General features: G+C 39.0%; 7 protein-coding genes across 10 annotated transcripts; 6 read left to right on the forward strand and 1 right to left on the reverse strand.

Moving 5' to 3' along the window:
- Positions 1–3,652: 3,652 nt before the first annotated feature.
- Positions 3,653–9,933, forward strand: ifnlr1 (interferon lambda receptor 1). Its single transcript, XM_062423348.1, has 7 exons — positions 3,653–3,695; positions 4,904–5,030; positions 6,292–6,464; positions 6,564–6,750; positions 7,278–7,408; positions 8,415–8,545; positions 8,932–9,933. Exons 1-7 carry the CDS (start codon positions 3,653–3,655, stop codon positions 9,931–9,933), a joined length of 1,794 nt encoding a protein of 597 aa, XP_062279332.1.
- Positions 9,934–24,403: 14,470 nt separating this feature from the next.
- myom3 (myomesin 3) lies at positions 24,404–79,873 on the forward strand. Its single transcript, XM_062421704.1, has 36 exons — positions 24,404–24,516; positions 29,885–29,989; positions 35,436–35,586; positions 37,577–37,734; positions 39,259–39,351; positions 39,829–39,917; positions 43,103–43,147; positions 45,570–45,710; positions 45,813–45,974; positions 47,957–48,098; positions 50,784–50,983; positions 52,453–52,506; positions 54,934–55,061; positions 58,481–58,664; positions 59,213–59,387; positions 59,596–59,717; positions 60,609–60,796; positions 64,266–64,392; positions 66,074–66,255; positions 66,751–66,865; positions 67,406–67,562; positions 68,469–68,575; positions 68,999–69,043; positions 69,412–69,548; positions 71,579–71,723; positions 73,289–73,348; positions 74,099–74,166; positions 74,418–74,528; positions 75,496–75,583; positions 75,839–75,877; positions 76,149–76,254; positions 77,740–77,903; positions 78,140–78,176; positions 78,383–78,405; positions 78,501–78,556; positions 78,737–79,873. Exons 1-36 carry the CDS (start codon positions 24,404–24,406, stop codon positions 79,004–79,006), a joined length of 4,287 nt encoding a protein of 1,428 aa, XP_062277688.1. The 3' UTR covers positions 79,007–79,873.
- Positions 79,874–80,484: 611 nt separating this feature from the next.
- On the forward strand, positions 80,485–81,991 carry fabp10a (fatty acid binding protein 10a, liver basic). 2 transcript variants are annotated; one of them, XM_062421717.1, is made up of 4 exons: positions 80,485–80,644; positions 80,751–80,923; positions 81,227–81,316; positions 81,889–81,991. In XM_062421717.1, the coding sequence occupies exons 1-4, from the start codon at positions 80,578–80,580 to the stop codon at positions 81,937–81,939; spliced, it is 381 nt and encodes a 126-aa protein (XP_062277701.1). In that variant the 5' UTR covers positions 80,485–80,577; the 3' UTR covers positions 81,940–81,991. The 2 variants fall into 2 exon arrangements, with proteins under 2 accessions (XP_062277701.1, XP_062277702.1); XM_062421718.1 differs by lacking the exons at positions 81,227–81,316; positions 81,889–81,991 and adding an exon at positions 81,088–81,142 and having other exon boundaries at positions 80,751–81,000.
- A 1,828-nt stretch (positions 81,992–83,819) lies between these two features.
- Positions 83,820–89,824, forward strand: srsf10a (serine and arginine rich splicing factor 10a). Of its 3 annotated transcripts, none has more exons than XM_062421712.1 (6): positions 83,820–83,986; positions 86,056–86,160; positions 87,037–87,140; positions 87,268–87,436; positions 88,654–88,704; positions 88,805–89,824. In XM_062421712.1, the coding sequence occupies exons 1-6, from the start codon at positions 83,922–83,924 to the stop codon at positions 89,076–89,078; spliced, it is 768 nt and encodes a 255-aa protein (XP_062277696.1). In that variant the 5' UTR covers positions 83,820–83,921; the 3' UTR covers positions 89,079–89,824. The 3 variants fall into 3 exon arrangements, with proteins under 3 accessions (XP_062277696.1, XP_062277697.1, XP_062277698.1); XM_062421713.1 differs by lacking the exon at positions 86,056–86,160 and adding an exon at positions 86,392–86,699 and having other exon boundaries at positions 83,848–83,986; positions 87,045–87,140; XM_062421714.1 differs by lacking the exons at positions 83,820–83,986; positions 86,056–86,160 and adding an exon at positions 86,224–86,699 and having other exon boundaries at positions 87,045–87,140.
- Positions 89,825–89,900: 76 nt separating this feature from the next.
- Positions 89,901–93,925, reverse strand: pnrc2 (proline-rich nuclear receptor coactivator 2). Its single transcript, XM_062421715.1, has 3 exons — positions 93,713–93,925; positions 92,964–93,186; positions 89,901–92,710 (listed from the first exon to the last, which is right to left on the reverse strand). Exon 3 carries the CDS (start codon positions 92,691–92,693, stop codon positions 92,220–92,222), a length of 474 nt encoding a protein of 157 aa, XP_062277699.1. The 5' UTR covers positions 92,694–92,710; positions 92,964–93,186; positions 93,713–93,925; the 3' UTR covers positions 89,901–92,219.
- A 7,770-nt stretch (positions 93,926–101,695) lies between these two features.
- On the forward strand, positions 101,696–104,234 carry cnr2 (cannabinoid receptor 2). Its single transcript, XM_062422865.1, has 3 exons — positions 101,696–101,846; positions 102,223–102,312; positions 102,448–104,234. Exons 2-3 carry the CDS (start codon positions 102,249–102,251, stop codon positions 103,503–103,505), a joined length of 1,122 nt encoding a protein of 373 aa, XP_062278849.1. The 5' UTR covers positions 101,696–101,846; positions 102,223–102,248; the 3' UTR covers positions 103,506–104,234.
- A 3,089-nt stretch (positions 104,235–107,323) lies between these two features.
- akirin1 (akirin 1) lies at positions 107,324–120,170 on the forward strand. The gene is made up of 5 exons (XM_062422823.1): positions 107,324–107,669; positions 117,196–117,342; positions 119,010–119,138; positions 119,397–119,468; positions 119,599–120,170. Exons 1-5 carry the CDS (start codon positions 107,465–107,467, stop codon positions 119,607–119,609), a joined length of 564 nt encoding a protein of 187 aa, XP_062278807.1. The 5' UTR covers positions 107,324–107,464; the 3' UTR covers positions 119,610–120,170.
- Positions 120,171–123,914: the final 3,744 nt, after the last annotated feature.

Genomic DNA, 123,914 nt, shown 5'->3' on the forward strand with positions numbered 1-123,914 from the left:
TTAACAAAACTGTTACAGAGCCAGTCAATGTTATTTTTTAATCTTATAAACATCTCATAAATAACACATCATTTAGGGTATTGTTTTTTTCTTTTTTTTCTTTTTTTCGCTTTACGACCCAATAAATGGATCCCATGTGTACCGCAGTTGGGCAGCCCACAAAAATTATTGCAACATTTTGGGGAAATTAGTTATAGGTCAGCAATGAATAAGTATCTCATGGGACAAAAGGACCAATTATATTACATACTTTGCTTTACACCAACCTAAGTGCCCCATAAATTCTGGTTTGCCAAAATTTGTGGTTGCTAAATTGTGCTCAAGTCCATATAAAAAGTTATGACATACATTGAGGTCTTTAAAACTGGCAGACCCCATCTACTGTACCTTTTTCTTATTCCTCAGTATGATGTTGAAATGCAGAAAACATGAACTATTTCACTATTTCTGAAGAAAAAGCAAAGTCGACCAGTGCTGTTACTAGTTTAGCTGCTAAAAAAAAAGAGCACATTGAGTCACACTAATATAAAACCCTGTCAGACAAGTTTTATTTAAAGCCAGCATGTTTTTTTGAGGTTTACAAGGGAGGCTGGACGTTTATCATTTTATAGCCAGGTGGCATATTATAATAAAACTGGTTACTACATAGTAGTCAAACAACAGCCTAATTAAAATCAACCATCAAAGCATATTACTGCTCGGATGGTGTTGTCTATAATAAGCTGACACTGACCATAACCCACTGAAAATAGACAGCACTTGAAGATAGACAGATTGTGCACACAAAGATCAGTAGATCCCATATTAGGAACAGACAGAAAAGGGTTTAAATTAGATTAGTAGTTCAATTATCTTTGCTATGTTACAACAATAAATCTGTATGATATTTTTGAGAAGGCAGCTTCAGTCCAAGCTACCTTCATGAAAAATATTTATTCAGACCTTTACTCAGTCAAAGTCTGCTAGTATTTGATATATTATTGATCTCCTGTGCTTTTAAGTTCTTAATGGTTTGAATCTGATGGTGTTTGAAACATTTCACAGAAGAGGAGGAATTAAAGCCACACTGTATTTCAGCTGTACTAGAATAGCCGCAATCTAATAATGAGCTTCAGCAAATTGTTTTAGAGCACTTTTAGCATCTGGAGTTTGAACACTGTACTAAAACACAAAGGGGGGAAAGAGCGCTTCAGAATGAATGAAGAGAGCAAGCAGTGCTGGTGAAAACAAAGCCATGAATCAGATAAATTAAACATTATTTACTGACAGTTTCACTGTGGCGACGTTCTAAAGCACAAATAAACACACCCATACCTCCGCACAACCCTACAGGAAGGTGCGGCAGCGCCGGATTCTGGTGTGAACGCAAAGCTTTAACCTGTCCTGTGTAGCCTCTCTGCTTTACGTGTGTGTAGCTCAGCCCCGCCCTCAGTCACGTAGACACACAGACCTGCAGCTCTTTATATCAATGACACAGAGACAGAGAGCAGAGCGGAGCAGAGGAAAGAGACAGAGACAGTAGTGTAACCTGATCGCTCCACTATGAGTCCTGACCTTACACCCTGTGTGCTGTTATTGGCTGGGGGCTACACACCCACTGCCCAAAGTCTGACACCTAGGAGCGTCCCGAAGACAGCTAAATAATAAGAAAACGAGGCTATATATACATGGTCTATAAATTATGGATTTTATTTGAAAATCCTGCTTGGTATACTTTTAAACAGAGTCGTTTGAAACACCCAGAGACTTCAGACTCAAACTCAAATTTAATCTTGATGAGCTGCTTGTTATGGAACATTTGATTTGCATTTTGCCACATAAGTAAGCAATTAACGTTGAGATCTTATAACTCCAAGGTTATAGAGGCACAACATTTTTTAATAGCGTTACTTTGTTTGCCCTCGGGTAAACCACAAGTGAGGTAATAAATAGGCTTCTTGTTTGTCAACGTCACCTGCCAACCATCTTTAGAGTTGCACAAAGCCCAAAGAGATGGTTTTCCCAGTTTGGTGAGGAAGACTCAATGGCCTGTACAGAGCCAAGACTTCAATCCATCCAACTTCTTTGTAATGATCTGGGACACAGACTGTGAGTCAGGTCTTATCATCAGTGGCCGGCTTTACTAGTATTTCTGTGGCTGAATGGGAGCAAATTCTCAATGTGGAAGCATTACTAGTAGAGTGAAGACTGTAGCAGCGTATTAATGTGTTCTTATATAATGTCCACCTACATACAGGAGGAGGGCAAAATATTAGCAACATATTTTAATATAAAGTAAACAACAACCACCCGCTACAACCTCAATAATAAACATGAAGTAGAATTATCACCTTTCCAACAATATCAACAAAAACTGAAAAAGTATGAGCTTCATAAAAGGGGAATTATTATATTGGATTACATTAGATTGCAAAGATGTTCCTTATAAAGTGCTCATTGATTGAAAAGCTACAGTTTTTAAGAGATGTACAGAGCCATAATGTGTTTAAATTACAGTTTTCATCCAATATTTAAATCTGACAAAACAACCATCAAAGCAAGTTATCTGTGTAGCAAACCTCTGTTAAAATACATTAGCCAACCAACTCTGGTAAACTGGTATGCTACATTTATGTCAAGTTTTTACTAAATGAATTGACTTGAAGTTGTAACATAGCAAACAACATGTCAAGACAAATTTGAATCACTGCAAAAAAGAAAATCACTTTAGGAAAGCAGATACTGTATATTGATTTTTTCCATCCTCTAGTGTGCTGGTTGTATGATACAACAATGATTCAATAACTGACAACCATCAGACAGTCCGCTGATTGTGTGCGTGTGTACACAAGCCAATTAATTATTACATAAAAAACTGATATCATATTTGCATATGATGTTTACATTAGAGCGTAACGAGGCATGTCTTCCAGCTTGTTTTCAATCATTATTCTACTACCATAATTATAGCAATGGATACCTACATTTACACCAATTATATAGCTATTCATACATTTATTCATTCAGCTGTTTGTTCATTAAAAAAACTGTGTGATAACAATCCTGTGAGCCAAAGAGTGTTTCTGTAAATCAGACACACATACCTTCAACATGTGTCTATGATCAGATTCTTTCACTTTCTATATGTTTCAGTTTTATGTCCGTCATTTCCAGTCAAGTGTAGAAACCAGAAATAACCTGAAAGACAAGGTGAGCAAGAAAGAGAGGGACAGAGAGATATAAAGAGAGGCCACCTCAAGGTGGAGAAGGGAGGAAGAAGGAAGTGGAGAGTCTAGTGAGAGAATGTAAGTGGGTGGGACCTACAGTAAGCAGAAAAACAGGAACAAGATGACAGCATATGCCAAAGTACACCTTCACACCTGAGTAAAGCCACTCCTTTCCCAGAGATGGTTGAGCAGTGGAGCCAGGAAAACGCACTGAAATCAAATATAACTTTGATATTCAGTAACCTTTTTGACATTGACTCTGGTTTTGTTTGGGAGGATTTTGGAGATTAGCGGTTTTACCCATAGGTTTTGTTGTTATTTTGTTTTTGGCTTTTTTATTTTTGGCTTTTTTGTGTGGTGTGTGCTACATGATTTTGTTTAGAAATAAAATATAGGTATAGCCACTTCAGAGTTGGACTTCTTTTTGTGACACATATCTAATGAAGATGTGGTCTATGAATGTCATCATCCTCCTACTATTCTGCTATGGTAAGTATTAAGGAGCCAACATGGACCTATGTTTTAATTTACAGAAGTTGATTACCGGCAGTCAAACATTTAATGGAGCATTTTCTTTGCAAAGTAGTCCTAATAGGAGAAATAAATAATAACACCAATGCAATAAGGCCGAGTAATATATTCGACAGAGAGTGATTCTCTTTCATTTGAGAATGAATGAGAGTCCCAGAACACAATACAGACTTTGGTCATTTTAAATGATAGTGATCGATGGAAAATGCTTTTTCATTTTAGAGTCTGGCTGATGTAATATTGACTGTATCATTGTACAGCTTATAAAAATGCTAATTTTGAATGGACTGCTCTGTGTGTAATTTTCAGCCCTGTGTCTTTCACATCCAATAAACTACAGGGGCTATGACATTAAAATTGTAATATGCCTTGGGTTGGTAAACCAGAGTAATGGCTCCACATCATGAAAATGTGGTCTGTGTATAAATTGCTTTAGTAATAAAAATACAGGAGATCATATTGTTGTTGTCTTTGTATCAAAGATGTGACCGACAAAATTTAGGAACAAAGCAGTTTTGAGTTTCAGTTACCAGTCAAAACAAAGTCCATCTTATGTAATGTCCCCCTGTCCTGTGGGTGTTCACTATATCCTTTAAGCCGTTGACTGTGACTGTTCCTCTCCTTGAAGCAACAGTGGCTGAGGACGCTGATTCTTTAATTTAGTTTTACATTAAGTGCTGTGATTGAAAATCTTGGCTGGAACACAGATCAAGATGTAATCTGAGTACTAAAATATGTCTACAGCTCTTATTACAGTACAGAATATATTTATTAGCTTGTAATTTAGTATTAAGTATTAATAAGTTCCTTGTTTTGTGCGTTTGACTGTTGTTTTCTGTTATGTAAGATACATATATTTTTATTTTTTCTTTGTTTTTGTTTTTCTACATGTTTGAAATAAAGCCTTCATTCATTCATTCATTCATTCATTCATTCATTCAAAAGATTATAAAAATATTAAAAAAGTGTTACATCTATAACATGAATTTAAAATGCAGAACTATACATTTTACAGATATTATGCTACTAATTTTACATTTTTTATGATTCTTATTTTAATATTTATTTTACCTTAAAACTGTTTTGAATGAGAACATAATTATTAGTATCTGCTATGAAATTCCCCAAATAGATTTTTCTCTTTTGCTCTTTTTTTTCTCCTACAGCCTGTCTTTCGACTGCCAATGAGAAAGTGTGCTTCATCTCCAAAAACTTTCACAATGTGCTCCACTGGGACCCTGCAAAGCCTGCCTTCACTGGCGAAAAAATCCTCTATAGCGTCCAGTACTTGAGGTAAGAACAGGGATGACAAACGACTGAGCGTTATTACACTTCTGTTTCCATTAGCCTCTTTCACCTCTGTGACTGCATGTACAGATTCGTAAGGAGGGGTGCGTCAAAGCAGGAAAAATGTTTGCAGGGTAAACGCCTTGTTAGCTCATGGCTTGATGTATATGTCAAGGAACTGGAAATGCAATTTTGTAATGGGACTCAGGACAACCCTGGTCACCAGACTGTCTCTGGGTTTCTATGATAGGAATATACTGTAATTTATGAGGATCCACTGAACCTTAGCCAAACCTAACAGATACTGTCTTTTAAATATATTGCAATAACATTTAATGCTGACAAAGAAAGTTATTTTAGTTAATAGATATGTCTATATATTACTTATTGCCAACAAATCCCCTGAAAAGACCAAAAATGTGTCAATCTTACTAACAAGTGTTGCTTATTTGGATGGCTTATTCGTCAATGCTGTTGACCGCCATTGATACATGAGCCACAATGTCACACTGGGTCACACGTTTCATCATCCCATTAACACGAGAGCTGTGTAATATTTTGAATCATTCACCGTAAATACTCACTAGTGCACTAAATTCACTGCTGAAACTATGTGTGTATGTTCAAAAATGCTAAATTTGTTTGAATTTGAATTTACTAAAAACTACAGTGCCCAAGAAGGACATTATTCCACTTTTTAAAGAAAGTTTCTTTTTTTAAAGAGTCATTAATATGGACTGCACTCTGCTCTCCTTTTTGAATGGAGAGCTTTCAAAGTATGCGTTCGTGGCTTGCAAGAGGATTTTTTTCCTTTCTTCTTTTCATTGTGTCTCTACAAACGTCCTCGACCAAGTGCAAATGTCATCTTGTCTAATTAGTTGTGACGCGGTCGCGCAGACGATTGTCAAGAGCTACCCCGGTCCTATTGGGTTTACTCACATCCACTGTCACCTGGATTTGCTGGAGTGACTTCCAGCATCAGATCAGCTGCAGAGGAGGACTGGTTTAACAATGCTCACTCAATATCAGCTCTCTCTTAAAACAAAATGCTGTCATTTGTCTCCTTCAAAAAAGCCAACGTGCTCAAATGATGAATGAGTGATTTGGCATGGTCAAGATAATTTTTGTGTTATTTCTAAGTACTGCAGAATTTTACATCACTTATTTTCTGGAATAACATTTGATTGTGAATATGCAACTGTATCAAATGGTAGATATCTTTCGGAAATCTGACTCCACACTGCATGTTTATTGCATTTTTTTACAGTTATGATAAGGAGCAGCGTCCCCAGATAAAAAGAGAGTGTCAGAACATTACTGCTCTGTCCTGTGACCTGACTGCAGAAACCCCATCATTTCATGATGTTCACTACCTGGCTCGGGTGTTCGTGAACGGTCGCTTACATGGTCGCACCAAAAGGTTTAAACCACTAGCACACAGTAAGAAGCTCCAAAGAAAAAACCTATTTATTCATGAAATAATATATCACATTTCATCTTTATCCATCTCTTACCTTTTATTTTTCTGTGTCTCCGAAGCTACTTTTGGTCCTCCCATCTTGTCCACATTCACAACGGCTTCATCCTTGCATGTTAGAGCCACCCTGCCCTTGGGGCCAAACGGAGTCTCCATTGAGGATATTATCACCCACAGCAAAACTAGTCCAACTTTAATTGAATATACCTTAAAAATCACCTCGCCAAAGTGGGCTATACAGGTCAGTTTGTATTTTAACAATATAAAATCTGCACATATTAATTTGCTAACACAATAACACAAACTGTTAGATTTGATATGATACAAAAAGTAGAGATAAAACAAAATCTTGTAACACTAGCAAAACTTAAAACACAGGTTTGGGACTTGCTTCTGAATTGGTTTAATTGATTATAGCTCTTTTAATACAGGGACTGACACAGGTAATCAACTTCACTCAAGTTATTAATGTTTTCTGACGCTTGTAATTTATATGTTTACATCAGTGATATATCTTTTTTTTTTATCATTAATACAAACTTAATTATGTTATTAAAATGTAGTTAATTAATATGGTAACTACTACACTGTGGTGCTATTTAATTTATATTCTGGCATCCATCTGTCCCCAAGTGATCTTGTATTAAGTTTTTTTGTTTGTATTGAACTTACTTCTTTTTTTTTTTTTTGGCTTGTTTATTTGACCTGTACAACTTGCAATGTACTGAATCCAAAAGTCATCAATATGACATCCTGTGTCTCCAGGACCTGGAAAGCACGTCTGGCCAGTTTGTCGTCAACTTGAAAAACAACCAAACCAATTTCTGCGGCTATGTGGTCTACAAGCCCTCATCTGAAAGGGGTCGACCAGAGAGTCAGAATGCCTCCTTCTGTGACACATTAAAAGGTGAGGACAATATTGACCAGTACTAGTATCAGTGAGCATTTTACATTGAATTGCTTTGCAGTGTTTTAGTAGCCGGTGCTATCAATATCCTTTATCAATTGCTCAAGCTTCATTTCCTGGATCATAGATCATTTTTTTCCCAAGTACGTAAAGCAACTTGGCTGAAACCAATCATGTAGCCAAACAACGCTTATCATCTTAAATAAAAACCAGTGAGATTGATGTGTGTTGTTAACCTAATTATAGGTTACAATTCACGTTTGTGTTGATACAAGAAAAATGGGTTAATTATTAGTTAAAGCTACATGTAATATTCTGAAAATGCAAAATGAACACATTGTTCATACATGACATTTAAAATTACATTAACGTTTGACACTGAATGATAGTGAAAAGAAAATGAAGAACCTTTCCAATGAATGTACTCTGAGAAGCGCTGGTCCGTTCTCTCTTGTCAACATACTGATGAGATATAAGATTAGATAACATAGTTTATTTACCAAGGTGTTGTATGGTCTCACCTTTCCTCACTGTTTATTCTCAACCGTTAAACCTGACAATAACAAATGTGGATGAGAACACGTGAGATTATACTTTTATATCACACAAGTTCACAAGCACTTTCAGATTGTTTGATCGTTCTTGAACCAAAATTATTGACATTTTTTTGTGATTAGAAAATATCACATTGCACCTAAAACAACTGAAACATTGATGATGATGAAACATTGCACTCAAAGCCTAATCCAAAAGGAGGAACTCCACTTCTATAGGTTGCTGTGTAGATTTCTGTTGAGATAAGTTCCTGGTAACATACCAATAAGTAGTTCAGAGAAGTCACTGCTACATCATAGGCATGTTACAGACCTGACAACATGCCTGAGCTTGTGTTGCACCATGGGAATTTTTGTAACTCAATGCCCCAAAGTGCTCAAAGCTACCTAGTTTTGCAAATGTATTGTGTTTTCCCGAATTGTTTTATGACACCAACTCTCTTCTCCCTCAGAGGATCACGAGAGGCATCTACCATGGCCTCTCATGAGTGTTGCTCTTCTGTTGGCAGTTATCCTAATATCCGTTGTGTGCTCGTACATTTATGTGAAGCGTGGAAAGGGAAGGAACATGCCACAGTCATTGGTAAGAATGAATTTCTCCAGTGTCCATTCATCTGTTTTGGTAATAAAACGGACCAATGGAAATGCTGCCTGTGTGGAGGCTCTCTGGCACATAAATCACTATATGCATGAAAGTAATTAAACATACTGAAACATTGTGGATGTTGTTTTAGTCATGATGCCCTCAGTGTTGACAAATGTGTTATGTTTGAGGATTTAGGCAGAATGCAATATATTCTTCACAATGTTCTACTTTTCTGTACAGTACATAAAGTATATTGGCTTTGTTCTTTGAATCAATGTGATGTACAGTAAAACATTTATATCTCTGAATATTTTTGATTACTAAACAAAATGTTAGCCTTTATTTGACTTTGATGTGTCTGTCTTCCTTATCTTCAACAACAGGTAACCAATTTCGACAACCTGCCGAAAGTACTGCGGTCTCCAGATAGGAATCTGATCCTTTCCAAACCAGTGGTCTGCACTCAAAGTGACCAAACAGTGGAAGTCCAGGCGAAGCCAAATGTGACCCAAGCTAGATTTGGAGGGTATTCCCCTCAGGATATCCCCCACCAACTATGGCAAGACAGCACTGGCTCCTATGATGGAACAGGGGTTCATAGTCCAATGTCAAATCAGCAGGACACCAGCGCCCACTCATCTGAAATCTACAGTTCAGTGGCTGTTCATGTCCCTGCTGAGGACAATGAAGATCTCCAGCAGGTTAATATGGAAGACAGAAAAAGCAGTGACCTACCACTTTCTTCCAACAGAGATAGCTGGGATAAAAGTGAAACAAGTCCAAAGCTGATCTCACATGGTGCTGTGCCATTACCCAATTTGGATGCTTGTGAGAGTGATCCAGCCAAGCCGCTGTTGTTGCAAACAGAGCGGGATATCAATGGACAACTCATCTTGCCTTCATTCACTTTTCAGTTACAGAGCACCACAGATGGTACTGAATCACCCACTAAGCCTGAGAGAAAACCCCTTTTATCGGACCTCATAGTCTCCGAGAATGAGGGGCCATCATTAGCATCCTTGCAGCGCTTAGACAGCTCCGAGTGGTCAGACTCTGGGTGTGATGATAGCAGTGTAAACACACCAACTCAGTTTTACTGCAACACCTATTATTTCCCAAATCAACCAGTTGTTCCTGATTCCCTCCAAAGACAACCGAGCACACCATGCAGTGATGGAATATTTGAATCAGGTTACAAACAAAACTGGGTGCCTGCAATCGTTCTTGAAACTACAGCCAAAGACAACTGTGAATACAGTAGGATAAACTTTTCTGGTATCTGTCCCAAAAAGGAGGAGGAAGGAGAGGAAGATGAAGACTCAGCCAGCGAGGAGGCATCAGGGCAAATTTTTCTGGACGACTGGGTGGTACAAATCCAAGAATAATTCTCCACTCTTTAATCTTTATGACCTAAAAGCTGTTTCACCGTACTAACCTTTGTAACGAACGATGGAGGGGAAAGTTGATGGGAGCAGTGACGATGCAGAACTGTCAGCGTGTGGCTGATGATTCAGAGAAATACTTAAAACTCTACTTTTGACTAAAAGCATAGCACAAATTCATGCTGGAATCAGGCACACTTAACCTCTGGACCCTGACATACATTTCACCACCATATTTTCTAAATGGTGATTTCTGGATTTTATTTATTTGGAAACTGTATATAAACATGTTTACAAATCACTCATTCAACATTTGACATATATGTTTCTGTGAAAGCCTTGTTTACTTTGTCAAGTGAAATTTAACAATATCACATTTTTACAAACAGAATTTGTATTTAGAAAGATGATTTCTTTTGTAACACTGAACCCTACGTTAACTTCTTTTGTAATATCTATTTTATATATTACCTCGTCTTATTATGTGTCTAGATTGTAGACGAGTGTTTTGTGCCTTGTTTGCTCAAATGTACAGTAGGCAGCAAAGATAAAATATTGTATATAATTTCAGGTTAAAATAAGGGCATACAGTATGTTTCACCAGTATCTATTGTCAGTGTCAGGGCCTGTCAATGTCTAAAGCTCTGTTCAGAGGATTCAAATCTGAATTGCTTTAATGTATAAAACACGATCCCACTCTTGCCATTTTTGTAAGAAGTATAAAGTGCAATTTAAAATGGTCTAAAACTACCATGATCCCTTAAATAGATTTTAAATGTTTTGTCAACTGCAACCAACAACCCTGCAGCTGTAAAAATGAGAAGGCTTTAGCAAAAAAAAGAACAAGAAGAAGAAGAAGAAGAAGCAGATTAAACAGCCAAAGTCTGTACACGTACACAATGTACATGTTTCTAACTAGTAAGAGTCGGCATGTGCATTTGTGCCATCACTATGACAACAAATTACTGCAACTTATTACAGTCTCTAAATACACAAAGCCAATCTGGTCAGTTTGCCATTACAATGTGGACAGTGAGCCTTCAAGATTAGATATGAAAACAAATCTGATTGCCTTATGTCTGAACAAAGCAGGAGACAAAGTCCAACACCTATTGTCACGTTCTGAGCTGTTTTAAATGGGAGAAGAAGGACTGAATTTCTTCTCCAAAGTAATATATTCCCATTTTTACACATAACATATTTCAGTATTATCAAACACATGGAATGATTGCATCTGTACATAAACTTTAAAAAAGTGATGTTTTATTGATTTTTCTGACTCAGAGTTCACAAACTCATTTTGTTCTCTTCATTGTTTGCTTTTCTTTCAGAGGCAGAACATAGATTGTGTAAAATATACATTAGAGGGTGGAGTCATGGTGTGACCTAAGCCACACTGATAACAGAGAAGTAGCCTGAGCGCTTTATACACAGCTGTAAAGTAATAATGTCAGGTGTGTTGCAAGTCACTGTCAAATGGAAGTTTTTGTACAGCACATTACAGACGACGTAACATATTTCTATATTTACTGACTGATTTAACGTCTGCTTTGGAATAGTTGAATATGAAGATGATATTAAAATACTAAAAAATATACAGTAATATTTTGTCATTTTATGGTTATATAAGTTTTGAAAAATTATATTTGAGAACCTTAAGAGAGCTGTCAATACTGTTTTTTGTATTCATTGGCTTGGTCGGGAAAAGCTGCAAAAATATTTTGAACTCTGAAATTTGAGTAATGTTTGTTAAGTCACCTTGACTCTAGTTAAAATTAATTAAATACTGTATGTCTGAATGATAAACTTCAATTTCTATAACATATTTAAAAAGTGCTGTATTAAAAAAAGGCAAACTTCATTCCTACATACTGTAGACAGTCACTGTCCACTGTTCCCAGTGTGGAGGTGGATTGCACAAAGGATCCAAAGTTCAACTTAACAGGCTGTTGCTAAGTAATGAAGATTTTCAGACCAGGAATAAAGAAAATGGAACCTTTCCGAGGCTCTGTATGTTCATACAGTACGTGGTGAAATGCAAAATTATGACAAAAATAATCTTAATCAGTCAACAGTACAGTTGTTTAAAGTCATAATGTACAAAATTGGTTGCTTCAGGTTTGATGCCAATGTATCTGGCCAGGGGACTCACACATGATTTAAAACAGAAGTCCTTTCCTTTTTTTCCCAGTCAAAGCTGAAGGGGAAGTGATCCTCCCATTATAACTGTCGCGCGCACACACACACACACACACACACACACACACACACACACACACACACACACACACACACACACACACACACACACACACACACACACACACACACACACACACACACACACACACACACACACACACACACACACACACACACACACACACACACACACACACACACACACACACACACGGAAACTGTGTAGTTATGTGCATCTATGGGAAATTTTCTTGGAATGATATAAAATCTGGGTGGATTTCTAGTTTAATAACCATTGTGTGCTTGGTTATGTAACTGCTACCAGATACCGTAACGGACTATTTTACAGTTAAACCGTGACCTGTATACAGGTAATAAGGAAGAAGTGAATTAATAGATATACCTCCCTTTAAAGATTATTAACTGTGAAGTAACTAGTTGCAATTACAAGACAGCTACACAAAAAATATAAACAATTATTATTATTCACCATCAACAAAATGGCCTAATGGCCCGGGGCCAGTAAAAGTTTATGCGAGGAAAGGGAACAATCCCAATACGTTTTAATATCAAACTGTACATTTGTAAATGTTTAAATCAGTCCGACCCCGGTGGAGTGAACACACGTACACAAAAGCCTATATATTTTCCCCTCTCACTGTTCTATCCAAAGTACATTTCTGCAGAGCTCTCAGCAATGTCTTAACAAAAAAAAGTCCATACTCAATGAAATTGTATTATTATTATTATTATTATTATCAATATAATGTTATTCTGTTCTCTTCCCTCTAGGTATTCCATTATTTCTGGCTTTACACAAAATATTCAGAACCCTAAATGTATATATCATTCATTTACAGATCCAATATGTGACAAATTTTATATTTAGCATATTTATGTAATATATCAACATTTAATATCCATAACTAAAGGAAAACAACCACATCTAAAAGGGAACTTCACTGTTGTACATATCATGTATACAGTGAATAAATCACTAAAATTGAAAGAAAGTTATTTAAATTTTTTGGCTTCGAAGCCAGTAAAAATATACAAGGAGACAATAAAACTCTGATCTGAGCCAGTGGGGAAAATACTAAGGTATTGTATGTTTTTAAGGCAGAAAATACACCAAAAAACTGAGTTTCAGGGCCATTGGTCACATGTACAACTAAATGATTCAACATGACAAAAGGAACATTTCATAAATCATTACAGCAAACTGCACTGAATAAATAGACATACTGTAAACCTTTTGGAATAGCAGCTAAATGCCAAAAAAAGAAAAAGAAAAGAAAACCTACAGCATGAAAAATGACCACAAAATGGGATCAATACATCTGGTGACATCTGGTATCAACAAGAAACTTCATATTACGAGCATGTCACAGAGTTTAGATTTATGGCCTGGTTGCCTTATAAAAATTACTCATATATAGAACCAGTGCACATGCATATCACAGCAGCAAAAAACATGTAGACCACTGCAATATTGTCTGATGACTGATTGATTCAACTTTCATAGATTAATGTTAAGACAAAAACAAATTATAATTTTAAATCCATACTGTCTGTTTCAATGTCAAACACCAGGGCTACATCTTTTACAGAATCAGAGACATAGGAGATATTTTTGCACAATTTTAGGAACATAGCTTCTCTAGAAGTGGATGTTGTTTGGGGTTGCCTGGTAAAATCTTTTACTTGTTCAGTGCAAACCAGTATAAACCAATACCAGTATGCTGTACATTATTTCCCTTAGCCCTTAGCCATTCTGTGACCCACTGTTCATCAAAGTCAAACCATGTCATGAGAATTATACTCGATGCTGCCTTTGACATGTGAGTGGGCTCTGTGCTTGTTGTAGGAACAGGGCAGATAGAGCAGCAGAGGAAAAAGTAGGCATTATAAAGTATGATTTTATATAATTGGAGAGCTGAGACAGGCAAAGCATCAGCAAAGTTCACTGCTGCGACTCACAACAACAACAGCAACAACAAAAAATGAATATGTAAAATAGCTCTTGTGAGTGGGAGTAAGTGGGAAGTAAAGAGACAAAAGAATTGGATTAGATTCAGTCAAGAAAAAATTGGGACAACTATACGTCCAAGATATCAAACAGGACGTAAAAAAGATAAGTAACCCGAGGGAGACAAAAGATTCAAGACTCAAACTCCAAGCCTATCATCCTGACAACATACTGCTGGGAAAAGAGTGTTTTCGTAGAGTGGGAGAGAGGTTTCCTGTCTCTGGCATGTTTGAAAGGGGGAAACATGGCAGAGAGAAGGTTGTCCAGCTTTTTTACCATGCTCTTTTCCTCTATCTTTCCCCATATGGCTCTTCTTTGGACAGGTGTTAAAAAAAAAAAAAAAACAGTCTTCAGTTGGCTTGCAGCAGCTCTGACACGTTCCTTTCTTTCTGCCTGCCAGAAGGCCGCCTTTCTCCTCTTTCAACTCTCCAAGCCCCGAGAAGATCAAATGGGAGATTGCAGGGCAAACAATCCAGAGTGCTACAGGCATGATGGAACTTTGAAAGAGGAGTCGTAGTTTGTGTGAGTCCAATGCTGCACAAACAGAATTTCAATCACAGCTGAGGGAGGGTGTGTGTGATCAATGAATATATTGATGGACTGAGTGTCTTGGCCACTTGAGTCATTTCTCTAGGGGGACCCTGTGGGAGGTAAACAATGCTGACCCCTTGTACAGGGAATTGCCTTTTTAATCATTGCCAGAAACACGGCAGGAATCTCACACCTACCCGGGCTACCGTGTAGAGGTACTCGATAGTCAGACTCCCTCCCTCCCGGGTCCACCCCTGTACCCATACCTTTTGAAATAAGCCCACACAATTAAGTTTCTGCACAGCCACATTTTCAAAAACCTTCATGAAGGTGATCTCATTTCATCTCATAATACAGCAGCTTAACACCACCCCTACCAAATTAAAACAGACTGAGATCATTAAGTTACAGGCAGAATAGTTGAGTCAGCAACACAGCAAGAGCAGGCAGAAAAAAGAGAAAATGGTATGTTATTTGACAAAAAAATGTTTGAATATTATTACAATATTTTTTTTTTTTTTTAAAGGTATATATTTTATGGTACATTGGGCCCCTGACATGAGTATGGTCAGAATTTTATCTTTATCTTATCAATACTCTTAGCGGTCCAAGTCTTTATCAATACTCTTATTGGTTCTTTTTTATTAGTACTTGCTGTTTTTTTAAAATTATCATTGTAAAAAGAGAATTATGAGTAATGTTTACAACAGCAAAGTCACTATCTAAACTCAATAATGTCTCACTGGAACTGGAACATGTCAGGAATATAAATAATATTCCTGACAACAAAATACTGAGTGAAGTTTAGAAAGAATGAAGAACACAGACATCAGTTGGTATCAGTCATTCCTCCTGTCCTCTGTCCCCCTGCATCTGCTGCTGATGTGACTTACTGCCTGCAGGTACCACTGGCAGAGAGAGGAAGGGCTGGTTCGTCTCATCTAGTAGCTACGTTTACAACAATTTGACCAATTTTGAAAAAGAATGCTACATAAAGACAGCTTTCATTTGAGCACGTTCTTAATAGTTAGCTGTTAGCCTGACCAGCACGCTGTCGTTGTGTAAAACTTATCAACGGTGGATGGGACACTTTTTCTACATGTCTGCTTGTTGAACAGGTGATTTGATAAAGTACTTATTGGCTTTTTACTCGTGAAGGTTTTATTGTGTTCAAAGCAACGAGCAAAGCTGTTGTGAGTTTGAGTAAAATCTTACCTTCACTTCACCTGGTTCATTGTCTCCACCAGCCTCTCTGAACTGCTCTGTGCATGTAGGCTATGTGTGTGTGAGCCAATGTCATGATAGGCATGTTTCTTACCATATGGTTAAAAGCAATGAAAGGGAGAAGGGGATTGTATGCCTATGGATCTGAATGAATGTGGCTATCTTGTGTTGTTTTTGCTATGATTTATCTTAATCATTTTGTGTTTTGACACCAGCTTGACACCACCGGCCAATCAGCGGACGAATCAGCTGATTGGCCATCAGGAATTGTCCCGGTGCTCCTGATGGCCAGACCAGGCCTGATTAAAGGCTTGCCTGTAATCTAGAAACGTATACTTTGATTTATTTTTTTAAATTTTATGCTAAGGGGAGAAAAACACACATAGCAGTGTGTCCTTTAAACTTAATAAATGCCTTTGAATGTTCTTGATAAAGTGTATTGGCAGAGATTCACATTAATATTTAATGGCTCCTTTGAGGTTTAAACTCCAAAGCAGTCTTTCAGAAGGCTATTTCTGGTTATACGCAGTTATGATTGCCTAATTTATTATACTCTATCCACATTTAAGGCAAAGTTCCAGCACAGAGATATAGAGCAAAGACAAAAAAGTGTCCTTTGAAGAAATTATACCCCCATTAGAAAATGTTTGAACATGCTGCAAGAACTTAACATGGGATAAGTTTGAGTGTCTTAATTACATAACTATCACCCTATCTTGTCGGCAGCCATCTATATTTCAAAATGTCTCTTTTCTGATAAGGTGTATGAAGTTAATTGGCTCTATTGAAATGTATGCATGCCTCAATGCCAATGACTTTGCACTCTGACCTCCAGGTTTGTCATGGCACCATGAAGTTACTTTATGACCATTTGTCATTTACCCTCGTGAGATAATGGCAAGAAAACGTGTTAACTATTACAAGGCTGCCAAAAGTACAGTCTGTCCTATGTTTTAGTAGGGGGAGGGCCCACGTGTTTAGTTCAAATATGATCTCATATCAGGAAGTGTCACTAACAATAGTAGGAACAGTCACATGGTTCAGTTAAGGCTCAAGGCATATATTGTGGTCATATCAAATCAACTCAACATATCAACATGAAGCTTGTCTCTTTAAACTCTGATCAAAGGCATTTTGATGTGTAGGAACAGGATCAACTTAATTTATTTTTCCATTTTGACGTGACACAGGTGAATCACAACAAGCAGGCCTTTCCCTTCCTTCCCCATTTAAAAATGTACCTACCTCGCTCCACCACCAGAACAAATCACTTGATAAATTGAAGTCTGCATGTAATTGGATGCAATCACTTCACCCCCTCCCTTTCCTCTCTTGCATTCTAATGAGCTCTTAATGGGTCCTTGATTAGAAAAAAGGCACGAAAACAGCTGTCAAGGCTGGCCAGGAAATGATGGATCATCCAGGAGTCTTTGGTGTCCATTAAGGTCTATTCTGGGCCCAATCACCAGTAGGTGAGAAGATGAAAAGAAAGTTTAGTAATATTCAGTTTCCACCAAGACAATTCTCAGTGGAACAATTATCGCTTCAGCTGTGAAACTGACAGAGACTGTGTCCGGTCATAGCATGCCAAATAGACACTTCACATTTTTAACTATACTATAGCAAAAAATGTACACTTGCACACATACAGCATATTTGACAACACTGTTTGAACTTCTGTCTAAGAGAAGCTGCTGTGCTATTTGTTCAAAAGGTACAACACACAAGGAAGATAAAAAAGAGGAGTACGGTCACTAAGAATAACTTAAGTCTCAGAAGATATGTTTAATAGAAACAACAGATAATAAACTAAGTGCTATTCCTTATATTATTTAAAATACTATAGGTAACATCATATCACAGCTTGTTAAAACAGGAACCTTGCATCAAAGATTGTGCAATGCCTGCAAAGATATCCAGTATCCAGTCCCTCCATATCCTAGCCTCTGGCTCATGTCATGCCAGATTTCCTTTAAACATGAGCTGCAAACTGAGGAGGAAAAAAACATTAATGCCAACCTCTCAGTGGTTCTTACTAAAAGGATATGTGGGGGTTTCCTGTGCTATGAGATCTCCTACTTTACACAACTTACACGCACAAAACTGACAAGGGCTGCAAACATTGCATTAAGCCAATATATATCAGTAGTTCAAGATAATACAAATCTAAATTAGTGTTATATCAAAGGTAATACAATCAGCTCTACTGAAAAGTGCTACAGCTCCTCTTAAGTTGATTTTCTTTACATACTGAAAATACATTTAGGATGTAAGCACAGTGTTGTTCCACAATCCTCCACTCCTTTCCTGTGGCATCAGACACAGCTGAGATATCGCAAGTCTGTTCTCTCTACAGCAACCCATACATTAAGAGTATGATGTACTCTGCACCTGTGGGGAGTAGATAAAACACAAGAACATCCAACAAGGAATAAATGTTTGCCACACAGTCAGACTGACTCTGGCTTTTATTCATAATGTATGCAAGTAAAAGCACAGAGCGGGAATGAATTGTGAATAAGCATAAATGATTCATAAAACACGATAAGTCTTTCTGGGTGTGCGGCACATATTTATTCCTTGTTGGCTTGCCATACATGTTGCACCTGGTACATTATACAAACTCATTACATATTTTGTGCTTCAGGTGCTCTGCAAAAGTGTGACCAAATTGATTTGCATAAGTGGACTAAATAAATAAGGCGCTAAGCTCAGGGAAACTGCACATTTGAGGAAGGCAGTACTTCTTCAACCTTTCTGTAAACATGTTAAAAATGTTGCTTTCTCTCAGAGCTTTCAAGAAACCTACTCTAGGAAATTGAAGACAACATTGACATGAGATGTTCCTGGTGAACCTAGAAGCTGAGGAGTCTTCCAAAAGAAGAGGAACTAATAAAGATGGCCCTCAGCTGCTTCGCCCCACTGGTTATTCTTAGTCTGGCAGTCACTGCTGATGTATGACGATAAGAGAAGGCCTGGCAACCCTGGCGTGTATTGTGCGCTGATATTCCAGAGGCAGGTGTGGCCACTAAAAGCTTATAAATAACCCCCCGAACCTTCCATACAATGATGTGGCCTTGAATGATGCCTTCTTTCCTCGCAGCCCCTGTGTGCTTTTAATCCCTGTCGGCCAGCGCTACTGGACACACACACACACACACACACACACACACACACACACACACACACACACACACACACACACACACACACACACACACACACACACACACACACACACACACACACACACACACACACACACACGAAACAATGTAACTATGATAACACAGATAATTGTAATAACATTTGGACCATTTTTGCAGAGTTACAAAAAACCTCTCAAAAGCACTGAATGGATATCACCTAAATGCACACACATAATCATACAACCATGACACCACCACGCAGAAAGAAATAAAGAAATAAAAGTTTTCAGATGTTCTACATGAATATCACCCAAACACACACAAGTTTAAAAAGCTCTACCAGAGTACCCGGTTTAATGACTGAGCAGCGAACAAGTCCCAGAAACTAATCCAAGATCAAATCACTGTAAAAGGAGATTAGGAGCAGGAACAGAGGATGGTACAATGGTCACTGAGAAGCATTACACCATAACTTCAGCCAATGCACAGCAATTAAAAGACAATGTTATGTAGAGACTATAGTAAAAGGGGCATTATTTATAAATGATGTATAAAATATTTCCAAAAGAGACAAACAGAGATGCTTTGAATACTACCAGACTTACAATGATAATGCTAACATGGGGGTGTTTACCAGGTATAATGGTCACCATCTTAGTTTAGCATGTTAGCATGCTAGTATTTATTTATTAGCAACAAATTAGTACCAAATGTAAATGTCAGTTCTTCCGCAGATATTTTGTCAACAAAGAAAGTGGTGGAATAATGGAAATTTTGTTCTAATGATGCCACTAGAGAAAAAGTAAGGGGTGAGTTCAACAAATTTATTACAATACATGTTGAGGTGGATATGAAGGACCAACTTTAATAATAACAATAATAATAATAATAATAATAATAATAATAACTTTTATTTCGAAGATACAAGGTGCTTCACACAATGCAATATTAAGAAAAGAAAATACACAAAACACAATAAAACAATAATCAAGCAGAAATAGACGAAACATTAAACAATAAATAAAAACAACAAAGAGCAGCAATTATACAAAATTATAGAAATGACTGTCTGTACAAGTGTGTCTTTAAAGGTTTTTCAAAATGAGGCAGCGACTCAGCTGACTTGATACTGAGGGGGAGTTTGTTCCACAGCATTGAAACATGTAAGAACATCTGATTTTCAGATCTGAGGGATCTTGGTGCGTAATTGTGTGTGAGAAGTTCAGAAATGCACAGTGGAGCCAGACCATATGGATTATAAGGTTTTTAGTAAAATTTCAAATTTGGATTGTGAAACGGACGGGGAGCCGGTGTAATCCTGGCAGGACAGAAGTGATATGTTCTCTGTGATGAGTGTTAGTTGAAGAGCCTGCGTTCGGTATTAACTGTAGACGGCACACTGTTGCATCATAAAGACATGCGAATAGTCAATTACAGAAGTCCAGGCGGGAGAAAACGAGGTGGTGAATGAGTTGTTCAATTATATTTTTCGGGAGTATTTTAATGAGAAACCATCCAATAACAGCTGTTGAGAAATGACATGCAATACTGCTAGCATTGTTTTTTTTAATAAAAGCATTAGGATGGTAATATATCTAGTAAAGGCAACATAGGAATGAAAGAATTGAAAGAAAAAACAAGGAGGAACCAGATGGTTCAGGTGTCACTATCAGATTATCAACTGTCAACAGCTGAGCAGCCTCCCTACATTCGCTTTCCACTCTGATGCCCTCACCGTTCCCCCCTCACTGCCCACAGCAGCCTCTCCTCTGCCTCAAGACTGTTGTTTCTGAGCCTCTAGTTTTATATGCTTTGCACCCAGGTGAGAAAGTGCTGAGAGGGCTAAAAATATATATATATATATATATTTCTTTTAGTGACAGTTATTGAGCAGATATTTGTAATTCAACCACAGCCAGTTGTTCTCCTGAGGCCATTCCAGCTGTTGCTTTCAGCTGCTCAGGTCACTCGGTCCAGCTTCTCTTATTGTGCAGGGAGTTACTGTGTCATCTCTTAGCTGCTCGTCTGCTGAGCTATCTGTAAAATTGATCTGGCTGATGGCAATGATCTAGTCTGTGCATGCTCCTGTGTGTGGTGGTTTTGTGTGTCCATTTAGGACATTGTAAAGTTCAGTGTGTGTGTGTGTGTGTGTGTGTGTGTGTGTGTGTGTGTGTGTGTGTGTGTGTGTGTGTGTGTGTGTGTGTGTGTGTGTGTGTGTGTGTGTGTGTGTGTGTGTGTGTGTGTGTACAGGGGAGGTGTCATTGGTCTATATTTACCAACTTAAGAATGAGAGAGCATTGTGTTGTCCACATACTTGGCACTGAAGGACACTTTGTGCTCAGGGTCACCCCCTCACTGCTTCATCAAGACAGGCATAGAGAGAAAGAAGAGAGTGTGGGAGACGTAGACAGACAGTGAAAGGTAATACAAGGAGGTGAGACAGCAAGACCGTACAAGATCTTCAAGGAGAGAGAGACAGACAGACAGACAGAAAAGGAAGTGGGAGGTAACCATCTGACAGATCTCTGAGAGCCAGAGGACTTCACCTGATTCTTTACAGAAAAAGTGTGAGTGGGACTTCCTTTACTCAGCATTCATCTAGTCTTAGCACTAATGGCATCCAGCTTTTTGCCTTTCATCAGCTGAGACAGGTTACTGACACATTAGAGTGCGTAACTACCTTCAATTAAATATAAAACCATGACACTAAGCCTCGGTGAAATGCACACACTGTGTCTCTATGGTACATCTGCATAATACTGTTGATTATTAGTCTGTCTTCGTATCGTCAGAGAGTCTCCTTTTCTCTCACCGCTTCTCTTGAGAGTCCTTGCTTCTCCAGCTAGTTGAACTTCTTAATGGTCTTGTCTTTTGATGGCCTCAATGGATGTAGCTTCTAATTACTCTCTGGGGATGGCATAAAGCAAGCCGCCGCCGTGTTCAGACAATGCTTTCCCCTTCAACGAGTAGAATAGCAAATCATTTGTCCCCTTGTTCCTGTGTTGCTGCTGTTTTTTTATTATTAGAGACCCTGAGACTGAGCTCTAATTTCACTCCAGGGACTGAAAACTGCACTGTGTGTAGAAAAGGAGAAGCGCTTTGTTTTGTGCTCCCCTCCCTCCAGGGGCACAGAATCCAGGCCTACCCACAGAGACTGATCAATTTTAATGTGCCAGAGGTCGACCTTCCATTAAAAGTGTTCAAACAAACCTCTCCCGTTGCACCACAGCAAGTCAAAAAAAAAAAATTCAAGAAGGGAATCAGGTGGCACGCTAACATTTTAGCCGGTTAGCCAGCTCGCTGTTGTTTTCCACTATCTAACGGAAGCAGATGAGAAGAAATAACACATTACGCTTGTTATGGTGCTAACACAGGTGGTTACTATTGGGAGAGGGTGAATGAAGCCATCACTCAGCCACGACCTGATTCTGTTTGTTGGGCTCGTTCTGCGTTCACTTCCCCAGAGCGGCCCCATGATTAATGATGGGCAGGGTGTGGGCAGCGGCATGGCGGAGCTCAACTGATGAATTAGTAGTGGCTCAGCGGCCCAGAAAGGGGTGATTCATTCAACATGGGACTAAAGTACACCTTTACTCCACAATAGGCTCCACAGAAAAAAACATTTCTCTCCAAAACAGCTAATGCATCCATGTGAAAACAAACAACTGTCCATCTAATATAGATGCTGACACTGCATTAGTAAATTTGAGTTGAAAAAATGACCTGATTAATTGATTTGTCCATTGACAGAAAATGAATCAGCAACATTTTGATAATGAATTAATAGTTGAAGGGTTTTCAGTTTTTTAAATGTGAATAATAATGTCTAGCCAATGGATTTTGGACCATTGACTAAGACATAAGACATCTGAAGACTTCTTGGAAAAAGACATTTTATAGAGCAATGGATGAATCATTTAATTGAGACAATAATCAACTTCATTAGTGTAAAAGTTCTGTATTTTCTTTAGTTTTCTGAAATAGCCACTTATTTACAGATTGATTCTGTTTTGAAGTATCAACTCTTTAATTTCAGAGACCATTTGTCCTCTCTAAAGTGCATAAATTAAACTTTGGATCAACATCTTCTTCCATCAGGTGTTTAGGGGCAATTTCACAAATGGAAGTCGGTGAAGCTGATTTAAGTTTGAGGCACAATTCTTTTGATTCAGGATGTAATTGCAGCGGATTGTAATTCAGAAACATTATGTTATTAATAGCACCCTACTCTGTCTTTAAATGCACTTTGGTTGCTAATCCCAAGACACTTCAAGATATCACAAGACAGAGGCTCCTTTAGATAGCATTAATCTATCAGGGAGCTAAATGGTGGAGTTAACATTTTGCATACACTTTGCACACCCTTTGGGCTCAATTATAATTCTCTGAGGATGAGGATGGAGACTGATTTACATTTCTGCACGACCACGATATGGAATAGTCATTACTTCACCACTTCAACTGAGCAAAGTATTAAGACATGTAACTGTAAGGTCTCTTTTGAATACAAAGCAACATATAAATAGGTGTGTTTCTTGCCAAGGCTGAAGTCACTTCAGTGTAAAGTGGCCATTAATTTAGCAACTCATCTGCACTCAATATAAAATATTTAGCTTTGAGCCGTTTCATATTATAGTATCTGCTGAAGGTTTACAAGGACTCCCTTTAGACCTTGCATTAAAATGCATCTAGTGTCTTGTTTGTATCTAGATATAATTCAACCTGATTACATTTACAAGTAGTATTAATATGTGTCTCCAGTGCCCACCAGAGATCCAATCACTCTGTCCATCATAAACAAGCAAACATTACATTACATCCTCCTCTCCTCTCCTCTCCTCTCCTCTCCTCTCCGGTAAAAAAAACAAAACAAAAGATGGTAGCCAGATGTGAAGCTGCAGTATTGCATGGACTTTTGCATGCTTTTTGAAGTGGGCTAAGAAGTTTCTCCATCCAAGAGTGTCTTGAATATCCATATCATTCTAGCTAGTAGCTTAAATAAATAGATAATGGTTGCTACCTCTACCACAATGCGTGCCTGACCACCTGAGGTTTGGCTTATCGGATCAAAATCTGTCCTCAATGCATCTTGGGTACATTTACATTTGTGATCTTGAGGTCAAAGACTCTCCGACTGCAAACCAATCACTCTAAAACACATTTTAATGCAATCTGTAAAAGATAATGTATTTATGCTCCTGGATGAGGTTACTAAAGGTTATCACCTTTAGTCTCTGACTGACTCCCTCTGACTCTGCATCACCAGGCTCTTACACACCTCTGCCTCCTCACTTCCTCATCTGCCCTCCATCCACAGGTGCCAGTTGGGGAGGTTACCATGGAAACCATTACCAAGAAGGTGATGTGGCGAGAGCAGGAGGAGGAGGCGTCCAAGATGGCTCAAAGCATGCAACTGTCCTCCCAGATCAAGAAGAAGACCTTCACCTCCAGGTACAAACACATTGTCGCCACATACAGTAAGACACAGGGGGATAAATAAACGTGCATCACTTTTATAGAGTAACATGAAACCAAAAGCTTTCTATTACAACTACAGTATCAATGATTTACTGTAGTCAATGAACAGGTACAATGGTAAATGACACATTGAAGACTAATTTATTTTTTACCACCCATATTTTTACTAGTAGTAATATATTTTAACAGTACCAAAGCTCCCATTTATCTTTGGGACACTGCTTCTGAAGCTATAAACATCAGGAAGTATTACCTGTAATATTACAATACTGAAAAACACAATGTTCATCTTGACTCATATTGAGCCCTTAACCCTGATTTTAATTAAACCAAGAGACAAATTCTGGCAACAAGTAGAGATAATTTAGCTCTATTCCTGCACAGGATCTCTCGTTTCAGGCATTTTTGCAGAAATTGGTGTCTTGAAATGAGATAAAATGCGAAAAAATCAACGCTATTATCCTAACAACGGCTTTTCAGGCCATAAAAATTCATGAAACAAGCGGATTATTTGAAACTGGTTAATTTGTTTAACCTTAAGGCATTTTTTTAAACTTCCAAACTCATTAATGGGTTGAATTACTTGATAAATCTTACCTGAAAACAAAATAATTCATCTGTGACATTTAAAGTTTTTGCCCTACAGAATATGTGGAAGTGCTTTGGCTGGAATACTACTACGCTACTCAGCGTGTACAAAGTTGTCTTGATTGATCATAGCTGATTTCTTTTTGTAGCTGAAGGATGATTTAGGATTAAGTATTTTTTAAAAGAGAAACATATGGCAGGCTGGTTATTCTGAGCTTAGTGAGGCATTACATTCATTCAAGCACACCCTGTGGGCCACTGGTGGTAGCTGCTAGTACAATTCATTCACAAACACATGTTGCCGAGACCCTCGCCACCACAGAGAAGTCTGTCGCTGGTATTAAGGTGCCTCTGGTTGGGGATGAATGGACAAGCTCGACTCACTCCGCAAACAAACACAAACACAGACATATAAAGCTTACATATGCACATAATGTTCCCCACAGCTTCAATCCCTCAATATTGTTATACCACTTTGTTTGCACAAACACGCAAACACGCTCAGAGCCAGGTGTGTGTATTTAGATATTTCGTGTACAGTTACAACCATTTATACAAGTTATTTTGGGGCTAGTGGCGTTATCGTCGATTGGATATTAGCTGAAGAGTCAAAATCCAGTAAATGGGAGGCTCTCCAGTCAGCCTCTGGTTTGCCAGACAAACAAACACAAACAGCAGCAGCAAATGGTGCCGCGCTGACTTCTCAAACTGAATTATGAAACAGTTAACTGTCAGATTGAAATAAGCAACTGGCAGCAGCATTATCTTATTTTTGATAACAGCGTGATACATAAACTGACTCTGACGTGTCCTGGAATGACTCACCGCAGTTCATTTTTGACCTTGGAAACAGCAGCTCATAAAACAATCTCAAGGAAGTAAACTATAAGTCCATTAAAATAGTTTAGAGAAAGAAATGGAAAATTAAATACCAACAGGTAATAAAGTAAACCTTGAGGTAAGACATGCACCTACAATATATTTTGTTTTGTTTTCACTCTTATAATGGGATTCAAGCCAAATATCAGTAATACAACAGTAGTCGACTCCACTTTATCTCAATGACACATGGGTCCCTTAGTACACACTCACTCACATACAGTAGGCTCATCCAGTGGCACTACACAAAAAACCAAAAAGAAAAGAGAAAGAAAGAAAAGAAAATCAGGCATACCAGTACTCCCAGATGGTTCCAGTATGATCTAATAGGAATCACTCCCAACCCGCCCCTAATAGTCTCAAGTCAAATTTGCCTTCATGTTCACTGCCCCCCTGATGCAGTGAGTTATTAAATTAGGTTAACCTGTGGGTCTTTGCAGAATAAAAGGGAACTGGGCCCATTTTTTGTCCTCGGGGATGATGGAAATAAGCAATTATTCCATCGAGCTTAGTTCAGCTGAACTTAAGAGGTCATGTCTCTCTATTGTTTAAAAAAAGATGTGAGCGAGGGAGCAGGTGCATTGTAAAATTTATACTCAGATCCTCCTCAGTGGAAGCACACTCAGATTTATCTCCATGTTAGATTGAACAATAAAAAATACTAAAGACGAACAGTTTCGGTTTAAACTTTATATAGTTTTATATAGGCTGACTCTTTGTTGTTGTTCACATGCCGTGTCTCTTAGATGTTTTCCTCTTTTTATTTCCTCCTGCTTTTTACAACACGTTAATATTTTGAGGAAGTGCTGAGCTTGTTTTCAATGATCCAACAGTCAACAATATAAATGTATATTGTTATTTCATCATGTCATGTCACATGTCACTTAGTTTAACGATACAGTTTTGATATTCCGCAATTTTCTGTCACGTGCACGCTCGCCGTTACAAAACATCAACGTGCACAAACTACATAGACAATGAATTTTAAATTACCTCTCTCACTCTTTGAATGAAGAAAATGCATAGCAGCGACAGATAACGTTAATATATAATCTCTTTAATCTTGGCTAACTTCTCTGATTCACCTGTAAAATACAACATTTGTCTTGCATATTGAGTTTTTTGTAGAGAATGGCAAAATAAAAGTCTGGATCAGTAGATGTTGCTTATTTTGGCATTATGAAATCTTTATTTTACCAAATAAAATAAGATATTGAAAATAAATATATAAAATGCATTTATTTATTGGGTTATTTATGGAAATGTTGCTCTGTCCTCTCCTTTAAGTTTGTACTCAACACAATACTTTGTTATGTCAGTGGAATGCACTGAAACAAACGTATGTGTGACACAAAAAGGTAATTTCTTATTTTGGCCAGTAAAAAAGAAAAAAGCATGGCTGGGTGGATTTTTTTAATCTAGCAGTCCCATTGGCAGGAAAGTCAAAAAGTTAATTTCGGACACTGCGCTTCACTCTCTGGCACACAGCAGAGGTAGCATCTTTTTTTTAAGTGTTTGTTTGCTTGTGTAGGTGCACATGTGTGTGTAGTTCCTGTCCTCTGCTTCAGAGATACTACCCAGCCGCAGGCTCTGCACTACATTATTCAATGGCCTGAGCCTCTCAGCACTCGCTTAAAGGGAACCTAAACAAAGGAGAAAAAAAAAAAAAAAGTAAGACAGCAAAAGCAGAAGTTGCTCTCTGAGTGAAGTGGAATGGGGAAATTTCCCAGCTTACAAAACAAAAGAAAACGAGAAGTCATGTAAATTTGCTCTGCCATTCGTGAGATGGCTTGTTAAAAGTAATGCCTCAGGCTGGATGTGAGCAACAGTAATTGGGGGTTGTGCAATTGCAATACACACCTGAGTAAATATACAGTTATGACACACAAAATTCAGGATTTTTAAAAAGTTTTTGTTTTGTACCGTACTTCAAAACCAGACAAAAGCTTGCTGTAAATATAGAACCAGTAACACATGAAAAGTAAAAAAGACATCCAAACTTAAAATATCCTGTCACTGTGGTCGTAATTACTCTTGTTAAAAGCGCACCAGTCATCTGTGGATAAAAGGAGAGCAAAAATTAATGCTTCTCCAGTTACAAAAATGCCTTTCAACTTCATCCCCTCCAGTGACCTTGTCTCTAGCAACAAATGCCCCTCTCCTGTTTATGAGGGGGGGGGGGGGGTACACATAGAAAAGATCAGCTAAGTTATTATTGGTGCTTTAAATGGAGAACTCATGCTTTAGTGTAGGCTTACACACATGTGCCCATTGTCTGTTTCACTATGCGGTCATGATAAACAGAGAAGTCCCTGTTTCTGATTTAGACTCCCTTTGCTGTACGTGTGCTTGTTTGGTTCATCGTGTTCAGTTTTTTTTCCAGCTCATCAACCATAACACAAACAGCTCCACCGTCAGCTGACACTAACACAATGTGAACATAAAGTGAACGTTGCAGACGATTGCACGCTACAATGCCACAACGAGTGAAACTGCCATTGTCCTTTGAACAACCTATTGGCTCAAAACCAAAAACCTTTGCTTCATACAGCAACACCTGTGCTGACATCAGTGGCCCCTGTTCTTCCTGATTATATAAGCTCCCTATAGACCATAGTATGTGTTTGTATAATAGTGCAGAAAGGGGAACACTGATTGAGGAAAGACATCTGATGACGGTCATCGTATTTCTCGCACCTGAGATAAAACAGGTCATCCGCTGCACTGCTTGCATAGCTGGATTAAGCTTTGCACATCACACATTGGAGGCAATTCATTTGTAAATGAGATAAAACACTGAGCTACAGTTCAGAAAAGTGTGTAAAAAAAATCCTGATAGAAAACAAACTGAAGAGACTACACATAGTTTATGTGATCCTGGATGACTGGGAATGACACTGATGAAGGCCGCAAGTCCAAATGTGTTGGTCTAACAATAAAAATGTTCTTTACTACAAGTGTTGATGGAGCATTGACTTTTTGTCCAACAGCTGTGTAACATGATAAGGCCTCCAACTGTAAGCCAGTACTGACTGCAGCGCTGCAGATGTAACTGATATGTTGTTGCGTTAACTAAAAAAAAGTACGTTGTTTTTGCATATCCTGTTTGAAAGAGCTTCAAACCCAATCTGCAAATTACACTGTAAGATTTTAGCAAACACTTGACTGTGTGTGTGTGTTTATACTGAGCTGTGACAAATCTGCTGTAAGCTACAAAATGAACCGTACTTGGTGGTTTACCCAGGAGCAGCGCAGATTGACAGGAGTGTATTAGTGCGGCAAACATTACTGACATCGTATTTTTATAGAAAGCCGGCCTTTTGAGGATTCGAACATGCAGTTTCTGTTGTTTTCTTTGATTACAGCTTGTCATTGTTTACCTTGCTAGTTCTTCACAATAGGAAAAAAAAAACGTTGACAAAAAAAAAGAAAAAAGAAAAAAGAAATCCACTTAAGCTGTTTTCTGTCTGGAGAAAGTTTTAAACTGAATCCCTGGAGTGTCTGAATAAATGAAACTTCAAGCATATTGTGTTTGCTTATATTACTGAGACCCTCTCTGATGTATGGCCTCTTCTGCTGTTCACACACACAGAATAAGAGAGCCACTGCTGCTTTCTAGTGGCAGAGGGGAAAAATGGTCTGATTAACTCGAGATTGGATAATGTGCCATAAACCATGACTGAATGAATAAGCATGCTAATATGAACACTAAATCCCTCCATCAATAGAATAAACAACTGTGAAGGATGACAAGGGAAAATATCCATGTTTTAATCTTTTACCTGTGTCATTTGATGATATGCAAGATATATTGTTCTAATCAGACACAATTTTTGCTTTTTTGTTTTATTTTTCTCTTCTTTCGATGCACCAGTGATGAGGAACCCTCGTACTGTGATTACTATCCCATCATCCCTGCTGACCTGATGTCCGTCAAGGAGATTCTGAACATTGACAACACAATCCGCCACAGGACATGGTGAGATACAAGATAAAGCAAAGTATATTACACATGTGGTTTTGTTGATAATAGAAAAGACTCAGTCAGGAGAGGGCAAAATTGGAAACCTTCAATGCAGTATAGTTATCTATCTGGATAAAATCCTGATACTGAAATATATTATAATAAAATACTTTCTGTAAAATCAGCTGAAGAATAGTTGCCGGATGAAATAACCAAGAGTCAGTGATTTGCAACAGCAGCAATGGTCTCATACACATAGAAATATTAAAGAAATGCCTTTAAAAGCATCTCTCTCTCTCTCTCTCTCTCTCTCTCTCTCTCTCTCTCTCTCTCTCTCTCTCTCTCTCTCTCTCTCTCTCTCTCTCTCTCTCTCTCTCTCTCTCTCTCTCTCCCTCTCTCCCTCTCTCCCTCTCTCCCTCTCTCTCTCTCTCTCTCTCTCTCTCTCTCTCTCTCTCTCATTTGAGAAAGAGGAGCGGGTCAAGTTTCACTGTTGCTTTGCTCTGCATGATACGACAGCACAAGAGCTGTATTTCTTTTTTTTCTTCAGCTTTCCTTTTATACCAACAGAAAGTCTCTATAAACAACGGAAATCAGGGCTCTTTCTTCACTCTCATCTGTCAGTAAAAGGCCAGCTGGGGACTTGTCCTATCATTCGCTGTCTCATTGATGTCATGAAGGCAGTAAGCTTTACCCGTTCGACTGAGTTATACAGCGGAAGCTGGTTCATTTGTACTGATGGAGACGAGGAAGCATCCTGTTGTTCTGTCTGAAGAAGATGAGACAATCAGACCTACATAGAGCAGCTATTGACAAACTATTTTTCAAACGGGACAGAACGTAAATTATACAGTATGTTTCTACACTGTGATGTATCAGGTCAAATGAAAAACTCACTAGATAGAGAAAAGTGAGCATGTGGCTGGAGTTGATTCCCCTCGAGCACAGAAAGTCTTTAACTTATTAATGAATCAGAATATGAGATTATTTTTGTTGATGATGTGTGTGTGAACCATTTTTTTTACCCTCTTAAGTGTCTTATGACAGGATTACTGCTCAGCTGTCATAGAGAGGATGTTATATATCTAAAAATAATTCCCAGAATAAAGAGGTTTAGGTCACCGAGAACAGGAAGTCAGTGGATCGTTGCCTCTCTTCTACTGTAGGAGCACCGTGACCTGTCTGTGTCCGGGATTCAATACCACTTACCTTTTACATCTGGCAGCTTAACACAAACTCTTTCTTGTTTTGTTTTTTTTAATCCATCCATAACCTAATTACACTTTTTTTTGTGTCAGAAACTATTTGAAATCTTCAGTGTATGTAGTCTTCTCCATCAATGCTAAAAATACCACTGATATATTTTCCTCTTCAAGCCATGAAAGGTTTGCTGGCAAGTGGGTGACAGCAGTAAATAGACGGAAGGACAGAGGTCACACAATGAGCACTGAAAGAGAAGATGAGTAATACTGGAAGATAGAGTTGCCAAGGGAAAGTGAGGGGGGGTGGAGGGTTGGGGTGGGGTGGGTCATTGAGGGTGAAATCATTGCCTCTTGAAAGACAAAACACATCTGACAGTAATGAGCCTCAGCTGCAGCACTGTGCCCCTGCCAACTTGGCATCTCATTAAGTGCCCTCTTCCATGCCACCACCAAAAAACCCTCCATCTCATCGAGTGTCTATCCTATCTTCTAACGTGCTTAACTCTAATTCACCGAGCTTCAATCACCTTCACATTTTTACACCTGTTAAATCTTTCTACCTCTTGAATTACCAAGTTCAACTCCTTCTAAAGTACGATTTCTCCACCAAAACTTAGTTTCCACAAGTCTTATCCTCCTGTCAGAAGTGCCTAGATGAATATGGTGTGGACTAGTGGTGAAATGATACGTGTATTCATCCCGAACCATCATGGTACAGATGTTACGGTTCAGTGCATACAGTCAGACGAAGAACACGCCTCATTATTGCTAGTCTTAGTTTAATAATCCATTTACTCTGACATGTGGAACAATAATTTTAGAGCTTGAGTTTCACCTGGAATGTTTTGGCATTTAGCTGTCGCACGGATGTATGCTAGCCGGCATAGCCAAGTAAATTTGATTAACCCTGGTTATCCTGTAGCTGCCGTCAGAATGACAAACAAGACACACCTAACAATGACCAAGTGCAACACTTTTTAAAAAAATATGCTCCATTATCTCCATAGTGGAACCATATCGTGTCCCCTCGTCACCCTCCACTATGAGTGTCTGTGACAGTCAGCTTTTTATGCAGCCTTTAAAAGCAGAAAAGACAACATTTATCCAACATCACGTTATTCAAAATCTAAGACAAAATCTTGAAAATATCATGATATCAATATAATATCGATTTACTGCCCAGCCCTAACTGCCACACAACCTTAGCGAACCGTGGCACCAAAACTGTGGTACATACCGAACCATGACGTTTGTGTATCGTTATGCCCGTAGTGTGGACAGATATTTCTGGAAGGAGGCTGCAAATGTAGTAATGCAGAAGATGATTAACTGCTCCCAGGATTAAAGAGGAAGGGAAGGATGAAGTCGAAGGCTCTCGAGGATTGGCACACTATTTCTGGAAGGCCTAGAGTATGGCACGATAGGAGAGCATGACATTTGATTTGATTTGTGTGGAAAATGAATGCATTTTGTGTGGTGGCAAGTGTGGCTGCATTTGCACATAACTATCTGATTCACATAATGGTTTCTCTCTACTATCTTCTCCCTGTAGTTAGGTGTCATTTTTAAATTATGCATCTGACTCATGCACGTCTGGTTTACTGTTCCCCGCAACAATAAGAAAAATTTTAATTTCCATTTGGAGCAATAATTAAGCCATAAACCCTCTGATTCTCACTGACTTGATGTTTTCAGTAGTTCATTCCCTAAAGGCTTAAGATCTCTGAGCCCACAGAGATAAAAACACATACAGGCACATACTTTACTAAATGAGCCCCTGGCGGAAAAAGTCAAAACCGCTTTTTTGGGTGCCTGTATGTGTGAGTATGTGTGTGGGTCCGCATGTGTCCTCATAGCCATCAATGCATGCACAAATTTATTTGCATATTTATTCATGGTGTTTGTGTATTTTCACAAATTATCGGAAGCATTTGTAGGGCCTTTCATGCATTAGTAGCCATCAAAGCTTGGAGAAATCTTTGTGAATATTTAAGATTCTGTATCTCTGTTTGTTGTGGTGATGGATGTGTGAATTATATGTTCAAATAATTAAACTCTAGGGACTGTCAATCAAGAGATGGTTCAGGATACACACCCCTCTGATGACGAGAGATAGGAGTATTAAAACGCTGCATTTAAAAAAACCTGTCAAAATTCATGTTTACTTGTGTTGGAGTGCGTATACTTCCCTGCATATGGATGAACAGTATGTATGCAGGAGAACGCACTGATGACTACGCATATGGATACATTCACAGCTATGATTCATTGTAGTCATTTGTATTTATTATAGGCATCCCGAGGGCTTCACGGACATCTGTGAGGTTGTGATATGTACCACAACAAGCTAGCGCCACGTTCCCTTCCATGCGTGGCGTCTACCGTACACGGAACAACTCTCCCGAGACTTAAAACTCGATCGCTGTTATAAAATCTTTGGAGCTGTTATAAACAAAATAATGTCCCCACAATAGGTCCCGTTGTGTAAACCCACCCCCGCCCATAGCCGCTACCCGACCCGTTATCTGACAACATCTTTAAATAGAAACTAAACCCAACCCGTACCCTAATTAAAATCACTTTACTACATCGGCTTTTATTAACTTGAATTGCAGGCATATTGTTGTGGATGTGTTAAAAAATATATATATTTTACGTTTCCAAAAATTGCGTTTTAAAAACTGCCTAAGCATTGCAAGTACAGTATTTTTCACCCATTTCATCAAAATTTGAGCATCACCCGTCAGGTACCTGCGGGTACCCAAACCCGTGCAGGACTCTGGCCCACACACTGAGGGCATACTCACACTAGGTGCAGTTGCCTTGTACCTTGCCCGAGCACAATTATCCCCACTCCCCCGCTGGCCTGTGCTCACACTGCATATAACGATCTAGGCCTGAGCACACTTACATCATCAGAGTGCGATGTTTTTGTGATGAATAAAGTACTCTCACACAGCACAATGGAGTTTATCATTTTACTTACTTTGTGGCTTATTTATCAACTATGCACCGCAGCAATTTAATGGGACAGTCGCATAATTGAGGTCACGGTTAGCGATCACACTAGATGCGTACCGTGCCCAAGTCCAACTGAACCGGATCACACTAGTCAAACGAACCAGACTTTAGGGGTCAGGCATGGCACGGATCGCCTGGTGTGAATGCGCCCTCAGTGGTGAAGGACCGAGTGCAGAAGTGCAGCTCTCTGGTGTGTTTTTAACAGTATTTGGACAACAACAGAAGGCTTTGGATACACACACAATACTTCAAAGTAGGATCAAATCATTTCGGTTTGGTTCTGCACGTTGAAATTTGTTGAAAAGATACAGACAGTGGTGAGCCAGAACTTTTAAGGACCACTCAAATAAATAAACAACACTAGTCCCCGGCTATGACAGCTGCCCTATTTACTGTCCCCGTTTCTGCCCAAAGAAAGACCGATACAATGTGTTTCTTCTCGATGAATAGACGATCACAAGTGCCAGCCATCTCCATGACAACCAAACAGTTCAAAAGGAAAGTCACAGATGTCACACAGTCGGTGACACACAGACGCTTTGAACTGTCCACACCTGACGGATTCCTGGGGAGACACGTATCATCATGAGAGAGACTTTGGAGTACCAGCTGATGAGAACCAGCTGTGGCAGCGAGGCTTGATGTTCGACTCATAAAAGACCAACTTTTCAAAACCTTTGAATACGTATGTTTGAATGGTGCTCATGTGAAATGACACGTACATATAAATGGAGAAGCAAACCAACAACACTCATCGCAGAGAGAAAAGACAAACTGTCAAAATATCACAAAATCAACATTTGTCTGTTAATGGATGGAGACAGTTTAAATACCAAAAAAAAATAAAAAATCAATGTAAAACTGCTGTTTCTCTCAAAGGTCGACTGCTGCTTTCTGAATTGCTGTCTCAACTTTTGTCTCTGATGGGAGATCTGGGGTTGTTTTTGTTTTTTTAAGAGTCTACTCAAACATTTCGAAAGAAGCAAATTAATGTCTAATTATAATATTATAATATTATGCGCTGCTGAAAATAAACATTCTATATACAATATTAACATACTTTGAATTAATATTGTATATGAATTGGTCATTTAAATGTTGCTGCTTTGCTGTAGAGTCTTCATTCATCTTTGTGTTGTGTATACATCACCCTTACTGATGAAAATAAGCAAATATAATTACACAAATAAAAGAAAAAAATAGTCCTTAATTAATGAAATATTTGTGCTGTGCAACTCCAGGGAAATCATGGACACTTTGGATGATGAGGAAGAGTATTGCAGAGATAAATGGACCATGTTTGGGAACGAGGCTGAGAGCGTGGAGATAGACGTAATCAGGAACCAGCACGTGTTGCGGACTCGCGCTGATAAAATGACCCTTCGCAGACAGGTAGAGTCAAATTTTGGTCTTGTGTGATACTTACTCGTAATCAGCTTTATGCATGCAACAGTATTTATATTCTGAATCATATCACAGATTAAAGCTTTAAAAAACAACAATCTTTTTTTCAAGCTAAGTCATAGTCCCCATCTGCAATTTGTAAAACATGTTACAGGTTACATTACTTGATGCCTGTTAAACAAATAATATGTCAAATTATGAGATTTCAGCACCACCTATAAAAAAATATTGCTGCTATTCCCTAATTCCCTAAAGTTTAAATACTTTTGTCAGTTTTTACTCTTTCAAATAATCAACCATCTACATTACTTTTCAGTACATACATTTTTATTTGTCTAAATACCAAACTATAAATACACCAAACTAAATGATGTTTTTGTCTTGTGTGAGCCTCTTCTCTCTGCATGTCATTTTAACACACTGATTTAACATACTGGGAGCTGTACAACACCACAGCTCCCAGTACCTCCCACTTCCACTAATAAGACTGAGGGTTGCACACTTGTATTATAAGGAATTTATGTATATTGTAGATTTATATAATTGCAGATTATTTTAGAGATTGTTTATTGAATATAGTATTTTACTTAATTTTTCACTTCACCATTACAAGGCTACTGTTGTGTCAATTCTGAATTTCCCCCTAGGCTGATCAATAAAGTTTACCTTACCTTACTTTCATTTACCTTTGGCTTCTCTTGAATTATGCTATGCTCTGTGTGTACTATCAGTTGATTACCTATAAGCCAATTGTATAATGGAGACTGATGGCACGTCCTCACATAAGGCCAAGTGGATGAGGGGAAATAAATGTGTGCACACAGGGGAACATTCGGGTTCATCCAATTGCAGACTGTCGCAATTGTTCTGTGATTGCTTTCTTCTTCATCTAGATTGTGGGTCGATCCTTTAGGAGGTGCAGCTTCTCACTCTGTCCTTGTTAACTTTGACTAAGACTCTTGTAATTTGGGGGGTGGTTGGGGTATTTTGTCACATTTATAAATGTAAATTATGGTGTTAATCTAACGTTGGCTTGTGTAGGAAGCTAAAGTGAATGTACAAGTGTCTGCTGAGATTTGATTTATTGATCTTCATTTGTCTTTAATAGCCTACATAGTGGGGTTATATTATCATCTTTAATTGTTTCTTTACTGCACATATTATTGTTATGCATACATGTACAGTTTATGGTTTTAATAAGTAGCCTAAGAGAAGCCCAGTCTGATAGTAACAGTAGGATAGCCCATTAGGCAAAGTACCTGATCTATCTCTGTTAGAACTTAAAGAACTGACAGTAGGTAATCATAGGCTACGGCACAATGTGTAAGCTAATTTAGCCTAAATAAAAGATTATGCCATTATAGCCTAAAGCCAACCATATCTGAAATAGACATAGAGAGCAAAGCCTATTCCTTATCAGCATTCTAGTTAAACCCGAATAGACAGGTGAGAATATTATCTTTGGCCTAACGAGAAATATAGGCTAAGCCATGGGCATTAGGCTGTGCTATAATTGATTGTTATGTTTGGAGGTGATAGAAAAAAGGTGCGAAGAGATTCAATTAATAGGGGATCTGTGGCTCCTGCATTTCTACCCTGGTCTAGATTACATCACAAGGGTCATTTTCACCTCATATCAGAGATGAAAATATCAATTACTGTATTTTGTTGTTGGTAAGTAAAACATATATCAAGTTTGTTTTTCATTCTTGTGTATCATAATAGTTTATTTATTTCTCATATTGTTGGAAAAAAGTGAAATATGTAGGAGTTTTAGTTTAATTTTAAAAGTAATTTCTGATTCTTACATATTGCACTTTTACTGTATATATTTATCAGCACATTACTTTTCATCTCACCTGCTTTATTCATTTAAGTACTTTGTTGTTGTTTTTTGTGTGTGTGTGTGTGTGGGGGGGGGGGGGGGGGCATTGCTGTTGTTTTTGATATTCTTTTCTTGGATCAATATGTGCTTCAGGCAGAAAAGAAGGCATCTATGCACAAGAGGTACCTGGAGCTTCTGAGTCGGAAGGCCCCAGACTTTCCGATCCCTCTGAGGGCTCACACTGTCTGGGAGGGCATGACGGTCAAACTCTCCTGCACCGTCCAGGGCTGTCCACCCCCGAAGGTCACATGGTAAGAACTTCTGTCTCGGCAGCACTCCAGTCTTTTTGCCTCCATTGGCCTACGGGGATTCATTTTCTAGCCCTTCATATTAAAGTCTGTTGCTCGGGTCTACTCAATACTGCTTTAATTTGGTCTCTCACTTGGTTGGATTGGTTTAGGGCAGAAAACATCCCAGAGAAGGCTGATGTTAATACTTTCAGGGAACAATTACACAAGATGTATAATGATGTGTACTCCTGATAGAATTGTATCATTGTATTAGAGTTGAAATTGAATGGAGGGATGCATGGATGGATAATCTTTTGTCATTTATTAAGCCACAATACCAAATGTTCTCTTGTTCCAGCTTCTTGACTTTAATCATTTGTTGTTTTCTCTGACCACAAACTGAATTATCTTTTGGTTTTGGACTGTTAGACAAAACAAACTATTTAAAGACTTCACCTTGGGCTATGGGAAATTGTGATGGACATCATTTTGCTATTTTCTGCAGCCATACATTGCATTATTAATAAATTACTCATTCCATTATACAGGGAATTGCTGCTGAATTTGTCATACGATCATTAGAAGTATGAAAAGTGTGAGAGTTAAGGAGGTTAGTTAGGTTGTATGATTGTACATGAAAATAAAGACAGACTTAAAGGACCAATGTGTAAGATTTAGTGGCATCTAGTGGAATGGACTTGGCAGAAATAGTATAAAAGTAGAAGTATTCATAAGTATGTATTGTGTGTACCTGAAAATAAGAAGCATTGTGTTTTTGTTACCTTAGAATGAGCCTTTTATATTCACATAGGGAGCAGGTCCCCTTCCACATAGGCCGCCATGTTGCACCGCCATGTTTCTACAGTAGCCTAGAAAGGACACACAAACACTGGCACAAGAGGGGACCTTTCATGGTTTTTAGCAAGTTTTGCAGCCACCATAATTTCTCCTACACACTTGGAAGGAGAGGTGTAATTCATTTGGTTACTATCTGCAACCTCACTGCTAGATGCCACTAAATATTACACACTGCTGATTTAAAGTCCATGCGTTTCTTGCATAAAAACAAGAGTCATGACACTTCAGTTCTGAACCCTGAGTTGAATTTTGCCCTCTGCATTAATATGAAATCACCTGTGTTAATTCAGGCAACGTTCCAAACTGTCGACCTTGATTCTTTCGTTCCTGAGAGAGCAGCTGATGAAAAGACAGTGTGTGTTCAGTATTCATGAACCTATGCTGAGATCCAGATAACCTGCGGCTTGTGGGTTTCTCCATCCCATATGGTACCCATCGAGTCCAATGAACTGCAAAAGTCTGCCCTCAACAATGCCCAGCACAACACAGAATGAGAGATCAAAGCCTCCCACTTGAGGTTATGTATTCAGCCAAACTAACATTTGATTAGTGAAAGATGTGAATAGGTAATCAGCGGGCAGGAGCGTGGGACACCCAAGTGAAACCTGATGTTCACTTCTGCTTTGATATTCAATAAAAACAAACACTCTGAACACACTCAGATCTATTCTTAACTTTTTACGATAGGTATAAAGACGGCCTGCCACTGCGAATGTCCGACAAACCATGGACCTACTGCCTTAAACAAAGTTTTGGTCTTAACTCACTGGAGATCAGAAGGTGGGTCACTCCGAACAGCTCAAATCCTTAATTAAGGTTGAAAATCTTTGTGCAAATATCATATGAAAATGATAAGATAAGGCATGTGTGGGTAGCACAATTTTAACATTGATACATGGAGAGTAAAATTAAAGAAACTTTAAGGAATCTGTAGTGTTATGTGATGAAATGTGGCTGTCAAACAGGGGGAAACAAATGTTGTTGCTGTTCTGTAATTCTGCACCATAAGCTAAATAACAAAGAAAAGATTGAGAGTCAATTAAGCTGAGTGGCCTGATAGTAAGGCATTACATCTTTCTTTCTTTCTGTCTGCTGTATTTTGGGGTTTAATTTAAAAGCCAAAACAACATATTTGATCATACTGCTAGTAGAAAAATATGCAGTGAAGACAGCTGCTTTGAAACTCTGCAGATCAATTTTTATTTAAGCTCTGTCGTACAACCTTTGCAGCTGAATAACATCCTATATCCTGCCTAGGTGCTCTCCTGATGATGCTGGTGAATACAAAGTGATAGCCAAGAGTTCCCTGGGCGAAGCTATGACCTTTGGGACGCTGGTGGTGAACTGTGAGTAGTTTTCTGTTTCATATCAGCAACTTTCTGGACAAAAACACATTATGGATACTACAAGGACTGAAATACTAAAGTTCAGTTTCAAGTTTTAGACTGGTTATGGTACATTGAGACACTACAGAAAGGTGAAGTATAAGAAGTCTGAACAACTGTAAGAATAAAGACAATTTAACGAGTCAAATCAGCAATTAAATCACAGGATTCCCACTATATGTAGGCTACTGAAATATTGTCCACATGCCTTTTACTGTCCTCAAACACAATCACTGATCAGCAGCAAGAACCACATTCATCACAACTGGTACACTGAAACTTTACACACTCCTCCAAGTGTCATACATTAATGACACCAGTGGCTTTGTTGCATCAGTGTGAAAAATAGGCGAGACAGTAGTGTCAATTATATTGTAAACAATTCTTATTTATGTTTTATGAATATTGATAAAATGAAACATCCAGAACTGAAAAGGATGCCCAATCTCATTGAAAAGCAACAAGTTTGATGCTTTGGTGCATTTAGGATTTTATGGTCATAAATGACTGAATTATATAGAACTGTGCACCTTTCATTTGAGTGTAAATTGTAATTGCTTAATATCCAGAAATATTAATTGACTTTGATCTGTTTTCTTAGTTTGTAGACAAACATTTATTGGAAATAAACACTGACTTGAATAATATCAAACCTATATTAAGGCAAGTTATGATATTTCACTTAGTTAAGCTCAAGTTGTGTAATCTTAAAACAGCATTAAACATCATAACGACTGGGTGAATCTTGGTAAACGAATAAAACAGGTTTCAAGTCTACTGAGCATTTAGCAGCAACCAGTCAGCAACCACTGACACCAAACCAGAAAGTAAATACTGACAATAATAATATCATCATGATTATCAGATGCTTTGTATGATTCTTGTAACGTTAACTCAGGTCCCTCAATAAGACTGCCTGATTAAATAAAAAATGAAATAAAACCGAAATAAAAATTATTTTCAGGAAACATACAAAAGCTGACAGATGCAGGTGGGCGCAATAGATACAGCAGGAAAGTATTAGAGAATTAAAATCAACAAATGCTGGACCATCAGTGGTGAGTCATGGCTCCTGGATGATAAAAAGGTAACATTATATTTTAGTGAGTCTTTGTCCTTACACCATGACAAATGAGCGCTTTAAACTTTTGCATATACGTCGGCAGGTGGTTTCGCTGTTGCTAGGCAACTGACAGCAATAACTGACTTTTCTCCCTTTTTGAAGAAGGACTAACGATTTTGTGTTTTCAATTTTTTTTTAAAGAAACAAAATAAAATAAGAGGTGCAATGACAGAAATAAAAGTGAAAAAACTTAATTCATTTACAAATAACTCCAACGACCAACATCTATTTAGTTTTTCAAACCTGACAATCCTACAATCGGATTTTGTTGGGGAAAATAAAGCCCTGACCTCTTTAAGTGACCAGTTTTCAACCTAATTTTAATTAAACTATCTAACTTACATATATAGCTATAAGTAGCATTAGTCTCATCCAGGTGAGAACCAAGCCCCGCCCCCCTTCAGTATGACAGGTGGTTTTGCTGTTGCTAGGTAACTGACAGTAATAATGGACTTAGCTTTGCTCCCTTTTCCAAGAAGAACTAACGATTTTGTGTTTTCAATAAAAACATGAAATTAAAAATAAGAGGTGTCATTACAGAAATTGAAGTACAACAATTTAATTAACTTACTAATAACTACAAAGACTAACATGTATTTAAATAGACATGTACCATATTGGTCCTATAATTAGATTTTGATGGGGGAAACAAACCGAGTAGACAGACCGAGTACATTGGCATACATCAGTGTTTGATCTTGTTTCTAATCACAATAAATTTCACATGCAGGAAGGATAAGATAAAAGTTTGTGAATTATTTTCTTTTGTTTTTTTTATTTTATTGTACATTTGTATGTAATAATAATTAGGTTAATGATATTCATGTGTATTTTGATATTTTACTTTGCATTATTATTGTGTTTTATCTCTTATAGGTGAGGTTTTAAGATAAGCCCATAGTGGGTTTCTACCTCACATGTGTTTTTTTATTTTATTTTACTATTTTTCTCTGACTTTTATTTTACAAATGTGCAAATAAACCAATAAGTTAGAAAGAGAAAAGGTTAAAAGGCCCATCCCTGCTCGCCCAAAAGAAAGTCACCTTACCATCCTCTCAGGGATACGGAAAAATAGTACAGACCCTCCACCTTTTTCTCAATTCTTTGATAAACAATTTGGTTAGCATCCTTTAAATTTGATTATCTGTGTTATCTTTTGTTTTTGTTTTTCAAAAAGTGAATTTCGGCTGATGTAGCTTAATCAGATTTTCAAGTTCTCCTATAATGAGATCAGCATTGGCTTCAAAAAACCTGTATCAGTCAGACTAAGATGAACATTTTCATTTTTCACTGTATTGTGCTGACGCTGTCTTGGCACATATCTACATATCTATCCATCTTAATGCCTCCAATCTTGTCAATGCTGAAGTCAAATTTATTTTATTTTTCATAAGAAGGACCAAAAAGGAATTACTGTCAAGCGTGGATGCTATTTCCTCTCTTTCAACAATGCACAGTGTAGTTTTCTATCCCCACGATCCTAGTTTCTATATAAAAGTGATATATGGAAGAGAATCAACATCAGACTAAAACGATCAAAAAACAGATCTCATCGCAGCTCTCATGCATAATGAATTAAAATGAGACTGTGGGTGCAGCGGTGACTGATAGTCAAACATCTACAGCGAGCATTATGACCATACAGGCTTCTTTTTTTCTTCCTCACCTTTTAAATGACACATCCTTTGTTGTAATGGCTTAGTGCCCGTCAGTGAGGTTCACTTACTTTTTATATCAATTAATGGTCAGAGCCTTAATGAGACACTTCAAGGCTTCTCTCCTTGTCATGTATATTTAACAGGCCTTCTTCTGTAGTTAAAAATTGGTTAAAGGGAATATTAGATGTGACATTGCCAGGTTGGATTTGTCTGCTGCTTTCTCTCTGTCTCTTTCTCTTTCAGTTTCACAATATCATGCTTTGTTTCTGTCTCCATCACCAATCCTGATCCGCCCTCCCTCATCTATCCAATCGGTCCTGCTCTGCTGCTCCACTGCTCTGCTGCTTTGCCATCCTGCGATTCAGCATATCAAGGAGCCGTGGCTGGTTCAGAGCTCTCACAGACCCCCGGTAAGTTTCACACCAGGGCCTAATGAAAAGTGTCCCCTTTCATTTTCTCCGCCACCCTTTGAAGTTCCTCTCCCCACCAGTAAACGAGAGAGGGCTTGGTGACTTTGAAGACGGTGGCACAACACTGCGTGCCGCTGTGGATGCCGCACCTCATAAAGAAAGATATGGATGGATTGAAAGGGACATTTTGTTTGTTTGTTTGTCATGGTAGTTTGTGTTTCTGTGTGGGTGTCCGTGTCCATTGATGTTTGGGTGTAAGTAAGTCTATTTGTGGGGTAGTCGCTGTAGGGACAGAGGGGACTTGCTTCCAATTGAGCAGCAACCGACCGTCATGTATATTTCATTCCAGGGACAGCAGGGAATTTATGCAGTTTTGCTTCAAGCTGTGGGAGCATCACATATTGGCTGTGGCACTCTTTGGCCTAGATTAGTCTCCACCATGTGTGGGGATCAGGACATGTTGAGCCTACACATGCCTAAAACAACCCATGTTTATATTCAGCGCTTGTGAATTATACTGTTGTCTCTCAGATGGTGGTTGGGTGGATGTATGGTTTAGATTTAAGCTATATAAACATGAATTTTCCCTTTAAAAGAACAGTTTCTTTTGTCAGTAAGTATTGTATCGATTGTAAACCAGCTTTTAAGCTCTTATTGCAGATTGGCTAAAAATCAAGTCTCAGTTACATAAAAACGTATATGTACCAACTTAGAGATTTTACATTGACCTTACATAACTTAAGTCAACTGATTTACAACCAAAAAAGTTACTGTAGATGAAGTGGTAGTGTACGGGACGACCCTCTAGTGTCCACTGAGGTGGCTGAAGTGCAGCCATGCCATCAAAATCCATGCATGTATAAGAAAACAGCTTTTGAATAACTGTCCACTGTAGTGACCACTGTGCCTGAAAGGGTTAAAGAGTAGAACAATTGGCTGAAGTAAAACATTTACAGAACAGATAAGAGCAAATCAATATAATGATACGTTTAATTTTAACTGCCTTTCTCATGACCTACGCACTTAACATACAGAAAAAATAACAAAATTGAATAAATCATGTTTTTTTATAAGGAAATATATATACATATACACCGATATACAGTGCCGCTAATCATGCAGGAATTACTTCTTCTACTGTACTTTGGTGGTTTAACCTTTGAGATCATCACTGAGTGGAAACCCACAGTTCTCAACTACACCCTCGCTTTTACAGAAGTGTTATGTGGGTGCTCGCCAATATGTTCCTCTCACACTGAGAAGTCAAGTAGCAATCATTTTGAATTAAGCTTTATCAGCATGCTTGCTTCAAATATGGGATGCCATTTTTATATAACTGATACTTGATTATATTAAACAGGGCAGATCATATTTTCCAACACAATTGCTCAATAAACAAAAGCACAACCGTGGTGAATTTATCATAATCATCAGTGTGCTGAGGGAGGCAGGGTCAGAGCGTTTGAATGATGGAGAAACAAAGATCCAAGCAGTGTGTTTTCATAAAGCTACACACATTCCTGTGATAGCCTGGACTACTAAGCAGAACAAGATCATTATAAGAAACACGTCACAGTGTCTCAGATTCATCCCTGACAATGAGATTTGACAAGACTTCATTCTGCACACACGTCTCTCACTTTCAGATTGTATTGCTTCAGTGCTTTGACAAGTGAGAGAAAGATGGTAGGTGAAGGAATAGCTTGTCGGGAATTGTTCACTTTCAAAAACAATTGTCACATCTTCGGCTTTTTCTGTCGCCTCCAGGGAACGCCTCTGCCGGCCGTCCTTTGTCTCTGTGCTGCCTTGGATGTAGCAAGAGGACTTTGTCTATCTGGTCGCTTTACTTAACTCAGACCCTCTGGTTTTTTTTGTTCATTTTCACTCTCTGCTATTAGTGAGAGAAACTGAGTAAGAGAGAGCTTCTTACTGCTAGCTTGCAGAGAATAACGAGAAACTGATGTATAGAGACATCGGAGTCTGTCTTTTTAAAACCAGGTTTAATATGGTGACAGCTGGGGAGATACTGGAATGAGCTTTCATTTTATTATCATCAGGAATCAGCTTTTTTCCCCCCCTGTTGCATCTTACCTCCCGCCTCCTGATTCCTCTCCTCCTCACCTGTCAAGATTCTTCCCTTTGTAGTAGTCCAAAAAAGGTCTGCACAAAATCCACCCAAAATTATGACTCTCTGGAGTATTATTATAGTCCAGTATTGCTTCGCCTGGCTTCACTTTTCACTATCAGTTTTCTTTTTCCTTTTTAGAGCATCAGTGATGAAAGTGTGTATTTATTCTGCAAATTCATCTGCCAGTTTTCCTGCTTTTTTTTTTTTTTTAATTTCTTTACCTTCCTTTTCTTTTGTGCCATCTCCTTTTATCTTAACTTATCTCTTCATCTTTGCTCACCTCCTCTCTCCTAGAGTTGCAGCTTGAGCCAGACGCACAGTTTGGCGCCGTCTTCCATCCAACGTGGGTGAAGGAGGGTGACAGCCTCACCTTACAGTGCACCTTCACCTCAGCTCTGCTGGCCTTCCAGCAGGATGTCGCCTGGTTCAGAGATGGTAAGTACTAAAAAAAAGATGCGTCATGTAAGCCCCACTTTTGACAATTTACATGACTACTTAAGAGTTTAAGTTAAAAGTGACTTTTTATTGATTTTCCAGGCATCCAGCTGCGTCAGTCCAGCATTGTGGACATAAAGACGACCAACAACATAGCATCCATGACTTTAAGGACTGTACACAAAGAGTATGAAGGCATTTACACTGCCCGATTGAAGACCTGGGATGGGACCCAGGAACACAGTGCCTTCGTCTATGTCAAAGGTGAGGACCAACATCAAATGTCTTTTTTTTAACCTGTATTCTGAAAAAATAATTAACATTTTATCATCTAGTTTTAACCACTTTGCTACTTGTGCACGCCTGGCTTACTGGTTTCACTAGTGATAGAAGATGCTGCTTCCTGACCTTATTTGGTGCATTTTAATATGAAATGTTGAGGACTCATGTAGTAGCAGTTGGTGGATGCCATGTCACGGCATTATATGGTCATCCAAGAATCTTCCCTATATATAACACCATTATCACGTGACGCACAGTTCTATACACGACGTGATGAAAACTGAGCAATTTCCATGACAACCCTGAAAAGCCCTGAAAAAAGCAAGTGAGTTGACCTTTTCAGATTGTTTTGTCAAAGTAAAGCGTGTTCTTTAATGCGGACCAGACTGTGAATACCAAATCTCAACGTGTGATGATATAATATAATACTGAGTTTATTTTCAAATGCTACAGTGACAGATACACTTGCGTTACAATAATTAATGGTTATGTTTTTTATATTCATATTTGATTTATAGGAGCAGGTGGTCACACAATATTTGCATCTCTGCTCTCGGACACTATGGCAGGCTTTTAAATAGCTGTCACATCAAATCACACAAGAAACTACTCAAATACTGAGCAGTTTCTCCAAACAGCCTGTCAGCCTGCTTCTCAAGTGATATATTTCATACTGAAATCAGTGTTTGAAAGAAAATAAAAAGACAAATGCTTAAGAGCGACCTTGAGACATTGGCATATAAAATACAAGTGGTTTTGAGGATGGAATTATCATTTGTTGTCCGAAGCTCGATAATTTGTGTTTTGACTCAAAACACGATTTGTATTCAGCAGATTTTTGTTTTACTTTCATTTCCTGTCAGCAAACTACTCTGATACATATGGGGAAATTGTTCCATCAATCAAGCTGCTCTGCAGTAGAGGGCTTGTTAACTTTGTTCAGTGAAACTATATATTATTCACAGCCTACTATTTTTCTCTCATACAATGTTTGCACTATGCAGAGTATACCTCCCACCTGACTCATCAAACATTTGAAATGTGTCTTGGCAGTTCTGCAAGGAGGCTTGTATTTCAATAGAATATCAATGCTCACTCATGTATAGACTGCACCTAAACTGCCACAGCATTAGTAATGTGTGCTGAATAATTCATGAGCTTAGTGTGCATATACACCAAAAATTACTTCACACCAAAAAAACATCACATGCAAATATTTCTTCAGCATACCTCCTTTAAAAGCTTGGCTCAGGTCTCTCTCTTATTAAGAGACGTATTTACAAGAGCTGGAGGTAATTAGTGAATCAGCGAACTTCACCGCATGTGGGTTCTCACCTTCATTTAGCTGTCATATTTGCATTACAAATAGAAGGTATAGGAGAGGGAAAAAAACAAATGAGAAAGCAGGAGGGAAGGGAGGGAGGGAGGGAGAGTGAGGATGCAAATTTAACACAGGGAAAAGATGCGCTTGATGTCGACTTGAGCCTTTTGTTGAAAAAAACAAAAAAAACATATTCCTAGCCTCAAGTAAAGGTTTGGGAGCATGTCACATCCTATCACTTCAATCCGCTTAGTATAATATCCTCATTTCCTTTCCTGCTTCTTTCTGTCTCATCACATCCACCGCCTGTGTTAATATAGTACATGTATAGCAACATAACATGTAGTGACCTTTTCCACCCTGTGCTTCCTCCTGCTTTTGTCATACTCTTTCAAATAGTATTATGTTTGAGCTACTTCTACAATTACACCTTTTCTGCATCACCTGATCTTATTTTTCCATTTTGTCTCCTCCTTTCTTCTTCCCTTCACTCTTTCTCATCATATGCCACAACTTACTTTTGCCCACTAACAATTTCTTGTTCATATCTCTCTAACTCCTCATCTAACTTATTTTCCAAGTTTCTACATCTCCTTCTCCAGTTTTTCTCCCCCATAACCGACTTTCTCCTCCTCATCCTCAGATGGGTCAGCTGCAGTGGTCGGAGGTCCTGCCTCTCCTCTAGCAGTCAAGGTTTCTGACGTTAACAAGGACTATGTCTTCCTTACATGGCAGCCGCCTAGTGCTGATGGAACCTCACGTGTGGAGGGTTATTATGTGGAGAGGTGATCAACATGACATCATTAGCTCAGTGTGACTACAGTCTTACAATAACAACCAAAACAGAAGCGTTTAACTGGTGACAGCTTTTGTAACATTTGGGAAATTATTGACAGCAAAATTGAAAATGATTATTTTAGTAATGAAACAAACAATAAAATACTTTGACACTTGCTCTCAAGTTTTGCAAAACTTAAAGTGGCATTAACACAGCAATGTTCAAGATCTCCAAAGCTTCTTACTACTAACATAACTCTCTAAGTCTCACATTTCTTCCTACATATAGATAATATAAGTAACAATCACCACTCATTTGTCATCATACACAGTCGCGTGCGGTGGTGTTTCAGTCAGGGCCAGCACCAAAATCCAACTCATACAGCCAACAGAGCAGCCGCACACATATAGGCCTATGTCCTACAATACATACACATTGCAAATCCAATGTAAGGCCACTATTATGCAACAGTACTTAATCAACACCAACATGACAGCTGATCAACATCCGCAACGCATCAAGATACCACTGTGCAGCATCGCCATCAGATCATCTTTCCTTAGGTCACTGCCCACTTTACAATGCACATACCATGTGACACAACATCAAAAACAGCACATACTGCTCTGCATCCTTAGAGGAAACTTCTAAATCACTTCAAAAATAAAATCAATTTCTATAACAGACACAAACCTGCTCCAAAAACGGTCCTAAATGTACTTCACAAAGAGAGAGAGAGAGAGATATTAGCCCAACAGCCGCGCCAATCTGGTCCAGAGAAAGTTAAAAAAAAAAAAAAAAAAACTAGCACTCACCGATTACTTGTAGATGAAATCCATCCTGCGATCCTTCATGATGAAAAAGGCACCCGAAGCAGGTCCGCAATCATATCTTTATCTACCGATCTTGCTGTTAAATCAACCGCCAGAATAACAGACAGTGCGTCATCACGCACCTGCCCATGGGCCAATCAGCCAAGCTCATTTGAATGATGACGCCCAGACCAGCACATAGGACGTTCTGTCAATAACACATCAACATTTGATTGGCTGATGATGCCGTCACTCAACGTTACGCACCCAATAGCAGCGTCCAGCTCGATCACAGGCTAGCAATGCAACTACTGCTGGCCCCAGCAAAGGAGCTGTGGTGCGTTTATAGGACATAGGAGATTTGAGCTCCACAAAATATAACCATTAGATACATTTCAGAATGACCTTTTAATTATGGAAAAAACAGTAAAAAACCCATTTTTGACAGGGCTAGCAGTGCTAGCCTTGCTGCCCCTGACTGCACACCACTGATCATACATAGAAAAAGGCATTTTAGTGCTTTTATATAGGCTATTAATTCTTATTTTTGAATGTCAAATAGATCAAATTATGGTTGGGTGGGACAAATGGGATTTCATTGTTAATAATAAACCATAGAGTATATTCAGCTATTCATTATGCCCGGCTTATTTAAATGCCGGGCAAATGGAGCTGAATCAGGGATTTTTGATGTATTTAGCATTTAATGTAGTCAGCATTCAGTTGAAACATAGATACAGAGGAAAATCAGGTAAAATGAGAGATTATTGATGAAAAGTTTAGACTGCATTTTGTTTGCCATTGCCGAGACTATGCAGCACAGAGATTATATCTTAATGTACATTAATTTAAACCCCATAAAATAGCTTATTTTAGAACATATTTACAGCAATTTCATATATTGCAAGTCAACAATAGACCTACAGTAAGACTTTACTGCTTGAACCTCATCTTTCTCAGTGTACTATGGTTGAGGAAATTAAATTAGGGCGGATAAAGTTGGTGGTGGTGGCGGCCAGTAGCAGAGTAATATCCATTTGGCAGAGTTCAGACGAGATGGATGGTATACATGGTAATTATCAGCCCTTAACACTATGTTAACATCCGAGTCACAGACTCCTGCAGGACTACAGGTGCTGCACATATCACAGACACCAATCAATCACGGTCATCTTGTACGCACGCGCGCGTGTGTGTGTGTGTGTGTGTGTGTGTGTGTCCTCATTCATTTGTGTATCAGTGTGTGCATGTTGTGTACAGTATGTTCTTGTTAATTAGTATTTAGTTATGTTTTTGTGTGTTTGTTTTTGCATATCTTCTGTATTCAGTGTAGAACATACAACTCCTGTGTGTTGTTGGTTATTGGGTGATGAAAGAAAAAAGACAAGACACCTCCCAGTTCCCTAGCAACACCCTTATGGTTCAAAAACTCCACTCTTTTCTGTCTTTGTTTACTGCCAATGACAAGAGTTTGTTATCAATGCATAATCTGCGCTCACACTCGCCCATTATTTTCACATGATGGTTTTTCTGGTAACAATTTTAGTTCTCAATGGGAGTATTTACTGACTTAGATGTGTTGTTGTGCTAAAATGCTTTACAATTGTTTTTAAAGTGTTAAACATCGCAGACTGCACATAATGTGATTCAAACATCAACCATTTGGTTCCTTGTTTACCTCTTTTTTCTTTCTTTCTTTCTGACATCATGTAAAATGACTAATACATAAGTGTTATCTCTGCAGAATTGATTTCTCTCTCTCTATCTATCTCTCTCTCTCTCTCTCTCTCTCTCTCTCTCTCTCTCTCTCTCTCTCTCTCTCTCTCTCTCTCTCTCTCTCTCTCTCTCTCTCTCTCTCTCTCTCTCTCTCTCTAACTCAGATTTGACCTCGGTCAGGGCCAGTGGGTGCGCTGCAATGAACATATTCAGAAAATGTGCTACTACCCGGTGTTTGGGCTCAACGAAGGAACCTTGTACCAGTTCAGGGTCCGGGCTGTCAATCAAGCTGGTGCAGGACGCCCCTCTAAGGCAACTGATCCTATTTTGACTGCAGATCCCCTGGAACACACCAGAAGCATGGGTAACACATCACAGACACTAACACACACAAAGCCAAAGCCCTGGCAAAATCTGGCAGTCAAATTTCTTCACAAAAGGCTTTGTGGAAAAAAAACGTAACCTCAGCAGTGCTGGAGCAGGTCACAAATGAAAAGAAAAAGAATATAAAGTGGTTCTTTCATGCCTTTGGTTCTGTTCGTTTGTGGTGTGAAACCAAAATGGAGGAACCATGTGGACCAACCACGTGATTTTGTGATAACAAATATGTGAATTTAGGAACTAAACTACTGTACCATTGAATGAGCTCATGAATTCTCAAGAAAGCAATCTATACATTTAGAGTTCTGTTACAGGTGGTGTAACAAGTACATATAAATACATGTGAAAAGCAAATAAAAACATAGGCGTGTCCTGTGTATCATAGCAGTTCCTCATTGCAAACTGAGATTTTAAAAATCAAACATTACGACCATGCAGAGAAGACACACGAATGAAGCAGAATCAAAGTTTGACTCCCCATCTGTGTCTGATGTCGAATTTAAAGAAAAAAGTTTATTATTCTTTGGTCAACACAAAAATGTGTGAATTTACAGTGAAAGTGTTGCAAGAGCAGTTTCATTGCTCTTTGGCATAGATTGTCCAACATCTCTGTAACTGTACTGGAGGGATAGATAAAAGATATTCCCTCATTTGGTGCTTTGATGATGAAGGTGGTGTTTTGTACGTCATCCAAAGTCTCACAAAGATGTTTATTCGGGTTGAGATCTTGGATTTCTCAGCTCATTTATTCAGGGTTTTCTTTCATTTGTCACCCAACTGCATTCACTACTACAAAGAGCATCAGCAATGTGTTAGCGACACAGTGCTGCTGTTAATTCGCCTCATCTGCCTCTGTTGCTGTGTCACACCTGCAAAGATATCACCACTACCAGCGGAAACAGATGTAGGTGCATAGATGTGGAGCTCATTTTTATACAGCCTGCAGGTTTCACAGTCGTTTCTGCGACAGCTTCTTAATAGCATGCTGGAGTGGAACATTTTGTTTCTTAAAAGATTACTTTTAAGGCATTTAGATTTAGTTAAATACTTACTATCCAGACAAGGGACACAAACGATTGAGAGGAGAGAGAATGAGATGTGACAGAGATGACCAAGCGTGGGTGTGTATGTGTGTGTGTGTGTGTGTGTGTGTGTGTGTGTGTAACAGGGAGGACAGATGGGCCCTGGTCAGATGCTGTGGATCATTAAACACAGATGAAGGACAGACAGAAGGTTGACTCGCCTCCGGCCTGCTCTCTATCCTTCCATGTCGCTCTCTCACCTCTTTGTGTCTCTCTCTTACTGGCTTTCTTACCAGTGACTGCTCCTCTACCATTAACACTAATACTGTTATCACGGGCCCTCATATAACTTCATTATGCTGATATCTCTTCCTTCTTTATACCTCCCTCCCTCAATCTATCTCTCTCTATTTCTCTCCTTCTTTCTCAGTGGTCAAAATAGACAGAGGAAGGACGATCACCATTACAAAAGATGAACTGGAAGGTGAGAATGCCGTATACTTATTTCAGTGTATAATTCTGTCATAAAAGGATGCCATTTGAGCCATTTGCACCCCAGATTTCAAATAGCAGATATATTTTAATGGCACACAGGGTGCCGGCTCCTCAATAGGTTGACTCAGGCTTGTGGCTTAATGCATCTTCATATTATATTTAACAATGAGCTGCAGTAATTGTATGGCTGAGGCGATGAGCATTTGTTCCATTTACAGTACTGTAGAAAATGAACAGTCCCTGGTGGTGTGCTGGTAAATGCACATAATGGCCCGAGGTAGTGTGAATGCCTGTGAAGAGGGCTGATAACCTTGGCAATTCGACTCACACACAGAGAGAGATAAAGGGAGAGGAGGAGGAATTTGTGTTTGAGGAGGCAACCAGAAAATAAACACAGCAGTGAGACTGCATTCATTCTACCAGTTTATCTTCTTCTTTAATAAGAGATTTAGAGTACAGTGTGTGTATACATTTGTGAAAGAGAAAGAGAGCGTGTGCATGCTCGTGCAGCTTTTGACAAAGAGCATAACAGAGATAAAGTCACTTTAAATCAAACATTTGGGATCCATCTTCAATTTTTAACTACACTAAAGGATGCAGTTCACATAGCCTCACACATACATACATTTAAAGGCTTTATTTGAATCCACCAGTTACATTACAGGTAAATTCAGTATTTGATGTCAATATATACAGATGTTACTCGTAGGTAGAGAAATCACAGCGAGTGCAACCGTAGAGCTCCATGAATATGTAGTTGTTGTTTGTGGACTAACCCACTGCTCAGACTTGTTTAAAGGCTGACAGTAGTGTTGTATGTTGCAACTGCTGCAATGATTAATCAATTACCAGAAAACTATTTTGATAATTGATTAGTCATTTCAATCTTATTTCAAGCAGAAATACCATCAATTCTCTAGTTCCAGCTTCTATTACTATGAAAAATGTATTTTTTTAAATAAAGCAATTAATGTCAGTTAATTTTATACAAAGTTTAGAAATCAATATTTGGTGTGACCATGCTTTGCCTTTAAAACCGCACTAAGTCTCCTCGGTACGCTTGCACACAGTTTTTAAAGCAGGCAGATTGTTCCAATCATCTTTGAGAAGTCGCCACAGTTCTTCTGTAGATTCAGACTCTCAGTTGTTTTCTATCTCTTCATGTAATCCCAGACTGACTTGATGTTGCTTGACCCCTTGTCCTTCTTCAAAGTGAAGATAGTTCTTTCAACTTCAACTTTATTATTATCTCGAAGGAAATTTGGTGTACAGCAGGCAAACACATCAGGTTACACAGAGACAAATAAACATTGACAACAACAAGCGTAATAAATTAAAATCCTGGAGTAAACCATCAGCTCAAGTAAAAATAAAGACACTCCTAACACATTTAACCAGAGACTGAAAAACCAAAGACGGCAACAGTACAAGATCTACTATTATGCACTACAAGTGAAATGCAAAATAAATTACATTCCAATTGAGTAAAATGCTGCGACTCTGGCTGTATGTTTGGAGTCATTATCATGCTGCAGAATACATTTCAGATGTCTCCCTGATGATGTTGCATAATGGGTAAGAATCTAAACATCTGAAGTGCCTAAAATAGTTGCACAGTACTGTGTGTATAGAAGTCAATTGAATATTTTAATACTGGACTGATGGTTGGACAAAACAAAGAAATCAAAGGCATCACTATCAGCTCTAATGGTTAACGCATTTTTATTATTTGTCAACATTTCACAGAATGAACAATGAATCGATTAAACAGGAAGATAATTAATCCATAATGAAAATAATCATTAGTTGCAGCCCTATATTTTAACATCCACAAACGCTGTTAGAGTCGACTCTAACCTAATAGTCACGGTTTCATTTCAGATCCAACGTGCTGAAGTATACACACACACACACACACACACACACACACACTCACAGGCTTGCTGTCTCCTCCAGATCAGCATCTCTCATTTCACTGCATTCTCTTTGCTCTCGGGTTCCTCTGATCCACGCTGCAGTACGGCTAAGTCTTGAGGGGCCACAAACAGTAACAATTGCAGAGAGACAGACCAGCACAAAAGCTGAGGACTTTCGACTAAATCTGTACACTCCCGTCATCTGCGAGTCAAGTGTGCTGACTCAAGCCCTCTCACTAAATGTATCTTTATGTATTAGGAATAGAGGTGAAACTGTGGCAGTGAGGTAAATCTCATCCATTTTGTGCTTGGCTCATATCCAGTAAACAAAGCATGAAATTTCCTGATGCATAGCAACGAAAAAGCAACGTCGCAGCCAGCAGTTTTTGTACACTTTCTTTCAGACTGACCTTGTTCAAACTTGTTTTCTTTGTCATCGTCGTTGTCCTCCTCCTCCTCCTCCTCCTCTTCCTCCTACTCCTCTTCTCTGTGATCCTCAGGTCAGATCAAAGTTCCCTTCCCTCCCACAAACGTCCATGCCTGTGAGGTGAGCGACACCTACGTGGTGCTGAGCTGGACCGAGCCTGAACCCAGAGGCAGGGAGCTGCTCACCTTCTACGTGGAGCGGGTCAGTCTTTACACACACACACACACACACACACACACACACACACACACACACACACACACACACACACACACACACACACACACACACACACACACACACACAGTCAAACACAAACGTTCACTTAACTGGAGTGCTGGGGACCTTTTTGTTGACAGTTATCTCTTATCCGTTCACCTAAACTCAACCCTGCTGCATCTTAAAGGACCCTACACAAAGTTGTAGCACTTCAGCTACAAATTAAATTCCTGCTGGCCATTTTTCAGCTCAAACTGTAAGTTTTTCCAATTGATTTTTCACCTCCCACGCTGTCTTTCGTTTTAGTTAAAGCCAGCTCAGTAAGAAATCATCCAGCAGAGAGTTGAAACTGGCTTGAATTAAGTAGTTCATCACACTTTTCTCTTTTTTTTTTGCTAAAGTTAAATTACTGTCAAGCAATAATGAAGTTTTGAACAGCAGGGAAGATTTTTAGAGCTCTTCCTTCATTTGAGGAAAAGTTGGCAGAATACAGTGAAACAAAGATGGATGATTTTAATGGTTTTTTGTAAATAAATGGTGTGTTCAAGGTATCTTATGTCTATATTTGATAGCCAACAGTAGAGAAATGGCAATGATGAGAGAGAAGAAGATAGAAGGGAAGGAATGACATGTAGCAAAAGTCCCTGGTTGATGTTCATGGCCAAAATGGTGAGCAGGATGGTGGGAATTTTTTTTTAGACTTTTTAAAACATGCCTGCATACCGTAAATGTTTGCTGATTTGTCCAGCAATATGTCAGTGATGGTTAACCCTAATCTATTGACGCTCATGTGAGGGATCACCTTAAGGAGTATTCACCAATGCCATTTTATAACATATCAATCAGGCTTTAGAAAAAAAACATAGCACCTCCGCAGCTGCACTGAATGTGGTAAATGACATTCCTGTTGCACCTGACAAGAAGCAACGTTGTGCGTCACTCTTCATTGATCTGTTCAAGGCTTTCGACACAGTTAATCATGATGCTTCAAAACTCAGGACTTGGAGCAAGCAGTCACACGGTTCTCAAACTACCTTAGTAGTTACCTTAGTATACTAGATATGATGGTCTATGTTCTGATATAGTATCTGTCTACCACAGGGCTTTGTATTAGGTTCACTTTTATTCACTATTTATATAAATAATATGGGTTAAAATGTGTTAGATACTAATTTTCATTTTTATGCTGATGACACTGTTATATACTATGTTTGTTGACTCTTGAACAAGCCATTTAATATTTGCAAAATGCTTCTATTGTTAGGTTATTAGCTCTTAAAAATACCTGAGTATTTTGATTGACTCACTTATAAGCAACATGTGTAGTACCTGTTGAAAAGGTAAGGCTAAAACTGGGTTTATATTTTTAAAATAAGTTATATTTTTATTTTAGATGTAGATGTCCAGCTTCTTCATTTGGTTGGCACAGCGTACCATGCTTCCTTGAGTTTCATTACCAATTGTGAAGCCCTTACTCACACTGTGGGTTACACTCCTGGGTAGGGTGGCCTGCTCTGGCCACCTGGGGTGGCGGCTGTGGCTCAGGAGGTAGAGCCAGTCGTCCACTAATCAGATGATCGGTGGTCTGGCTCCTCTACTCTGCATGTCGAAGTGTCCTTGGGCAAGATATCTGAACACCAAATTGCTCCCGAAGGCTGTGCCATTAGTGTGTGAGTGTGTGTAACAGAGTATTAGATTAGATCTCCTGATGAGCAGGTTGGCACCTTGCATGGCAGCCTCTTCAATCAGTGTATGAATATGTGTGTGAATGGGTGAATGTTGACATGCACTGTAAAGCACTTTGGTCTGAAGACTAGAAAGGCACTATATAAATGCGGTCCATTTACCATTTACCATAACTTACCATATGTATATAGACATATTAATGTTCTCTCATTCTCAATTCTAATCTCAATGGGACTCAACTAAAAAATAGAAATAAAATACCTTCACAGTCACTGAACACAAGAATCAATATTCTTGCATCATTAGTTCTCAGTCGCTTATATGGTTTGGCCAACCTAGTCCTGGAATGTGAGCCAAATTAACAACAGGCTCCTGACCACAGCACTAATTAAAGAGACAGGAGGAGGAAAACACACACACACTAAGACACACACAGTAAGACACACACACTTCTACCACTATGTTGTCAGTTTAACTGAGAATTTGTGGACTCATTAAAAGCAAGCAGACCTTGATGTTGCTCTTTTATGCCATGCACTTTGGCACAGGGGGTTTGATTTTCTTGCTTGCATAGTTGAAAGACTTTTTTACTTTCCAACTGACAAAGTAATGTTACTACCTGGAGTGAGATTTGAAGGTTTTGTGCAGTTTAACATTAGTTAAAACTGTAGCACATTCTGGTTTTGACTCATTAGGAAGCATTTCAGTGATGCATTCAAGATAATATTTGTAAAAAGGTGTCCACAATGAGACTCAAAGTTTAAAATGATGCCAAAATAATAAATGTTTACTTCCAACATATTAAAGTGTGGGAACTGACCCGTTTTTTTTACAGCAATAAAGGGCCTCGGCTCTCCAATATCAACCCAGACACCCAGCAGCTCCTAGCTTCAATAATCAGAAAACTGCCACAGGAAATAGATTTTCATTGGACTTTTATAAGTTACTGGGGTAATAAAACTGTCAAATCTGTCTAAGACACCTGAAATTACTAAAGTCGGCTGCCTTACTTCCGCCTATGTAATGAAGGGAACATATAAATATCCCTCTCGCCCTTGAGCAAGCGCTTTATAATCACTGATCTCTTTGACGTGCCCTTTTCTATTGTTTGGTTTCCCATCTCAAAACGGGGAGTTAGAGAAGGAAATAACGGTTCATCAGAGCAGGAAAACATTAAAGTAAATGTAAGTCATAAATGAGGGAAGGTTAGTACCATAACAAAAAACCCAAAATGATTAATCAACAAAGAGGAAGACAAGATGTGTCATTACTTTGCACAGTTGCACCTACATGTCTGCTTGTCTTTTGGACTCTGCATCTCCATGTCTTCTCTCAAGCTAAGATTAGAAAAGCCTCCATATTCTCTCTCTCTCTGTGCACATTTTCTGCATTTCCTGAATCTGACGATCTTTTCACTTCTCTGGCTGCACAACTCTCCCTATCACACAAAATTGCCAGTCTTTATTCTTCTATACCCCTTTGTCTGTACATTAAGTGGCTTGCTCCAAAATTATACAATCCTCAGTTAACTACACAATAAATTATGGTACGGAAATTGAATGAAATATGTGACTTTTTAAAGCAGTATTTGGCAGTCTGAGCCCCTCACTTTTGCAGATTGAAACTTCCAGCATATGTGAGGGATACTGAATAATGAGCATGTCCTCGAAACAGATAGTGCTTTTTTCCCCTTTCTAATACTGTACTTGGATCAGTCCCTGGCAGGGAAGAACAGCTGGGTACTGGCCAGTCTGGACATGGTGGTAAACTCTCCAAGGTTCCCAGTGTTTGACCTGGTGAAGGGCAAACAGTACTGCTTCAGAGTGCGCTCCGTCAACAAGTATGGTGTCAGTGAACCCTCTGAGCCGAGCGAGTTGATCTCCTTGGGAACTCCACAAGGTGAGAGAGCGTGTGCTATGTGATGGTACTCACTTATTACTCGACCTGTTGTAATGGTCAACTGCATTTTGTAGAGCTGGTTTCTAGCTCCACATTAGATGTATGTACTGTAGTTTTTATTATTGGAACTAACATTGGTGGAGTATTCACCTAACTTTGGGGGATGTTGTACAACGTGTCTGATCATCTTTCTACGATTAGTGGTTGTTGCATTATGATCATAAATGTGTCCTCAGTAAGTCCTCAGTAAGTCCTCAGTAAGTTAGTCCTCAAGTTTAAAGAGCATTGTGAGTTAATATAAAGCAACCTAAACCTATCCATCAGTGAATTAAGGTATATTTGTGTATCAGTGTCTGATACTGTGAGCATATCAGCTTCAGAAAAACAGATTTCATTTGGAACCACAGGTTAAGTTTCAGGACATCCGCAAGTGAGACTTCCTCATATTTTTTAATTCTATGTGAACAAAAGTCACAAATTTAGTTAATTCTCATGTGATCATTTCAGCTTAATTCTTGACTGATGACTTTTCATCTGATTTCCATCAGGTGCTCCAGCTCCGCCTGACTCTGTCATGGCCGTCAGAGACACAGACACCTCGGTGCTGCTTCAGTGGCGGGAGCCCAAAGACAAAAACGACATCCTGGGATATTACCTTTACTACAGTGAAGTCGGCAAACAAACCTGGGAGACTGTTAACAACAAACCCATCACTAAAAACAGGTAATAGGGATATATTTTAAACATATTTAGTTGCACTAGTTTTTTATCAAAAGTAGTAGATACAGTATTCTGAGTAAACCATATTTGCAGTATATTATCCCTCAGCTTGGCCAAATATGTCCAGTAATAACATGGAGTTGAAGTTGTAGCAGATGGCCAGGATGTGATTGATCTTTCAGTGTGTCTGAACTTCATCCCTCCTCCTCAGGTTCACGGTCCATGGTCTGAAGACTAAAAAGGAATATGTGTTTAGGGTGAAGTCTGTGAGTCGGGCAGGAAACAGCGTCTACTCAGATGAGTCTCAGCCAATCCTGGTCAAATCAGCCATTCGTAAGTGCAGCTGAGAGCCAGAATAATGGACAAAAAATGTGTTTTTTTCCAGCACAAATTTCAAATACTTTCTAATCATCGCTGATGCTTTTACAAAGTGAGACACATAATTGCTCCTGAAAAGTTCAAGTGTAGAAAACCTGACATTAAAATGTAGTATTTAAATGTTTAATCAATCAATCAGTTCACATTTGTTCAAGATTTTGTAGTTATTAGCTATTTGCAGAGCTCCACAGCATTTGAAGTAAACATCCAGACAAATAAATACAGTTCTTGATATTTTGCTGGTTAGATTCAGACCAAAACAGTTTTCTTGGAATTTATTGGCAATAAAGCTATTCTACCTTCTGCACCTAGTGCCTTGAGACCAACATCTGAAATATCAGTTTTGACTGGATCATAAAGTAAATTCAAGTAAAGTAAAAAAAACTTCCCAAACAGACTCAACAAAATAGATTTCAATTGTTGTGCTTGCTTTAAAGCCTGGTGGCGATATACCTGTTGAAGAACTTCTTACTTCCTGTGTTGCAGTCTCAGATAATATGCTCTCTGCAGCCTGCAGTAAAGTACAGTGATGACTCATTTTGCTTGCCTATCACTGCTTGAATATACTCAAATATGTTCTGCCAGTCAGCCATTACCTGGGGATAAATGGTTGAAGTCCAATTCCAATTTTCCAGAGAGAATAGAAGTTGAATATTTATTTCATTCTCATTTGAGAATGCTTAACATAAGCCTAGAGTTACAAATTTGCAACTCTGCTCTCGGTGGTTGTGGTAGGCCAGGGAGTTATTGGTATTTCTCAGTCTATTTAACGAGAATGGCTACCTGCTGAGATTCTCTCTCCTGTGTCCCATGATTAATTTTTTTAATTCTTTCTGTCTGGTCCAGATGTTCCTTCTGCTCCCTCTGCCATCGCCCTGTTGCTGTGCACTGGATCAGAAATGGTGTTGGGCTGGAGGGCACCCGCCTCTAACGGGGGAGCCCCTGTGCATGGATACTACCTGGACCAGAGGGAGAGGGGCATGGATACGTGGAGAGAAGTCAACAGCAAGCTTGTCAAAGAGAGGCAGATTAAGGTCGGTAAAGCTGAAGCATGATACACTTATGATTTGTGTAGCACTATTTTCCTTTGACAACATATACATGAAGCAAGATGTTTTACTTGTGAACATTCTGTATCCAGTATGCCCTACTCAGTGACACAGTGCAAGAACAGATTGTATATTTTGACTTTTAATGAGAATAAGGAAAAAGAACAACAATAAGGGCTGACTTTTCATATAGTTATACTAATATAATGTATCTCTCCAGTTAGCAGTTACCTCAAAATAATGGCAATATTGGCTAAAGCTCCCTCTTCCACATTGGCTGTGTCACTAGGCAACAAGCAGTGTCCATGGAGACCCAGAGGGAAGTTAAATCTTTAACCTGTCTATGGGAGATTACAGGTGCTCATTAATTAGACATTGTGCAAATGTGTTATGTGTGAGTGGTTGTTTTTAGCTCCTGGGAAAAACAAAGACAAAGCCAATTAGAAAGAAAATGCTTGTGCCACTGTATATCTACATGATCCCTACACATTGTGAGGAGCACAGTCTTGAGGTTTGGGGAACCCTCGCTCGAAGGAACCTTTTGGTGAGAACATGCAGCTCCACCTATTGGGCTAAATGAGCAGCTACACCAGCCTTACGTCCTCCAAACATGCTATGTCTTCTCCCAACATGATCTGATTTATGCTGTTTATGTAAATTAGAGTTAGAATACTGATTGTGCTGTGATTTTGTGCTCATCGTCCTCAAAGCATCCACAATTGTAGCTGCCAGGAAGAAATGTCACTAATCTTGCTTCATTAGAGGAAGAACAGGTGTGAACGCCTTGTTTTTTTTCGGTTTTTTTCGAGTACTACTGTATTTAAAATTAAGTAAAAGTACAGATATCAACAGCAAAATGTAATTAAAGTATAAATAGTAAAAGCACTCATTCTGATTTTTATATATTACATTTAAGATAGTTAATACTAATTAATCACTGCATTAGAAGCATTTTACTTTTTATTATTTGAATTACTTTATATACAGTTAAGCAGTGGTGGAAAGTAACTAAATACATTTACTGCTCGTTAAATCCTTTGTTGCACTACATCTGCTTCTTGTTTTAAGACTGACTTTAAAAAATGTGAATCCAAAAGTGTCTCTGCATTACATCATAAAATCATTATTACATTACATGATCATTAGATTTTGTGTCAATAATATTTCCTGTTTTTCTAGATACATTAGGCACAAGCAGAATTTCTTACTTTAAAGTAGAGAATAACTGCTGCAAAGATGCGTCAATAAATGATAAACTGTATTATCACAGCTCATGATGATTCACTTATTTTCTGCAAAATGCTAATAGATCGTTAAGCAGCTCATCTCACTGAATCCTGTCAGGCAAATTTTTGGCAAATGGTTTGGTCAAATAAAAGAAATATTTTCACACAAAAAAACATATATGCCTACTTTTATTTAAAACACCTCTAAAATCTGAGTGACTGAATCCATACTGAAGCTGTCAGAATCTCTGCTACCATTTTTAGCTGTGAAGTTTGTGGGCTTTGACATCGCACCCTAACAGGGAAGGCTCCTCAAATGGCATCTTTTTGGCAGTTGGCAGGAGGCTGGTGTGTAGAAACTGACTGGTCAGTGTGTTGAGCTTTACCATTTATGAAGTGTAGTGGTCAGGACATTCCCTGTCGGACGTCTCCTTAATGACGCTGTGGATGTACAAAGCTGGCTTCTCCGTGCGCTGAGGGCTGCAGTGACACAGCTTTTTGAAAGTGGGGCTGAACTTCTGGGACGTGGCGTCTTAGATGACTGGGTTGATGGCACTGTTCAAGTGCAGAGGTGGCAGGAGCAGGAACCAGGTGTCCATGCAGGCCTTGTCCAAGAAGGGATTGACCACTACTAAGGTCCAGTAGGGTATTTAAAGTGAAGAGGATCACCACCACACCCAGAATAATGGTCATCTGATAAAATACTGTCATAGAAATTGTGCGCAGGCAGTTTTAGTGGCCACACCACAAAGTCTCTGACAGGTGTGCATGAGATCATCACAACCTCAAAAATTGAAGTTATTTTTTATTCAGTTGAAGTTTCTCGCTGCCCTCTGTGCAGGAAACTGTGACGACCAGGGTTTATGTGAGGTTATTGATGAGACCAGTGGGTGTGGGAATCTTTTTTTTCTTTCTTAAAAAAAAAAAAAAAACGAAATTACATCCTGTCTGTGAACACAGCTGCTTCTCCATGTGAACATTTGACTTTAGTCAGCTTCAATATGTTTAATGAGATTAACACAGTGCTTCCACCCTCATGCTCAAATATTGATGTTGTGACTGGAATCTTTCATAGAGCCGAATTACCAGAATACAAAGTCCTGTAGAGGAAAGTATGTGTACTTCTACTGCACTACATTTCAGCAAGGTCATCTGCCTCAAGAGGATTTTTCATGCAGAACTTTTACTTGTAATTGAGTATTTTTACATTGCTGTATTACTACTTTTATTTGAGTAAAGTATCTGAATACTAGCACTGCAGTTAGGTATTTTGGTTGGAGGGTTTGTGAAATGATTAATGAGTTTTAATCTTTTACAATACATCATATGTTGAATAAAACTGCAAAGTAACCAGTAACTGTACCAGAACATAGACACACTAGTTCAGTACTTAGGTAAATGTACTTTCCACCAATGCTTTATAAACAGTAAATGGGGTATCAGGATGGATTTATTATGAGTAAGGTTGTACTGATGACGACATGGGTTCAGTCTTCCAGTTGATTCCCCCCCGGAGGATATCAAATATGTGATGAATAATCAAATGCAGCCTTTTCGCCATCTAGTGGATGTAAACTGTACATCCTTCAACCTATTTTGGCGGACACCTTTTCATTTCTTGTGTGATAAGATTTCAATCTGGAAAGAAAGTTGTCGTTCATCTTAAATGTGGTTAGAGAAGGATCTATAGAAAATGAAAGGGATGGTACATTGGTGGTGGTGGTGGTGGTGGTTGGTTTTTAGATAGCGATTGCTATTACTGTGAAATAAGCTCCCTGTGGATGTGTCAATTAGTTGTCGGGAGAGAGCCTGGAGCAGCGGCAGAAATTCACAACTGTTCACGGAGGCGATAAGGGCCTTAAAGTCTAAGTGGCAATGAATAGGAAGATCAATGAGCAGGTCAATAAGGCTGAATCCCCTCTCTTCCTAAAGCCAAAGTGTCTTGGGGGCTCAGCAAAAATGCTGTGGCAGCAGCAACAGCAGCAGCAGGAACAGAACAACAGTAATACCTTTTAAAATGCTTGCTTGAGTCAGGAGAGGTGTAACTGTACAACTAGGGAGCTTTAGTCCCTGTATAATGTGATAAGTGATCCATGTTTTCCTTTAAAAAACAGCCAGAATTCATCTCTGCCTGCTTGTCTTCAACTTCAAATGGGGACACCACCATTATTTTTTTGCCATTTTACCATTTTTAACCAGATGTATTTATGGCTGGTCTATTTCTACAGGTTTCCAACCTGACTAGTGGGCATTCCTACAGATTCAGAGTGTTTGCTGCCAATGTGATTGGCATCGGGGAGCCCTCTGAGCCCAGTGAAGCTTTCCTGTGTGAGAAGTGGACAATGCCAGAACCAGGTGAGGTGAATGTGACTGGACAATTATTTTATGATTTAAATATTCAAAACTTCTGACAAGATGTATAAAATTACTCTATTTGGAGCAATAATGTGTGTCTAATATGGGTTTTACTGTGTTAAAAAATTCTACTCTTTCTCTCTCACTAAAACTCCAGACTATGTGAACATGCAAATATTGTGGATTTTAAACATTTATCTGCTGGACACAAGACATCTCTGACTTCAATGAAAAGTATATTCTAAGTGTTTGTGCACTGGAGGCTTCAAGTTTCCACACTTTCTCACTTTTGCAAACAGGACAGGAATTGGCTTCCACAAATCACAAATCCTGCTCTCATAGCTTCACTGTTTAAAATCCATTTTTTTACGAGCACCAAGAAACTTTCCTCTTTCAGCAGATGAATGTGAAAACAGCCTTCCAGTGTCAAACTCTGCACATGCATCATTCTGCACAGTGGAGCACAAACATCCAACTATAGGAACAAGAACATAAACACACATTTCAGTCATATAGAGGCTTTAAAAAAAGTCTCTATTCAAACAAGCAATCAAGAATGAAACCACTGTCATTACCCTCCTGAACTGTATTGTCAACTAAAGTCTGAGTACACATAGCAAAAAAGGTTCATTGACCCGAAACCTGGATAGGGAGGTCATATGGAAGCAAAGAGCATCAGGTCCTCATCAACTGGAGGACCTGTTACCGTTCAGTATAGTTTAATAGAAAGGACACCATTAAAAGTGCATGCGGTCACCTCGAAACAAAGTAGACAGGTCGATATAGAGTACCAGAAAAAAAACTGTGTATTTGCATATTGTTCCATTAAAGTGCAAAATGCAGGAAGAGGTCAGCAGTCAAGCGCTTTCTACAGAGGCAATAATCGCTTAGAGTTAGAGTTAGACGAAATCATTGATATGTATGACTTGTCATAATATATAATATTGCCACGGCTGCTGGCTAATGTCCTTGAGCGAGACACTGAGTCCACTATCAGCCAAAGTGGCAGGGTGTGAAACAAATTTTCCCTTCAGGAATCAGAAAAATGTCACAAACAATACATTATTATTACAAACACACATACTCGACATGTGCACAACCACACACACACACACACACACACACAGAAAGTTGTTCCAGTGTGTGGTAGCTCAGCAGACAGCCCAGCAGTTCTGGCCATGCTCATATCAGCTTCTTGTGACATTAATATTGAAAATGGAGAGAGGGTTTTTCACACATGCCACTTTTAAAGCGAAGCTCATTAATCTTGGCAAATGGGCTTTCCTCTGTGCCGTTAATAATTTAAAAGTGACCGAAAATCATTAAGCAAATTAACTACCACATGCCGGCATGAAGTCAGTCGGGGTACATTAGGGAAAGTCACTGTTCTCCTTTTGATTTTTACTGTTATTTATGGCTTCTTCTTTTAAGTTGGAAGAAGTCTTGTGTGGCTGGTTTTTATATATTCACTGGGGAGAAAATATCCAGACTAATATTTTTTGCTTGTTTTTCATTTTTTCTGGGCTTTTATTTCACTGTGAAATTTTATCAGAGCCAGAGAAAGAGTTTTTTAGCTGCAGCGTTTAGACACACACATACACACTGCCCAAAAACATTAACCCTGACAGAAACAGTATATGTCCAAAGCTTGTTTCTCTGACCCTTGCTTCTTCTCTTTCAGGTTGTCCTTATGACCTGGAGTTCAGGGAGGTGAGAGACAACTCTGTGGTGCTGTTATGGGCGGCTCCGTTGTATGAAGGACAGGGTCCTGTCACTGGCTATTTGCTAGAAATCAGCAAAGGCGACCAATCAGATGAATGGACTGCTGTGAATGAGAAGCCAATCACCGACATGTATTACAAGGTGAGTAAATGGTAAATGGAATGGACTGTACTTATATAGCGCTTTTCTAGTTGTTATGACCACTTTTACATTACATATCATTCAGCCATTCATACAATGATGGCTGGGGCGACCACCCCTTGCTCATCAGGAGGAAAGTAACCATTCATACACATTCATACACTGTTGGCACAGCAACGGGAGCAATTGGAGGTTATGTATCCTCCAGTCCACAGCCGCACCATGAGTGAACATGTAAAAATGTTTTCAAGCTTCCTTCACTTTATTTGAAACCTATAGACCAATAAAGAGAGATAACAGATAAAGCACACAATAGTTAACAGGGCAGGTATGAGTGTATTTAATAACTCTAATTACTCTAAAAACTCACCCAGAAGAAGCTTTAAGTATGTTGTTTCCTTTGTGTTTCCGAGGCTCCAAATGTTGAAATAATCGTGATAAAAATGATGTGGATGGTAAATGGTAAATATTTGATGCCTTTCTTATGACACACAGGTTTCAGGTCTTCAGGCAGGTCAAACCTACCGTCTGCGTGTGTCGGCTGTCAATGAGGCTGGAGTGGGAAGTGCCTCCCTGCCTTCTGAGCCGGTCACAGCTCAGACAAGTCCAGGTCAGCAATCATGGCTCTAGATATATAACTATTGTACCAACACTTGATAGAGATTGATACTCTGGAGTATTCATTTACAGAGTCAAGCGTTCAATTGGGAGCCTTTTTTAAGCATCCTAGATACACGAATAAAACATGACAAGTTTCTTTTAATACCCCTTTTTCATGTCTAAGAAGTGTGATTCAGTGCAGCAGTGAATAATACGATACTACATATACATTTACATCATGCAGACCAAGCAGTTTGAAAATTAACTAACCAACCAGTGCAATATTTTAAAAAATATGTTTAAAATATGAGTGAATGTTTGACTTTACAGCATGTGCAAGGTGCAACTGCAACTAATTTCAAAATAAAAATGTGAAAATACTCAACATAAAATGGTAAATTCAATAATAGGATGAGTGAATACAATAAAATATACAGATTGGATCCCTCTGGGTGGATTTCTTACATCATGTTATGAATTCCCTGAGTTACAGGAGTATATTTAACAGCACACTTAACTGTAAACTATGAACTGATTTTATCATCCTCAGGCACCAAGAACGTTGAAATTGGTGTGGACAATGATGGCTTCATATATTTGGCCTATGAGTCTAATGAGATGAATGATGACAGCAAATTCCTCTGGAGGAAAAACTACGCAGAGGCCATTGAAGCTGGAAGAGCCAAGGAAAAGACCACAAAGAATAGGTAGGATTGTTCATGTGCTGCCCGGACTGTACGTCTTTCCTCCTGTAAACATCTGAATTACAAGGAATATGTGACAAGCGTGTACGAACAAGAGGTGATATTGCCCATTGACCATTCATTCACTGGAGGACACAGAGCTCAGTCAATCTAAGGAAAACATTTAACTCCTCACATGGGTCTCTGCCCTTTTCACACTTTAAAGGGGGCATATCATGCACATTTCTATGTCTGTATTTATATTCTGGGGCTTTACTGGTATATCTTTGCATGATTTACTGTTCTAATAGCCCCTCAGTTCAGCCTCTGTCTGAAAGCTGTGTAGCTTAAATTTGCTATATAGCTACATAGTTTACAGTAGTAGCAGCATTTTACTTATTTTTCTTATTCTTTACTCAAAATGGAAACTTCTATGTTCTCACAAAAAAACACAAAAAACTTCTACGTTCTCAAAAAACCCCACAAAAAGCATGATATATCACCCTTTAAATCATCAGTAAGCAACGATGCAAGAAAAGCTTGTTAATCCCACATAGTTCCACTCACTGTGGACAGATTTCAGAGTAAACAGGACTATGGACAAAACGTTATATGACAAATAACTTGTTACATTCTTTAAAAAATAGGATTTAGATATAAAGACAATGGTCCCACTATGCCTGTTCTGAATCAACTGAAATTGCATTGTAAAGCCACATTTTTCACTCTTTCACCGTTCCACTCTTTCATAGCATATAAAAAATTATATAATTTAAAGCTGAGCTGACTGGGGGCCATTAGGACAGGAAGCACTGTGAAGTATGATCGCTGACAGCACAAAACAGCACCTATACAGCACCAGATGAGGCTGAAATGGCTCTCTAGATGCATCTGTCTGGATTTTTGTTTTTTTTTCAATTTGTCCATCAGGTCAGTCCTCACATTCACCGACCCCACTGAGGAAGATCTGGGTCTCTACACAGTGGAGATGAGCGACAACCCGAACCTATCATCCAGCTATGATTTCACTGCCGAAGGTAAACTGAATGGTGGTGTGTGTTAAATATCCAAATAAAATGTGATTATAATTATTATAATAATGCCATGTCGAAGTAATATTTCAGCCTTGGCACAATGAAAAAAGCTTGTGTTATTGGTTGCCTCGTGTTATTGAAGAAGCTGACGACAGCAGGAAAACACAGGGCCTTTAATTTTAAGAGTTATCAAGCTTTTCTCTCAAGCAAATAATTATGCCCCTCACAACTACCTCCACAAAGTCACTCATCCAACTCAGCATATGTTCTCAATCAGCTTTCCTGCTTACCAGCTTTTTTTAATAGAGCCATGAGAGCCTTTGATCTGCTCATTGCCACATTGACAATATGTAGGTGTTACAAAATGTGATCCCTGATCAAAGTTTAATTAACCTTCAGCTGCTGTTTTGCTTTTTTTTTTTGCAGACCTTGAACGACTCAAAGAACTCAGCTGGCACATCAGAAATCCACGTATGTACTGCAAAGACAATAAACTGTTTTGTGAAGAAAGGAGCTGAAATTTAAGAGAAACAATAAGAACAATACTTTGAAAAAAAGTATTTTTCAGCTGGTATCAGAGTCATTTTCGTTAGGAGGGTTGATAAACATACAGGAGTCCTATTTGTATTAATATTAGTGCATAAATGGAATTGAAAATAGGATATATTCTGACACACTATACTAGAACAGCAGGATTTATATATGGTAGAAAGACAAATCAGTCTATAGTCTATCACTGTTCATTTAAATATTCATTAAGTATCCAACATTAATTAACTGGTCATCTACTCTAATTCAGTGTCGTCTGTAATGCTCTGTGTTTAAATTCCCTTTGGCAGTGATCGCACTGAAGTCAGCCTGGCAGGTGGATGTTTCTGAGACAGGCAACGTGCGACTTTGGCTTCAGACAGAGAGTCTGAGTAATGCTGCTGAGCTCCGTCTCATCTTCAATGACCGAGAAATTTCCAGCACTCCCGTAAGAACCACTGCGCAGATTATCCTGTGGTACTGAAGCTGAGAAAGTTGAGCATGTCACTAACCTGGTCAGAGTTAGAGGATTTAATACCTACCTTCAGGCTGTATTTTGGATAAAAGGATCAACCAGCAGGCATGTTTTCACATTTAGAATCAAATTAAGATACTCATTATTACTGCAGTCCTATGAGCATCTGGCAGAGTCATTTAACTTTGCCATGCTGCCAGGTGAGGCTATGATGAGTGTTTATACAGCTAGTACAAGGAGGGATTGGGAGGTTTCATCCTGATTGGCTAAACTATAACGTATAAATAAGTTCAACAGTGTGCAGGAGTGACCAAATTAAACTGTATATTCTGTTCAAGGGGCGAAGTTTGAGTGAAATAGTTGCCCATTAATTTTCTGATGATCAACTAATCGATTCATTGAAGCAAATGGCAATTCAGTCTGATTATCAGTCTATAGCTATCCTCTTTTAAACATATAATCAAAGATTTTATAGTGTGTAAGGAGCCTAACATTATATTTCATCCTTAAAAAGCACGTAATATACAGATGTTATAAATATCTGCAAGGTTTATATAAAATGAGGGTGTTGGTGCAAGCACCTGGGTTTATGACAAGTCACTACGAATTGAAAACAGCAATTAGTGTCCTAATAAACATCCTGGAAGGCAGGAAATTAAAGCTGCCAGGAGAGATGAGGAGCAGGTGTGCAACGCATCAGAAGGTCTGGGAACTTAGCTAATTTTACAAAGTCTGGGAGACAGGAGGATCAATTGAGCTGAAGGTGGAGGAGGAGCCCACATCTGGTAAATGTGCCAGTTTTGGTTAGATGCTAAACAATAGCAAAGGTGGAACAGGCTGACAATTTAGACAACTTTCTTCAAACAAACATTATCAACAGTGAATCAGCTGCCTTGCTGTTGGATCTTTAGTACCGGATGAAATCGCTCTTTGAAATTGAAAAGCGTGTGTTTGCTTGTGTTTGTGCAGCATGATATACATATTAATAATAAATATATATTGCTTTTTCTATGGCATCATTTCAAGCAGAAGTCAGGCTGTATACTTGTACATAATATGTGGTTCATATATCTAAAAAATGAACTCCAAATTCATTTACTTTGATAACACAGCTCCGTGAAAGCCATGGCTATTTAAGAAAAACAAAACAAAAAGCAATTTCATAAACATATTCCTACCCCATTATTGACAGAATAATATAATGCTATAGCAAGAACGAACATGGAGAATAGAGACGCAGTTATTTCACCTGCCATTTCAAAGTGCAATTTCAACTCCGATGACCCAAAATAAAGAAACAGCATGAACATCGAGGAAAATAAACTGAATGTGAATAAACCTCCTTAGCACTTATATTTGTTATGGCACCAAGCTAAAAATAATCACCGCTGCTGTCAAGGTTATTGAACCATGCACCGATGTGTCCACAGAGAGAAAAAACAAATACAATGCAGTGTGTGTTTGCTCGAGTTTGTCCGAGACATTTTAGACCGCTTCATATTCAGCCGCTTCCATTCATCGCTTGTATTTCATTTTCATTTATTCCATTATTTCCCAATATCAGGGTTCCATCTGAACAGTACTGATTATACGTTATTTCTAAATGATCACAGCTAAGGCTTGCAAATTCAAAAGCCATTTAGCTGATTAGGGCCCTTAGGGTTGCCATACATCACAAATCACATCCACCACTGAAGCCCATCAACATGCAAGGCATAGACTTATCTTGATGAACATAAAACCCATGAATATGAGCTGAAAGGCTGTTTCCTTCTGCATCTGTGTTGATTTGTGTCTGTGTGCATGTGTTGCAAAAAGGAATATCTAATCTATGCCGTGCATTTGTGTGTGTGTGCACGTCACTTTTCATGCACCGATTCACTCCATATTCTCTCTGTATACCACCTATAGCGTAGAAGCAAATGACGCTTCTACCTGTCATCTGTCTGCACATGAGCTGATGTTTGCTGCCTACGTGGCAACGCTTGTTTGCTTTTCTACAGCATCGTAAGATCAACTTTGACAAGGCTAAAGGTCTGCTGGAGATACTGTTTGATCAGCTCGCTCCAGAAGATGAGGGATCGTACACGGCTCAGTTGAGGGACGGCCGTGCCAAGAACCAGTTTACTTTGGTCTTCGTGGATCAAAGTAAGTCATTCACTCGCCCGCCACCAAGTTGTCATATATTATAATGAAAGACAAGCCCAAATGTAGAGGTTTCATAGAAAATACAACAAATACATGTCAATGTTGAGGTGGAACATATACACTCACTGAGCACTTTATTAGGGGCACCTGTGCAATCTAATGCAATCCAATACAACACAACAGCTCTGCTAGTGTTCTTAATATTTTACCCCTCTCATGTATGTTAAACCACTTTTCAATAAAACACACCCAAGTACACCACTACTGCCCACTATGACCTCAATAATAAACATAGAGTAGGATTATCATCTTTCTGACATGTCATGTCAAAAAAAAGTGAAAAACTTTGTGAAAAGTTGAATTAATGTCAGAGCTGTGTAATGGGATTGCATCAGATTGCAAGAAGTGTCCCAAATAAGGTGCTCAGTGGGTTTATAAAGCTCATTATATTTTGTTTCTTTTATTTATTTATTTATAATGTATGTAATCTGGGAAAATGCACTTACATTAGTGTTTCTTTGCAATATTGAGTACATGGGTGAAACTCAGTTTTAAAAAGTTCAAAGTCAAGTTTGCTTTTTATTGTCTCCCAAGAGAGAAGATTGTCGTGGGTTGAAGGAATAGTTGCACAAGAAATCAGATAAAAAAGAAACAAAACTTCACCTGCAAAACACAACCGCCCACAAAAACCCACACTGTGTAACCACAATTGCAACACCGACCAAAGACAAGCTCACTTAATTACAATCATATAAACACACATTTCTCTTGCAAGCATATACTGGTAAGAACATCCTGCAAAAAAAAAAAAAAAAATCAACAACACAAATGTATATAAATGACTGAAAATTGGATTTAGAAAACTATTATTTGTGATAGAAACACTGTTGAACATAAAAGAAACTCTTAGAAGGAGCTTTTTTCCTCCACATTCTTTCCTCTTCACTCTTTTAGATATATATAAATATATTTGCAGCTGTGCTTGTTTTAAGAGGAACATGTTACTGTAAACTGTTGTAGTTGGTGTCCTCCAACCTAAATATAATCCCATTTGTGTGTGAAGGGACACTCAAATGTGATATAAAATCAGTTTTGAGCTGATCTGCTGCTTGGCAAAAAATGATAAAAACTAAAAATGATGAGCCTTGGGCATAACACAGGCACAGATCATCCAAGAGTATAAATCAATTTTATATCAGAAAGTGTGGAATTACAAGTGTTCAAAAATGGGTGATGGTGTTATTTGATTTGCTTGTGCAGCATGAAGTCACATTAAAATTGTGTTTTTCTACAAATAACAGTTTTTAAAAGTTAAATTAGAGCAATTCTAACTCAAGAATGCTCTTAGTCTACTTTTGGAGGTCTGTTTTTATGCAGCACATAAAGAAACTCTGCCTGACTTATGAAATTATCTATTTTTTATTCTATTTTTGTTTTCAGATCCACCCAAATAACCTGTGTGATTTCAATGCTGTGAAGTGAAAACGGTTCTGTCTTTCTCTCAGTCTGATTTATATAATATCTGATATAGTTTAATCATTTTACATAATTTGTGTCTTGTCTAGAGTTCCGTCAGACGTTGGCGCTGGCCGACGCAAACCGACGTGACTTTAAGAGAAAGTCTGGTGAGAATTCCTCAAACATCAAAAATACATAATAAACTGAATCATAGCATCTGCTGCTGGGATCATCGCGGCTGAACTGTTCGAATCAAAGTCTCATTGTAGTGGAAATTCAGTGACTGTTTAACCTATTGCTGAAACACCACCTGTGTTGCATCAGTGCATTATAATGTGGGTGAGTGACACCACATTCCTCAAAAAGATATAAACATAAACCCCTTTCATCTTATTCCAAAGTGAAGAGATTACAACTAAAAGCTGCAGTAGCTTTTTGGTAATCTTCGTGTGTAATGACACAGCTGCTTTTTTCTTGTCCGAACTTCTCGAAACTACAGAGTCACACAAAGAAAGAAAGAAAGAAACCTTGTTGTGCAACTTAACTCATGCTTTCATCACCTGAGTTCTCAGATGAGATAAAGGGAGGCTGTGTAGCATTTTTGTGTGTTGAGGCCAATATCCCAGTGCAAATAGACAATCTCACATCAGGTCCATGTGAGACTCACAGTCCACATGACTCATTTTGTTTATCGCAGTCATCATATTACAATAGAAAAGAGATTCAAGTATAACTTTGAATAATCTCACCACTCTTATTTTAGGCAGCTGTTACTATTCTGGTTCATCACACAATCATCACGTACCATAAATTGACATAATATCATGCGTTAGTGTTTCATTGGTTATTCAGGATTTATGATTGTCTGATGGTCATTTTTTTAAGCAGATTGATAATCATATGCTCTGTTTTCCAAGGACCTTATTTCCAGGAATTCCTGTCGTGGAGTATAAACCAGGATTGCGAGCTGATTATAAAGTGCCAGGTACTTTAATATTTATAGGATAAAACTGCTAACAGCAATAACAGAACTAACTTAAAATCATATTAGGAGCCTAGAAATGTTTCTCCCTTCATTACTTATGAAATAAATTTGCTAATGGAAATAACAGACTTAAGGTAACACATCATTCAGTGCAATTTTTATTAGGATTATTATATAATTTTCAACTAATGAATTTTAGAAGTATTCCGGTACACTTTTGTTTCAGAAATGGTACATATCTCCTTACACAGGTGACGAATATGAACAAGGACACATCTCTGAAGTGGTTTAAGGACGGCAAGGAGGTGACCGATGTTGTGTATGAGCAGTCAACAGGGGCCTGCACACTCACCATCCAACAGGTACCCACAATGATTCCACCTTGTTCTATTTCCAGGATACTAGACGTGGGAGAGGGTTCGAGAGCTCAAGAAAATATGAATCAGCATTTAGAAAAGGAAGCAGGTGTAAAGAGGTTACAGGTTTGATATTACAGGATTGAAGGACAGCTTCACAATCTTAAAACAACACTCAGGTGATGAAGAGTGAAATATGAGCATTGAAAGTGGTTTTCTTCGCTGTAATCGTCCCTCCTGTTCACACTGGCTACTAAACGATCCCCTTCAAATGTGCTAATTCAGTGTAAGCGATGGGGGCCAAAACACACAGTGTGTCCACACAGTTATTTAGTGGAAAAATGCATTTCAAAGTTTATCGGAAGCCTGTATGAGGCTTCAGCAGTCTGAGTTAGTCATATCAAGTGGACATCTGCCACATTTACAGTCTTTTTAGCATCAAATTCACACTTAATGTTTCCCAGTGGAACTGCAGTGGTAGTATAGTAACAAAAAGAGGGATTTTAGCACCAAAAAGACTGTAATGTTGAAATATATCTACTTGATTTGACTAATTTCGGTGGTTGATGCCTCATATAAGTTTCAGATAAACTTTTAAATACAATTTTGCACAAAAGGAGAATTTGGGATTTTGGCCCCCATAATTTTCATTGTAAATGTTAAATAAAGGGATCTTCTCATGGTCAGTATGAACAGGAGGAATGATTATGACAAGAAAAAACTATTTCAATGTTCATTTGAGCACCTGACTGCTGTTTAAGACAAACCTGAAAAGAATGTGAACTTGTCCTTTAAGTTTAGACTTGTGCATTATTTTGAAATGCTCCCACGTTCACCTCGGAGTATATTTTAGAGTCAACCTTGCAAATAAAAGATGAATTAAAGTATGTCGGTGGTCTCCGGGGATATCAAAATTTCATTTGAAATGTTATGAATATGTTTACTTTTAATACACTGGATGTTTCTCCCTAAGGTTACAAAGAAAGAAGCAGGCTCCTACAGAGCTGTGGTGTCAGATGGGAGAGGAGAGGACGTCAGCACCTTAGAGTTGGTGGATGAAGGTGAGACGTGACCTTGACATCATGTGAACAAATATATCGACAAAAAATAATCCCTGTTTGTTCCTGTGTTAATGTCCTATCCATAATGGAAGAGGCGATTAATGTCTTTTATTTGTTTCCCTCTTATCTCATTGTGTGTCCTGAGCATTCAGTTTGCCTAACACCTCCCTCTAATCTTTTTTTTTTTGTATTTATTGAGTCCCAAAAGCAATATAAAACACTGTCTGAAGGCTTAATTGTTCTTTTTATTTACAGAGTATGACAAGCTTCTCCAGCAGCTGAGTAAACAGTGTGGTGAGTTATTCACACAGTTGGAAGAGCAACCTTCGTGAAATGTGCCAATGACTTGGTTTTTTTTACACCAGGTGTGCTGTGTTGGGAAGAAAGATAGTACAACTGAAAGCCATGTTAATTAATTGCGGTGTGCATTGTTTTAGAATATTAATGTGTTTAGCTCCCCAGATAAGAAACGCCATGTTATAAATTGCCAAGGAAACCTAAATGTATGCAGGCTGTGGCATTAAATTATCGAGGAGCTCTGCCCTCTTTCCCTCCCTCTCTGCAGCATTGTCAGCTGGCTCACTGAGGATTCAGAGCACTGCTGAAGGTTTCAAGCTCTACTGCTCACTCAAATACTATATAAGCTACCTGAAGACCATCTGGCACTTCAAGTGAGTCCACATGCAGAGCACCTTTCTGACCTAAAATCCTATGCACAGCTGCTGCAGAGGAGGAAGTATAACCTAACCTAAACTGTGTAAGGGGGGGGGGGACACTGCATGAAAAATCTCTGTCTGCAAAAGCATCCACACATCAAGTAAAAGGTATCTTTAAGTTTATTGTACTGACTGTTATCTGTGCAATGGGGTCCGATCATAATGTTTCCTGCAAGCCACAGAAAGGAAACACTGTAAATGTGACATTCGAACAGGAATATGCATACAATACCATAGAGATATATGATTTATGATTTCCAGATGGTGCTGTAGGTAACCAACACAGCACCTGGAGTCAGTGCAGGTTTATCATGGGAAAAATAAATGAATAACCACACATACAAGGTCTGTCTTCTGCACACACACACAAAAGCTAAAATGAAATGTGAGATGAAGCTGGGGAAAAAAGGGAAGGACGTGCATAATAATTTAATCTGTGATTCTGGTCTGGGTCTCCTCATACTGACTGAATTTCAGCTTCTAAAGTGCTTATTTAGGTTCAGCCACTAACAGCTTCCAACATTCAGTATTTAATATGGCACTAGGACTTGATCTCAATGTCTCCATCCACATACCAACAAATGTTATGTAATGTGGTTCAAGATGTGAAGCCAAACATTGCTTAAACCCACAAAACCTAATTTTAACTTCTAGAGGAGACGCCAGCGTTTCCACAGCTACCAAATATGTAAAACTGAATTCTTTTGGAAAAATTAGTCTTTTGAGGTTTGTGTTTCTAATAGTTTTAACACAAGCTGAGAATATATGTGGCTTTAGAAGTGTGGAATAAGCAGATTTTTTCAGCCTTAAAGCTACCCAAGGTAAAGAAAAAAAGGTGGGCACCTGTGTAAACATGTTAAGGAGGTTAATGTGTTGAGGGGTTAAACTAACATATGCTGACGTCCATTCTTTTGGTGGCGATAAAAAAATGTTTATGTGAAAGCTGCTCCACTGGTTGAATTTGTTTCAGGACAGATCAGTTTTCCACAGCTGGTCAGGCATTAAAAACAACTGTGACATTAACTTAAATCACGTTGTAATTGTTTAAATGAACTATTGTTTGTTCATGCCACCGCTGATCATGTGTAAGGGTGTAACTGGTTTCTAAAATAAGGCTACTATCACCACCTGGTGGACACTTGAAGAACTGCCATTAATAAAAAAGGAAAAAAGGAAAAACAACTGAAATTCCAGTATGTAACTAAAACGATTGATTTTTCTATCTTTACTGAGTTTAAGTATAAGTTTCTTAATTACTCTCTCCACAATAAAAAAAAAAGAGATTGCTGTTGGGAAAAGTATATTTTGTACAAACTATTTGAAAAAAATAGTTTGCATTTAACATCCTTATCAGTAATAGGAGTGGGCAGTTTAACTTTGCCTCAAGGTCTGGATCAAAGACAATTAACAAACACTACCTCTGTGTTATTTCTCCTGCAGGGAGAAGAGGATTGACCAGGAAGACAGGACAAAGACTGGCAACAGTATGCAAAAAGTCTGGATAGAAATCTTTAACCCCACAGAGAATGACAAAGGTCTATACACCCTGGAGATGTTTGATGGCAAAGAGACACACAAACGTGTTCTGGACTTGACTGGACAAGGTGGGAAGAAATGGCATTTTGTTTTAAAAGTCTGATTTATATGAAACTGATGAGATTATCTTTATCATGACTTGGTCTTAACTTGCACTTCTTCTGTTATGGACTTAATTTGTAGTCAATTAGTAATCCAATAAACTGAATCAAACAAAAATCAAATTAAAAGTAAAGAAAAACTAATGACTGAATAAATGAAACCAACAACAATAATAATAATTATTATTATTATTTATTCACAGCCTTTGCTGATGCTTTGCTGGAGTACCAGAGGTTGAAGTAAGTGCTGTCCCACTATGTGACGCGTCTCGCATGGCTTGCTGTGACAGTAACATAAAACACTGCAGAGTCAGAGGTAAAAAAAAGTATTTTCAAAGAGACCAACGCACAGCTTGTTTTAGTCGAAAATCATCTCCAGTTGGATTATGCTTGCCTCTCTCTGTGCGATGTTATATTGATTTGACCTGTTGTTTTCATCCCCCAAGGCAAGCGGCCATTGCTGAGAAAAGTGAGTCACAGGTTATATGTTAATCTTTGAATATTTCTGTCAAGACAAAAGATTAAAAAATGTCAGCGAGGAGTAATTTGCTTGTGTTGTTTCAGACCGGGCCAAAGTGACAAAGGGTCTCCCTGATGTGGTAGCCATCATGGAGGGAAAGGTACGTCATTAAATTACAGACACTACAGGGCTATTGAGTTGCACTTTCATCACAATTATAATTTTCTACTTTTTATGATAAAAACAGTAGTTAAGGAATTATAGTTGTTGTTTTTTTTTTTACAGCTTTAATACTTTATTTGGCTTTTAACTGCATGTTTGCTCCTCTTCATCCTCTCAGTCTCTGTGCCTGACATGCTTCATCGGAGGCGAACCAGCCCCAGAGGTCTTCTGGCTTCGAAACGACAGAGAGATCGTTAGCCAGGATCAGTTCGTCATCACTAAGGAGCCCAAGTGCAGCACCATTACTGTCAACAATGTCAAAACAGAAGATTCTGGAAATTACAGCGTTTTTGTCCGCAACCAGTTTGGTTCTGAGACGGTCAATGTGACCGTGAGCGTGTACAAGCATGGGGATAAGCCCCCCGCAAACGCTGTAGAGATGGGTTAAGATAGCCGACTGATTATGAAATGAATTTTCTGCAAGGATTTTATGCTTTAGTTTGAGGTTTCATCAAGCAGAGATGCAATACATTAATAGATACATAGATACATAGATACATAGATACATAGAGGGTCAAAAATGACAGTCTGAAAGTGTCCGCCTAAATTAAATGCTTTACTGAACAATGTCCCAGAAATATGTAAACTGGATCTTAAAATGTATTAATTTCCAGAGATCAAGTTTGGTTCATTGAGGCAAAAACTGCACATAGTGAAGTGAATGAATATGTGTTGACAGAGAAGTGGAATTTTGACTTTTATTTCACTGTTTCACAGAAAACACTGTGCTAATACAAAACTGTGAAAAAAAACCAACAAAAAAACACAAAAATTGGAAACACTAGCTGACTTACTGGAAGTCAACACATTTTAACACCCCGGTGAAGGCTCTGTGCTGAAGGGTGTTTATTAAAAATAAGGAAGACTTCCAATAAGTCAGCCAATGTTGACAAAATGTTATTTTTAAATCTGGTTATTTGTTACTTATGCATCTAAACGGCTCAGGAAATCGCCGCCACACACCTCTTGTATAACACAACTGCCAAACCCACAGCTACTAGACTGCAGAGCTTTTGGCGAATCAGATGTGTTATTTGTTTGTTTGTGTAGTGATTAAAGTCATTTCTCTTCTCAAAGTGGCCCTCACTGGTTAATTATTTACTACTAGTACTAAATCCAGCACATATTGTATCTTTACTTTTTCATTCAGTAAATCCAGATTATGACAATCTATTTCTTTTATAAACTTTGTCTTTGTTGAATCATTTTTGTGGATGATTTTGCAAGCAGAGATTATGTCACGCACTTTAAGAGCAAACAGTCCACGGTGTCATTAACCCAACTACTGTTCCCCTGTTGTAGGGTTAATGACACTGATCAGAATACCACAGATTCACATTAGGAGGTTCAACAGCACACAGAGGAAAGGTTGCAGATGTGCATGAAGTTCAGCTCTCATGTTAAATGAATGAGTCTTTAAATAAAATTAATTTAAATATACCAGACAGTGTATTGAATAAATCTATTTAGTGTCCTCTGCAACCTCAACCTGCACTCTGAGCTCTATGAACATTTCAATAAATGATACATAATCATGTTTTAGACCTTGTTCATGTACTGTGTGTGGTCTTGCTACCTCTGAATCCTGCCTCCCATGCATCACAAACAGTTGTTAATGTAGATAATTGTCTTTTTAATTATGTAAAACACCACATTTCTGCATGGTATGATTTACATAGAAAAATATGTATGTTTGTCACTGAAACTTTTGAGCATACGTGACAAAAATTATAATATAAATGTATCTTGAGTGGGAACCGAGGTTACTCCAAACAAGAGTAAGTGAACTCCAGGTTGTTCAAACAGCAGCGATTACTTCAGTTGTTTGTTACTGATTAGACAAAGACCTGGGACTTTGCTTTCCAGTATAAGAAGGTGTGGGAGCACACTGACATCCTCCACATTGTGTTGAGCTTCACACATCTGTCACAGCCTCCGGCCCACCTTGGTGAAAGAAAAATGGACTTCAATGGAACATGGCAGGTCTACGCTCAGGAGAACTATGAGGAGTTCCTCAAGGCCATGGGTGAGCAAAACTCACAAGGAGCTGTAGGGGGTTGGCATGTAAAGTAAAAACATTTTTTGGGGTAACAACTGTGCACGAATTAACGCTAACACATTTTCTTCAACAGAACTCCCAGCAGAAGTGATTAAGATTGCCAAGGACATCAAGCCAGTTACTGAGATCAAGCAGACCGGCAATAGCTTTGTCGTCACCTCCAAGACCCCCGGAAAGACTGTGACCAACTCCTTTACCGTCGGCAAGGAGGCTGATATCACCACCATGGACGGCAAGAAGCTCAAGGTTTCTAACTCTACTTCACCTTTTCATTTAGAAGAAAGATGCTGCAAAGTATTTCAATACCATATCGGAGTTATACTGTAGCACACAGCATGATTATGATTTTTAAAGTAAATATTCATATTTTAAAGCAGAACGTTTCAGAGGTGTTGTCTGTCAGTTATAAGCCTGCAACAATTTCTCATAGTCAACTATTTGTGGCAGTGATGATGTTATGCATGTGAGGGTTTTTGTTCAGTTTCTTTTGAGTCCATGCCTGTTTTGGGGGGATTCATGATTCGTACTGTCTCCTCCTCTGCCCTGCAGTGCATTGTCAATTTGGAGGGCGGCAAACTGGTCTGCAACACCGGCAAGTTCGTCCACATTCAGGAGCTCCAAGGAGGAGAGATGGTTGAGGTACAGTACATCATACTAGATCTTACTTTTCCTCATATACATACAGTACTGTGCAAAGTTTAAGGCATTAAAAGTGAGGATGCTTTCAAAAATAATGCTATAAATAGTTTTAATTTATCAATTAACGTCATACAAAGTTCAGTAAACAGCACTAATTCTCCTTTAAGGTACTTGGTGGGTAGGTTGTTGTAAGCATCATGGAGAACTTGCTGCAGTTCTTCGGTGGATTTTGGCTCTTTAGCTGCTTCTGTCTCTTCGTGTAATCCCAGACTGACTTGATGATGTTGAGATCAGTGCCCTGTGAGGAGGACTCTTTGTTCTTCTTGTCTCTGATGATAGTTCTTTATGACTCTGGCTGTATGTTTGGGGCCGTAGTCATGCTGCAGAATAAATCTGGGACCGATCAGACGCCTCACTGATGGTATTGCATTATGGATAAGAATCTAAACATCCAAAGTGCCTAAAACTTGCACAGCGCTGTATATCTATAATAATAAAAGCAAACCGATGTGATGTATTTTATCTCTTGGCTGCAAATTAAATGTCTCTCTTTTTCCCTTATCTGATTTCAGACTTTGACCATGGGCTCCACAACTCTCATCAGAAGGAGCAAAAAGATGTAAACTTGGCAGTGAAGAAACCAGTGTCTATTTAAATAAAAGTGTTGCTTAATAACTGTGGTTTGTGCCATTTTGTTTGTGCCCATGCGCAGCTCTCTGTCCCTCTCTCTCTCTCTCTCTCTCTCTCTCTCTCTCTCTCTCCCTTTCTCTCTCTCTGTCTCTCTCTATCTCTCTGTCTCTCTCTCTCTCTCTCTCTCTCTCTCTATCTCTCTCTCTCTCTCTCTCTGTCTAAGTAGAAGTATTGCAGAAATTCCTGCATTAGAAATCCTACTTAATTAAAATGTACTTAAAGTATTACAGTAAACATACTCATCTCATCCCTCTGACTGATATACTACAATAACACTGAAGCATGTTACTATTGTAGGTGTGGAGGTGGAGCTAGTTTCAACTACTTTATAAACAATTAGCTAGTTTAGTCCAGTGGTTCTCAAAATAGGGATTGGGCCCCTCTAAAGGCTCACCATATAAATATGAGGGGTCATGAGATGATTAATACGAGAGGAAAGAAAAAGTTGTTTTCAGTTTTTTGACTTTTTCTCTAATTATTGATTTTTGGTGAAATGTTGGATCATTTATTGAAATTAAACCATGTGAAAAGTTTAGAGGGAAAAATCACTATTTGGTGGAGCTGTTAACAACTCATAGACATCTGAAATTAGACCCTGACAACAACACACTGCTTTTTGTAAGACGTCCAAAGCTAATAAGGTTGGAAACCACTGGTTTCATCTTTAACAATGCGTTGTATTTTAAAAGCTTGTTGTAATATCGATTGTGTCAAATCTTCATCTGAAAAGTAACTAAAACTGACAAATAAATCTAGTGGAGTAGAAAGTACAGTCCCTCTGAAATGTGGTGCAGTGTAGGTATGTAAAGTACCTCACAATTGTACTTAAATACATTACTTTAGTAAATAAACCTTACTTTCCCCCCCTCAAGTGCCTTTAGAGGAGGTGGACATACGGCAGGGACAATCAATCATACGACCACTATGCAGACTTTTGGGTCGCTTCATGGTCATTGTTATTTTTATTCTTAGTCAGCAATACAATTTGCCAAGGACAATACTACAGATAACAAATATTCTGTATGGATCGATTGTTTTCCTGATTTTTGTCATGTTTTTTATTTTATTTATTTATTTTATTTATTTATCTCTCTACTTATGTATAGATATGTTTTCTCTATGTTGTTCTGAGTACTAATGTGCGTGTGTGTGTGTGTGTGTGTGTGTCTATAAATATTTGAATAATAAATAAACCATACTCCGTAAGTCCCAGGAACATTGCATATTGTATATAATCTCAGGAACTGCTATATATTGTACATTTGTATATTGCAGACTATTTACACAGAGATTGTTTACTGTATTTTATCGCTTTCACCATTACGCTGCTACTTTTTTCCACTGTATTGCTGTATCAATTTGAATTTCTCCCAAGGGGGATCAATAAAGAGACATCTTATCATACCTTATCTTATCTTAGTTACTTTCAACCACTGTCTAACAAACAAGCAAACAGTGCAGCATAATCTCTGCAAAGAAGCTCTTATAAAGGTCTGTGTTTGCATACCAAGTTAAGACCCCTGCTACCGTGTGCATGTGTGTATGTGTGTGAAGTCTGTTATAGGCTACTTTTGGGGACAAGTTTCAAATTTAGGAGCAGTAAACTGGGGGACAGCCGTGTCCCCAATTTGGGGAAAAGCTGATTTTTCGGTCAGTGGTTAAAGTTAAGGTTAGGGTCAGGCATATGGTGGTGATTAGGGTAAATATTTAGTAGATTAATGTAAATCTTATGTAATGTCCCCTAAAGTGACCATAGTCTGACACATGCTGCTGTACATCCACGAGCATGCGCAGTGCAGACGTCACTTTGACCACGTAGCTAGTGTCAGCTGTGGGGGGGGGTTTAGCTGCAGAAATATCTGTAATTTTACACATATTACCGGCCAGCAAAACTGTAACAACGGGCTGTTAGAAAATGGCGAGGTACTTGAGACCCCCTAATACCTCTCTGTTCGTCAGAAACATCGCCGACGAGTCCAGGTACGTTGTCTTTTTAAAGCTCGCTGGTGTGTACGTGAGCTAACATGGAGCTAGTTTAGCACACACACACACAAAAAACAACACACAAAATGGCTCACTGTCGACTGAACCCATACAGAGAGTCAATGTGGGTTTTTATAGATAACTCTTAACACTTATTATTAATCAGATTTCTTCTTGTGTTGCTTGCAAACATGCAGCTTAAAACACTGCATTATTGCGGCGGAAGTGTAATGTCACTACTACCTTAAAAGGAAGTGATACCTTTATTTGCTTTTTAATTTAACATATTGGACATTGAATTAACTTCACGTAGCGTTACTGTATTTTTAAGGTAGTGATGTTATAGTTTCATTTGACGTAGCTGTCACATGTATGCAGCACTTAACCCCTTTACTGCTGGACAGCAAGTCTGTTTTTACCCAGTTTAACAGTACACACCAATACTTAAAGCAGAGGTGTCAAACTCATTTTTAAGGGCCACATACAGCCCAATTTGATCTCAAGTGGGCCGACCCAGTAAAACCACTGCATAATAACCTGTGATAATTTATTATTCCTTAACTTTACTATAATAAACCATAAATTTACAAAACAGATGAACGGGCTGAGATGAGCAATTTCATCAATATTATGTCTGAATCTTTTACAGATTATTTTACACAGAAGCTGCTGATTGATGTTCAATATATGAATGTTTTAAATATGACCACAACATGTATTTGTTGTTTCTTCATCAGAGTAATTCTGTATTTTACATGAAGTAGTCTCCTCACAGTTTAACTTGCTCCTGAAACCTGGCATCATACTTTGTAAAGTTATCCAGTGGGCCGGATAAGACGCCTCGGAGGGGTTGTTTCTAGCCCCTGGGCCTAATGTTTGACACCCCTGACTTAAAGTATATAGGTAATGTGTACCAATACCTATCTGTGCAGCTAGGTTACAACTAATTATTGTGCCTGATGGAGCAGAAAATATGAGACACGCATCGCAGATAACAACTTAATATAAATGTTGGAAAGAAGAGAAACTTTTTAAATAATTTTATTTGTCATCATTTAGTTTCCCAGCTGTGAAAAACTAAACCTGCTCTATACTTTTGTACAAATATTGTCCAACAAGCAGATTTTGTTAGTATGATAATGTTTGTTTTTGTTTTGTTTTCTCTTGTGACAAACACAAGAGTACACCCTGTACTGCCAAGACTTCTAAAAATGAACTTGTGGTGCTTTATTTGTGGCACGACTAATAAAACAAATAAAATTAGCCCTAGTCACACACACAAAAATACATACACTACATACAGATTCTCATTTACATCTAAAAATCTTATCATATAAGTAGTTTAGACTTATGTGCCTGAATTTTGAGATACTGATATCTGAAGTTAATGCTGCCACTCCAAAATAATGGATGTGAAAATAATTCTGTTTGTTGCATCTCAACGCATCTTCAGATCCTACTGTTAATACTTTTATTATACCTGCTCTGTATACTAGCTTGATTCAAAAGAACTAGATGCACCCTTTTTAAGCACTTTTTTAAAATAATAATTTAAAAAAAAAAAAAAAAAAAATTGTATTGCATATTTCCTGCAGATGTACATCCGAATGAACAATAACAGAAAGGTTAATAGAAATAAATAACAAATAAGCAGAAAGTAAGATTATCCTGTTATGGTTATGGTCAGCGCTGATTATTCAGCGCTATATTTAGCCAAACTGTGGTCATTTTCAACCTAAATAACCTCTGTGACTTTCCCACTTCTGTAAATAGATGCATGCCATTTATAGTTTTTACGGCTGCTGTGGTTGTGTGAAGTTTACAGTGGCTGGCTGGGTTATTTGTTTTATTTTAATTATTTTACTCGAGCAATTTCACCTCAACTCTTAACATGAGTAAACTTCTGTTTCTTTTGAAGCGGGAGAATAACTGGATTTGTCTTCACATAAGTAATGTCATATGCTGTGCTGGCACCAGCCTTTGTGTGTATACCCTGCACTCTGGGCTCCAGCTAAATTCACCTGATAGCACAGCAGAATAAATGTGCTTATTTCATGACACTTTAGGCCAGAGGATTTACGACGTGAGTTTGGTCGTTATGGGCCTATTGTAGATGTCTACATTCCACTTGACTTCTATACACGGCGGGCAAGAGGATTTGCTTACATTCAATATCCTTTATTCTTTTTTTTTAGTTTTGGAAATGTTGTTTTTAACTGACAGATTGTAAGGCGTTAATGACTTTTTGGTTGCAGTGACACCTGACCTGATATTTATTTATTTTGTTCATATGAAAAATGCATTGTAAAAAAAAAGTGTTTTTGTTTGTAATTTGTTATGTAGTATATTGTATTCAGATTTAAACATATTCCTAACCAATATTTCTTCTGTTGTTGCCTTAGAATGGTAAAGATACAGTTCTGGAGACCCCACACCAAAGAAAGTTGAAAGGCGGTTGTAGAGTAGATTCAAGCCAAAGACACCCAGGCGACAAGCGATAGTGGAATTTGGAAAATAAAGAGAGAGCAAAAGCATGAAGATACAAAGAGGAGAAAAGAGAGCACCCAGGCTTCCATTTGTCTACCAAAGGGAGGAAAAGTGTTTATTGGGCAAAGACAAGCAGGAAACCTCAAGTTCTTCTGCCAAGACAATAAAGAACAAGCTGAAGGTCAAAGGTCAAGCATGTTAAAGGTAACAAGACAAACTTTGTGTATCCTACCGAATCTGATCACGTCAATATTTGTCTTGTCTTCACAATCTGAAATCACAAATGGGCCTAATTGATTTGGTTTTTGTGTTGTAATTGCAGTAGGTATGACTGAAGACAATACTTATTTTAAATTTATTTTAAATTATTACCTTAAATTACTGATTTTTTTAAATTTATTTTCACCGCACTGATCTAAGTCCAGTAGCTGTGCTTTGATAGACTGGAGCTGTCGACCTGTGCTGCAGCCTTTTCTCTCTAATTGTTGCGCATGTTGTGCAGTCTTCTTTGTGTCCCGACATTACAAATTTCAAAATGAAAGGCCTTAACAGTGCAGCACGTTTGAAGACGTCCGGGATGCAGAGGACGCTCTTCACAACCTGGACCGGAAATGGGTTTGCGGGCGCCAGATTGAAATCCAGTTCGCCCAGGGAGACCGCAAGAGTAAGAACACTTTACATCCCGATCTAAGCAGCATACTTTTAACTGCTATAAAAGCTCAATGCAACAACCTTTGGGAAATATTGAGTTCAGTTTCACTTAAAGTCTCTCTGTAAATGTGTCCATCAAGCCCCAAACCAGATGAAAACCAAGGAGCGGCACTCGCCCCGCAGTTTCTCCCGCTATGAAGATGATCGGGATAGCCGCCGCAGACGTTCCCGTAGCCGCAGCTATGATCGTCGCAGGTCCCGCAGCCCCTCTTATGAACGCCGTCCTCGGAGGTCTGAGAGCCCTAAAGAGTGAGTTGTAAAGAACCTCGACCACCACCGACAGTTTCTGACATTGTGTCATTCAAATTCATGATTTCTGGTGTTGTCTGTTACGTTGTCGACCGAAACATATAAAATATATACGTGTATGTCTCCCAAAGTTATCAGAAGTAATACTGTTTTACTACTACTAATACTGAAAGTCAGGTATCATATTGATTCAGATATTTAAAAAACAATTTTTGACCAGTTTTAACAGCTCAAACTGTGACTTAGACTAAAATCTGGGTAACAAAACAAACTTCATTTTGTTTTTTGTGAAGCCAAATGTCCGTTTACGTTAATTTGTCACAAACCAAAGTCATTTTGTCACAGTATGAATTTGAGAGGAGAAGATTACGACACAGCGTCATATATTACTTATATGTTTTGGTTCAGGTGTGAATTGAAAGAGCGTGTAAGAGTAAGTCTTTGTGAGTGTTGACCGAAATGTATCCGAAGCAAAAATCTATGAAAAGTTGGCATCAAATGCTCCGTCAGATTTTAAGGAAATATCTCATCAAAGCATGATTAAACTAATCTTATCTTAAGTTCTTTATATAACACTAATGCAATGAACACATTACACATCTCAAAGTGAAAAGAAAGAAAGTTAAAACAGGAATAAATCAGAAGTAGTACTGTTTTAGTATTGATATTCAAAGTCAGGTATTATATTGATTCAGATATGTAAACAGATCTCTATCCAGCTCTAGAAATGTCGTTGACAAAGATTTTGACAGACCAAACTGCGACTTAGATAAAGATCTGGGTTACAAAACAAACTTGAGAGAAGATTACAACATTACATGCATGATTTGGTTGAGGTGTGATCTGAAGGAGCGTGAATGTGCATGTGTGACTGGATGTTATGTAACTTTTGCTAAAAATAGACTTGAGCATGGGCAGTTTTCCCTGCTGGGACACTGAAGATGTATATCTATGTTGCCCTTGTTTGTCCCCCAGGACACAAATAATTAAAGGAGAGTAAACGAAAACCTGAAACACAGCTTTATTTAGTCATCATGTAATAGTGGTTAATTTTGAAATTTTAAGTTGGGTCCGATAGATCCGGTAGGAGTGTCTGTAAATAGACGAGCAGCCTTCCACTAATTACAAGAAGTCATTGATATGAAGTGTCGCACTGAAGCTCTTACGGTAAATAAGTTACATCCTGAAAGACCGGTTTGTTTTTGTTCTCTCCTCAGCTCTCGCTCTTTTAGTCGACGCAGACGAAGCAGAAGCCACGAAAATGACAAGTAGGTTAATTTGTCATCCTGCAATATGACAGTTATAAGCACTATAAACTCTACAATGCCTCTTTATTTAATAATTAACAAGTAATGTTCATACCACCAGGTACAGAGGTCCTCCACGTGATCACCACAGGACACACCATGAACCAGGCTCACGTAGCCGCTCAGCGTCTCGCTCCCCCTCCCCCTCCAGATCTAGGCCCAAAGGTAAAAAGAGCCAGTCCCGGTCCCACAGCCCCGCCGAAGACTTCCACCCGACATCCAGCTCCCAGAAACAGTCTGTGGGGCGATCTCCGTCCCGCTCCTACTCCAGATCCATGTCCCGGTCACGCTCTCGCTCCAGGTCCTGGGCAGGACGCAAGTCTGGAGGTCACTAAACTTTAAACTTGTTCTTCCAAAGCTCTATTTATCTGTATGTGAGGATGTTTCTGTTCAGCTTTTTGACGATGATAACTGGAGTGTGACGCTCCCGGTTTGTATTTGTTTTATCATATTTACGGAGGAATATGTTGCCAAAGCGAGGAGAACAGCGAGACCTAGAGATTATTTTTTAGCGTAAATAAAAGTTTGTGTTGTGATTCATAGAAGCACAGTTTGATACCTGATGAGTTTTACTAGGTCAAGTTTTTTGGACTAGTGTACGTTGTCTCTGAGGGTGGACATAATGTTCAGGTTTGGGTCTGCCGAGAGTATTTTTGTACTTTGAGTTAGCAATATTTTGATCCACACATTTGTTAATATGGGGACTGTCTCAGTTTGTTGTATAAACGGTAATAAAGTTACACCTGACGCCAAGCTCTGACTCTGCAGTATTTAGTTGGTCTTGTTTCAGCAGACGGTCGGGATACTTTAGGAGCCTCTTCTGTTATTACTGAGGCGATGGATAATAAATGGAAGGCCGATAGTTTCTAATAAATTTGTCCAGTATTGTGACGATATTCAAAATGAGCTGCAAATCATTTCATGTGTTTTGTTCAGTGAGTGAAACAAAGTCAACTGAGTATCATTTTCCTTGTTTTCGGTCTTTGTTATGCGTTGTCAATAAAGAATCTATCCATAATTATGTTCTTTCTTTAAATGCTAAAGTGTACTGTGACAGGATTGTAGGTCGTACTTCACTGTGGTAGCAATTAATATAAATGTTTGTCTATATAAATCCTGTTATTCATGAGTGCAAGATACTGAAACAGACAAAAAGGTAGGGGGGAAGGGAAGGGGATTTATTTCTTTTTTTTTGTAAAAATTTGTCTTCAATTCACAGAGTGCATTTAACATTTGCATTTTTTAAACACCAATTGATACCAATCTTAAACAGGGCATTTTCCTTTTCTTATACAGTGACAGTTTCAGGGGGACAAATTAAAAGCCAATTCAATTCAATTTAAGTTTAGCACAAGGAGACTTTGCCATGCAGGATTCAGGGGACAAGAAACAAAAAGTTAACATGAACAACCAATAAGAGGTATTTAAATAGCATGGGGCCACATTCAATCGTCTGCTGGCGGAAGAACAGCGGAGGATTGAATGTGGTTTTGATGAGAACATTTGGTCAATCTGTGGCAATGCCACTTAAAAAATAATTTGTCACTTTCAGCATGGATTTCAACTTAGGCACAAACAGGTTAACTCAAAATTAACAGCATCACGCTTACTAAATGTAAGCACATTCTCAACTTAAATTCATACATAAGCAAGTCTCCTAGGATCCAATTGTTATTTTCTTAATTTGCACTTAGCATCTTTCACCCTACACTGTGCATAATACAAAACAATAAAAAAACATGTGCAAGATCTCTGGAAAGAACAGTGCAGGGGTACTGACAAATGCTATAGGCAGGTTTGTTTTTTTTAACAAAAATATTCTTCAGTATTGAAGTCAAGACATGTCCTTAGCACATCTTATACATTCAGTGTTATTACTAAAAATACTTTTGTTGGGCAAGCCTCAAACTCGGCCTGCAAATGTACATATGCTACAAGTACTTTATACACTTCATTATTTACATGGCTCTTGAACACGCTATCAAGCTCCTGGTACTTTGTTTTGTCATCTTTAGGCTGGCAATAAACAGCTCCAATTCTGCAAAGGGAAACAATAAAGAGCCTCAATAGAGGATTGAATCATAAAAATAGAGAATCCATTGGAAGATAGTCAATTACGCCTCCATCATTTCCATAGTATCCTGGCCTGTAAATTAGGAGAAAAAACAAAAAGGGGAAAAAAGTCTGATTGCAGTGCAAGAGGGCAACAAGATACAGAGGCAAGAGGCAGCAAGTGTCTGTTGATTATGGGATGGTCCAACCAGACCGATTTGTAAACACAAAAACACTGGCCCCCTGCCTCAGGTCGAGTCCCGTGGGCCACTTCAGTTCAGAAATTTCCCTCAGCTCTGCCATACCTTTCTTACAAGTGCATGCAGCCAACAGGACCGAGACATGTGACTTAACGACCAAGTGAAACTCAATCTTAAGTCTAAGTCTGGCCCTCTTCCGCACGTTGAAGCTGCAGCACTGTCCTGAATAGGCAGCGGCTGAGGGGCGAGAACAGTTCTGATTGGAACAGATGCAGTCGGAGGTGACCCACAGGACTCTTAACTCATTCACCACTTGAGTCAGCAAAGTTGAACTGGCAATGACAACCATGCCTACCAAAAGGGAGTGGAATCAATTACAGCGAAAACATTGCTTTGGTTACACATAGCATTTCAAACATCTTTTAACCACAACAAAAAGGACCTGTACAAAATAATGCTATGATAGAGTGTTGCAGGCCTCGGGCAAACTCAACTCCTATAGTGCATGTGCGCACAGCGCAATAAAAAAGGTGGTACAGGAGTTGGCGGCCCAAAGCCTGAGTGTGCCATGGTCTCTTCAGTTTGAGGTTACACTTCTGACCTCTACTCACTCACTACAGCTTATTACCTCCAGTAAGATAGTTTTTTTCCCTGCAGAATTACAGTTGAGTGTCTTTTATATCCCAAACAAGGAACACAAGAAAAACATGGTGGTCCTAGTCAAAATGCTACAATTGTTTGTTTGCTTTAGCACCTGAACTTTAGAGGTGTCTCCAAAGGATCATCATAGAACCTATGTAAATGAAAAAGCATCTGTCCACAGAAATGGACTGTAAAAGTGAGGGAATTACCTGACCTATACTATAATCCTTGTTTGGGAGAAAAAGCTCACTCAATTTGCTTTGACAGCCAACATAAAAAGAACAAAACACAAAAGTACAAAGATATCCAGTTTGTCATTAGTCACAAAAACAGACTCGACTAAAGGCATCACCGACCAGCAAGGCTGCAAGGCTGTAATAGTTTTGAAAAATTGGTTTAAAAAATTGAATAAACATTTACAGCAAAAAACATTGTTGCAAATGCATCCTAACCCTCAAAGAGGCAAATCTAAAAACAGTTAAAAGTATTACAGCACTGAGGTGTTCCTGGTGGGTCGATGCCCTCAAAAGAGTCCCAGTCCATGCATTGGCTTTTTCTAACAATCGGGCGTGGTGTTCCTTCTCAGGCCTGCACCTTGAGGAGGCTTTTGAGCTGGAAGGTCATCATCTCCCTGTTGTCACAAGAGCTCATTGGGAAGGACACCCAGTGGCTGGGGGGTTTGGGCAACACGCTGGGCGAGGGTGGCTCGCTGAATTTTGGCCCTGCGTAGCTCGGACCTCCCTGGGTTGCCAGGAACGTGTTGAGGTGAGACACTGCGCCCTCCCAGTTCTGATCATAGCTGGTGGCAAAACGGACAGAAGCATTTTTGTCTGCAGACGCGGCCTGCCGCGCCTCTGGGGACCTGTGGTAGGCTGCGCCTTTGTCGCTCCTGCGGTGGCCATGATGGTGAAGGCCTGCCCCTCCTGCAGATGCTGCTACTGACGATCCGTTCTGGTCACGGCTTCTCTGCTTGGCCCGGCCAAGTTGATGTTTCTTCTTGGGCAAAGGGCGTTCAGGGTGGGAAACTGGAATGTTGTACCGCTCTCCACCTCCCATACTGCACTACGTGTCACCTACATGATGAGAATAAATTGTATTTATTATAACTCTAAAAAAAATAATTTAAACTGCAATGCTGTGATTAGCTGCAATGAGTTCTGTTTTATTAGGGTGGTAAAAACGTATTGCAGTCCGTCCACGTAGCAAGCATAACCTTGCATAATCTCTCAATGAAAACAAGCACAAGAGCTACGTGCAGAAACGCCAGACTGGCCTGCGCCGCCCCTCCCCCACCCGCCCACTAAGAGCAAAACAGCCTCTGCTCACCTCTTTGTTGTCAGAAAGTTGACGTTGAAGCAGAGCTCTATCTTCAATCTTTCACCTCCAACCGGTCCCCAGGTCCTCGAAGTAGGTTTCTGTCTACTTCTCGCTGCACTTCTGTGTCCAGCAAGGTCTGAGGTTGTCATGTGCCAATAATAAGCGTTGTTTTCCCGTGAAGCCGAGCTGAACATCAATTCACCTCGGCGCAGGATGCTCGGAAGTCTAAGACCTTTAAAAGGGAGACATAATTTCAATTAGACATGCTAAATAGACATTGGTTCAATCAATGCATTCGTTTAATAGCGTTTAAATACCGTCCATAAACATTAGATGATGGTTTCCTGCGTGTATTTCTGAGTGCGTCATAACACCACGCACTGCAAAAATCAATAAAAAAGACAAAAAACGGCGGCTCCTAAACCTTTCCTGTTCATTCCTATTAAATAATACTTGCATTAAGGAGCAAGTATTGCAGTAAATTGTGTTAAATAATAATTTTTGTGTGTCTCAAGCTTAGTGTATCGCTTACAGCTTATCTGCGGTCGCTTTGTCCTGTAGTGAACTGGCTTTAAGCTTTGATTTAGCAGCTTTAAAATAACATTTATATTGAATATCACGATCGAAGTGGTTATTAATTGATAAATCTAAATATTGATCGAGTATAATATCGTGTTTTTAAAAAATATTCTGTTGGCACCCAACCAAAACAAAGAAACAGTCGATTCAATATGGCGACGACGGAAAAATTCACTTACCGACTTCTTCAGGCTTGGTGGTCGAAGCCGTTCGTCAGAATAAAGAAATATATGAGATAAGCCTTTTGATATCCCTCGACGGATAAAGAAAGAAGGAAGCACAGCGAGCTATATTTCCTTCAAAAAAAATCCGTCAACCCTCGAGGCTTATACGATGTTAAAAAACAGGTAGTCGATAGGACGACGCCTCTCCCTCCCGACTCCGTCTGAAATGCAACAAAATGGCATCTACAGAGGATATATGTAGCTCGGATCCAGCCAATCAGGAGCTGAGCTGGAACCGACGGACCAATCAGCGAAGAGAACACCAGACGCATTCACGCCTGTTGCCAGACCGGTGACGTCAATCCCTGACAGCTTCTCTCTTGTTTTCCTTTGTTGGAGCCGCTCGGGGTATTTCCTGAAAGAAGAAGTGAGACAGAGAGAAAAAAACAGCTGAAAACTACCCAAAAAAACACCAAATTACATAAGAAATAAATCTACTGTTACGAGCAGTACTTTATAAAGGGGTTTGGTTTGACAGTAAGTGTGTATTAGTGTTGTGTAATAGCTCTAATAACAACGTAAACACTTGGTGACTTCGATTTATTCGAGGTGTTTGCACTTTTTATTATACCGGAAAACAGATTTACTCGACCACATTGCGTGTTTGCGTATTGGTTAAACCTGTTACTGGGTTGAAACAGCTGCAACAGGCTGTAATGAGACACAACAGCCCTTGTCTGTAAGCTACCCATCCCCCCCAAACGACCTATCATCTGTCGTCTAGAGATAAAACAAAACATTCAAGGATTTTTATCGTTATTCCAGCCGTGTAAATACATGAAAAAGAACCAAATACTCTAGTCTCAGTGATTGTGGTATAAATAAACAAATACAGAACATCTATAGCTAATAAAATAAAGAACATTACCCAATATGCATAATGAATCAGAAAATAAATAAAGTAAGAGGTAAAGTGAGCAGAGCAGAGAGGCATTACAGCAGCATGCCCCTGAGGAATATAATAAATAGTTTAAAGTCAAATAAAAGTTTGAAAAATACCTTAGAGGTCATTTAAAGCTTTTATCATTTTCCACCCTTCTGAACAGTAGTGAAAGGGACTTTTTCCTGTTCTTTCATCTCTGTTTTCAAATATTAATATAGCCAATTCTACCAATAATATCTGTTATGTAACACAACACAACATATATCACCACCCTTTTAAAGTTATAATTCAAAATGAGCCTTTACACAATTCAGAGATATGATATGAAAAGAAGCTCCACAGTAAATGTAATGCCCTCATAAATCTGTAGGAACTTGTAGCAACATGTGGACAAGTCATTTGAGGCTATGAGGCTATGAGGTGAGAACCTCCCTTCCCCCCAAGCGTAGTTGAATAAACCTACAACCACAGCACCTCAAATGGCACTTCAGTGTCCTGGAGAGCACATATGTTTTGGGGTCATTAACTACAAACACTGAAATTAAAACTAATGGTAGGTCACATGAGGTGAAAATTACCACACCACTAGGGATATAAGTTTAGACCACTTTGAATTTCATAGTTTATGGTAAATGAATTCAGTTAAGTAGCTAAAAGCTAAAAGTTTAAATCACTTTTTATCAAACTTGGCTGCGTTAACTTGACCTTTTATTTTATTAGAATTATTTTAATAAATGTATTGTCTTTATTCAGCTTTTGACTGGAGTATTCTGTTTCATTCAGCAGTTTTCGGTTTTCATTACCTTCTTTTGCTTATGAACAGCATAGTTTTCACTTCCTGCATTTCTGTAGACCTGATATGATCCTCCAGTTGGTTTTATGGGACTCGTCTGGTCCAAGTCTAAAGAATACGGGACAACTAGTGACGGCAGTTGACTCCTATCTCAGTCCACGGCCAATGTTGTTTTCCTTACCTTGTTTAAACTGGATTTTAAAAGTGTTACACAACACACTCTGCGTCAGCCAATGGTCACAGCTGTAGGCCATGAAACTCCCACTTCCGCTCCCCAACCAAAGCAACCTTTGAAGGGGGCTGTGCCGCTCAAGAGCCAGCTATGTATGGAAAGTAGGTCACTGTGAGGCCTCAGAGAGTCATTCAGAACATGTGAGGTGGGCAAACCTCCATATATGACTGTTGGTAAACACTTCAAATATACAGCAGGCCGTCCTACATAGTGCAACAGATACAGTCAAAACAACTCTGGTGTACAAAAGTGGACAGGTTAATTTTTTAGTCGCACAGATGAGACTATTCCATACGTCTTATTGGCAATTTACAGTTCTTACTAGGTGTCGACAGTGAGAAGTAATTGAATTTCAATAAACTGGAATGTGTTGTGAAACACACCCACAGAGAGTGACGTTGGAAGGGACAGAAGCAGACTTTTCCACCACTCAGCAATAATTTGGGCCCATATCAAAGACCTTTTGTAACAACAGCACACACATTCAAATGCAATCTCAATTGTAACACATTATTTTAGTTTCACTGTCTGTTTAGCAGCATATCCTTACATTTGATGACATGTTTTTTGAGGAGAACAAACTGATAATGTTGTTTATTACAACCGACTCAACATTTTGTGAAGAAAGACAGAGAAGAGAGAACATTTGCCTGAATTTCTGTTATTTATAGCTGTTGCTTCCTGTATAACTATCATTAAGGACACTAAGACAAAATCCTCAGTATTTGTTTCTGTGAATTTGAGAGTTTAAAGCTTTTTTTTCTTAATGTGGTGGGGGGCGTTTCCTTCTACAGTTAAAACTTGCACATGAAGAGTATTTCATAATATGATTCAAGTATTTTTAGACTCACTGTGTTTATATTTGGCTACACGAGGAGGGCTTTGGAACCGCATTTGGACCTTTATGTTTAGGGAGTTGGAGAGGGTCGAGGGAGGGACATAAAACCACGTTTGCTGAGGAACTTTTCTGTTACATAAAGCTCTGGTCATGTAAGAGTTGAATTTTTAAACAGTTTGTAACTACTCCATGAAAATAAAACTTGCAGGAGATTTAACTGAACAGCTACCCTAAATAATTTAAATATGAAAAATCCAAATAATTATAATAATTTAGAGATTTTCCAGGGCTGGGAGTTTGGACTGATGGCCTCAGTATATTTTAAATCCCTGTAACTTTGGGCCAGATACAAGTACAAGTCAACATAACTCAACACTAGTCAGCACTAGTCCTATATTTCTCAATGCCCCTTTAATATGTAAATCGAAATGCTGAATGCCAAACAAAAGGTCAAGTCTTGTCTATTCAGGCCCTATTTTCCTGAATGGTTGTGCCCTTAAGGTCTTGGCTGACTAGTGTGTACTAGATGTTCCCAAAGTTCAATTTAAGATGAAGAGAGACTGAGCACCTTCTGTCTTTGCCCCCAAACTTTGTAATAGTTTACACCTTTCCATTAGTTTATCTGCTGTTTGTAAAACTGTTTTTGATGTCTTCACTTGTATTATTTCTGTCTGTGAAGCACTTTGTCACTTTGTGCTATTTAAATAAATCTTTACTAACTTACTTTACAATCTCACCTGTTGAATATTGTAAATGGAAAATGCAAAAGTCCAAAGGATACTGGAAAATGTAAGAAGAATACATTTTGTATATTTTTCATTTGTGTAACTTATATTTAATTGATTTTAAAGATCTTCTAATTTTGAGTTTTAGTCACCCATACTCATTTGAAATTTCCATGTTAAATTCTTGCACTCATATATTTTAATTTAACAGTCACATTATTATTGCTTACAGTAAAATAAATCAAAATAATTAAAGCATTTAGCAGGAAATAATTCGATTTTTGCTGCGTTCATTTTTTCCCCTGCCTTTTTTTCACATCAGAGATCTGATACTGCTGTTTGCAGGTCTGGCAATCTGGAAATGAGGAGAGGTAATTTGATTAATGGATTCAACCTGGATCAATCTGAAACAGCAAAGCAAGCCCTGATGTTTATGTAGCAGGGTGATTTCTTAAAAGGGAGGACGTAACAGCATGACGTGATCCAACAGATAATTGAACATTTCGGGCTTTATTCTATCCTGTGGCCTGTTCCGCTGTGCTGCACCTGGTCGGACAGTGACTGAGGAGAAATCTTATTGGAGCTGTGCTGTCTGCTCCTAATCACATTTCCTGCCTTCTGGCCTGCTGGATCCATCAGGTCAGAGGAGGAGAAGACACTGCCATCAGTGCACCAGATATCGCTGCTGTTGTCACTCTCAAATCATGTTTTACTTTAGACATACAAACATGTCACAAAAGGTCTGTTTGCGACCTATTTCCTTGCCATTTGATATATTTGTTAGTCCCAGTTGCTGCTATTCAGCATACTTTTCTCTAAATTGAGAAGCTAAAATAAGATGGTAATTCATTTCAGAATGCCTCAGGTATGTCATTTTGTGGCCTGATTAAATTCTTATTGAACTAGTAATGTACTTTTTCCAGAGGGGCATAAACTCATTTAAATGTCCTTTATTGCTGAATGAACCTGCTTGGCCAGTTAGACTTTGTATCCATTAAGAATAATAAAGATTAAAACACTCGACAACCTTTTAACCTGTTGCCATCATTATAATGTTCACTGTCAGGTTACTGAGTGACTCCTTACAGAATTTCCACTCATTTGTGGTTGCTTAGCTTTGCCCCCTGTTGTACTGCAAACAGTATTACACCCCGACTCACTGGGCATTAGCCAATAAGTAGTGTGCAGAATATATAAAAGAAAAACATAAAAACTCCTTGTGAACTTGCAAAAGAGGATCAACAAACTGCAAAAATCCTCAATACCGAAAAAATGTGTAAAACAAAGATATTGACTTCATGTTGGTAAAAAAGTATAAAAGTGAATGAACTGTTATGAATGAACCCTGTACTGAGACTCTAAGAGCAAAACATGTTCATTGTACTGTCTATTCTAACGCACACACTTAATCGTCAAATTAACAAAGCAGACATAATTAAAACCTGTTTTTTTTATTATTTTGCCAGTCCTTCCTGGCCACAGACGGCAGGCAATTAAGATATTTTTGTAATCCTTCAAGCAATATGTGACACAAATAGCATAAACCATGTGATATAAGGAAAGGGTGTGTGTGTTGTGCAGTATGTGTGATGTCACTGTCTGTCAAATGAAGATGAGTGGGAAGTAATTAGCGACAGAGGTGGAAGAAACAAATGGGAATAATCAGTGGGCAGGAGGTTGGTGATACAACATGCGGAAAAAATATATATCTTAAGCTGGTAAAAAAAATTTGAATGAGGTGATTCATTTGAGCATGAAAGTTTATTCTTGACCTCGGGATAGAAGTTTGGCAAAAATAATTCTCAGATAATAATTAATAAAGCCAAGCAATTGTTTTTAAAACATATGTGCTAAATAAAAGAGGCTATGATGTGTTTTCCTCCTTTTCTATCGACATGTTTTTCACACCTCTCTAAAGTACTCCCTTCCCTAGAGTCTGTCCTGATGCTGTCTGATGGAAAGGCGAGAAGGACACAGCACTTAGAGGTGTGTGATCACTTCACCGTCTCTCTATTAGTGTTTGATTTAGACTATTTTCAATGTACATTTGTGATGTATAACTTCTAATCTAACAACTGAAACAAAAAGTGGACCTTTATTGCTATTATTCAATCATCAGTTTCACGACAATTTTGCATCTTTCGTCACTCTCTGTCTTCCTTTCCCTCCCCTACCTCTCTCTCTCTCTCTCTCTCTCTCTCTCTCTCTCTCTCTCTCTCTCTCTCTCTCTCTCTCTCTCTCTCTCTCTCGCTCCTGTCATCACAGCCACCCCCCCTTATCTTTTACCCTCACTTGTGCACTTTGCCACCAGTCAGGTCTGTAGGTCTGTGCGGTCATGCTGTGGTTGCTCTGCCTCTGAGAGACATTATAAATCACATCACCTTAAACAGAAAAACAGAGAGAGAACATAAGGTAAGCGCTTGGAAATTAATTTCTTTGCAGTAGTTAACACCCATTAACATAATTTAGGTTTTAAAAGGGAATTGTGATTATGTCTGAAATGGTTTTACAGGAAGTTACAGAAAAAATACGGTTCTTATTTTTGGGCAATACTTTTATATTCACTGGGTGCTCTTGTTCAGAAAATGTGATACTTTAAGATAGATTTTTTTAGTTCTCTATTTTCTTAACACTGCTGCTAATACAAAAAGAGACATCAAGTCGCGATCTCATTGGTGTGTTGATGATATTTTGAAACATTGTGGGATGGTGTAACAGTGACTCAAGGGGTAATTGCCACATCATATTTCAGTGTAGATGTCGCCAGTGATGTGACCAAAATGGATGCAGACATGTGTCTTATTATAAATTAAGTTTCATATATGCACTAGTGCTGCTGATTTCATGAAGGGGCAATCTTTTTTCTTATAAGGATGACGGGGTCTTAAAGAGTCAAAACACAGCACCGCTGTCAATCAAAATTTTCACCACAAGGGAGGCAAGAAGAAGCCTGAGGTGGTGTAATATCCGCAGTGCATGCAGACATATGGCCCATGGTTGAATTAAGAAATATTGTCCCTCAAGTCAATATGATCTTTCCAGAAAATAATTTACTTCCATCACTTCTGCCCGTATATATATTTGTGCTTTCATAAGGCAATGCCATATTTATGATGAAAAACTGGGATAATGGTGACAGTAAACAGAATAAAATGGAAACAATGAAATAAAGGGCATAGTGTCCCTTTACTCAACTCCTGAGGACGGTAAATTCTCTTATTGCATGATGTTAACCTACTACTTTCTCTGAACCTTTAACGTTTTTTCTTTTATTAGTTTTTCACCCAATATACCCCAGCTGCTTTCAAAAAAACATTTCCTGCAATATCACTGTGATTTACATTTATTTTCCGTGTATGGATCACATTGTTGTCTGTAAAATTATTTATCATATTAAAGCCGCTCTGTGCAAATAAATCACAGGTGGCCACTCCCATTTATCACAGCATTATTTACTTCAATCAAATCCTCTCACATCAGCTTTCCATACTTAGTTTAATCTATTGATTGCATACAGGAGATGCTCTTTAGAGCAGATTGTTCAATTCAGTGCTGACCTTCATCAACAGATTAACTGCCCTCTTAAAATACAATCCCCTCTAATTCCAAAAGGGGGCAGTCTTTTTCATCCTGTTAGCTATGATGATGATCTCCTCTGCAAGTAGCTGAATGCATTAAGGGTAAAATCACAGCCAAAGTGACTGTAGCAAGAAATTACATGACATACAAGGTCTCTGGACTAGCTGAGTTCACAAAATAAAAATAAAAATCACTTCAACTCCTTCTTCAGTCTAATCAATCTAATTTGACATGAGAAAGCTGTTTTCACATTCATATATTGAATGGTTTCTCTGTGCTGACTGAAAATGTGAGTTTGAGACGTGTACCTGCGAGCATGATTTGTGACATTACAACTAGTCTGGAGTCGATCCTGATCCAGTATGCAACTTACATAAATCTGATCTGGAAACTTGAAGCCTTCACTGTACATAGACTGAGGATGGACTTTTCAGTAAAAGAGGAAACATGTTTTGAAACTTTTGAAATTAACATGCATATTCATATATTTTACTCAAATATTATTCAAGTATTTATATATGCCTTAAAACATCTTTGACATTCAGAGAATATCTTGCACATGTGGTACACACGATCTTCACATACTTTGGGCTGTGGACAACTCTCACTTGAGATGCTTAAAGATTCAGATATATACATTCACATATTCATACGGTACAACACTTAATCTGAATCTGAATAAAAACCATCGTCATCATCACATTGGTCATGTTCACTGTTAATCACAACCAAACGAAGCTTCTAGGAATTTTAAACAAAAAAACAGAGTTTATGGCTTGTTTTAAACCGTGATATACGAGGCTCTTTGTGCCTATCTCTTCAATGTAAGCATTAGATGATACTGTAATGGTTATTGTCTGTTTGCCCCGACTTCTAATTGACTTTCTGTCTTGACTCCATATGTTAATGTTCCTCTTAAGGTCTAAGTTCAATATTGACAGAGAGAGAAATAGGAATCCCATTTTCTACTTAACCACTTTTTTTTCTGAACAGGAAGTTGCCTCTAGCATCGCCTCAACATAGAAATCTCAAGGTGAAGGTATGCTATAATTAAAAAAATTATGTTATGGCCATCTTGATGAAATTTAAGAATGTACTTTTATCTGTACAGGTTTTTTTGTTTTGTTTTGTTCTTACTGTTTTGTCAGCTCTCAACAATAATATTTTTCTTGGTTTAGTATTTTCTCAGATTAACGTGCATAGAAGTTGATCTAATGATGGAAGGATGATATTTTCAATCAATTCCATTTTTTCAGTTCTTTTGTTACAGATCATGTGACATATATATATATATATATATATATAAATTATTATTATATATATAAAATATATAATATATATGTATAAATTAATTTAAAAAACAACGATGATTCAATAATTTAAAATAATTTACTTATTTCCTAATTACAATCTAGCATTGGCCCATAGAGTAACAGGTGAAATGGAGGAATGGGCTTGTTTAAGACCCACGGCAGCCAAAGAGAACACATCGTCACCAGCTGACGGTAAATATAAGAACTTTCTTCTTTAAAGTCTCTTTTCTCCCTCTAAATTCAAAACTTTAGGTGCATTTGTAATGTCAGCTGTTTAAGCTCACCAGTCTAAGATTTGTCCAGATATACACTGTGTTTTTCTCACAGTTACCAGGCCTTTTGAGAACCTGGAATGCTACATGGTCCTGACGAAGGCAGAGAAGACAGTCATTGGCTCCATCTGTTTCCTGGCAGGTCCTATCACACTGCTGGAAAATGCTCTTGTGCTGGTGGTGATAGCTGCCACAGCCACCCTGCGGCAACGGCCTTCCTATCTATTCATTGGCAGCCTTGCCCTGGCTGATGTTTTTGCAAGCTGCTTCTTCACCACCAGCTTCCTGGACTTCCACCTCTTCCGCCGCAGCGATGGCCCCACTGCCTACCTCTTTAAGTTAGGTGGTGTCACCATGGCCTTCACTAGCTCAGTGGGGAGTCTACTACTGACCGCCCTGGACCGTTACCTCTGCATCCACCAGGCCTCCAGCTACAAGCTCCTACTGACCCGCCGCCGAGCCCTGCTGAGCCTGCTGATACTTTGGACCGCCACTATCCTCCTCTCCTCCCTGCCTCTGATGGGCTGGAGGTGTCCTACAGGTCTTTCTCCACCCTGCTCACGCCTCTTTCCCTACATCAACCAGGCCTATCTGGCCTGCTGGACCAGCTTTACCCTGGTGCTTCTGGCTCTTATTCTGGTTGCGTATGCTCTCATCCTGTGTAAGGCCCACCGCCATGAATCCTCCATGACCACCATGAAGGGAGCAGCAGGGACAGGCCATGCCCGCATGAGGATGGATATCCGGCTAGCACGCACCTTTGGCTTGATCCTGCTCATATTGGTGGGCTGCTGGCTTCCTGCACTCTCCTTCATGCTTGCTGATGTCTCTGTGGTCCTGACCCATACCCAACAGAGGGCCTTCGCCTTCTGCAGCACACTCTGCCTGGTTAACTCTGCAGTCAATCCGCTGCTGTACGCGCTGCGCTGCAGAGAGCTAAGAGTTGCTCTACTGCAGTTGCTACAGGGTCTGTGTGAGATTGGGAGGTGTAAAAAATCTACAGGGGATATTAGCCCAGGTCCGCCCACCGAAGAAGAAAATGATTGTTCTGTATTCACTGAGGATGAGATGCCAAAAAACCCCCAACTTAACTCTGTCTCAGAAATGTGTTAATGTGTTAATGGCAGTGTGCTGGTAGTGAAAAATGTGCTACAAATTAAGATTAATACCACCAAGAACTTCACTGTACTTTAGGAATCAAATCTGACACACAACAGTAAGAATCACTGTCATCAAATTATTACAGCTAGCATAACTTCATTTTTTGAGCAATTATTTATTACTGTTATTACCAGCAGGTGATAAAAACAGACCAGAACGTCTATGAAATGTAAGAGACATGATACATACTTCTACATGCCGACAGTGCTGAAAAAGGAAAAACAAAATTAACCTTGGGATGTAGTTCAGTCTTAGCGATTACAACACTAGGAATAAGTTATATTATGAGGAAATTTTATGTTGTGATGTACTTCTTCACTCAAAAATGTCTCATGTTTATTGTCGCTTTACTTGGATGTTTGAGCTTCACTGTGCAGAATGATGTATGATGTATGAATGATACATGTGCAGTTTGACATTGGAAGGCTGATTTCACGTTAATCTGCAGAAAGTGGAAAGTTTTTCTGTGATCAATGAAAATCTGATTTTTAGTGGAGGGCCTATGAGCCTGATTTGGGACATCACATCTAGTTTGGAAGCCAGTTCTGGTCCAGTATGTAATCCATACATGTGTGTTACCTGGAAACTTGAAGCCTCCAGTTCACATACACTGAGAATGAACTACACTGATTCAACTTTTGACATGAGATATATTTGCATATACATTTTAGGGAAGAAGAGTCGATGCCATTTAAGGATAATGGGTTAATTTTACTTTTGTGTGTGTGTGTGTGGTTGTGTGTGTGTAATAACTACAACAGACACACATTATTGTTTCAAGCAGAGTATATTTAAATATCTTAATATTGATGTCTGGATGGGGGATCTTTAACCTTTATTGTTACTGCCAATATGTATGATTAAATGTATATTTTAAAATATAGGTATGTATTTGCGGGTAAGACACAATTAGTTTTATTAGTGTTTTGTGATTATATCTAGAATTGGATATCTAGAATCCACTGAAAACAAATCCTCTATATCAAGTTATTAGTTTAGAGCAGGCAACAGGATGTGTTGGACTTTTTTTTAGGTCAAGATGATGTATTGTGGCCATTTAACCCACAACCTTTGACCTCTCTGCCTCCCATGTCAGTGCTTTAACGCTCTCACACCTATGAAATATTGTGTCCTGTGAACTAAAGTGCTGACCTGTTAGAAAGGTGGATTTATTGTTGGTATGCTTGTTTATGTTTGAGTGTTTGTCCCTGAGCGTGCAGGAACAGGGGACCCTGTGGGCTGCCTATCCTATCTGCACATGAATGCCAGGACTCCACAAAGGCCCCATGCATGGGAGGATTTCACACAGTGTTCACCACATGAATCCAAGCAGTGTGCCGAGGTAAATGGGGCACATGCCAGGAAGAGAACGAGAACAGACACTAGAACACTCTTTGCAATGGTGACAACTGGCAGCTGCAGTTAAAGCACATACTGACATGCACTTAAACTCACACGCACACATCACATATGAAGGGTAACAAGATAGAGAAGTAACATGTTTTTCAACCACTCTGATTAAAGATAATACTTGACCTTACTCTATTCTGACTCTTTATGTTTGTTTTCTAGCAAATTCATTGGTACTTGTCTGTCATCCTCACTCAATTGTCAACTGGTGAAGTAGGTTTGTAGTTCAGTGTTGCGATGCAGCATGTTAAAGGTTTTTAAGCGTCTTCTCTTCTTTATTAATCTCCTGGTTGATCTTTTTGCTGCTGAAGTAGACACGTTACTCAGTCTATGGCAGGAAATCAGTTAGTGATCGGTGGAAAATATGTGATTGTCTAGGGGTAAATATGGGAGATGGGGGACAAGTTGAAATTATATACACTACAATGTCCAGAATTCTGGATGGATGGATTTTAATTTCTAGAACACAGCACAGAAAGAAGGGGGAAAAAATGCAGCAGATTAATAAAATATATATTTCAGCTAAACTACCAAATTAAAAGGAGATGCTAAGTGGTGAATATGACTGCTTATTTCCAGTGTGAGAAGTTTCTAAAATGTCACTGTGAAAGTTATTGAATACTTCCAGCAGTAAACCTATAAGGTGCACTAGCCATGAAAAACAAACAAGCTACATAGGTTATTTAATAACACTAATGACTGTACAAGATTTGCTTTTGTCCGTATTCACTGAATTTGTTATGCATTAACCAGCTTTTCCAGTTAACTTAGTTACTGTTTATCTTTTTATGGTATATATGCATCCAGTGTCTCCTAGGGAAATGTCTAGCATCTGTAATAAACTTTTTTACGTCTCATCAAACTGTTGCAGGCTGGGGAACATCCACTGGTGAAGAATTGATGTATGATTCATTCATGGGCATATAGATTGTAGGGACAGGTCCCTACCAATGTCAAGGTGTTGCTGAATGGTCCATACCAATATTTGTACTACTGATCTCAACCAATCGTACAATTTTATCTGAACATAATGTAAGCGTAACATTTTTCGGGGACATGCTTGTTATGTGTGTGCTCATGTGTCCATATGCCAGAGAAAAGAGTGATAGAGATAGAGAACACATACACAGCTATTTTGGCCATCTGACAAAACATGTTCTTAAAAGCTCAAACCAAACCTACGCCCTTGGATTCATTTTTATTATCATTACTGAACAATGCCAGTTTCAGTGGGTTTACAAAAACAATAGATTGTACTCAGCGTGTAACTGGTTATTGATGCCTGTGTTACAGAAGGAATGGTCTGGAGCATGCAGCTGCTAAAACATAACAAGATAAGATCAGAAAGTAAACTATCGCTATACAGTACAAATGTGTTCATGCTGTGCATGCAGAACAATGGAAAGCCTGCTTTTCAGTGACTGTGTAATGTGTGGACAAGCTACCTTACAACGTTCTAATAAATTAGAAAATTGACTGGCAAACCTTTCTATTACCAATTAGTAAAAAAGTAATACACTTGCATTCCAGGATTTTATCAAAATTGTTTTCTGCACATATTATTGAATAAATTCCTTTATCTAAGTCACAATGGTGGCCCTTGGTGCTGCTGTGGGCTGTGTGAAGGCTTTCAAAATGCATTTGAGTACAAATCAAGGAGGAGTGGGGGCATTTTATGCGATGTAATAATTATATTCGGATGAAGTACTCAATTGGTATCACATATCATTTAAAAAGGTACTTGGATTGGTACTGGTATCATATTTTTTAAATGATACCCAGCCCTAGTTGTGGACTGTTGGTTCAGGACAAAACATTTGAAGATGTGATGTTAGGCCCTGTGAAACAAAGATGATGACATTTTATGGACCAAACGACTGATCAGTTAATTGGGAAAATAATCTATAGATTAATTGATAATGACAATAATTGTTAGTTGCAGCCTGAGATTAAAAAAAAAAAGTCAAACATTAACACTTAGGTGTTAATTGTCTTTTCTTTTCTTTTTTATCTTACCTGATTTACCTGACCACCACCACCAGACGTCTCGTGAACCTTCAATTTGAGTTCAATTGAAAGACGATGAGCAACAACAATAGGGGTGCTACAGCGGCACAGCGCGGTCGTAAAGACAGCAGGAGAGATATCAAAATGAGAAATTACTGCAAAAAAATTAACATTCGCGACTAAAAATAAAAACCCTGGGTCACACGTAATGTTACATTTCAAATAAACGGAGAATTGAAAAGTATTTGTTATAAATATCTCACGACACCCCCCCTCCGCCGTAATGGTACGACCCGCCATTGTGACGTTTTAAAAATTGAGCAGGCAGGCTCGACAGTTGGCTCAGAGAAGAAAATCCGTTGTTGCAGTGTTAGAGGAAGAAAGCCTAAAACAACCTACAGCCACATTTATCGCCTTAACCCACTTTTTTTTCCGGGTCGTTTTTTCCTCCAATTTCTTCTTCCCCTCTCCCCTTTCGTTTTTGACTAGCTAAAATGGCTTGTGGAGCTACGTTAAAGCGGTCGATGGAGTTTGAGGCCCTCCTCAGTCCCCAGTCTCCCAAGCGGAGGAGGTGCAACCCTCTACCGGGGACTCCTGGCACTCCGTCCCCGCAGAGATGCAACCTCCGTCCCCAGGTCGACAGCCCAACGCACTCGATGTCTCCTCAAGCGACGGGAGGCGAACACAGGCTCACCCCAGGTAATTGCAATTAATTTAAAAGAATTTGACGGGGTTTTTTTCAGGGTGGGTGTCATGGGGGGAGGGGGTTTGGGTGGAGTGGAGAGCTAGCTATAGCGTTAGTTAGTAGAGATTCAGGATGGGGGTTGGAGGCTAAAATGTTAGCCTAGCTGCGAGGAGGAGCAGGGGGAGAGAGAATGTCGTCGCTAAGTTACCGACACAAATATTTTTTACTTGATCGATAATAAATATTTACACGTTCTCAAAAGTGGAAAGTGTCTCTCTGTTGGTATTGCCAGCTCGTTGTGTATAGTTAGTTAGTAGACACAGCTAGCTTACATTAGCTCATGCTGATCTGTTCATATCATATCACACATATATATAAGTTATTTGCTTTTGCTAAATTCAGTATTCTTTCAAGCATTTTTGAGGGTGTAGTTAAATAGTTCTAACTTGGTCTTATTTAGGTATAATATGCAGCCCATTTGGTGTGGCTTTATCCCCTCCTCCTCCTCCTCTCTTTCTCTCCTCAGTTATTTTTCATTCAATGAGTGTGTTTCAATTAAATATTCATTTCAAAAGGTGGTGGGCATGTCTAGACAAAAAAAAGATTTATACTTAAAAGCTCTCTTTTATATATTTTAACACCTGGGTGATAATCTGGCCTGTTGGCTCTCCTGAGAAGACAAATGGTATCACAGCAGCAGTAGCAGTAGAGCACATCATTGCAATGCTGTTGATTAGTTAGGAGCTGTGCCTGGGTAATGTTCCCTTTGGCTTTAGTGCCACAATTGTCTTGCATTGAGATGGAGGAGGTGGTGGTGAGTAGAGGGGGGGCTACCACTGTGTGCACCACAACCATCCCTTTTCCTCCTCTCAGGCCTGGGAGGCATTGTTCATTTCCTTTATGCCTGTACTCTTCTCTTTCTCTCTCCCTCTCTCTCCCCCATTGACTTGAAAATGCAGCACCGCTGAGTGTTGGACGGGTGTGGGGCGCACGAGTAGACATAAGATAATTGCCAGGATGTCTCCACTGCAATCCAGTGAGGCTTTTTATTGTATGTGCGAGACAGAGATTGGGCAGCGTGACAGCAGTGAGGTCCACTTCTTGTTCTTTTTTTGTTGTTGTTTTTTTGGGGGGAGGGAAATCCTATTCAAAAAATCGCAGGACATTTTTGGAATTACGTGGTAATGATTTGAAATGTGAAAGGATTACAACATTGAGACAGGACCAGTACCTGAGCTTAAGCCCTCTATCTACTGTGTAATTATAGCATTTAGAAATCCACCGACGGTCAATAAGGCAGTGATGCTGTACCTCCTGAGGCTGAATATCATGTGTTACCTGGACAAAATGAAAGTGAAAAGAAAGCTTTAAAGTGAATATTGTTTTCATTTAAACAGTAACATGAGTCCACCCTACTTTTAATGTTCAGTGTTGTGTATCTTTAAGAAAAAAGGGGCAAATCATGATGATTGTTGTTCCTGTTTTTGCCCTTTGAGAGGGCATCGTCATGAAGCATGATAATGCTGGAGTTGGGGGAGGTATGCGGTAGGGGGGAGCACATGCATCTTGCAGAGAGCATTTACCCTTACATACTGTTCATATTCTAACTTATAACTAGTCTCTACATCAATTTACATTCATACATAAAAAATGTGCATCAGCTGCACAAAAATTTTAAAAATGATGCATTTTATTTCCATTTTTGTACACTGTGGTTCAAATAAGGAAAAGTCTTGCTATAATGAATGTGGATAGGGCTTTTTACAGATCTTAAATGTAAAAAAATGTGTCAGATTTGACCCTGAATGGTAGGTAAGGGTTAACACATACACAGATGTAGGTGGTGATGGAGATGTCGTCACAGCTGGCTTCCTGTAAAATTAGTTTTTATTTCTGCTTCTGCTGAACTGGTTTAGTCAAAGATTCATCTCCATTTTTAGGAGGAGGTGAAAGTCAGTTCTTATTGTGTCTCCTACACAGTGCCAGTGTTTGTGTGTTATTAGCGCACATTTATCATCAGGGTCAGTTTTATTCCAGGTTGTCTCGTCTCACATTGCCGATCCAGCCCCCCGAACAACAGGGCCTCACATGCCTCCCATTTCCTCCAGACTCTGCCTGGCTGTTTGCTGAATTACAGCACAGCAGCTGCGAGAGAGAGAGAGTGAAGTAATGTTTGTCCGTCGCAGACACGAGGTATTATACTCACCTTCACCCAGAAAGAGGCCCCTCGTGGGACTGCCGCTGCTCGCCGGGCCTTTTCTGTTGCAGTTTGCCAAGTGAAAGCATTTTTGAATTCAGCGAAAGGTCAGCTGTCATCCTTCCCAACCACCCCCGCCCCCCACGTCCACGTCTCTACCCACACACACTTTCCAGCTAGTCAGGTTTGGTTGTGGCGAGCAGGGGCGTGAAACGCAGGGAGCCGACACCTCAGAGGGGTAATTATTTCATAATGTAAGGATTGGATCTTCTTCTTCTCCTCCGCCTCATTCTTGCGCTGCCAGTCAGGACTTGTGCTTCTGTTAAAAAAAATCCCAGCAGATGACAGATGATAATAATAATAAATCAAACTTATATAGCACTTATATGCGGTGCTCAAAAACGCTTTACAATTTCCCTATTTAAAGCTATGAAACAAATGTTTATAAGTTATAAAAGGTTAAAAAAACAAACAAACAAAAGAAGACAAAAACAAAGGTTAAAACATGACGAGTCCAGTGGGAGCTAGGAGTTGAAGGCTAGTATGAAAAGGTGTGTTTTTAGTGCAGATTTGAAAGAGGAGAGGGTTGGGGAGATTTTGATGTGAGGGGGGAGTGAATTCCATAGGGTGGGGGCAGCAACAGAGAAGGCCCGATCACCCCAGGTCCGGCACTTAGTCCGGGGGACTTGTAGCAGGTTGGCAGAGACGGACCTGAGGGATCGGGAGGGGGCGTGGTGATGAAGGAGGTCAGCAAGGTAGGGGGGTGCTAAGTTGTTGAGGGCCTTGTAGGTGGTGAGGAGGATTTTAAAGTTGATTCTGTGTTTGATTGGAAGCCAGTGAATGAGGTTTGGTCGACTTCCTGAGACCTTAGAGTCATTTTGGGGCTGGTTGACTGACTGACCTGTCGTGTGGTTTACAGCTCTGACCGAAACAAAGGGTTAAGGTTGCAGAGGTCAAAGTTCAAATGGTTCAGGCTGCGAGTATTCAGAGAAGCACACAAGTCAGTCCGTCAGTCTTGGCAGGAAGTTGTTCACGATGGATTTTATTTTGAAGGTGAAATCTCAAACACTAGTTTTGGGGTCAGGCAACTTCTGATACAGGTACAGATCAGTATTCTCTCTCTTTTTCCTCCTAAATTTAACATCTGTACACCTCACAGCGTGGAAGGCATTGTGATCAGAGGTGTGGAGACATGAAGCCGGGATTACTGTGGCACCGTCTCCAGTTACAAGATTTGTGATAGTTTTTTTTAGTTGAAAACAAACGCTATATATTCAGGTATATACAAAGTCAGCTAAAAAGAATGAGTAGACATTTCTCCTTTTTTTCCTCCTTCACTCTGACGGTGGTCACTCTCGGTCTTCACTATAGAGGGGTAACTTGAACTGACCCATAATGCATCAAAACCTGTACTTCCTGGCAGTCGGGACATTCAACCCCCCCTCTCCTCTCCTCCTCTCTCCTCTTCTCTCCCTCCCCCTCCATCCTTTGGCAGTGGAGGGTGAAATGAAATGAGTCAGCTTTGTTTTCTCTCTCCGACACCACGTCCAATCTATCTGGCCGATCTCTTGTCGTATTCTCTGTTCGGCCGGTTCCTAAGCCCCCTTTTTTTCGCTCCCCCGGCTCCCGGAAGTCTCTGTGATTGATTGCTTGCCCTGGTTGTGGCAGGGTCACTGTTGCCAAGCAACGCCCACAGTCGAGCCGCTATAGCAGCTCGTTTAGAGCTGGAAATGACGGCGCGGGGAGGGTTTTCACTCGTCAGTCAAATGGACCCGGGAGAACCGAGATGTCCAAACGTTTTTATACCCACTCGATGCAACACGAGCAGATTAATGATGCTGTATAACATCTCAGACTCGAGATTTCACCGCTGTCGGCACTTAGAGGCTCTAAAGTTTACAGCTGTGGATCATGTACATCCGGGCCTGACCATATATATGCTGATAATACCTCAGTTTTACATCTTTGTCACAAGTGTTTGAAAACCACATTTGAGGGATCATTACAAAAGAGTGAGTTTATATGTGTATATAAATCCTGTATATACGTAAACTCACATTGATATTTTGGTTTAACAAACTTTTATTAACAAAACTGAAGAAAAAAAAGAAGCAGAACAAAAAAACCCATTAAACCTGAATCTTATAAAAAGATACATTTACATTAAATACTGCCTACATAAGTTTAAAATATATATATCAGCACATATCGTACAACATATTGACACATCAATACAAAATAACAGATTTACTCAGAGCTTTAGTACCAAATAGTCTGTTTCCGTTTTGACTCTCCTGAGCTGGCATCTTTCTCTCCTGCCCCTCTTCTCGGACTCAAACAGGCTGCTGGAGTTCCCTTTTTTCTAACACAGGGTTTCCCCCAGGAAGTTCATAAGCAGACATGGAAAGCAGCTCCGCAACCCCGCAAACAAACGCCACAAAAGACCGCCAGTGTGTCAAAAATCCCCCCACTCCAAATTCACTAATTGACAAATTCAGCCACGAGATGTTTTGGCAGAGCTTCGTTTTATCTTTACAACTCTGATCAGAGTCTGCGGTCCTTATCCCCATCGTTATCTAACTAACTCTAATTTCCTTTTTGGTGATTATCGAACTTCAACCAGGTGTTTGATTAGTGCTGTTAGTGTAGTTTTTTTGTTCTCTCTTTTGGTCACATATCTCTCCCTGATTATGACTGATTGAGTCCCCTCTGCCCAATAAACAGTGCAACGTGCTGCCCTCATTACCTAGACTTGATCTTTTATCTAATCGTACTCTTTACGATTATTTACGTCCTCTTTTTGAATGACTTTTTGGTAATTAAGTATCCGAAAAGGTCAGAAAATTGTGTTTAAAAAAAAAAGAAGAAAAGTACAATTTACTAGAGTTCAAAGTCTGAAATAGTGTTTTTTTCCCCCTAGATATATAGTTCAAAACTCAGAAATATTTAATTTATAATCACATATAACAGCAAACCTGTCAAGATTTTGAACCATAATAACATAAATGAAAATAAAAATGTGTTATTTCATCCCAAGCTGCGGCTCTAGTTGAAGCTGTGGGGATGAAGTTGTCGGCCCGCAGTGACGAGGCTTTATTAAGGGTGAAAAGCCCAGATGCAGCTATGTAAACAGAGCCCGTCAGATTAGTGTCCTGTATTGTTAATGCTGGTCTCAGAGGCCACATACAGGAGGAGGAGTCAGAGTCTGCGAAGGCTCTGGTTCAATAATGTACGAGCACATAACACAGCTTCCTTTTAAAAATGGCTCTGTGGAATAAAATCCTTGTTTCTCCGTCGTTCAAACAGGCTCACTGATGTGCAGCCCGACTCGTAGCTCGCTCTCTTTCTTCCCACCCAAGATAAATGAGGCATGGTTCCTCAGATAGACTCAGCACGTATAGAGACCTCACCCCCCCCCCCCTCCCCATCAGATAGGAGTAAGATAAAGTCTCAACTTTACATTTGGTTATCAGCGCCTGTTTCAGCCCGTGATGTTTTTCTGCTGGTTTTTTCCCCCCAAGACTCTTACGAACTTTAACCTTTTTATAATGTGATATGTGTGTGTGTGTTTGTCAGCTGTGGCCCACTGTGCACGAATCACATTGTCCCGACCCTTCATATCTTTACACATTACCTACAGTAGCTGCATTTAAACATTTTAACCCTTTACATACCGTTCATATTCTGACTTCTATTAGTCTCTATAGCAGTTCACATTCATAAATTCCCCGTCACTCATTAACAAATGTTTGATTAATCCTTCTGTTCGATTTAAAAGACATTCACAATCACTATTTTATGATCCCCGAGAACATTTTATACAATATGATGAACAAAACATGTTTTGATGCTGATTTTTGAGTTTGTTAAAAAGACACAGGTCAAATTTGTGCATTTGCATGTACAAAAATGTGTATCAGCTGCATAAAATTAGAAAACAAAAATGTTATCTCTTCATTTTTGTATAGTGTGGGTCACATTAGGAAAGGTCCAGCTAAAATAAATGTGTATAGGGTGTTTTAACAACTTTCAAATGTAAAAAAAATGGGTAAAATCTGACCCTGAACTGTATGTAACGGTTGAACAACTTCAACAACAAATTAACTATAAACTGAACATCCAGCACCTCACTGATTATTTCCTGTTCATTTGACTTGTTGAACCCCAATTTTCTTGAGATGGGTAATAACTTTATTTAAAATGCATCGGATTAACTTTTCAGGCGCTTACAGGAAGTGTCGACATCTTCATAGAGTTTAGATTCACCTGCCAAACAAATCTTCTTTTTTGATGACATCTGTGACAACATAGTAAAGATTTAAAAACCGTCCTTTCCGTGAACCAGCACTCACACTTTGGATGTCGGAGCTTCGTTTTTACGCTTCACAGACCGCTCGTGTAGAGTCGAGCCAGCAGCACACTCAGACCCTGTTTACATCTGGGATTAATGTTCGTCCAGATGCTTTAGTTAGTTTTTTTCTGTCTTGTCTTCTGAATTAAAATAAAACAAAAATAAAATCTGTGTGTGTGTGCAACAGCAGACATTGCGATTTAAATAATAATAATAAATAATCGCAGCGTATCTCTCTCTCAACGAGGATATTTTTTGTATATATTTGTTTGGCCCTGGCCTCGGAGCAAGTTGAACACAGATTTAGATGGTGTGGGGCAGAGGTAGGCAAATAGTGGCCCGTGGCCCAATATTTGGCCCTCTTACATAGTTTGCGTCAAACATTTAACATAGTTTTTCACAAATCTACAAATGGCAAAATAAACTAATCTAATCTATTGTGTCTAATCCTGCTTCTCCTCCTTCAACAACTGGCCCATTGTTGTACCTAAAGTTGTAAACCGTGTTAAATACATCGACGTACTCGGCTTCTGCAAAAGGACATGATATCACACGTTTGTTTGCATGCATAGCGAGGGGGTGAGATCTGATCACAAGCAATCACTCGAGAGACCCTAGCCATCCTCCCGCGGTCAGATCACCACTTGTTAACACCAGGTGTAAACAGGGAGCCTCAAAGTGAAACTGAAATGACGAACAACTCAAAGAGAGCTTTTGTTTACCGCCCACACCGTACCACCATCTAATTTGGTTATCAGTGTCATTGTGTAGTTGCTGTGCGATTCTCTTGTGGGCTTGTGTGTCAGTTTCCTGTTTGTATTTAAAGTTAAAATGTACACAAAAAAATGATTTGATAGCTAACGGTCATCGTGAAGCCTACCCTCCTTCACTTATCCTTACTTAAATTAACAGAAATAATTATGGCTGTCAGGTTCTCATTTTTAGATAACAGAAGATCATCATATAGTGTGATTGTGAAAGTATTTTCACTGTAATAATATCAAATCTAAAGAAAACATGAACACAAAATCCACTTGTGGTTCAAATTTTGGTATCAGGGATCAGTGACTAATAAGGGTTGGCAAGATGAGCAATTCAAAAACCAAAAGTAAGACTGAATGCTCCTGAAAATATTGAATGGTGTAACCACAAAAGTATACTTACACAAATAATTACTTCATTTAAATGAAAAGAAAAACAATTTGGAGTATTTCTGACTTTACAGTTTTAAAGCATTTTGGCAATATTGAACAGGACATATCCTAAAAACAACCATTTATTGTTGTGTGTGTGCGTGTGTGAGATCAGATTTTTATGAAAAAATACTGGTTACACCAATTGACACTGGGCTGCATTACGTCATCGTCCCATAGGCAATAATTATACTTGAGTCAGAATATGAACAGTATGTAAGGGTTAAAGCCTCCACCTAAAAAGAAATAATAAAACAAGTTCAATTTCACAATATTACAGAAAATAAATAGTTGACACACTAAAAAGGAATCCAGTCTTGCTAAACTTCACTTTCACTGCACACGGATAATCTTCTCTGACATGCACGAGCTCATACCAGGAAAAACACACATGTAACTTAACTTTTAATACCTTGTGCACATAGAAATGGATCCAGCAGTGAGTCATGTTATAACACCTGTGCTGCTAGTAACGTTCATGATGTTTTATTCAAGTGATGTTGGACAAAATCCAAAGTCCTCAATTTGTACAAAAATATATTTAAAAGTTTATCTGAAGCTTCATCTGTCCAAATCATAATGTAATCTGATTATAATCTACAGTCTGTAGTTTAAAATTTAAAAAAAAAGGTAATTTGGGGAGAAATAAGTGATATTGTATTTGACAGCGATGATTTGCATTAATCATCATTATTAGGAAATCTAACCTGTCAATGAGCCATACTTTGGCTAAAAAGTTAATATACATCTGTGTTTTTGGGCAGACCACCAAAAACTAAAAAATGATGTATTGACCTTTTTATCATGGCTGAAATGAGCCTTTAGCAAGTTTCAAAAAGACTCGATTCAGGAAGAGCCGCCTGTGATCAAGTTTAGATAACGTCCTGTTTTGATGTACTCTACACAGCAGTCTGGTGTCACTCCACTCACTCGACTCTTCTCCTTTTATTTCGTTTAATCCACAGAAACTTGAAGTATCTGTTGGACCGCTAAACGGACCTCATAAGAGACTTTGATGTTGATTACAGCGCAGTAAAGAGCTTTGATTTATTCATTCATACTGTATCCATGATCTGAGCGGTCTCACCAGCCGCACATGGCACGGTCCCAGCGTCGTAAGAAGAAGAAAAAACCTCAGAGGAGAAGTGAAAGTGATACAGTCACAAGATCAGAAAAGCGTCCCCAGTCAGCTGTAGTAGGTGTGTGTGTTTTTAATTTTAAAAGCCTCGACTTCCTGTCGATCGTCTTGGAGCCATGTTAGGTGAGAGAGAGTGTGCAGAGGAAGCGAGCGCAGCTATTCGTGTGAAGATAACAGAGGGCTTTGTGTCTTCCTGTAAATGCCCCCCGCCCCGTTCAAGCTGGATTTCATTCAACATCGGATGAATGTGGTTTTGATGATGGGCGTGAGCATTCGAAGAGCGCACATTAAAGACTAAAATAAATAAATAGTTTTCCTCCTTTTAATAAATCACAGTCTGATTGGTTAAATTTAAAACATTTGGGAGAACAGCTGCTTGGATTGATTTATAATAATATGAAATGAGAGGTTTCTTCTCATAAATAAAGATTAGTAAACCAGATGAAGTTGGAGGTTTAGAGGGAGGGAGAGTCTAGGGAGTGCCCACCCCTCAGATGGCCAAATTTCCTAATGGGTGGAATACATGTGTCGTAACGAGAAATCAGAGTCAGGGTTACATCGGTTCATTTCCTGTCTCGCTCCAGAGGAGTGACGAAGAGAATCACCGTTCTTCAGTGTCCTCTGTCCTGATTTTAAACTATTTTCGTCCCTGTGCCCACAGAGCAGATCTTCCATAACCTCCGTCAGGAGTACAGCCGGATCCAGAGGCGGCGGCAGCTGGAAGGGGCCTTCAACCAGAGCGAGGCCTGCAGCTCCAGTGACGCCCCCAGCCCCAGCTCCTCCATCAACGCTCCCAGCTCCGCACCAGGTATGAGAATTCACTGTAGGCCAGGGATGCATGATTAAAAAAGGCACGTCATCGGTCGATCGGCTGATAAAGGCTTCAAAATTAAATATCGCCATTGGCCCAAAAATGGCCATTTCCTGCCACTGTGACAGAATGATTCATGGCCTTCTCCTCCAACGTCCTGCTTATTCCACCGCAGGCTCCACTTCACACAGCTGCCTCTTCCTACTTTAACCTGAAAAATAAACAGGGGTTGACGCTCGGGTTGGATCCACACAGTGAGGGAGGCTAGTGGAGGCCAGCTGAGGGTGCGATCAATGATTCCATGCCCTATAGTCTCCTCAGGCAGGTGGGGAAAAAATGTGCAGTAGGCTAAAATGAGTCAGAATATTGGATATTTGCAAAGAGGGGTTTTAAGAGTCTGAGACTGTGGGCCTCATCACAGACAAAGCTTGGAAAAAGCCCTCCTCCCCCTTCACTTGATTAGTTTTGGATTGCCTGGATGCCTGTGGGATCATGATTATGTTATTTGATCCCATAGACACTCAACAGTGGAGCCAAGATAGCCTGATACTGCTGTTTGAGACACTTCATACTGAACCAAACACTTAAAGAGGTCTTTCTGAAGACGTTTACTTGTTTCTGATTCTGAGAAAGTGAAAAAGAAAATCCCCCCAAAACTACTGTCTATCTTTAACTAACCTCTTTTATCTCTACACACATTTGGGCGACTCTATTTCATTTCCTTTTGATAACTAATGTCATATTTTTTTCACCTCTATTCACTGAATCTCCCCTGAATCTGTTTGGAGCCCCCTGTTCATTTATAACTTATCAATAGTGGCAAAACCAGCTACACCAGTTGTCAGATAAATACTTAATAAACATGTAGGTAAATTAAGTATCTTGACTCAGAAACAGCAAATAATGATGACAAAATGAAAGGAGTCAGATCAGGATTTGGGTCAAAACGAAAGCTTGATCAGGATATCGCTGTCATATATTCATTATACACCAACTTTATACTTCTTTAAAATCAAATTATATTCTGAAAACATGAAGTCTAATAATTACCTACTGCTCTAGCACCATTTGTTCACATCTTTGCAGATAAAGAGACAGCAGGTAAAACGTCACATTTGTGCTGCAGTTTTGATGCGTTAAGCACAATTCGGCAGTGAAGGTGTGAGATGTAATCCAAGACCTTCAAGCTTTTTTCTTCCTCTCACTCGGCAGGATGGTCTCATACATCACACTGACTGCGCTGTTACTAACCAGCCTCTTTCTGTCTGTCTGAGACCACCGTTAAACCTTCATGCTCGCTCTGCCACCCTCGCCTGTGATTTACATTTCGGCCCAAACGGCTCACAGCAGATCTCTGGTCTCAAAGGCTTGTGGGTAATGAATCACCTTAGCTAAAGCTGGCTCCGGTCGCACTGTGACCGAGACATCTGGGGGGGGGGGACTCGGAGAAAGAGCCCACATTAGTGCTGCATGACCCCGCTGGGCTGGCAGAGGTGACAGGACAGAAAGCAGAGCTGTAAATCTGCGCCTGGCTAAGCACCTCTTTCTGGATCGAGGACGTTTCTGTCCGTGTGACGTATCGCTGCATGATGGCGACGTCGGTGATTTCAGCCTTTTTATAGCTGCTCTAATCTTTTATTTGTGTGTGTGTATTTGTTTCTCAGGTGCCTCAAGGAAGGACCAGCCCTCGTTTACACTGAGGCAGGTGAGCTACCTGTGCGAGCGCTTGCTCAAAGACCACGAGGAGAAGATCCGGGAGGAGTACGAACAGATCCTTAACACAAAACTTGCAGGTAACTTCCTTTTTTTTAAATGAATATCAGCACTCGGGTAGACTAAAAGTGACGCTGTGTAATGAAAAACATGTCGCTCCCTCCTTTTTGAGCATCTTTTAATATCATTACGGTGCTGGTTTCCTCATACAGAGCTTATATATGCGTCTTAATGCCCACACTGTAAAAAGGCAGTAAAGAGGGTCTATGAAAAACTGTATTCGCTCAGTTATTTGCCCCGCAGCACACAGCCTCACCTGTATCTTCTCCTCTTTCCAGAACAATATGAATCTTTTGTGAAATTCACACAAGACCAGATCATGCGAAGATACGGGGCCCGGCCTGCTAGTTGTAAGTATCACAAACCACACTTTCTTCCTGTTTTTTGGTTTTTGTACAGAAAGACACGTTTTCTTGGTTTTTATCTGTGTCCAGATTTTGAAATTATGATCATTCATCTGTTCATTTCAACTTTTTTCAGATGTCTCTTGAACTCACCTCGATGAGATCCCAGCTTCCTCTCACAAGATGGCTGCTCCTCTACTGCCCTCTTCCACTTGTTTTTAATTTTCTCCCCTCCCCCCAAAACCCTACCCACCACCGACCACTTCTCCCCCCCCCTCCCTCAAACCGTTTGGGTGCCATGGTTTATCCATTTTTTAAATCCAAAACTTGATTTCTTACTTTAAAACTATCGCTGCTGGCCAAAAGTTACAAGAATCTGAAAGATAAACTATGTTTGACCCTCCCCCAACAAACCACCCTCCCCCCCAATCCTACCCCCTACTTTTATTTTGCCCTTTTTCTTGTTGATATGCTCTCTCTGAAAATCCTGACTAAAAGCAAGATCTGTGTCAAATCTCTTGCCGGCGCTGTAGAAAAAGCTTATTGGCTCATGTGATCATTCTGTATAACCTCCCAGCAGCTGTATTTAATGGCTCCTGCTTCTCACATTGTCCCACTTTTCTTGCCCCCTCCTCTCGACCCCCCCAACAACTCTGTACCTGAGAATGTGGATTTTTCTCCCTTTTGAAAAAAATAAAAGTTCTGTGATCAAAATCTGTTGGAGATGGGTTTTTTTCTTTTTAAACTAATGACTAATGATTAAAGATATCTACTTGATTTGACTCATTTAGATGATCGAAGCTTCGGATGAACTTTTGAGTACATCTTTGCACAGATGGAGGCTTGTGGGTTTTGTACCCCATCATTTATATTTTAAGTTCATTATGAAGGGATCTTCTAATGGTCTGTATGAACAGGAAGAATGATTGTGGCAAGAAAAAATTCAATGTTCACCTGACTATTGTTTTAAGACAGACTTGAACATTTGTGAACCTGTATTTTAAAGCAAGGTTTGGATTTTTAGCAATAGGAGTATTAATTTAACGTCACTTTGAAGAAAAGCTTGCTCCTGAGACTCAGGTTCATTACTAATGTAATTTTATGGGGACAGGGACAGTGCACAATAAAACATTAACCTTGTATAAAAACAAGGAGCTATTGTACAAGGTTTTAGATAAATTAATGACAGAATAGGATGTAATTGAGTATAAAACACCAGGTCATGAAATAACCCCATATCCCACCCCACCTAATCATGTTAATTCATACATTTGTGCAGGCACAGCAATACAATTATCAGTACACAGTCATTCCCACATCCTTAAATCAGTTTGCCTCCTCACTGACCCCAACTTTCACAAATATGTGCAAAAAATGTATTTAGTGTAATTCAGAACACCCCCACCACCCCACACAAACACACTAATTCACAAATATGTACAAGTTTGCTGTGATGGTATCCAAAGACCATGACTGATAGGGGCCCTAAAAAGTTATAAGAACAAATGGTTAACGTCATCGGTGGAGAAAGTGCCCAGGAGTCCAGGAGAAGAGAATCAAAGTATTATCAATACACCCGTCAGATGCATGATGCCACCACCATTCTGAGGAAACTGTCCTCTGTGAATAGTCTTTCACAGATTGTAGCATGGATACTCTATGCCCATAAATGGTCATACTCAGTGCATCTACAATAATAGAATTAAGCTATTTGTTTGTTATTTTACAAACAAGGGAACACAGTTAGCCATCTGTGGGTTTGGGGAGTCAGTCATATCCTCTGACCTTGAGTGCCACAGGAATGCTGCACCACTGTTATCAAAGTGATTCCTGCTTTCCAGCTGCCTTCACTGTCTCGAGGAAAGAAAAAGTATGTCTCTCTGCCAAGATGATAGTGCAGCCTTTACTGTGACCTCAAGGAGTAATTTAAAGCTTTGAGTGGGTCAGTTTGGTTCTGGAGGTGTGGTTACAGCCTGTGCCTGGTGGTGGGGCCAAATGCAATATCTTTTCATGCGGCCTAAAATCCCTGGTGGCGCCCCTGACTGCAAGTATCTGGGAGATCTGAGTACTGCGGCACCCATTATGACAGCTCAGAGCTAGGTTTTGCTTCCTAAGCAGGCTCTGGATGTTAAGCAGATGTTCTGTTATCTTTCTCTCGGCCACTTTTTTTGTTCTACATCTGGGCCGCAGCCTGAGAGCAGCTGGCTTTGTCCTGTGTATGGAAATGAATGGCGGTCAGGGAAGACGATGCTTCTCCAGCTACTGAGCATTATGAACAATACCTCTGAACACCACCGTTTACACCATGTTGGATGAACACAGGGACATCTTCAGTGACAGACCACCAAGATGAACCACTAAGCTTCACAGGAGACCCTTAAATTAAAGTTTTCTTTTGCATCTTGCAGTACATGTCTAATTCTCTGCCAGGGTTAAAAATCACTTCTTGTTGTCCTCAGTCTGTGCTGTGTACTTGTCTGTTATACCCAGTCTATCCTTACAGTATGTATCCGCATGTCCTTTACTGTGCCTGTGAGTCATTTATGTATTTTAAATTCCATAGGTGCAGTTTTTTATGTTTGTGTCAGCCATTTCTGCTTCTGCTTTGCGTGTTTCTATAACCAGTAGTGCCTGATGATGCACTTTGGTGTTATATTTAGTCATTTTTTTGTCATTGTGCTTCTGCATGTTTTAATCAGTACCTGCCAATATAGTGTAGTACATTAGTGTTATGTGTTTTTTAAAAAAAAACTAACATTAATATCCTTTCTTTATTGCCCTACATGCATACAGTGTATAAACTATTTCAATAACTTAAGCGTCAATATATTTTCAATGTTATACTGTATTATTCTTATAATGACTGTGTTCACCTCTAAACTACAGCAATGTATACAAATATGCACTGTCCCTGAATCAACCAATGAATTAAATATATACTATTTACAAATATATATAATATAATAGGTTTATATATGTGGTTATACTTTGTATATATGTATGTCACTAAGTACATTGAGCATCCTGGGCAGTGAAATTTCTCTCAGGATGTACAAAGTTTTATAAAGTTTTGTCCTTAAACTTTTTCTGAAGGTGTGCATTTAAATAAATCATCCATTGGCTTTCTCATGGTGTTCAAGGTGAAGCTTTTACGCCCCCTGCTGGTAACATTAGATATATTGTTGGTCCTATTCAAGGAGATTTATAGCAATATTATAAAAATATTTTGTTTGTGAGGCATCAGGACAGATGAGCATTATTGCAGTTTTTTGCCAACAACCTGCAAAGTAGTTTTAAAGCGAATCTGATGTTTTTAATTATTCAAATTAAAGTAAATGATAGTGGACATGAGGGCGGAGAGGATACCTCATCACCCTCTGACAAGACTGAGAAGAGAGGGCTCCTTGGCCTCCACATCCTCGCATGGACATGTAGCATCACCCAGCGGATAAGGAAAGCACAACAGCGGCTTCACTTTCTAAGGAGACTGAAGAAATCTTGGCTCAGCAGCTTCTAGTTGCATCACTGTGTGGGAAAGGCAAAGCACCGCCTGCACAGACTGACATCCAGCACCGGAGAGTCCATATCAGAGAGGTTTTTAACACTCAAACCCTCTGAAATAAGAAGTGTGAAATGCAGGACCTCGGGGCTGGTTGACAACTTTTACCCTCACACTATCAGACTGATGGACGGATCCAATCCACTGCCCCCATCCTGACCCACCTCAGTTTACAGGAAACCCAATATACACACTCACAGACCTTTAACCTCTGTCTGCACATAGACGTTTGCAGATATTTAGTCGCCTAATACCACTTTGGATATTGTAGGTGGTACATAGTGTTCTTTGGATATTTTATTTATCTTCTTTTATCTCTCCTGATATGTATTTATTTTTAATATATTTTGTATTCTGTGTACCTCGTCAATTATAAGATATAGCACAATTTATACACAGGGTAACATTTCACGCTTCACATAAAATGGCAGTACAGTCGTAACACAGCCATAAAAGTGCAAGTGCAGAAAAATAAATATGCATTAACAACATTAACACACACACACACACACACACACACACACACACACACACACACACACACACACACACACACACGCACACACACACACACACACACACACACACACACACACACACACACACACACACACACACACACACACACTGTTTTAGTCTGCTTTTCAAGGTATTAAATATGTAAATTTGTTTTGCATAGTATTAAAATATAATAACAACTTGACTTGACTATAATTGTGTGCTCTGGCGCCACCTTCTGGCACCTGTGAGGTAATGTAGCCTAATACTAATGCTGAATTGGATGCACTTTAATTCATTCCTTTATACTGAGTTTGAATTTATATGACACCGCAATGAAAGATAGTCTCTGTGTTAATTGCCCTTTCTCCTGCGCCGTGTGCGGGGGTGTAAAA

The sequence above is a fragment of the Scomber scombrus genome, chromosome 7, assembly GCF_963691925.1.
Source record: "Scomber scombrus chromosome 7, fScoSco1.1, whole genome shotgun sequence".
Lineage (NCBI taxonomy): Eukaryota > Metazoa > Chordata > Actinopteri > Scombriformes > Scombridae > Scomber > Scomber scombrus.

Coding starts and splice junctions, on each gene's coding strand:
- srsf10a (XM_062421712.1), top strand. CDS start 83,922: ATGGCGAGGTACTTGAGACCCCCTAATACCTCTCTGTTCGTCAGAAAC. Junction 86,161..87,036: donor AGAGGATTTGCTTACATTCA/ATATCCTTTATT, acceptor ACAGTGCAGCAC/GTTTGAAGACGTCCGGGATG. Junction 87,141..87,267: donor CGCCCAGGGAGACCGCAAGA/GTAAGAACACTT, acceptor GTGTCCATCAAG/CCCCAAACCAGATGAAAACC.
- myom3 (XM_062421704.1), top strand. CDS start 24,404: ATGGAAACCATTACCAAGAAGGTGATGTGGCGAGAGCAGGAGGAGGAG. Junction 66,866..67,405: donor CACAGCTCAGACAAGTCCAG/GTCAGCAATCAT, acceptor TATCATCCTCAG/GCACCAAGAACGTTGAAATT. Junction 75,584..75,838: donor CTTAGAGTTGGTGGATGAAG/GTGAGACGTGAC, acceptor TTTTATTTACAG/AGTATGACAAGCTTCTCCAG.
- ifnlr1 (XM_062423348.1), top strand. CDS start 3,653: ATGTGGTCTATGAATGTCATCATCCTCCTACTATTCTGCTATG. Junction 5,031..6,291: donor TATAGCGTCCAGTACTTGAG/GTAAGAACAGGG, acceptor ATTTTTTTACAG/TTATGATAAGGAGCAGCGTC. Junction 8,546..8,931: donor GGAACATGCCACAGTCATTG/GTAAGAATGAAT, acceptor CTTCAACAACAG/GTAACCAATTTCGACAACCT.
- akirin1 (XM_062422823.1), top strand. CDS start 107,465: ATGGCTTGTGGAGCTACGTTAAAGCGGTCGATGGAGTTTGAGGCCCTC. Junction 107,670..117,195: donor CGAACACAGGCTCACCCCAG/GTAATTGCAATT, acceptor CTGTGCCCACAG/AGCAGATCTTCCATAACCTC. Junction 117,343..119,009: donor CGCTCCCAGCTCCGCACCAG/GTATGAGAATTC, acceptor TTTGTTTCTCAG/GTGCCTCAAGGAAGGACCAG.
- cnr2 (XM_062422865.1), top strand. CDS start 102,249: ATGGAGGAATGGGCTTGTTTAAGACCCACGGCAGCCAAAGAGAACACA. Junction 102,313..102,447: donor CACATCGTCACCAGCTGACG/GTAAATATAAGA, acceptor TTTTTCTCACAG/TTACCAGGCCTTTTGAGAAC.
- fabp10a (XM_062421717.1), top strand. CDS start 80,578: ATGGACTTCAATGGAACATGGCAGGTCTACGCTCAGGAGAACTATGAG. Junction 80,924..81,226: donor TGGACGGCAAGAAGCTCAAG/GTTTCTAACTCT, acceptor TCTGCCCTGCAG/TGCATTGTCAATTTGGAGGG. Junction 81,317..81,888: donor AAGGAGGAGAGATGGTTGAG/GTACAGTACATC, acceptor ATCTGATTTCAG/ACTTTGACCATGGGCTCCAC.
- pnrc2 (XM_062421715.1), bottom strand. CDS start 92,693: ATGGGAGGTGGAGAGCGGTACAACATTCCAGTTTCCCACCCTGAACGC.